The following is a 107452-nucleotide window of genomic DNA, read 5'->3' on the forward strand; positions in this document are numbered from 1 at the left end:
GTTGTTTGCCCCTATGAAGATATGAAGGGAAAGTATCAACCACCTCCTGCCTTGTACATCCTTGTCTTATCCCATATCTTCTCGCCTTAGTTTGATGGTCCCTTGTACAACTCTGTTAGCTTTCTGAGAACCTACGTATGTGTTTTTCCTGGTCTAATCCTGCACTGAGATTTGTCTTGGAAATTAGGTATGTAGGATAAACTGTCTCCAGAAGGGAAAGAATGTAGGGTAAATAACAGCAAGGTTGGGTGGGTGCAAAAAACATGTTCAGCCCATGTTAGTGTTACTGAATAATGTGCCAGCTGGGATGTGATGACTACCTGGCAGTACTGGCAAGACTTTCCCATTCACAACTCTTGCCTTGGAAGTGTGCCGGCAAAGGAAAACGCTGGTTGGGGTGCCACTTTTCACTCCTAAATTCTAACCTGGCTCAGACATTAATCCAGACACCTTATAACTGAACGTGCTCTTGTAAATATCTGCTTGTTGGCCATCAGCTGAGAGGTTCATTGGTATGCGCTGCCTCCCTGTCAATGCGGAATTGAGGCCTGATCACCAGAAACCTATAAATGGAATCTTTTTTTGTAACTTTTCTCTGGCTCTCCTCTGATTTAAGATCTCTTATTAAACTTGAATAACGAATATATTGCTAACTACGGGGCCATTCTGTCTCCTAGTGCCCCAGCCATTCTTGGGTTGGCATAGATACGCTGCCAGTTTAATCTTTTCAAGCTTCTTAAACCTCCAAGGATACTGATGTAAAGACAAGGTAATATGTAGTAACAACACATAGATGCTGTTTGCCCCTGAATTCCTGCTTTAGTGACGCTCCCATTAAAATATACACTCTGAAAAATTAATTGTAGTTTATGCACCATGCTGAAAACTTAATTTGTAGCTTAGAGCCCAGCCAAGGGTGTGTGGGAAAACAGGTTTGTGCCCTAAAGAGTTTGCAATCTAGATAGACATGTGGAGATAATGGGGCAGGAGGATTTAAATAACTGACACCAGCATTCCTGGACTATTAGTGAACTTAACTGGCAAGAGGTTTCATAGCGTGCCTCATCTCTGTCTCATTTGTACATTACAAACCTAGGGTTACCAACCCATGTATAAAATGAGCTAGGGCTTTCCCTTCTCTTTGAGGCATTCTTTTAGTTTAAACCTACCTGCTGCTTTGGCACTTCTATTCTGGTTAATTTCAGCCCAGGAGGAGTGCTTGTGTCTGAAACTTTTGGTTTATTCCCTAAGCCTGTCTACAGTGCGTCATGCTGCATCCAGATGAGTGATCATCCCTGGCTACATAATGAGGGGAGGTAAAGAAATTGCCTTTCACCATGGATCTAGACAAGGTCATACAAGAAGGTACCAGCAACCCCACTCCTATGCTGTGGGGAGGAAGTGGAGGAAAGAGCTTGCACTTGTAGTACCTTTTATTCAAAGATTTCATCACTCCTCTCTCTCAGAGGTCTTGCTAAGTAATCCATCTGCCTCCCACCCCCTTAAGAGTGAGGTAAAGTAAGGTGGCAAGAGACAGTCAGTTGCCATTGAGAACAGATGCCCTGTCTTAGCTCTAACCACTAACAGCAGGATTCCAAAGGGTTGCCATTTAGATGTAAGTGTGTGGCTTATTTTTGCTCTTAGCCATTAGAGTGGTCCTAGAACGTTGTATCTTGTAAGATGCTGAGGACATCTAGGAAGAGGGAAGGCAACTACAAGAGAATGCACTTTGCATAATTCTATCTTCACTCTACCCCTTTCAGTTTGGCCTCCATGCACATTCTCCAAGGTGCAATCCACTCTCTCAGCTCCAGTTTGAACTTTCAAATCTGCTCCCTACTTAATAGGTCAAGGAGAAGCGGGCTAGGAATGAGCTTCCAGAGGGGCAGGGTGGATTCAGGGTGAAGATCTTGGAAGTGTTATACCTGTACAATACACCCTCCCCTCCGCGACTTTAGAGGAGGTGAGTAAACAAGGATTAATTCTGGTAAGAAACTTCTTCCTCCCCTCCTAAAAGAGAGAGGATTGCCTGGGGGAGACCTGTGCTCAGTTTCCACTCAGTCTCTCACTCCAACCTGCTTGACTGGTGAGAGTGGGTTGAAGGTAATAGGGCAGGAAGGGATGCATTCAGTCATTCAACGGTTTTCCCTTTGTCCGTTTAAAGAGCAAAGGTGACTCCTCGGAGTGCAAGGAGGCTGCTGGCTGTCCTACTGCAGCTGGAACATGCAGGGAAGAGATCAAACAGGGCTCTGAGTCATCAGGGCCAGAGTGCAGATATGCTGCCTACATCCAGTCCAGCTGTGATTCTTCCCCTTCCCGTCCCCAGGTGTTGCTGTGGTTCCCTAGCCCTAAACACAGAACTCCTTCCCTTGTATCCTTGGGCCTGTGCAGCTTCTCTTTAGAGAGTCCCATTCTGTTTTGTATAAGAGTTGTCATTCCTGTGATCTGCTATTGAATAACAGGCTTGCTTTTCCCAGTGCTAGCCCCAGCATTTCCTCTGAAGTAGCAGGGCCAAGGCAGATATTTTGGTGCACATGCCTGCTGGCTGGATCCTATATCAGCCAATTTTTCAAGTGCTCAACACCTCCAATGGGCCCAGATCTTCAAAACTGTTCAGCATTCAGCAGTTCTCATTGTATATTGAGAATGGGCTCTGGGCTCCTACAAGCTCTAGTCTACGCCCTTAAACAAACATGCCCAGACTCAGTCTGGTTTCCTTTCTTGTTTGTTTCTCCTGAGATCTGAGTAGTGGGGAAAGGAACTGAACTGACAGCCTAGGAGACTGAAGCTGCCTAAGTAGCCAAAGAACAGGTGCACCGAAGGAACCATCTACACAATATTCCCCCCGTCCCTCCACAACGTGGCCACGTCTGTGTGTTTGTGTCAAGCTACAGTGTCCACTTTTTGGGGGGAAGCTAATTCTCTGTAGTGTGAGATTGCTAACCAGGGTGCCAGTAGCAGTGGATGGGGTATTTGATATATAGACATCTGTCCACTGGGAATTGAACTGAGGCCACCCAGATCACTTCACCCAGGCCACTGAGCAGCTATCAAATGATTAGTTTAATTAAGTAGTGACATCCTCTGGATGCATTACAAGGAGAGGCTTGCTGGGCGGATTGGCAATTATGTTATAGGCTGAATAACAGAGTTAACATTTCTGTCACACAAGGCCGTCTGCAAGACAATAAGTGACCTAAAAATCAACTCTGGTGCTGGGTGCCCAAATGTAATTAAAACCACAGGAAATCAAACATCAGCTGGTGTTTAGATGGGCTGCTTGAGGTTGTCTGTCTGGGTTGAGGGGTTTTGTAGTGTTGTGCATAATACTGAGGGTTTAAGTTTCTTTCTAAAATGCTCTGGGCTGGCACCAAGTGTCCATTCAAATAAGGCATGCAGCTTAATTCCCCTTGTCAAGTGCATTGGGAACTATGGGTGAAAAGCGCTACGTCAGAGCTCGGAGGTAGCATTAGTAATCGGGCCGTCTTCGTCAGCACCCAAACCTCTTTCCAGATGTTGTCAGGTCTCCTGTGCTCATCTGTTAATTTTTCCATTAAATATTTTACTTAGTTCTGGTATCAACCTGAAGCTTCATCATCATGGTTATCTAAGGCCTTGCCTAAACCCAGTCTATGTTATAATCCCTAGCTTTTATAGTCTTCCTCAGCAGTCGATCTCAGTGATTTTCAGCATCATTATCCTTATTTTACAGATGGGGAAACTGAGATAAAGGGAGAGAAGTGCCTTGCCCAAGGTCACCCAACAGGCTAAGCCAAGAGGAGAATTCTGGTCACCTGAATTCCAGTTAAGTGCTCTATCCACTAGGAAACACTGCCTCCCTAAACTGCTTTAAACTAGGGCAAACACCTTTGTATCAGTTTAAATCTATTCTATTGATTTAACTTGTATCTGTGAATGTACTAACACAAGGTAAACTGCTATAAACCAGGTTCAAACCCCCTAGAGCAGTGTCTATACAGAGCTCCAATTTAACCAACTCCATTTAACCAACTTTCATTAAACCTGTGCAACTGTGGGTGTAGACCGGGCCTTACTAAGAAACACCGCTTCCCCATACTTATGCAACTGCAGTTTGTTTGTTTGTTTGTTTGTTTTTAAAGAGACACTCTTCAGTGATACCTTTTGTTCTGTGTCTGTACAGTATGGTGGGGTCCTGGTCTGTGACAAGGGCACCTAGGAATTACAATAATCCAAATAAACATCTGGGGCTCCTGGACATTACAATAATACAAATTCAGGATATATCAGAAGAGGAGCAGTTGTTAGAAATGCTATTTTTAGGAGTAACTTTTCTAAGAGGCTACTAAAAATATGTTGCATAGAGGCTATAAAACCAGCTTGAAGCAGTGAAAATCTGTCCAGCTGTGGCTGTAGATCAGTGCTCTAAGCCACACGAGGGTGCTAGTGTAACAGGAGGGAGGAGGCTCTGAGTAGCACAGTAAAGGACCCTTTTCAGTAAGTCCAGTAAGTAAATTCAAAAGCACTAGTGTAAGATCTGTTCATTATACAAATTAGGTTTCGAATCAGTTGTACATAATGAGACCAGGTCCACAGGCTGCAGAGTATGGCCCATGAGCTAGCTTGTAGGTCCTAGGGAGCTTCATTTATTTAGAGCAGGCCTGCACAACATGCGGCCCGGGTGGGCTCACTGTGTGGCCCACGGGGGGTGAGTAGGTGGGCTCACTGTGCAGCCCGCGGGGGGTCAGTAGGCAAGCTAGAGGGGTGGGGGGCTGAGGAGACAAGCGGGCGGGCAGTGGCGGGGGGGCAGGTGAGTTGGTGGTGGGGGGGGGGGGGGCTGAGGAGGCGAGCGGCAAGTGGCTGTTCTACTGATCTGGTCTGGCTCCCATCCCCTCTCCAAGGGTTGCAGCTGTCTGGAGGTGCCTGCCTTCATCACCTTCCTCATTCACACCTCATTCATTCAACAGGGTAATTGATTACAAAGTGGGGGGAAGATCTTATTTTACTTCTAGCAAAAAGACATTTTTCTTTTACCTTGATTATACTACCTTAGGGGCCAGCTATAACATATTACCAAGGTTCAATACTGCTGTTTCAGCAGGGTGATGCTGGGGAAGGAGGGTTTTTTTCCACGGGGCAGGCAGCGCTGGGGGGGAGGGTTGTTTGGGGGGGGCTGGGCGGCACTGGGGGGTGTTTCGGCAGCGCAGGGGGGGTTGTTTCTGTGGGGCGGGCGGCGCTGGGAGGGGATGTTGTGTTTTGGGGGTGGCTGGGGGGGGTCGGCGGGGCCAGGGGGGGTCGGCGGCGCTGGGGGGGGGGTCAGCGGGGCCAGGGGGGTTCGGCCCTCAGCTGTTTTCTTTGGAGTAATATGGCCCTCGCCACTTTACGAGTTGTGCAGGCCTGATTTAGAGCATGGCCTGGGATCTGCTGAAATCCAGAGCCTAAAATCTGTTCTGAAGCCAGGCTCTGTTAGGAGAACGGAGAGGATAAATTGCTAATTTATTAGGTGAATTTAGCCTCCTGCCTGTGCAATGTCCCTGAGCATATTGTGATTTCCTTCCACTTATTAGATACACTTCTCTGAATTCCACACACACCCCTCGCCCCCCGGCCATGGATTGGTTGCAAATTATTTGCTGTGACTATGTGAAGCTAAGTGTGATTGGGTAGGGTTACCATTCGTCCGGATTCCCCCAGACATGTCCGGCTTTTTGAGCTAAAAATAGCGTCCGGGGGGAATTTGTAAATGTCTTGACTTCCCCCCCCCCCATGCAGCGCGCGTGAGGCTAACGGCAGCTGGCCGGATGGTGCCACTTACATGGGGTGCCGACAGCCAGAGAGAGCCCCTCCTCCACTTCCCTTGCAGCAGAGATCTCTCCCTCCCTCCCTCCCTGTATTCGCAGATCGCCTCCGGCAGTCTGGAGCTCCTCCCCCGCTCCTCCTCCACTGCTGCCCAGCGTGCCGGGACGAACGGCTCAGGCCGTTCCTGAGCAAGCTCACAGAGACATTAGGTGAAGGCCAACAACAAGGGGGCCAGGGGGTCGGAGAAGGGGCAGGGAGGTTCTGCAGGGGGCAGTCAAGAGACGAGGGGGGTCGGGAGTTCGGGAGGGGTCTTTCTGGGGGGGTGTGGATAAGGTTTTGGGCAGTCAGGGTACAGGTAGGGGGTAGGGTCCTGGGGGGAGTTAGGGTGGGGGGGGTGTCTTAGGAGGGGGCAGTCAGGGGACAAGGAACAGGGAGGCTTAGGTAGGGGGTGGGGTTCTGGAGGGCAGTTAGGAGCAGGGGTCCCAAGAGGGGGCAGTCAGGGGACAAGGAGCGGGGGGGGGGGTTGGGAGTTCTGGGGGCAGGAGTGGGGAGAGGGATCGGACCAGTCAGGGGACAGGGAGCAGAGAGGTTTAGGTGGGGCGGGAGTTCTGGGGGGGGCTGTCTGCGGGTGGGGAGTGGTTGGATGGGGCGTGGGAGTCCCAGGGGTCTGGCTGGGGGTGGGGGTGTGGATAAGGGTTGGGGCAGTCAGGGGACAGGTAGGGGGTAGAGTCCTAGGGGGCCAATTAGGATGGGGGGAGGGTCTCAGGAGGGGACAGTCAGGGGACAAGAGGCAGGGAGGCTTAGGTAGGGGGTGGAGTCCTGGGGGGCAGTTAGGGGCAGGGGTCCCAGGAGGGGGCAGTCAGGGGACAAGGAGCGGGGGGGGAGGGTTGGGGGTTCTGAAGGGGGCGGGAAGTGGGAGGGCCAGGGGCGGGGCTAGGGAAGGGCGGGGCTCCTCCCGTCCTCTTTTTTGCTTGCTGAAATATGGTAACCTTAGATTGGGGGGTGGGGGGGATTGGTTGTGACTGGTCACATAGGATCATTTCTGTACCCTCTCCCCTAACTGGCTGCCCATAACTCCTATAATGGGGAGGGTGGATTGACAAAGTCTCCCTGGGGCTCCCTCTGAATCTCTCAGGGAATGAGCAAGTTAGGGGAAAGCAGCAGAGAAATAGTGGTAGGGAATCCTAGAAATCCTTAGACATCTCTTTCTGGTCACACAGGCATCATGCACAAAACTGGACTAAAGCACACTAAGGCCTAGTGCAGGGGTTTCAAACTACAGCACCGCGACCCCCTTCTGACAACAAAAATTACTACATGACCCCGGGAGGGGGGACTGAAGCCTGAGCCTGCCTGAACCCTGCAGCTGCAGGCCCAGGTGGGGGTAGGGCGTAAAGCTGAAGCCCAAGGGCTGAAGCCCCAGGCAGGAGGCCAGTCATCGGAGCCACGCCAACAAGGCCGAAGCACGAGTTGGGGTCTGGCTTCGGCTTTGGCCCCAAGCCCCAGCAAGTTTAACAGCAGCCCTGATGACCCCATTAAAACAGGGTCATGACCCACTTTGGGGTCTCAACCCACAGTTTGAGAACTGCTGGTCTAGAGGCACATACAGGGCTCCCTGTAGCCCTGGCCCTGCCCTCCCGCCCACCACACACACTTGGGCCTGGTCCACACTAACCCCCCCACTTCGGACTAAGGTACGCAAATTCAGCTACGTTAATAACTGGGGGGAACACAGTAAAAATGTTAATTTCTTTTCCCTTTGATCTGAGGGAAATTAAATTGTTTCTGTTTGAATCTGCTCAAAATGATCTTTTGATTGATTCTGTTGAAAAACAGGAAAACGCTGCAAGGAAAAATTCAAATGAAATGCAGCATTTTGTGTCACTTGGAGATAATGATGGGAAACGATTCCCACACTTCAACCAGCCCCCAGTGAAACTGACAGAGGGGCTTATTTCAGCTGCACTTAAATCTGTTTCTAATCATAAGAGAGTAAGAATGGCTATAGTGGGTCAGACCTATGCTGCATCTAGTCCAGTGTCCTGTCTCTGACAGTGGCCAGTGCCAGAGGCCTCAGAGGGCATGAACAGAACCAGGCAACTTCAAGTGATCCACCCCCTGTCCTCCAGGCCCAGCTTTCTGCAGCTGAATCAGCTTAAACTAAGTTGACAGTAGCTGGGTTTGTAGCCATTTCAGAAGATCCACGCAGCCTTTTGCACTGGTTTAACTGAAGCCATTTTAAATCACACTATTAGTGAAACAAGCACAACTCTGAGTATAGACCAGCCCTGCACTAAATGATCAAAAAAGTAAAGCTACTGTGCTGTCAGCAACAGGTGAGAGAGGGGACGATAGGAACTGGCGGGTGGCTCAGGGTGTTACCCCTACCCACCCAGCAAGAGTTGAGGATGTGCAGCATGGCTGGAGTAATAATAATATCTCGTTCTTGTATAGCACTGTTCATCAGAAGATCTAGCGCTTGACATTTTCCAGATGGGAAAACAGGTACAGAGCAGGGACTTACCCCAGGTCATCTAGCAGCAAAGCATGGAATAGAACCTGGGTTTTCTACAGCGCAGTCTAGGGCTCTGTCCCCAAGGCTACACTGTCTTGTAACTGATCAGGGAGTACTAAGGGAGAGATGGGGAACCAAAGGGAAAAGCTCTAGGGTAACGGTTGGTGACAGAGCAGAAGAACCTACTGGGGACAAGAGGCAGGTGGGAGCTAGATGGGCCAGGGGAGTCTATGGGTTAGCAGTGAGAGTTGGCACCAAGCTGGCTGGCTGTGGGAGGAGCTTGGAGAGGGTGCTCTCTGGCTGGAAGCAGCTGAATGCTGCACTGGCACTAGTGTTCGCACACGTGTGAGGCACCCAAAGAGTCGGGCCCTTCAGCTTGCCAATTCCAGACCCATTCTGCTCTTGAGAGGATTTGAAAATGCTGCCAAAGTGAGAGCTTGCATGCTATTTCCATGGAGCTCTTGTGCCCAGAGGAACATTACTCTGAAACGCAATGATTTCTTCTGTGCTGGGAGAGGCTGTATCTTTTATCGGCCCAAGATTAGATCCGGTGCCAGAAGCACTAGCATGGGGGTGGTGCAGGGAGTGCTGCCTTTCAATTAGATGATCATTTGGTTTCGTTTCCTTGGGATGTTTTAAGAGGAATCGGTAGGAGAGATGAAGCTTCTCATCCTGGACAGTTTGATTAGTCAGGAAAATAGAAGCCAAATTCCAAGAGTTGGAGGAAGCTGGGCATGGAAGGGGATTAGACACAGCTGTGATAGATTTGCCATCACAGTGCCACTGCAGGTCTGTAGTGTATGACTACTAGTAGCAGTGATACTCTGCACGGCACACAGTCATGGCATAAGCAGCATAAGACACATACAGGTAGGAGACCTCTCTGTATTCTTTGATCTCTGCGTTTAGCAAGATACTTGCACTTTTCATGTGCCTGGGTCTCATGGCCATGCTAAAGTTATAGGGGCCAGTAGTGGCTAAAAGCCACTTTTATTATAGTGGGCAAACCTGAACATTGTCATTTCCTGGCTTTTGGGTCCTTAACGTGGCAACCTTTAATCTTCCTATCAAGTGGCTTTGGGATGGAATTTCCTACTTAAAAAAAAACAAAACAGGAAACATGAATTCCATAATCCTGAAGTATTGGTCCAGAGCCCCCCTGAGTGCTCTGTACCACACAGGCTGGGCTGAGAGTACTGGAAGAGCTGCTGAGGCTACGAGCTACATTGCAAGACTCCCATTGATTCCAGTGGGGTTTGGATTAAACCCTAGGTCCACCCCTTCACCAAGTTACTCACCATGAATGAACTATGATTTTCAGACCCTCATGGCCCGGATGGAACCGGATCAACATTGGCTGGAACACACAGACTCTTCTCCTCGCTGAAGGCTATTTTCCTGACTTTCTCTGTGGCCTTGAGTGAGTTGCTTAAGTTTTCTGTACCTCAGTTTTTCCTTCTGCTAACCAGGGCTATTGCTAATAAAGTTATTTGCGGGCCCTGGTGGGAAGATGATGTGTGCTGTAGCTGTGTGTTGTTGTTACAGAACTCTAAAATGTTACCAACACTTAGCACTCCTCAGCTGAAAATTTTGCCCCCTTTCAGTCGGAGAATGAGAGACCAATGGTCCATCTAGTATCCTGTCTCCAACAGTGACCAGTGCTAGATGTATAAAACGGCCAGAATTCATTGATGCAACATGCTAAGTACAGGAAAAGTGTCTTTTTGTTGTTGTTGTTGTTGTTGTTGTTCAACTGTATTGTTGTGGCTGGGCCTGAAGGTGGTTCAACATGGTCCAATGGTGTCATAAGGGTCAGCTGTATTAGGCCGGGGGCAAGGGAGTGAGAAAAGTCCTTGAGATAGAGCCAAATGCAGAATCAAGGAAAAAGAGCTATTCACGAATGTTCTAGGGCTGTGATTCTCAAACACCTTTTTTCATGGACCGCTTGAAAATTGCTGAGGCTCTCAGCGGACCACTTAATGATCTTTCCAAATGTTGTTTGTACCGTTAGCTAACTATTGTAAAGCGCTTTGGATAAAAGCGCTATATGTTCTACAAATAAAAGCACACTACTCCTATTTTAATATCAGCAGTCTTACCTTTCTAAGGCAATGGATGTGCCCTCTCTCCCCTGCCGTAGCAGCCCCTGAGCTTGGGTTGGGAAGGAGTGGGGGTCTTTCCCTCTCTCTCCCACCGCAGCAGCCCCCGAGCTGGGGCTGGGAAGGAGGGCTGTCTCTCCCCGGCAGCCGCAGCCCTGGAGCTGGGGAAGTCGCCTCTTTCTCTAGCCGCTGCAGCCCTGCACATCCCAAATTCCTCCCACCCCCCTCTTCTCACCCTGCTGCCACCGCCCACCTACCCCCTATCCTCCCCAAGGCTACCACCTCATCTTACGTGTGCCTCTTCTCCAGCGTGGCTCCACTAATTAGGTGGGTGGCCCTTCATTCTCTTGTGTGCCGTCGCGCAGGCACGCACCTTAGAGGGAACTATCCGCAGACCACCTGAATGTAGCTTGCAGACCACTGGTTGTCCACGGACCACAGTTTGAGAACCTGTTCTAGTGAATAAAACCTGTAGCTTCTTTTTGCTGGGACTTGCAGCCCCACTTCTGTGTAAACAAAGAGGACCTACTGCAAAGCCCATCCCAGTCAATGGCAAGACTCCTCTTGGCTTCAGTGAGCTTTGCAGCAGACACCAGGAGAGTTTTTGTTCCCAAGAATATTCACAGCAAGCAAAACCTTTGGGACTATGGATGTGGGTATATCTTTATGAGAGGGAAGTGCCCCTGGGGCAGTCTTGAAATGCTCTTCATTGTTAGTAGAGTCGTCCAATGATAACAAGCCCACTGTGAATGGATTGCAGACAAAAAAGGGTGCACCTCCTGTTTCATGAAGGTCATCCAAGTAGGTATCACAAACAATCCCATGTGACCAGGCTCAGGGCACAAAGAGCCAACACTCAGCTGGCAGATAAACTATTGGCTGAAATGGGTTTTTCCCAGCCTTTATGAATAATGAACAAATTAGTAAAAATAAAATACAATTTAAAAAATCCAACCTCAGTGGGTACCATGGGAACAGAAAAAAGGACTCAGTGCTTCAGATTCACTGCAGAGAACTTGACCAGCTCTAACGTAGAGGATGGGAGAGGAGAGAGAGGGCTGGGTGTTCGCTGTGGGAGCAGTTTGCAGTGATGACAACATTGATTAGGCTGCGGCATTGTGCCTCTGGGTTAGCTCCATGCCAAGTCTGAATCTTGGATGTATAGAGCTTCAAGAGCCTTTGTTCTAATTGTGGTATTTGTTTCCCCACATACTTTATCCAAGTTAGAAATCATTTCAGTGCAGGTTTAAGACTATGAGTAAACTTTACAGGTCTTCCTTATCAGCAAGAAAACATTTAATTGGGTGAAATAATGGGCGTTGTGTAAGCAAGGGGACGGAAGTCTTGGGAATGTACTTCTTTATATGTTTTCAGTAGCAATGGGGCAGAGCAGCAGTTTGGACCCAGATCTAGGAGGAGGGATGGTCCAGCCACTAATTTAGGATTTGGGAGTCCTGGGTTCAAATCCCTGCTTTGCCACAGATGTCCTGGGTGACCTTCGGTGAGTCACTACACAAAATGTGGAAGCTAGTTAAATGGAAATTAAAAGAAACCGCCACAAGGGTAAAATGCCTGCAAACGACATGGAAACTATTTAAAACCACCATAACAGAGGCTCAAACTATATATATATATATATCCCAAATAGAGGGGGGAAGAGGACCAAAAATGCCATCATGGCTAAACAGCAGCTTAAAAGAGGCACTTAGAGGCAAAAAGGCATCCTTTAAAAATTGGAAGTCAAATCCTGCTCAGGAAAATAGAAACGAGCATGAACTCTGGCAAGTCAAATGCAAAAGTATAAAAAAGGCCCAAAAAGAATTTGAAGAGCAGCTAGCAAAAGACACACAAGCTAACAGCAATTTTTTAAAGTACATCAGAAGCAGGAAACCTTCCAAAAAAATCACTGGGGTCACTGGATGATCAGGATGCTAAAGGAGCACTCAAGGAAGACAAGGCTGTTACAGAGAAGCTCAATTAATTCTTTGTATTGGTCTTCACTGCAGAGGATGTGAGGGAGATTCCCTACTTGAGTCATTCTTTTTATGTGATCAGTCTGGGACAGTTCCTCAGATTTAGGTGTCAGTAAAGGAGGTTTTGGAACAAACTGATAAACAGTAATAAGACACCAAGACCAGATGGCATTCACCCCAGAGTTCTGAAGGAACTCAAATATGAAATTGCAGAACTACCAACTGTGGTATGTAACCTAGGGCTTAAATCAGCCTCTGTACCAGATGACTGGAGTGTAGCTAATATAAACACTGATTTTTAAAAAAAGGCTCCAGAGGCGATACTGGCAATTACAGGCTGGTAAACCTAATTTCAGTACCACTGGCTGAATTGATGGAAACTAGAGTAAAGAACTGATTTATCAGACACACAGGTGAACATGATATGTTGAGGAAGAGTCAACATGGCTTTTGTAAAGGGAAATAATCCCTCCCCAATCTAGAATTCTTTGAGGGGGTCAACAAGCATGTGGACAATTTTGTATGTATAGTTGGGATTATGTTTTCCACTCTTCATTACTTCACACCAACCATGATGAAATTGACAAGGTCCCATACCAAAGGCTCTTACGCAAAGTAAGCAGTCATGAGATAAGAGGGAAGGTTCTCTCATGCATCAATAACTGGTTAAAAGATAGGAAACAAAGGATAGGAATAAACAGTTTTCACAGTGGAGAGAGATAAAAGAGAACTGGATAAATTCATGGAGGTTAAGTCCATTAATGGCTATTAGCCAGGATGGGTAAGGAATGGTATCCCTAGCCTCTGTTTGTCAGAGGATGGAGATGGATGGCAGGAGAGAGATCACTTAATCATTGCCTGTTAGGTCCACTCCCTCTGGGGCACCTGGCATAGGCCACTGTTGGTAGACAGGATACTGGGCTAGATGGACCTTTGGTCTGACCTGGTACAGCCGTTCTTATGTTCTTATATATAAATAGTGGGGTCCAACAAGGCTCTGTACTGCGACCAGTTCTGTTCAACATATTCATAAATGATCTGGAAAAAGGGGTAATCAGTGAGGTGGCAAAATTTGCAGACAATACAAAACTACTCAAGATAGTTAAGTCCAAAGCTGACTGTAAAGAGTTACAAAAAATTCTCACTAAACTGGGTGACTGGGCAACAATATGGCAGATGAAATTTTATCTTGGTAAGTGTGAAGTAATGAACAATGGAAAACATAATCCCAAATTATACATACCAAACGATGAGGTCTAAATTAGCTGTTGCCACTCAAGAAAGATCTCTGAGTCATTGTGGATAGCTCTCTGAAAACATCTGCTTAATGTGCAGTGCAGTCAGAAAAGCTAACCGAACATTAGGAACCATTAGGAATGGGATAGATAACACAGAAAATATCATAATGCCACTATATTAATCAGTGCTATGCCCACACCTTGAATAGTGCATGCAGTGCTGGTCACCCTCATTTCAAAAATATATATTAGAATTGGAAAGAGTATATAGAAGGGCAACCAAAATGATTAGGGGGTATAGAACAACTTCTGTCAGGGTTCCTTACCTACTCTGAACTCTAGGTTACAGATGTGGGGACCAGCATGAAAGCCCCCCTAAGATTATTTCTACCAGCTTAGGTTAAAACCTGGTACACTGCCACCACCAAGTGATTTAACAAGAAACAGGAAAAGGACCACTTGGACTTCCTCTTTCCCCCAAATATCCCTCCAAGCCCTTACACCCCCTTTCCTGGGGAGGCTTGAGAATAATATCCTAACCAATTGGTTACAAAGTGATCAAAGACCCAAACCCCTGGGTCTTTGGACAATGGAAAAACCAGTCAGGTTCTTAAAAGAAGGATTTTATTAAAAAGAAAAGGTAAAAATCATCTCTGTAAAATCAGGATGGAAAATAACTTTACAGGGTAATCAGATTCAAAGAGCCCAGAGGAACCCCCTCTAGCCTTAGTTTCAAAGTTACAGCACAACAGCGATACCTCCCTCTAGCAAAGGGAACATTCACAAGTTGAGAAAAACAAAGATAAACTAATACGCCTCGCCTGGCTATTACTTATAAGTTTGAAATGTGAGAGACTTGTTCAGAAAGATTTGGAGAGTATGGATTGATGTCCGGTCCCTCTTAGTCCCAAGAGCGAACACCACCAAAACAAAGAGCACAAACAAAAGCCTTCCCCCCCCAAGATTTGAAAGTATCTTGTCCCCTTATTGGTCCTTTGGGTCAGGTGCAGCCAGGTTACCTGAGCTTCTTAACGCTTTACAGGTAAAAGGATTTTTGGTGTCTCTGGCCAGGAGGGATTTTATAGTATTGTATACAGGAGGGTTGTTACCCTTCCCTTTATAGTTATGACAACTTCCATATGAGGTGAGGCAAAAAACTGGGACTGTTCAGCTTAGAAAAGAGATGACCAAAGGGGGATATAATAGAGGTCTATAAAATAATGAATGGTGATTTGAAATGAATAAGGAAATATTATTACCCCTTCACCTAACACAAGAATGAGGGGTCATGAAATGAATATGGAGCAGGTTTAAAACAAAGATAAGGAAGTACTTCTTCACACAACGCACAGTCAACCTGTGGAACTTGTTGCCAGGGGATATTGTGAAGGCCAAAAGTATAACTGGATTTAACAAAGAATTAGATACGTTCACAGAGGATAGGTCTGTCAGTGGCTATTAGCCAAGATGGTCAGAGATGCAACCCCATGCTCTGGGTGTTCCTAAATCTCTGACTGACAAAGCTGGCCGTGGACAACAAGGAATGGATTCGGTTCTGTTCATTCCCTCTGAAGCATCTGGCACTGGCCTCTGTTGGAAGACAGGATACTGGGCTAAATGGAGGATTGGCCTGACCCAGCCCTGCTGTTCTTATATTTTGTATTTTGACTTTATATTCCATAGATGGTGGCAATGGCTAGAGGGCTTTGCCTGAGTAACAGTGTCCAGCCATTAGAGAGAGGCTGGAGAGTGACTGAGCCTGGACAATAGAGCTCCCCCTGGCTAGGCCAGTGGGTCTAACTTGGCACAGATCACTAGTGACTGAAAGACATTCTGCTCGCCAGCCTGTACCACAGAACTGCACCCTGGTGTTCCTAGTCAGTGGCTCCAGCTTGCAAAGACCCAGCAGCATCAGTTGGTGCCTGAGCAGTTAGCATCTCCTCAGCTGAAAAAGGCCAAGCCTTGGGTAAGCCAAGCCATATAGAGGCTGAACTATCTTGTTACCTCCAGGGTAAGGGGAGCTGTGCTGGGGTGGGCAGCATGGGAAGGAAGCCTGCATTGGGTCACACCTGTTCTGTGACTTAAGAATCCTTCATCTTCCAGGGCTGCCTGCCCAGCTCTGGGTTCACATGTGGATTTATAAGGATGAGGGAGCCATGCCCAGCCTGCCTGAGCTAGGGGCATGCCCAGGTCAGCTCCTGCCCCCCATAGCTTTGCAAAAGAGCCAGAGCAGGGGCTTTCATGCCCAGCCCCGCATGGAGTTGGGGGGACACACGTAGACGCAGCCAGGATGCCCCAGCACTGCTCTCCCCAGGCCGGGCTCGCAGCGGAGCGGGTGACTGCAGGGACGGCACAGGAGGCTCGCGCTGCCTCCCCTCCCCTGTGAGCCCTGGGGGCTGGGATCCCGCCGGGCACGCGGGGGTGGGACCCTGCAGTCCGGGGGTGGGCGGGGAGGAGCGCAGGGCTGGCACCGCCACACACGGAGCGGCGCCGAGGCTCAGCAGCAGAGCGGCGCGCGTGTATGTGGACGGAGCAGGGGGCGCGCCGAGCTTCTGGACAAACGCAGTCCGCTCCTCTGGCAGGGGGCGGCGGAGGATGCCGTGGGGCTGGCGGCTGCCCAGGCCGCGGGGGTTGGCTCCGTGAGGCTCCCGAGCCCAGCTGCGGAGTTTGCAGGCGGTCCGCGCTGCACCAGAGTCCGGGCGAGGTAAGCGGCGGCATCCGAGCAGCGCTGCACGCGGGCTTCTCCCTGCGGCCCCCGCCGCGGGGTTTGCTGGCCCAGCCGGTGCCCGCTTCCCGGCTCTGGCTGGCGGACTGGTTCGGTGTGCGGGGGTTGGCTGGGGCCCTCCCGCGGGGCGGGCTCCCCAGGACGCCTCATGCAGAGAGGTGAGCGGGGCGTTGTGGAGACCCTAAGCGTCCACGGGCGAGTAGCCGGGGACGGTGCAAGGAGCTGCCCAGGGCGGCTGCGGCGGGAGGGCAGCTCCCGGGGTCCGTGCACCGCGCCGAGGCAGGTGCGGTCCCTTGCCCAGCAGCCACTGGCTGCCCCGGCGTGTGTGTGGGCGGGGAGTCCCTGCAGCCTCAGGGCCGGGCATGACTAGCCAGAGCCCCCGCTTCCCCCGGCGGTTCAGCCTCCTGCGAAGTTTCAGCTCCGGCCCGTGGCCCAGGGGGGCATTTTGGCCAGGCTGCCCCATGGCCACGCGGGGGCTCCCCTCGCAGTTGCCCACCCCAGCGCGGATCGGGGTGTATGTTGCGGGGCTCGGGGACGGGGCTGCGGGTGCGGTGTGTCAGTGCACCCCCGAGGTAGCGGGTTGCTGGGACGCTGGATCTCCGGGGAGGAGGAGGAGGGGGAGCAGTGCTCGCTCCAGCGAGGCGCTCCCTGGTTGAACGCGGTCAGGGGTTTAGATACTTGCCTTCATAGTTGGCATTGCTTAGAACTTCTTCCCCGGGGGAGAGCTGAGTGCTCCAGTTTCCTGTGTGAACCCCGCGTTGTGAGGAGGGGGGGGGGAGGGTTAGCTCAGTGGTTTGAGCATTGGCCTGCTAAACCCAGGGTTGTGAGTTCAATCCTGGAGGGGCCATTTAGGGAACTGGGGTAAAAATCTGTCTAGTAATTGGTACTGCTTTGAGCAGGGGGTTGGACTAGATGACCTTCTGAGGTCCCCTCCAACCCTGATATTCTATGAAATGCTGAATGGCTAGTGGATTACCACATCCCTGTGTGGGAATCCAGGGCCCCGGGTGCTGTAGAAACGCTGCTAGGAGAGATGACTTCCTTCCCTATTCAGAAACATTGAATATCTTAGGGGTGGTTTGTCAGCTGGGGGGAGTTGGGGACAAAGGTGGCTTCACACCACATTTATCCCCGTCCTCTGGGGCTGGCTGGGGGCAGGTTCAGTCTGTCACAGTTTAGAATAGCCTTGAGGCTGCAGTAAATTGCCTCTGGTTACAATGACCCTCAAGGGGCTGGTTCACCAGCTGGGGTAGCCACAAAGAGGTGGAGATAAATCAGATCTACACTGCCCAGGAGGTCAGGTAAACGAACTTTATGCCCCCTGTAAGCTGCCAAAGCCTCATGAAGGGGCTGGATCAGGGCTGAGATTTGGCCCTCTGAATGTGCTGTGTTTCAGTGTGTTCTAAATTAAAGGGGTTTCAGTATGTAACTAACAGGTGCTGCTAGAACTGTGCAGGCTGGGTCTTGCACAAAGGTCACATTATCTCCCTTTTACTGCCCCGTCAACCTGCAGAAGCTGGGGAAAATGCAGATCCATTTTTCAGAGACTTTCTAATGAAAGAGGCCAGCCTGCACCGTGATGGCATGTGACTGGCTTGGAATCTCTTGGGAATGGCTGCAAGCTCAGAAATTCCTGGAGGAGGGCTGGCTGCTCCTTTGTAAGAATTTCAGTCCTTGTGCACCTGTGAGAAGCCCTCCGGGCTTCTCTTGAACCAGATTGGCTCTTGTCTCTCAGGGTTCCATTTTTGAAGGAGGGAAAATCCTAAATCTCCCCAGATAAATTATTCCACAGCTTCTCCTGTTAACACCTCCACACTGCTCTCCCAGACACTGCTGCATTTAACTTCTCTGGTGTGTTTGCATCCCACCACGGGGCAAGTCCTGCTTTGCATGCATGGAACCCTGGGCACCGTGCAAGAGGGAACTCTTGAAACTGCCTTCTTGTTTGCATGCATGTTGGATGCAGATTTTGGTGTGAACCACTAAGGAAAATATGGGGGTAGCTTCTAGTGATAGGTGTTTGCCCTAGGGAATTTGGGCAAGAAAATGCCATTTTGGCAGTGGGAAATATCCCCTCGTTGCTCACAGTAGGGCTAGTGAACTGGTTAACAGCTGGACTATCCTCCGGGGGTGCTTGCCTGTGCACTTCCAGCCAGTGCTTAGTTTGTGCCAGGGCTCAGCCCTGGCACCTCTGGGTTTCCACATCACTTATGAAAGTAAAAAAAATTGCTTGAGCCCCGGCACCTCTTTCATTATAAATGAAGTACTGCTTCTGGCCACCAGTTTGATGCTCAGTGTCAAGGAGGGACAGCTGTGACATGAACCCTGCACCAGATCACTCTCCCTTCACAAAGCCCTTCCACACTTGGGCACTTGCCATTCATCTGTTCTGTCTCCTCCTCTTCCCCCTTCCGAATGCACGTCAGCCACGTTCACTAGTTTCAGCTGCCCCAGGCACCCAGTTTCACCCCACGTGTGGGCAGGTGGTTTCTGCTGGGGGGCAGGGCACCTTTAATCTGCAGCTGGGGCTTTGCACTGTGGGAACCCAGACTACGGAGGCAATTGAATTGGTGTGTCCCCCACCATCCTGGCTTCAGTGGCCCCCACCCAATCCACATTGCGAGCACTTTGTATAGCAAAGCTTCCCCGCTCAGCAAACTCTCCACAACTGGGGCCTCATCTGAGACTCAAGGCCTGTCTTATGCTACCATAAGCCCACAAGAAAATCTAACGCAGGCTTTTTGCTCCCCCCAGCCTGGCTTCTCTTTCCTAGTTGATCCTGCAGTGAAACCGTAGTGCTGAGTTTCAGACCGAATTTGCTGTGTGGACATGGGGCTGTGACTGCCTTGCAGGGAGGGGAGCTGAGCTGGGAAGGAGAAACTCAAAGGGCTGAACTCGTATCAAAGAGGAAGACAGGGGAAGCAGTGACTTTGGCTGCTGGCCAGAGGGAATTCCTGTTGTATAAGGGGGTGGTTGCCTAGTGGTTATGGCAGGAGACTAGGATGTTAGGGTACCTGGCTCTGACACTGATCCGCTGGGTGACTTGGGCAAGTCACTTGACTGGTGTGTGCCTCGGTTTCCCCATAAGTGAAATGGGGATAGTGATGGGCCAGGCTGCAGGAAGGCCTCCTCAAGGAATCATGTGGGAAGTGCTTTCAGGAAAGTAGTACACAAATATAGGGTACAGCCATGAAATACGTGCTAGCTTGCAGATACCCCCTTATGGGGAAGTCCTCCTTTAGCCAGTTCTGCTGCTTTCATTTGCTCTCTTGTCTTTTAACAGCAATTGAGGTGTAGGATGAAATAGAGAGGGGAGAGCTGGTGAAAGCAGGACTGTGCTACAGGGAAAGCATCTGTATCTAGAACATCATGCGAAGATCTGGAGTGTGGATCCCAGTCAGTGGCACTGGCTGCGGGGGGTGAGCTGGGCAGCTGCTGGGACTATGAATGCAAGACTGGGGTAGTGTTTGGGCATCGAATGGCCTGCCCAGAATAGGAGGGTGGGGGCGGACAATGGGGGGAGCATGCTGTGTTGATGGGGGGAGATGGATGGAAGGAGGAGGGAAGGACGAGATGAAGTTATTGCTGATCTGTATCTGCGGCCCATTGCAGGACCCTTTAAGGAGAGTGGATAGACAAGTGGTCCCCTCCCCCCTCAGGCAGGCAGAACCCCCTTTACTGGGGTGAAGGGACATACAGGTGAGAGTCTGGTTGCTTCCGGGTACCCCCTGCCTCTCACAGGGAGAGGAGGGGGGTGCTGTGGGGGAGCACTGCTCAGCCAGTCCAGGGAGCAGAATGAGGTGGGAGCTCCCCTTTGCTTTTAGCAGCTATATATTCAAGTCCCATGGGTCCTCAAATCCGGGCTGGAAATCTCCTGAGAAGAGGCTGTCTCATGAGATTCCTTCCAGTGCTTCCAGCCAAGGAGCAGCCTTGGCTGTGGCATCTCAGCCCTTCAGTCTCTGCCAGGAGCCTGAGAGCTCACTGGTGTGTGGGACTGAACCAGCATTTTTGAAAGCGGGATGCCCCTCAGGAAAGGTGCCATTCCTCTTGTGGCTGAAGTTTCAGGTAGGACCTGAATGCCCCTGAATCAGCCAACCCCCGGCTCAGTGCCACCTGTCCTCTGGACTCCATAGGTGAGTTATTGCCTCTTGCATGCCAGGCAGTGAGGACGCCAGGTATTTCCGGAGATTTAGTAACATCACAGTTATATTACTGTGAGCTCTTTGGCACAGGGACTCTCTCCCACTCTGTGTTTGTACAGCACAATGGGGATATAATTTTAATACTAACAATCACTCTAAAGAAAATTGGTATCTCAGCTGCCTTTCTGGCTGTCCTGTGCTACTAAGGCAGTAACATAATAGACTGTACAACACTTTCCAGAGCAACACGAAAAAGATACCTCTCACTGGGAGTTCTTACCACTCAGTGTCATTATCCAGTAGGTGTTTGGCTATTCCCATAGAGAGCACTGGAAAAGTGTTGCCCTCGCAGGTGGATCTCCGTGACTCGCTCTGACAGAATGACTTGGTGTGATACATCCAGAATGGCCGTGGTTTGCTCAGTGGAAATCCATACCTGCGGAACAATGTGGGCACTATTCTGTTGGTCTGAAAGGCAGGGATTTTGGGTATGTGCTGTTCTAGGCAAAGTCTCCTGCAAGTAGTCCTGTTTCTTTGAAAATTTGGGAGTGAATTTAGTGCATGTGAAAAGAGTGGGTAAGTAGTGCTGGGCATGGGGTGCACCACCCAACTCTGCCAATGCACTTCTGTCCTTACTTACAGTCCCCTTGCTAGTCCAGCCCATGGTCTCACACCCTGCCCTGTTGCTGCACCTAGCTTCTGGCCTGTGACTCTCCCTCCTGTTTCGTTCCAAGGCTTTGTAACAATGCTATGTTCTCACAGAGGTCATTGTCATCAGCTGGGCTAGAATCTAGACTCTCCTGCTCCAAAAGCCCAGGCCTCCACCACCTCAGCTAATGGAGAATCCCAGTTAGGAACAGAAATATTAAGGCTGATACAGTCTTCGTTTGCTGCAGCCCCTAGAGGGTAGCAGAAGTTCCAGAGCTGGCTGGAACTTGGTAGTTTTGGCTCACAAGGGGTTGTGGAAGCTGGATCGATTAGGTTAGATTTGCATGTGTTTCCCACCCTGGGTTCAGGTTCAAAACCAATAAGCCACTGAGTTTTGCCTGGTTTTGTTCAGAAGGTTCTGATCAAGCAGACTGGGTCAGGTTGGACATTCTCCATCGGGGGAGCGAAAGCTGTCAATGGTGCCAAAGCAGAGTCGCCCTGTGAGGCCTCTGACAATGGGCCTTCCCAGCAGCAAGTGCTCAGAGGGAAAGGATTCTGAAGTGGGCTGTCCTTTCGTAATTTCTTCTCCAGCTCTCAATTTCCTTCGGTTCTGCTGTTACATTGCATCTCAGACTGGCCTGATTTAATCACTTTCATGCTATTTTAGTCCAGGAGCCATCCCCACTAAATTTGAAATCAATAGGAAGCTCCAATCAATTGAGAACTAACAGGCCAGCGCATTGACTACCATTGAATTGTCCATTGCCTAGCCACTCATCCACATGCTGAAACTCCTGCCTCTTTCCCTCTCTGTTATCTTGGAAATCATTGTGGGTATGTCCTGGCATAATGATCATTCAGGGGACAAGTACACCACTGCCATGTAACAACCAAATATACTTCCCAGTAAGCTAGTGCTGACCTGTCCTGCTGTGCTCTGTGGAGCTCTGCGGATTTCTTTCCTTGGTCAAATGTTGTATATACACACACAGTTCAAATACACCCACAGCTCTTAGAGTGAACTGAAAATCATCATAGCTCCATTGACTTGATTTACAACAGTTGAGAATCTGGCCCTCTCTTCCCAGAGCCTTTATTAGGAGTTTGTACCACACTTGAATAATAACCATGGTTTCTGCAAGTCAAAAACAGGTCTGTCCGTATTGAACAGTCAATAGGCATCGATTGTCGATTCCTTTCTAGATGAAAATCTCATAGAGCCTATTATTTATTTACACCATGCACTGGGTATATGGAGTAGCAGGAAATCTCAGTGTACTCATGGACAAGGTTCAGTTACTTCTTAAAGATGTCAACACAGGTGGGAATCAGCTCACTCATGGCTGCCAGTTTCTTTCTGTCCTGAGCACAACAGAGCAGGATTGGTCAGGAAATTCTCCACCTGCCTGGCTGTCAGTCAGTGAGGCATCCACCCACATTTGTGTCTTTAGCGAATGCGTATGCTGGGAGTCAATACCTGCTGGGGAAATCAGAGGAGTTACTCTAGATTTACATCCCTACAAGTGAGGGCAGAATGACCCCTTGTATTTAAAGAATCACTCAGCAGACTGGAACAACTAGCACACACAGCCCTGATTTCCAATACCCTGCCACTGGCTTTCACCTCGCTGCTTGTGGACTCAGCTACCGGGGTGTCAGTAGAAGCTCCCTTCTCTCTAGAGGCTTTCCTGTTCTGCTGTGATTCACTCTGTGCCATGGATTTCCTTCCCACAATTTTCTGCCACCGAAGCCCTCCCGAGGTCACAAACACTAGATGAATGCACGACTGGATGAATCAGGCAGCGTCAGAAAAGGAGAGAGCTTTGCGTGTAAACGTTCCCATAAAGGCACAAGTTATCCAGCCGATAGGGCTCAGGCTGATATCTCCCCCATAGCCAGGCACAGGGAGGGGGTTTCTGCACACCTGGTGACAGGATAATGGACTGGGGGACCGTTATTTTAGTCCAGTCTGGCAGTTTCCTGCATTCTGTGTCTCAGTCTGTGGTATTTATCAGGTGCTCATCACTATAGTATCTAAGCACTTCACAATGTTTAATGTATTTATCCTCACAATATGCCTGTGCCATTATCCCCATTTTACAGGTGGGGAAACTGAGGAAGAGCGGTAAAGTGACGTGCCTAAGACTGCAGAGAGAAGCTATGGCAAAGCGGGGATTACAGTGCAGGAGGGCCACATGCTCAGGCCACTGGAGCACAGTGCTTGGTTGTGTCTGGGGGACGATGACTGGAAAAAGGTTTAGTAATTGGGAGGTAGATGCAGAGGGCTGTTTTGGGGGGTCTGTGGACAAGGTGGCAGATAGGGTGGTAGGTGAGTTGGTGGGATTGATATGTGGGGTAGGGGATGGAATGAGGGCTCACTACACAGAATCTTAGCTTGTGGGGAAGGGGCTAGCTTTCTGTCCTGTGTTTGTACAGTGCCTAGCACAGTGGGGTCCTGGTCTGTGATTGGCTTCTTGGTGCTACCACAATACTAGTAATAAGAAGACAATATCCCTGCACAATGTATTAGAGTTTAAACCCCTTCTAATGGGAGACAGTGCTGAGGGTAAAACGATTCACAGGAAGCTGGTCTGGTCAAAGCGTATTGGTGGGGGCTGTGCTCTCCATTCCCGAGGGGACATTTAACTGCCCCTTAGTGCCAGGATGTCTCCCAGGGGGCTGTTTTCCTCCTCCTGCAAATCACAAGCTATTTATTTCTCCATTGCAAGTGGAATGTGATTTCCCTGGCTCTGCTCTCCATGCCTGTCGCTGCTCCCCAGTCTACAGCTGCTCATAAAGAAAACTAACAAGGATCCAGCTCCAACCGCCTTGTCTTCATTAGATTGTCATCAGCCTCCGCTGGTTCTGCCGGCGCTTTATTGAAACTGCTGGTGACACATACTGTCAGGATAAAATAATGGGGCTGGTTGAGAGGGATGGAAAGATTTAACAATAACTCCTTCCTCACCAGCAAAGCCACCAGGGAGGTCTCGCACCACAGCACCCAGCTCCAAAGGAAAGCAGGAATTCACACTCAGCTCTGAGAGCCCCAGAGCAGGCGTTTAATTGAAATGCCCAAGGGAGAGTCCGAGCTACTCAAATCCGGGGGGTTGGATCTGTAACTGCAGTGAATCAACGTAGCTGAAGTTGATGGAGTTATTTACACTAGCTGGAGGGTTTGGCCCTTAAATCTCCAGGCTGTCTGTTCTGTAAGGACAATCCTGTATTCACTGCAGGGCATGGAAAAGTAGCTGGCCCTGTAGGCTCCTCTCCTCCGTAATCCCTGGGCTCAAAGGATGGGGTTTGAAGGGGAGAGCTGGAAAGCCACAAAGTGACTCAGTGAAGTGCTCCGGGGAAAGGGGCTTAATTAATACAAAATGCTCAAGTTCCCCACGAATTCCACCCCCCCGCCCCAGCCTCTTTTGCCCATGCATTGAAATCCAACATTTATGCAACCAGGACCATACAGAAATAATCCAGTTCCTACATGAAACTCCAAAGGGAGTCTGTCTTTCTCTCTCTGGAGCTGTATTTGAAACCTGCTAGACTTCTAGCCTTAGGCTTACAGCTGGTTGGGTAAGAATTTCAGTGAAAAAGTTTGAAAGAGAGGAAACACTTCTGGGGGTTTTTTCCCCAAAAATGTTGCAGGAATTTTCACTGAGAACTCTGATTTTTCCTTTAAAAACATGGAAAATTTTTGAGGAATACAAACATCAGTTTAGGAAAAAAGGCCAAAAAACAAAACAAAACCAAAAAAAAACAGCGTAATGGAAAATGTTCCACCCGTGCTACCTGTGGCATTAAAATGTTCCCTCTGAATTCTAGCTGAGGGCTGTACTAAGCAGAACAGTATGCCAGCATCCTAGCCTTATGCTGTGCTCCATTCCCAGTAGACTGAGTTTCAAATCAGGTCACAGGTGAAATGAGTTTAGCACAGTCTCACCTAAGTCTCTAGTGCATGTCTGTCCCCTGCGCACAGATCAGCCTGCTCTGCCCAGGAAAGCAGAGGGCCAAGTTCTACTGGATGAGCTCCGGGATGGGGGGTTGGAACAGTGCTACCAGTCTTTCACATTCAGGTGTAGGACAGCCAGACTTGCCTCACTCCCATTGCTCTTTAGCACTTGTGATTCAGTTGCCATGTAAGCCTTTTAACAACCAGCCAAGGTTATAGGATAGGGGTGGAAAAGACCCTGCCTCATCTTGAGTTTTACTGAAGGGAATCTCTTACCTTGGCAGCTTGGTGTTGTAGGTGCCACTCGGTGAGTTGGAACAGATTCTAACTGACATTTCAGTGTGGCAAAGAGGAGCCTGGTGTTTATCCTGCTAGCATGTTTTATTTTTCAGAGACTCATTCCATGGGGTTTTGTTGAATTTCTGTCTTTCCGATTGGGTTTGCAGGTGTAACCCACACACCTCATAGGTATGGTATTCTGTCCCATCTAATGTCACCGAGACCACATAGAAGAGACAGAGATTAATGAGTTTGCTCTACAGTCTTAGCTAACAGCCAGTTGTCTTTTAGCTCATGCAATAGAGGCTCATGCACTAAGCTTCAGAGGTCCCTGGTTCAATCCCACCCACCGACAAAGGCAGCCTAGGGAGAGACTTCCAGACAGCAGCCCCAGCAGTGGCAATGGTTGTACTCACTGCAGCATGACTGCCGTTACCGTAACGTGAGGACAGTCCAGACCCAAAAGCGTTGATTTTGAGACAGACGTGATCTCTCTTGGTCTGAGCACAGCACTGGAAGCCACAAACTCCTGAATTCCACTCTCTCTCTGACTTGGGGCAAATCAGTTAGCCATCTCCCTGCTGCAGATTTACCCTTCATAAAATGGGGATTACAATACTTTGCTAAATCCCCATTTTACAGATGGGAAAACTGAGGCAGAGTAATTTGCCCATGCCCCCAGAAGGAGTCGGTATCAGTCTTAGTTACTACACGGGCACATTGTACTGTGTGTCAAGTGCTATGTGAGGGCAAAATTTACTGCTGCTTATCCCATGGATCCAAGGTGCGTAGCACTATGACTTGGCATTGGTAGCAGGGAGATTTTTTTTCTTCTGAATGAGTGCAGCTCAAGTGACATCAGTTTTTTTCCAGCTCTTCATGTATGTTTTTCCTTCGAGAGCTGCTTATTCTTCAGAGTAGCTTTGCAGTTTACAGCCCACCTATAGACACGGTCCTCTGGGGATGCCAGACAAGTTTTTACTTTAACCCTGGTGCAACTGGAGATTTAATTCCATCCACTTGATATTCTAGCGGTGCTTCCTAGCACTGACATCTCTGTGCTTGGAAGAGTTTAATGTGCATATGTGACTCCGTGAAGGCCTCGGGCCCGGCCCAGCTGTAGAAGGATGACTACGCAAAGCATTCTGGGATGTGGATAGTGTCTGACAGGCTAATCATTCTGTGAATTTTCCTCATTGTCTAGTTTAATCTTTTCTGACGCAGTGAGACGAATAACACAACGGAACACCAGTGCTGGAAGCCACAAGCCTTTCCTGAGCACCGTAGCTGAACACTGGCAATGGAAAGAATCTACTTGAGCAATCAAGCACCCACGTAAAATAACAATTAACTAGCAACCCCAATGCAAGAGGGACTTTACTTTGCTGCAGAATGGCATTGTACAATGGCAGAGTAAACATACCAGGCCAAATCCACCCCTGCTAGCTTAGCTTCTTGGGAGCCCAGAGCCTGCCCTGAGGAGGGTCATGGAGTCAGAATTCTTAAGCAGAGGTTTTAGGGGAATGTTCTCCCTGCATATAAACTAAAAAGTTTGGGGCTTTGTCTGTTGGCATCTTCTAATAATCTGCAATAGGCCTTGTACTGTTAGTGTATTGGCAAGGGCACTTGCATAGCCAAATGTAGCAGAGTCCATGAATTTAGAGTGCGCCCAACAAATTAGCCAGGCACCATGTGGGAAAATTCCTCCAGGCCACAGAGGTAATAAACAGCCCCTGCTGCAAGAATCTATTGACTGGGTATGGCAGAATCGATACGTTGGAGTGATTTAGGAAAAACGCTGATCCCCCTATTGAATTGGCAAGCTGTCTATTCTCCAAAACAGAGCCATCTAGACTGAGCAAGGAGCCGAACAATGGTGAAATATGAGATGCAGTGAGAGAGGAAGCTGAACAGTGCAACAGCCATGTACGATTAAAAACAGAGTGAAAAAGGGGTGGAGGTGGGGTGAAAAGGCTGGGAAAATAAGCCCCCAATGGGCTCTGACCTGGAGGAGTCCATCCAAAGAGAGATTTAAAAGGACTAGGGGGTAGGACTCACTTCACCAGCTGGGTTCAAGAAGTCCAAACAATTGCTCTTTCTTCACATGGTAAAAACAGCTCCAGAGAGCAAAGCCTCACTGTGTTAGGTGTGGTACATGCAGTTAGGAAGAGACAGCTCCTGCTCCGAAGAGTTTACAATCTGAATAGACACAGGCAAAGGAAGTATTATTATCCCCACGTTACAGTCCAGTGACTTAAGCACAAGTCCCTCCTTCCTGACTGTTTGTGGAAGAGTGATCTAAATTTAAGGCCTCCCGACGGGCAGAGAACCGTGACAAGCATGCCTAGCGCCAGCAAACAGAAAGTACCCATCACCTTTCCATCAGCCAGAGAGCTGGGGAAAGCGGGGAAGATGATGGAGTGTGGAGATCCCCTGTGAAAGGCAGCAGAGCTCTAAGGACATATGGAGGCCAAGGCCTAGAGAAATGGGCCAAATCCTGCCGAAACATCCATCAGCTGGAAGGGGGCTGTAATTTTTCTTCCTCACAGAAAGGAGACCTCAGCAATGACTGGTAAATCAGAGTCCGGTTGGCAGTTTATAGTGCAGTAGTTTAGCAAGGTACCGAGCAATCAATGAACTCTATTGTTGGACTTTGACCAAGACACGAGACAGGTTTTGATCAAGACATTCCCTAGGAGACCACCTGCATGCCGTGCAGCGCTGCAGGAGGGGAAGGTCTGGAATGCCCCCTGGGACACTATTATGGAATTTCCCACCAGACTAAAACCCATGCTAAGGGTTGGAAGCCATGTGCTCATGAAGTTTCCAACCCAATCCTAGCTACCTTGGGTATTTAGATGGCTCCTGTTATGGTAGTACCCGAGAAATGTCATACCTTTAAGGTATTTACCCTCACAACACTAGCTTCAGGTGCTTGGAGCAATGCAGGGACTGCGTGCCAGATGGGTGGGGAGAGATGTACTAGGCAGAGACTCTGCCCCCACTATGCATTAGCCAGTGGAGTTGACTGGGCATGGAGTGAGGAGTAATGCTGCACCCCATAAAGGAGTGACCCAAATGACTCTTCCTAGTGAAACAGGAGAGCCTCGGGAGGAAGTGTCTCTCTTTATGGCCAGATGCCCCTGGTGCTCCCCTGGGGTGGTGCCTACATTTGGCCCTTACAATGGGCTGCGGCAAATAGCACTGTGTGCGGAACCCAGTGAGGGTCAGCTGGAGAGGGGAATATAGCCTGGTGGTCTAAGAAGGCCTGTTATTCCCGAGATCTGTGGGGCTGTCTGGAGTTGCGTGCATACGAATGGAGAAGTAATAGGAGTAAAATATGAGCTGTGAGGGGCTCTGGATGGTACTAGCCCGATATAAATCATCAGAGGTGGTTGAAAAAAGGTGAGTATATTTCATAGGAAAATATTGAAAGAAACCATTTTTTTATTTCATTTAAATTGTTTAATAATATTTTTTGTGGGATGGCAAACCCAGCTTCTCTGTTTATTCCTTTATTTTCCTGTCCTCCCCATGCTTCCCGCCGCCCCCGCCCCCCCCCCCCCCCCGTGGTGAAAAGGGGGAAATTATTGTTGGGGGGTGGGGGGAAGGGAAGGAGAGGAGTCAAAATGGGATTTTTTTTCTTCCCACCAAAACAAAAGCTTACAACTATTTTAATTGAAAAGAAAAAAATGTTGACCAAAATTACATTTTGTTATAGTTCGGGATGTGGGGGAGGGGCAGCGAGTTTCATTGGAAAAAAACTTTTTTTTGCAGGAGTGGGGAGGGGCGTGGAAGCGGGTGAGGTCTATAAATAGTCACAGGCATATTCCCACGTATCTATTGTGCATCACTTATAATGTCAAGTGCAAACCAGCTCTCTCCAGATGGTCCAGAACAGCATCCAGTCCCTCTCTGGGCCGCATGACAGAAAGTCAAACCCAGGCCTTGTAGTCCAGCAACAGCCACAGCTGCAACTGAGCAGACTCTGAGTAAAGAGCCGCAGTGCCCAGACCCTCTCTCTGCTAATGTCAGTGCTCTATCTCCCCCTTCCTGAATTAAAGAGAAATCGAGGTCTGGGGCTGGAGCTCCCTAACATGGAGGTTTCATATACAAAGTTTTGGTTTAGACCAGTGTTCAGACTGAGGTCTGGGTTTGGATTCCAACCACCCAGAAAGTTTTGGGGTGTCTGACTCCAGGGTTTAGTTTGAGCCCATCCTTACATTGGTCACATATAGAATGCCATGTGCCCCTGAAATCAGGAAGCCAATCCTGGTGTTGCAGGGATCGGCCCTGTTTCTGGTAAAGCCCCTTGCATGCTGGACATCTGAAGAAAGTGCCAGTCACCTGAGCTGTGAAACTGACAATAGGCTGGGGCAGATACCTCCGCCACCAGATCTGTCAGGGGCTGACACTCTGCCTTTCCTCTCAGGTAGGATTCCAGTGTCTCCCTCCTTCCCCCTCCTCCACACAGTCTTTGAACCAGCACTTCACATGCAGCGCAGCAGGCCAGGGAGAGTCTGTGTGGCTGAGGAGAGGGAGAAATGGACAACCTTTTTTTTGCTAAACCTTCCAAGCACAACTCCCTGATGCTCACCAAGACCCTTCGCTGTGCATGCCCTGTGGCAGAAGCCCTGGTTTTTCACTGTGATCATCTGGTCATCTGTCACGGGGCAGAATTTAAATCCAGTGACTGACTGATTGGAAATGCTCTTGTGTGAGAGATCAAATACCTCTCTCTTCTCTGTGTGCTTCTCCTCTCCTGATTACTTTTGTTTGTACATTTCAGGCAGTCTCTCTAGCTGAGAGTAATAGAGCTGGACATGGACAGTAATATAGCTGAATACCGCATCAGTGGTGAGTACCTCTAAACAAGCACTAGGAGACATTGTTTGGGATTGATTTGAGCTGTAATTCTCCCAGCTGGAGAACAGAGAACAGCTGCCTTTCTGGGTGTCCGATGGGACTGGTACAGTGACCAGTTCTGAGAGCTCCGCGTGGAAGTACTCTGAGCACAACGTATACACCTGTAGAACTCACTTTTGCAGGGCATTACTGAGGCTACTAAATTGGAAACCTTTACGAAATGGGATTATTTCCCCCCAAAAAAAACATTAAAGTGAAGTCGGTGCGTACCTGTGGTTTGGAATGTTAGTTTTAATAAACCCTTCAATGTGTAGTAAGCCAGGAATTGGAGAATTAAGGGGTGTTGAGAATAATTCATTGATATTTTGAAGTGCTCTAAGTATGGGGGGCATATACAGAATAAAACTTGCAATACTTCTTAGATTGTAATTGGGGCATGGCCTGTCTTTGTTCGTTGTTTGTACAGTACCTATCACAATGGCATCTTGGTCCATGATTAGGGTTCCCAAGTGCTACACAAGACATAATGAATCATGATACACCCACTAGGATAAAAATCAAAAGGGCACACCATCTTCATCTAATCCATCTATCGATCCATCTATTTTTGTATTGCAGTAGAATCTAGGCACCCCAGACCGGAATCAGGGTCTCATTGAGCTTGGGACTGTACAAGCAGAACAAAAAGATGGTCCCTGCGCTGCGCTGTCCCAAAGAGTTTACAATCTAAGTACAAATGAAGAGACAAAGGGAAGTACAAGATAATGATGAGACAGTACTGGTCAGTGTAAAGAGGAGTGACCACAGCATACCTCATGCTTCACAGCCCAAGCTGATCACCAGCCATGATCAGGAAAAACTCCCCTTCTCTCCCCACTCTATCACAATTAGATCTATTTTATAAGTATTATGGGTTCCTCTGACACATCCCTCACTGACCATTGTCAGAGACAGGGCGTGGATGTAGGTTCTGCTCAAATATGATATTCATACAAAGTCTTGGTTGTATATTTTTTAGACTGCTCAAGAGATGATGCCAATGGACCAGAATGTTGTCGTAAGAAAAGGGTCTGCTATTAGAGAAAAGGCCAGCCTTCTACTTTCACTGCTGGAGGCACAGATCTCATGGTGGCATTGCGTGACAGGGATTTAATTTCTTGTTTCATGTTGAATGATGGATGTAGATTTAATCATTTTATGTGACGGATGCTGGCACAATTCAGCAACAATTGTGAAATGTACCTGCAAACTCCTGCATTCTCTTAGGTTGACAGTGAAGAATGCAGATTTTTCTCTGTATAGCCAGATAGACATAGGAAGCTTTCTCCCAAATTCATTTGGCATCACTAACCCATTGGGAACTGGCCTTGTAGAAAGGACAATGTATTTCCTACACCCAGAGAGTATGTTCTGTACACTTTATATATGTATCAAGTATCAGGGGGTAGCCGTGTTAGTCTGTATCTACAAAAACAACAAGGAGTCTGGTGGCACCTTAAAGACTAACAGATTTATTTGGGCATACCCATGAAAGCTTATGCCCAAATAAATCTGTTAGTCTTTAAGGTGCCACCAGACTCCTTGTTGTTTTTATATATGTATAAAATCATCTATTGAGGTAAATTGTCAGAGTTCCATTGACTTTGATGGAGCTCTGACACTTTATATTAGCTGAGGATCTGGCTTACTTTGTGTATAGGCGTGGGGGCTGAAATATATGAAAGCGACCAGGCACAAATTCGTTCATAAGTGAGTGAAACGATGATTGCGATTTGCATCACAGCTCTTTGGTGGGAAACAATTACACAGGAGCTGCCATTTTACAGGAGCAGATGAATGATCCATCTGGTCTGGTGTCCTGTTTCTGACAGTGGCCAATGCCACATGCTTCAGAAGAAGATTGAGCTCAGTCCCCCTTTTTCCCCGTAATTCAGGGATGGGCATTCCTTCCTGGCCCTGGCTGGTGATCAGTCTGTGCTCTGAAGCATGAGGATTGAGAGCCCTTGGCTAGTATAACTTCAGATACCCTTGTGATTCACTTAACGATGATCCCTAATCCTCTTTATGAGTTTACTTAGCAGCATTCCCCATTAAAAGCCTGGCACTATTGCTCTGAAGTGAAATGCTGTCACTAGATATCTTGTCCAGGAATTGCCAGACTGGATCAGACCCAAGGTCCTTCTGGTCCAGTATCCTGTCTCTGACCATGGCCAGCACCAGATGCTACAGAGGAAGGTGTAAGAAACCCTGCGGCAGGCAGATGCAGGATACTCTGCCACACATTAGTTCTCATCCTCATCACTGAGAGATTGGTTTAAGCTCTGCAGCATGAGGTTTAATATCTCTGCCCCTGGACCCCACTCCTGACAATAACTCTCCTCTCTTCTAGTCATAAGAAGTCCACACGGGTGGGAAATAGGCATCTATGTGACTGGCGCACTTGTTCTGCTGGGAATAGCTGCACTAAACCTGTGGAAACTATGGAAGTCTGGGAATTATCCAACACCGTCTCCATTTCCCAACTACAACTACCGATACCTGGAACAAAAGTACGGGACTACGTATTCGGACATCAAACTCAAGGTAAAAGTCCTTCCTGTTCAGTGTGACCAGGTCGCTAAACATTCCCACCAGCCATCAAGCTCTTATAAAGACAGATCAATATGGAGAAGGTAACCAGCTCAAACCTTTGATTTCCTCAGCAAGGTCTCAAACAGAGGAAGAAACATCAAGCATTATTTTGGGGGTAATTTAAATGTCAGGAATACATGTTTTGGGGAAAAACAAATAAACCTTGATCACAAGCCTGGCTAAATATACTAGGTCAGATCCTCTGCTGGTATAAGTTGGCATGTCTCCACTCACCTCAGCTTTGGATCTGGCCCATTGGGTCTGAAGCCTAGCATTCAATTGTTACCAGCAGCCAGGACCGGCTCTAGGCACCAGCAAAGCAAGCACGTGCTTGGGACGGCACAATTCCAGGGGTGGCATTCCGGCCATTCTTTTTTTTTTTTTTTTGCTTGGGCAGTTGTGCTCTCGGAGCTTGGGGTGGCAAAATACCTAGAGCCGGCCCCGCAAGCAGCCAGGAGGCAGAGGTGGACTTTGAAATTCGCTGCATGTCACTAGGACATCTGAAGAATATACTGACATGGTTGCACTGTCCCATTCTGGTCACCAGCATTCTTTGGTATTGTTTTCCATAGACAAAGAGAGAGCATATGCTTTGGGTCTGGCTCCTACTTTGGAGTTTAGTTAGCTCATGATGCAACTATTGCCTCGTAAACAGGGAGTGTCCTCAAGGTATGGAAATAGAAGCTCGGTCGGACAAGCTGCTATCAGGAGGACAGGAAAATTCACAAAAGAGACTCTAAATCCACCAGAGTAGCTATTAACACCAACAATGAAAGGAAAAAATCAAGGCTGGGTTATTGCTTGTGAGTCTGAGCAGGATGGGGAGTTAAAGACTGGAAGCCACAGTTCTAGTCACCTTATTACAAAGAGGACACTGTAGAAATGGAAGAGGCTCAAGGGAGCTGAGAGCAAACAGAATGATACAGGGGCTTTAACTTAGGGCTTGCTCCAAAGCTCACTGAAATCAATGAGCTTCTATTCCTCAACTTCAATGAGCTTTGGATCAGGCCCTTAAGTGAGAGAAGAAACAGAAGGGACTAGACATGGGGTGTTTGTAAACTAAAGGAGAAGATATGCATAGGCCGAAACAAACAAGGGCACAGGAAGGCAAGAGAAATGACAGGATTGTCTGATGACATGGTGCAAGAAGACGTGGAGCTGATCCAGCTCCACTGAAGTAAATGGAAAGATGCCCACTGACTTCAATGGGAGTTGGATCAGGGCCTCTGAGTTAAACAGGCGTTCTTCAGAACATGGAACTCCAACCCCAGTGAAGTCACTAGAAAGCAGCATAAACCACAGCAGAAAAATGCAAGAAGGAAATTAGGAAGGCGATGAAGAAATTTGAAGAGCTTATAGCCATAGATAAAAAAACATATCACACAATGTTCTTTACATCTTTTAGAAGCAGGAAACCTGCAAGAGAATTGGTGGGATGGCTGGACCACGAGGGGGGTACAATGAACAGTTACATGGCAGAGCAACAAAATGATTGCTTTGCATCAGCCTTTCATACAGGCAGGGTTATCTTATCTCCTAGAACTGGAAAGGACCTTGAAAGATCATTGAGTCCAGCCCCCTGCCTTCACTAGAAGGACCAAGTACTGATTTTGCCCCAGATCCCTAACTGGCCCCCTCAAGGATTGAACTCACAACCCTGGGTTTAGCAGGCCAATGCTCAAACCACTGAGCTATCCCTCCCCCCTTTGAGGGTTGGGAAGGTATTTGTCCTAGACCTGAGCTAAAGGAACATATGACCTGGTAGGTCCCTTCCAGTCCTCAAGTCCAGTCCCCTGAGATTACAGGCAACCCTGTCATCTAATCCTGTTAAGGAATTTATCAAGTTTCATCATAAAACCAGGTAGGTTGTTTGCTCCTACTACTCCTATTGGGAGGCTGCCCCAGAACCTCACTCCTTTGATAGTTAGAAACCTTCTACTTTCCAGCCTGCGTTTATTCATGGCCAGTTTATACCCATGTGTTCTTGTGCCAATATCGGCCTTAGCTTAAATAGCTCTTCTCTCTCCTTGCTGTTTACCCTCTGGACGTATTCATAGAGAGTAGTCATATCCCTTCTCAGCCACGCTATTTTTAGTCCTCTCTCGTTAAGATAGGTTCTCCATTCCCCTGATCATCCTAGTAGCTTTTCTCTGCACCTGTTCCAGTGTGAATTCATCTTTCTTGAACCTGGGTGGTCAGAACTGTACAAACTATTTCAGATGAGAATCTCTCTTCGTTACCTATAGGTCATAATACTACTGACAACATTTTCAGTAGTACCTACGTTACTTGGAGCCAAAGTCTCATTGAAAGTCAATGGGATTTAGGCTTCTAATGCTTAAATCACTTTGAAAATGGAACTTAGGGTCCGAAGCTGCTTAGGCACTTAAGGAAATTTTACCCCATCTCTTATTTATGGGCTAAATGCTACTGGGTAACATGATCAGACACTTGAGCAAGTATAGTTCACCCAGTAGGGGGCAGTGGTACATGTTATGTATTAGCGGTGGTCAAAAAACCAGAAGGGGGATGGATTTGTGAAGAAATTGCAATTTTTTAAAAATGAATTAGTTTTCATTTTTTTGTCTCTTTTTCATCTTTTTTTTTGTTTTTCTTCCAAAATGGAAAATTTTCAAAAATGATTTGTTTTGAATATTTATATTTACAAATAACTAAGGTGTCACTTAGTTGACTCATGTCACTTAATTGAGTAATGAAAAGTTACCCTGCAGCTAAACGAGAAAGGGAGAAAAAAGGGATGAGAAGGGGCTTTCGTATCATATATAGCATATATGAACTAGTGCGTTATCAAGTCTCTCTTAAATGACCTAAGCACTTGTCCTGGGAGACTGTGCCACAGCCTAATGCTATAGATCTTCTGTTAAGGAATTATCTTCATATCCCATGGCAGTTACATATTTAGACCCCTTAGCACTTAAGAACTCCATCTGCTTCGTTTCACATGTAGTAAGAAGTAGTTCAGAGGAGAAGGGGTTAATCCAACCTGAGTAGCTCTTCTATCCTTTCCTATGTCTGCAGAGAGGTGGAGCCTCAAACTTCCGTAAGGCAGCAGAAAGGACGTCCCCTGTCCGCAAGCCCAGCCTGAAGATGGATGACACCTTTGAGAACATCAATGAGCTGGGTACCTTAGAGTTGATGAGCAAAGACCTAGATCTGGGTCCATTCGGGCCACTGAAGAAATCCGTGTCCACTGATTCCCTCAGCTCCATCTCCTCCATTGGGAATAACTTTGGCCAAGACTTCACTGTGGGCCAGGTGGAAGTCAACATGGAATACAATGTGTTCTCCAACACCCTGCACGTCACGCTGCTGCAAGGGAAGGACCTCCTGGAGAAGGAGGACGTCAACTTTGAGTCGTGCTTTGTGCGCATCAGCTTGCTCCCAGATGAACAAATCATTGGCATTTCCAGGGTAAGTGTCTATCACCTTCTCTTGCAGCATGTTTGGAGGTGTGTGTGTTAAGTGAAATGCGTATGGGACTAGTCATTGTTCATGCTATACAGACCTCTGAGGAGCTAGATCTCAACCTCCTTGTGGCGAATTGGCTGAGCAGTTAGGGGTCAAATGTGAGGGGGCATCTCCCGCTGCTCTTCTTCCCCGATAGGAGGGTGCTAGGGCAGCAACAGTCAGTAGAGTCAGGGTGGATGAATGATTTATGAGGAGTGAGCCACAGAGGCAGGGGGTCTCAGAGCCCTGGGAGAAGTATGATAGCTGGAAGCAGTTGGCAGAGTGATTATTGCGACCCACTGCAACTTAGGGCCTCCTAGTGCTTGGAATGGCTACAACATTACCTCCAAGCTCACTGTACCAGATAGCTAGGTGTTGGTATGGCAGAGTGCTCATGCAACCCTACAGCTGGGGAGAAGGGCAGTGTGGGGTAGGCAGTGATGATGACATAATGCAATGTCATCTCATTTTTCAAAGAATTGGGGTAGGTTCTCAACGCATGGTCACTCCTGCCATAAAACCTATGGGCAAAGGAGTTCGCAAATGCAGAACCACACTCTTGTCCCATTCCTAATTGCCCATGATGGAACCTGAATGAATCTAGTTTGAATGAAGAGTATGAAGAGATGTACATTTTGAGTTGGAGAAGGAGCAGTTTTATCCATCTGGGAAGGGGGTTGAAGTTATGCACTGGTGACCTTCGCTGGTTGTGCACTGTAGAAAGACTCTTTATTTCAAAACTTGCCACTAGGGGCAAGTTTGCACCATGTGGGACATTCTGCGTCTCCTCTGCTAGAGCAGAAATGGATGTACATTTAGTAGCATGTTATACAATATAGGAGACACCAAATACCTGCTGTTCAAGGATCACCCCACATTTTTCAGTGTATCCTTGGGCACAACTAACTCATCACGTGTATGTTTCCATGTCCCTCCGAACATGAACAACCCGGGAGGTCATGTCTCCATGACATCAGAAACCAGAGGTGCTAGAACTAAGGGTGCAGGGGCTGTGCTTGTGGACTGGGTGTGCTTGACTCAAGGGAACAATCCCCAAGGCTTCTGTTCCTATAATAAATTACACAGCCTCTGCTGCTGTCCCAGCCATCTCTCCGCCACGTACAGTTCCACCACCCAAACAAGCAGAGGCAGAAATGTCGCTTGCAAATCCAGACTCTGATGCTGAAATTGACGGCCACAGCTTCCACGTCTCCTGCTTGCTTGTGACAAATCAATATTCATTTCTGCTATAGCTTGGCTGCTTCTAGAGTTGGGCGAGTGCCCCTGAGTACGATCGGTTTGTTCTGGGGATCACTTTTATCTAGCAAATGCTGGGCGCACACTGCATAGTTCCTCTAGCGTGGGCTTCCTTCCTTCCTATTTAGATACAGGCAAGCACTAGGCATTGATCAGTTCCCGGGGACTTGTACTAGTGTTTTCCAGACCCCTGCTCAGATGTGGAGTCTGTCTTTCCAAGCGTGAGGTGGGCCTGTTTACTCCAGGGCTATCGTGGGCCGTTGTAGACAATTCATGATTCGTGTCACACTTGTTTATGAGGCATGAGATCGTGTTCATAAGAAAAGTGTGTTACCACTGTTGAGAGAGGAAGGATGGTCCTGTGGCTTGAGGTGCTGACCTGGGACAAAGAAAATCTGTGTTCGGTTCCTGATTCTGCCACAGACTTCTGGTGTGACGCTGGGCAAGTGGCTTAATCCCTGTGCCTACTTCCCTATCTGTAACATGGGATTAATAGTGTGTCCTTTGTCTGTCCTGTCTGTTTAGACTATACACTCGTCAGGGCAGGGACTGTTTTCTTACTATGTGTGTTCGCAGTGCCCAGCACATCGGGGCTCTGGTCCCAGCTGGGCCTCTAAATGTTACCATCATCTAAACAATAGTCATCATCTTTAGGAAACAACCCTGCGTTGTCGGCTGAGAGGGCCAAGATCCCCTAATACGAATGAGGGATGGTTCCCTGTGATTCCCTGTCAGCTGAACATGGTAAAATGGCTGTTAACTGACAGCAGAGGGAGGCAAGCTTTCGAGGGCTTTCATTCAAAAGCCTGCCTAAGGCAAGAGCTCTTCCTATGCAGACAGGATCACGTGCTGCGGATGCTCCTGGGCTGAGCCGACCAGTCCAGCTCTTGCTATCTCCAGCGTGCGTTTGAAGGTGTGTCTGTGCCTGAGGGTTTCAGTTCCAGTTCTGGAATGCTGAGCAGCTGCAGGAAGCTGAGCGGCTATTGCCGGGTGCCCCCTGATGAGCATTTTCCTGGGTGTGTGTTCTTGCCAGGCCATTCACAGCTCGGGGCGCTCATGCAGTGTGGGCGGGGATTCAGGCTGCGGGGATGCAGCCCAGCTACATCCATGGGCCATGTTCAGCCCTGGCATTAGCGGGCAAAACACCATTTGAGTCAGTGGCATCGCACCGACTTCTGCCAGCAGAGAATTTGGCCCCCTGGCTGTAAAGACAGTGTCAGCAGAATTGTGTGAGGGGAGTCGATGGATGGGCACTACTCCTCAGTCCAAGTGGCTTGTCCTGTTCCATTCCCCGCTTTGTAGCTGATTCAGCACCTGAGCCAATGCCCACTGAAGTCAATGAAAAGACTCCCATTGATTTTGCTTGGATAAGGTCCCCGATATACCACAGTGAGCTGGGAGGTAGATGCAGCACCATGCAATGCACCTGGTATGTCCACTGTGAGATCCAGTGGAATATTATCCTCCCCACTGCTCAGCACTAGCCCTTCCATTTCTCCCCTGCTGCATCGGTTGTGACTAATGGGTTAATCCCAAAAGAAACCTCCACTGGGGCATGGGAAGCTCTGGGCAGACCCAGTTATGATTCAGAAGTTTCTTCCTTGGAAGTTGCTTGTGGTACCATCGGTCAATTTACTAACTGTAATGGGAGCAATTAAGTCTGTTCTATGAGATGGAAAGGACTGTGAAGAGAGTTTTGTTTCAATTGCTTTCCTAGTCAATGAGCTGCAGGCATGCCCTTCTAGCTCTTGGGAAGCGAGTCTGTGAGCAGTATGCAGAGGACCTGGAAGATGCTGTCTCGTGGCGAAGGAAATAGAGGGGGGAGGCTGGACTCCTGAGTGCCATTCCCAGCTCTGCTAATGACTTACTGTCTAGCCTTAGGCAAGGCACATATCCTCCCTGTAACTCATGTTCTTTATCTTACAACTGGGGTAGTGATACAGACCCACTTCCCAAGGGCACTGCACTAACTCATGCCTGTAAAGCTGGACATCTCAAGCATCCTGGATTTTGCAGGATGTTCCACTCTGGCTGAATCAGGCTGCCTGTTTCACTGCATCACAAAGGCAGGCAAGGGGAGGAGGGACAGACTTCCACCAAATGTGCTGTAGCCTATGGGAAAATGCTTTGAGGAGGAGACCATGGCCTCAGATCTTGTCTCTACTGGCTGCTGTCTATATTTTCATGTACTTCATAGCCCTTATTACTCACCAAGACCTTGTATCCCACCCCTAGGAGCCTGCCTGTGCTCTCCAGCTGGCTCTGAGGGAAAACTGATCGCAACAGGAGCACTCCAGCTTCCAAATACTGGGCGACTGAGCTGCTCCTCAGCACATGCAGCTGCTCTGATTTGCTGCCCTTTCCAGGAGGCAGGCGAGGGAATAGGGCAGGGCCGCGAATCGGGTGCAGACTTCCCCAAAGGAAGTCTATAAGTGTATAGTCGGTGGGGCAAACCCATAGTGCTGGCTGGTCTGGTTTTGGTAAGACCTCTGCTCACTGCTGGTTATATTTCTATGCCTGGAATGGAGGGGGAGACGGCTAATGGTGGGGAGGAAGGTGAGAGAAAGGAAGAATATTAAAGGGAGACAGTGGGAGACATGTCAGATCAGAAAAGAAATATAAGAGGGGTGGTTAGGTTGGGACCCAGCATGTGCTTAACCTGAGGCATATGAGTCTTCCTGTTGAAAGTCAGTGGAATTGCTCATATGCTTAACGTTTAAGCACCTACCTAAGTGTTTTGCTATATCGGGGCATTGAGAGGGGAAAAGCTGAACTGAAACACGAACAAATGATGCCAAACGATAGAGAAACGTGGGTGGGGAAAATCCAGAATGTGAAAAAGACTTGAAAGAAAGATGCATTGAAGATGGAGAATAGGGAGAGAAGAGAGAGGAACAAAAAAGATGTAGTCGGTCATTATTTTATCATATATAAAATTTAGTTTCTATACGATTTTTGTATGTGTGATTTGTTGTTGCTATTTTTGTGTGTGTTACCCCGGAGTCCCAGTCCTTGACCAGGACCTCATTGTGCTGGGCGCTGTACAAACACAGAACAAAAAAAAAGGGTCCCTGCCCCAAGGAGCTTACAATAGAAGTGTAAGATGAGAGACAACAGGTGGGGAAGCACAAGGAGACATTGAGATAATACAAATCAGCATGTTAGACAGTGGTCTCAGCACACTAGCTACCTAACTGTTGTCAAGGTATGGAGGGGTTGGTTTGTGTTTTATTACTAGTGGCTTATTTATTTCTAGCAAATCTAACAAGTTTCCCAGTTTTGTACTCAGAGGGCCACTTCCCTCCTAAATCCACTGGCCTCGGACACTCTGTGGATCATCAGTGATAGGTGTGCTGGGGCAGCTGCCCGGTCGCTCAGAGCATGAAGGCTAAGCATTGGTGCCAACCACCATCCATTCTATTCCTCCTTCCGTTGCATGTGGCTCGCTCTTGCCTGTCCTGTCCACCTCCGTCCTGTTGGAAATGGCTGTCTGCTTCCAGCAGACACGGGCTGGAGTCTTAGCAGCGTTGTGTGGTGTTTGTGCTTGGTTTCTGGACAAGCTGATTTGAGTCTGGCCAGGGAGGGAGAAGCCCCTGGGAGGTTAGATATGGAAAACGTGAAGACAATTAAAAGTTTGAGGAAACTGGACTGGAAGTTGCATGTGGTTTCTGTAAATGGGACGTTCCTCCAGCTGGTGATCCCGATGGGCTCTGTGTGTGTCACGTAGGAGGCAAGTCTCTCTCAGGAGCTCGAAGGAACATGCAGGCATGTTTCACATTTGCACTTGCTCCAGGGCAATGATGCCCTTCTGCTCAGATCAGTACTGGGTTTACAATGGTGCCATGACGCTGAGTCCAGGCTCCAAAGGGGCCCCAGCCCGCTCTACTTGGGCTGCAATCCAAGGCCCCGTCAGCTCTTCTCCGTCCCCCACCTCTGTCCTGCACCCACCGGCAGCCAAGCTCCCCCCTCCCACACCTCTTCTCTGCCTCCTCCCGCAGCGTGCTGCATTCCCGCTCCTCCCCCTCCCTCTCAGCGCTTCTCCCACCGCCAAACAGCTATTTGCCGGTGCTCCGGGAGGGCGTGGGAGGAGCGGGGTTGCAGCGCGCTCGGGGGAGGAGGTGGAGCAAAGGTGGGGTGGGGCCTTGGGGAAGGGGGTGGAATCGGGGCAAGGCGGAGCAAAGGCGGGGCCCCCACACTCCCCCTACGCATCCCCCCCTCCCCGCCATGAGCTGCTCAGGGTAGGGTGGGGGGCTGGGAGCACCCCCAGCCCCCTGCCCTGACTCCTGCACCCCCACCCACATACCCAGGCCCACCCTGAGCACCAAACAGGAGCTCCTGCACCCCCCACATTCCCACCTGCACCCCTTGCACCAAACAGGAGCTGCCCCAGGTAAGCGCTCCACACCCCAACCTCCTGCCCCAACCCTGAGCCCCCTCCTGCATACTAACTCCTGACCAGCCCTGCACCCCAACCCCCAGCCCGCTCCTGCACCCTAACTCCCTTCCAGACCCTGCACCCACAGCCCTGACTCCTGCACCCCCCTCACACACATCCAGCCCCCTGCCCTCCCTGACTCCTGCACCTCCCTCATATCCCCCCATCCCCCTGCCCTCCCTGACTCCTGCACCCCCCACCCCCACCCTGAGCACCAAATGGGAGCTCCTGCACACACACCCATATTCCCATCTGCACCCCTTGCACCAAATGGGAGCTACCCCAGGTAAGTGCTCAACACCCCAATCGTCTGCCCCAATCCTGAGCCCCCTCCCTCGCCCTAATTCCCTCCCAGACCCTGCACCCCCTGAGCCCTCTCCCGGACCCTAAGTCCTGGCCAGACCCTGCATCCCAACATTTTCACATATATTTTTTTTTTTATAAAACGCTCTTATCCAAAGCACTTTACAATAGTTAGCTAACGGTACAAACAATATTTGGAAAGATCATTAAGTGGTCTGCCGAGACCCTCAGCAATTTTCAAGTGGTCTATGGAAAAATAAGTTGGACTACAAAACCAATCAAGGTACCTCACTTTGTTTTCATTTACTTCCTATTACTTATAGGAGGAGGATGAAGGAAAAAAAGAATGAAAAACGGGGGTGGGGGAAGATAAGAGAGAATGTTCTTTTTCTTGGCTGGGTCCCAAGGAGGGGCCCCCAAAATGAAGCTGAGCACAGGGCCCCACTAACTTTAAATCTGCCACTGGGGCTGACCCCTCCCCCACAGCTCCCCACACTGCAGCAGGGGACTGACCCTCCCCACCCCCCAGCTCCACATGCTGCTGCCAGGACAGGGGCTGACCCCTCCCTCGCCCCAGCTCCCCACACTGCTGCCAGGGGGTGGGGCTGGCCCCTAAGCCTCCCACGTCTCATTCTGGCTGGGGCTGACCCCACAAGCCCTGCTACCTGACACCTCGCGTCACCCCCCCCCCCACACACACACACACATTCCTCCACACCCCGCTAGGGGGGCACACCGGATTTTTTTGGTAAACTGGGCATTTGTTCATTTGCTCTTGCCAACTGATCAGTTGGCAAGAGCAAACGGGATAAATGCCCGTTTTTGTCAAAAAAGTCAGGATGGCCGGGACAGAGCTTAAAAAGGGAACTGTCCCGGCCAAACGGGGACGTATGGTCACCCTATCTCCAGGCAAGTGGGTCCTGAGGGAGTCTGGCCAGGATGGGGGCAGACCCTGACCTGGCTAATCGCGCCACTCCCGAGAGGCCGGAGTGATTCCCGCCCTGGCACTGGACGAGCCCCGTCACCTTCCAGCAGGGCTGGTGAGTGTGGTCAGGGGGCAGGGTGTGAGGGAGTGGGTCTCTAGAGGTGTGTGTGGGACTGCTGGCCAGTGGGGGGGGGGTCTCTTGCGGGACAGTGAGGGAGGTCTGTGTGTTGGGATGCTGGGCAGTGGGGGGTCTGAGTGGGGTGCTGTGTAGTTGTGGTGGTGGGCTGTGGGGAAGTGCATTGGGCAGTAGTGGTGCAGCTGTGTGTGGGGGTGCTGAGCAGGGGTGGTGGTGTGCAGGCCACTGTGCATTTCTGGTGGAGGGTCTGTGTGGGGGGCTGCTGGGTGTAGCAGTTCCAGGGAACGCTGGGCATAGGGAGTCAGGGGCTGCATGGCATGGCATGGGCCCACCGCCGAGGGGAAGGGGCACGCTTGCAGCACAGGGCTGGGCAGGCCAGTGTGCGTCTGGCAACTGCCGGATTGTATACAGTGCCCTTGCACTGGGCTGGGTGGAGCGGGGCTGGCCCCACCATGCTATGCCCCGTTGCCCCTGGCTGGACCCTTGCTGTGGGGACCGACCTCCCCATGCCATGCTCCTTTGCCCCCATGGGGGCCCACAAATATGTTTGGCACCAGGCCCACAAAAGGTTAATCCGGCCTTGGCTCAGATCCCTCTGCCCTGACGTGTATCAGTTTATACATGTCAACATCCCAATTTACCTCCATGTGCACGAGCCATGGCCAAAAGATTCAGATCGTTTCAACAAATGAGGAAATAAAATGACATTGCACAGGGAGAGCCTGGATTCTATGGTGTGTTTTTTCAAATCTTTCCCTTCCTAAATCTCCTTGCTGCGGCAGTTTTCTTTTAATTAGCCACGAGCTAAGGAAAACACAATGCCAGATTTGCAAGTGCTCAGCACACACTACTGGGACTAGACCCTCCCTGCTGAGCTCTTCGCAAAATCTGGCCCCAATTAATAGACTTAGCTCTTATATAGCACTTTTTATCAGTAGATCTCAAAGCACTTCACAATCTTTTAAATCACCCCTGTGAGATAACACAAGAGTATTGTACAGATGGGAAACTGAGGCACAGAGAGGCTAAGTGACTTGCCCAAGGTCACAGAAAATCTGTCAGAGCAGGGAATTGAACCCAGGTCTTCGGCCAGTGCCTTAACCACTCTACCATCCTTCCTCCATGGTGGTGGCTTCCTGATAATCTTGCCCATAAAGTCTCTTGTTCCTTTTATTTTTTGAGGGGGCAATTTTTAAATAAATCCATTTCTGGTAAATGATGCTAGGTGGTCAGCTTGAGACACTCCAGTCTTGTTCTGCCATGGAGCAGGGACAGCTGGGCTTGCTTGCTTCTTCCCCACGCCCATCCCAATATGCCTTGGCTTTTACCTGGAGAGACACCCTTCAGTCCCCAGGATCATTCAATCCCTGGCCTCTCTGCTGCGGCGGCCCACAAGGGTGCCATTTAATACCAATTGAGATGGTGGCTTTTGTGCCATAGAGTCCTGCCCAGCGGAGACCAAACTGAAATCACTAATTCATACAGCAAAGGCCACATAGGACAATGGTCAGAAATTAATGACTGATCACTGCCATTCTGGGCTGGATTTGAACCAGTCACCAAGGCCCTGATCCTCCAAAGGTCTCCATGCAAGTGAACGCCTGTGGCCATGCCAGTGAAGTCAGTGGCGCTCCATACAGGTGCAGGACACCACCCACATGGAGTTATTTGCAGCTTTCCAGCTATTGCAGGATTAGGGCCCTACAACTGAAAAGCTTCCTGCACCATTGCTCTGAGAATTTCAGTCCCACACTGCAAAGTCACTTGTTAAGGTGGCAAAGAGCTTTCCATTACAAACCTGATTTTTGACCATATCCTCTAAGTTCCTCAATAAAAGAAGTCCTTAATACCCAACATGTCTCATGATTCTTCTCTAGCCAGCTGGGTTTCTTTGGTTGGGGGTTGTTTTTTGCTGCTTTCTGTTGCAAAGTTTGAGGTTAGTTGGGCCGGGCATCTTGGAGGTAGTGAAGTTGGAGAGTGAGATTGTTCATTTTTGGAAAAGGCATATGATGCTTTTGTCTCTGGCCTAGACAGCCCAGCCTTGCTTTATTCAGTTGTCCTCAATGAGAAGGAGGGTTTGAGCACTTAAGGCAGGTTGCATGGTTAATTCTGGAGTTATTTGCTGTCCAAAATGGACACCCTGAACGTTCTGTCCAGTCCTGCCATATGTTGATGGCTGATCCTGTACACCGTTGTGCCCCACTAAGCTTTGGCTTAAAAAAGAAGTCTTCATATCACTGCAACTAGCTTAAAGATATGAACTGATTCCAAGAGGTGGAAGTTTGTCCAACTCATGGCAAAACAGCCCAGCCTGTCTCCTTTAAGCCAGATATAGGGTCTGATCCAAAGCCCATTGAAGTTAACAGGAACCTGTCCACTCATGTCAATGAGCTTTGGATCAGGCCCATAAAACAAACCCCCTCACAGCCTGAGCTAGAGAACTCAATCTACTTCTATACAGACTAGAACCCCAGTGTATCTGCAGCACCTCATCCCTCCTTCCCATTGGATGCTCAGACCCTGCTGCACACCATTATCACGTTCACTCTTTACAAACTGGTGGCAGATGCCCGAGCACCGCACCAGGACACACTGAAGCCTGGTTCGTAGCAGTAAGAGATGCAGAAGGCAGGCAGAGATGCAGGAAACAGAACTTTACTGAATGTGAGAGACCAGTGCTGAGTCTCTACTATTTGTCCAGCTGCAACTTATCTCCCTCTTGCCTTCCAGAGCCCCTGGTCCTTTACCACCCCGATCCCTCTAGAAACGTGATCCTCTTTCTCAAGTTCCACTTATTCCGCTGCAAGGTCCACATGCAGAATGTTACATTTTCAGTTTGTAGGCCCTGCTACTTATGATTGGAGAGGCTCAGAACCAATGGGGAGGGAAGGGAGGAATGCAAACATTGTCACAAATTATTGTTTCTTTTTTGCTAAAGTTTTGTTTTCACCAACACTTACTCACCAGCTTTATTTACAATGTACCAGTATCCACATTGGGTGGGCAGGGGTAGAGTTACAGTAGGGTTGCCAGTTTTGGGTGGGCATATTCCTGGAGGTTTCATCACATGACATCTTTAATTAAAGATTAATTTTTAATTCCTGGAGACTCCAGAACAATCCTGGAGGGATGGCAACCCTAAATTACAGGGTCAGAGTTAAGGTTGTCTTTGTGGAACCTTATCTCCAAATTTCCTGGCTCTCAAATATTTGGTGGTTTTGGAGGTTTTTTAAACTACAGTGGTATAAATATAATGTTGTTTGGAACTAACTGCTGTATATTTACAACTCTAACTCTGGCCTCACTGAATAGTTTATCTGGAAATTCAATGAACAAAAGAAGGGACAAATCATCTTAGTAGGTAGCAAATTTTGGCTTCCAAAGAGATCTGTATAAAATACTCCAGCAAGTATAAAATATTATCTTTAAAATATTTTGACAGTGCCCTTTTAAGAATAATTTTCAGCATAAACACCAGACTCTCTGAATTTATGCTTTGTAGTTATTATTTATTGACTCTATTTACAATTCACTAACACTATTTATAGACGCATACTGGCCTGAGACAAGTAATGAAGACACATTAATCTCTTTCCTGTAGTGTGCTGCAGTCCACTGAAAAAAATCACTAACATTTATATAGCATCTTTCCATTCATAGATCCCAAAAAGCTGTAGCAACCATAGATATTTATACATTGATCACTCCACCACTGATGTAGTGGAGCCATTTCTGAGAGCCCATCTTTTCCCCCAGAGAATACCCGGATCTCGGAGTTGTTCATAACCCTTGGGGGAGCACAGGGCCATTGGGTGGCAGGCAGCAGCTGTCTAAGACCCAGATGTTGCAATTGGCTTTGCACACGCAGACCTGGTGTTCTCAACTCAAGATAAGTCTCTCAATATCTGATGTTTTTCTTTAAGCTCCAGTTCCTGGATTCATGTGGTTAGAGGAGAACCTGAGCTTTCGTTTAAAGAAACAGGAAGTTTCTAGCCCTCACGATTTCAGAGAAAAGCTGGAAAATGTGAGGCTAGAGCATCCGAAAGGCTCAGAATCTGGACAAAGATAAAGAACCTCAAATGAATTATTTTTAATGATTCCATGAGTTTTGAATGCTTGAGGTTGGCAATACCACAGAGCCCCATCGAAATCAATGTGATCCCTGTCTGTGTGCAAGGGTGTGTCTACATTGCAATTAGACCCGCGTGGCTGGCCCATGCCACTGACTCAGGCTTGCAGGGCTCTGGCTAAGGGGCTGTTTAATTGCAGTGTAGGCATTTGAGCTCAGGCTGGAGCCTGGGCGGTGGGAGGTCCCAGTGCCCAGGCTGCAGCTCAAGCTGGAACATCGGTACCTCTTAACCCGAGTCAGCTGGCACAGGCCAGCCATGGGCTTGTAATTGCAGTGTAGAGACACCCCCAGAGTCTACCCATGCTTAGGTTTCAGAGTAGCAGCTGTGTTAGTCTGTATCCGCAAAAAGAACAGGAGTACTTGTGGCACCTTAGAGACTAACAAATTTATTAGAGCATAAGCTTTCGTGGACTACAGCCCACTTCTTCGGATGCATCCGAAGAAGTGGGCTGTAGTCCACGAAAGCTTATGCTCTAATAAATTTGTTAGTCTCTAAGGTGCCACAAGTACTCCTGTTCTTTTTACCCATGCTTAGGGGATCAGAGCCCAGCAGTGCCCTGTGATGCTCCAGGACAATCAGTGGAGAATGCTGTACATCAGCTAAATGAAGCAACAGGGAGGATTTTACGAGCGCCAGGTGTCCGGTGATAAGTATCATGGTGTGCAGAATCTCAGCTTCCCGGACTGACTATAGGAACTGTCAGGGTGCAGAGAGGGAAGAAATGCAAACAAAGGTGATTTATTACCACCCGAACACAGAGCTCCAAATGGTAGAACTCAGACAGGCATGTTCAGGCCTTAAGGGTGCATCTACACTGCAAAAACAGCCCTGTGGCAGTGAGTCTCAGAGGCCAGGTCAACTGACTCGGGCTTGCAGGGCTTGGCTACAGGCTAAAGTAGCAGTATTGATGTTCCTGTTTGGGCTGGAGCTGGGGCTCTGAGGGTACGTCTACACTGAGATAAAAAACATGGAGTCTCAGACGCTGGGCTCCAGGCTGAGGCCAAACATTTACACTGCAGCTGTATAGCTCTCTGAGCCAAGCCCCGTGAGCCTGAGTCAGCTGTCCTGGGCTAGATGCGGCCATGCTGTGCTTCTTTTATCACAGTGTAGACATACCCTGAGGACCCACCCCTCTTGCCAGGTCTCAGATCCCGGGCTCCAGCCCAAGCAGGAATGTCTACACTGCTAGTTTTAGCCCCGGTGTACTCACCCCATGAGCCTGAGTCAGTTGATCCAGGCTCTGAGACTCGCTGCTGTGGGATTTGGTTTTTTTACTTTGTAGACGTACCCTAACGCTCCTATCATATGATACTGGAGACATGTAGCCTCTGTGGTTCCGCCCTTCCCCTGACTACAGCAGGCAGTGTGGTGGTTGGTCACCCAGAGCCTGCCTCTGGCCCCATTCATCCTCTGTTCCACACAATCAGTCCCATCAACATGTCATTGGTGACCTTTCCCTTTGTCCTTGTGGAAGGAGAAGCAAGGTCATTAACGAGCCTTTGACCACTTGTCCCTTTCTGTGACAATAATCGGTGTGGAAGCCTTATCCACCGGCCTGCATTGTGTGTGAGGTGATCTCCCCCCACCCCAATGGCAGTGTCTGCCATGGCACTTCGTTGGCATCCAGTGCTGCAGTGCCATGCTGCATGAGCTTTGTCAGCTTACACAGCCCGGCTGGATATCCCAGGTCACCATCTGTGACACAGCCTGTCTCTCTGGCAGCCCTGGGCATACTTAGTGCCTGAGAAGTCTATCCAGAAGCTCAAGGGAAGCGAAAACAGCGCAGCCTGCAACGTGTTTGTTTATTTCCACAGGCCAGAAACAGCATCATTTATTTGCAGAGTGACAGTCACCCCATTTGTTGAGTAATGATCAGTAAGAGGCCAATGCTCCTTTAGCGTTGTGTTTATCTATGGCAAAAGCAGAGTATTACAGTTACTGTGGGAACCAGAGCCTTCACAATTTTTGTGTGCACAAAATCTCAGCCATGAGGACTGCATTCAGTTTAGCTATTTGCAGTGAGTAGATTACACTCCACAGTGGCACAAGATCAGTGTCTCTCCTCTTAAAGGTCACTTGCCATTTCTCACTGGAAACTCCTGAGGGTCCGTAGTGACCAGCTGTGTAATCTGGAAATCATTTGCACTGCACAATAACAACAACTTCCTTATGGGTTTGACAAACTTATGAACAGCTTCATGTATTCTTGTGCGCCTGTAGATGGCACTCTTTATATTAACTGTCTACCTATACTCTCATATAGTCAGCTGTATCTTGTTTATATATAACACCTGTAACGCTTAGGGCAGGAGCATCAAACGTATGGCCCATAGAACAGTTTCATCTGGCCCATGGACTTCCCATGACTCTACCTGTTGTGTTCATTCCCTCTGGGGCACCTGTCATTGGCCACTGTGGGAAGACAGTATACTGGGCTAGATGGACCTTTGGTCTGATCCAGTATGGCCATTCTTATGTTCCCTACATGAAATCCCCAGCCCTCCTGCACATGGGAGAAGTCTGAGTTCCCACAAAATGCTGGGCCTCTCTTTTTAAAAAGTCTGGTTGCTGAGTGGGTAAGACGCTCCGCTACAATCCTGACAGTCGTGGCTTCAAGTCTCACTTGATCTCACGTTGAAAGGCCACCTCCAGTTCACCCAGCTGCAAAATGTGTACCTGATCCACCAGGTTGAGGCAGTCAGATGTGATGCTGACCATGTCACTCCCTTTTGTACCATTGGCTATGAAACTGATGTGCCTTATCTGCATCCATGCGATGAGCCACTGGCTTGGGGGAACTTTGAGTTTAACTCTTTTTAAACCCAAACTGAAGATGGCAATGAAAAGTACAGTCTGAAGAAACAGCCGAGGCTGGTTTTGCCTTGCTGGATGGCTGGTGGAGCTGGATTCCAGTTGCTGCGTTTACTGCTTAAGTGTTCTCATCACAGAAGTAGTGTTACATTATTCAGGTAATTAACACCCATGGACTGCACACTGTGATAAATAGTGTTGTTATTAAGCAGGCCTTGGGAGAGTTCCATGTGCATAGAAAGGGCAGGGCTAGATGCTGGCAGGTTTGATAGATATTGTTCAGTGCCCTCCATCACGGCTAAGTTAGAGGTGGTAGCACATTCAGTTGGCCCAGCTGAGCAATTTAAAGCCCTCTCCATAGAGAACAGGCAGCTGCACATTCTCTTAACTATAAAATCTTAACAAGCCTGCAGGGAGGAGGAAAAGCCTGAAAATCAACTTTTAAGAACCCCGAAGTTTTGTCTGTGTGTTCAGGTTTTTAAGACAGCTAAACCTGAACCTAAGCAGAGAAACCCCCCTGAACATATTTCTCAGTCTCACTTTCAAGCCGTGTTCCATTCAAGCACAGCTAGGAAGGTGGAAGGAAAGCGGATGTGATGAGACCTGTTTCATGTAGGCATGAATGGTAAGCCCAAAAAATAACGAGCTCTCTGCTTCCACCGAAGTCAACAAGAGCTATGGGTGCTTGCAGTAGAAGGGGGATGTGTTTGGTTACGGTCAATAACCACGCTGTTGTGCTATATGGAATCACAGTCTTAAACAGAGGATGTGTTTAGTTAGAAAACAACTGCAAATATAAGTGTTGCCCACTGTTGTGATTTTATCATGAGTCTGACAATGTTTGATATTTTTCTTAAAGCGCCAGCTTCCAGAGTCTAGCAACTACCTATGGTGTTGTTTTTTGTTGTTTTTTTAAGGTAAATTTCTTGCACTCATAGTTGCAGAGAAAAAAACTCAAAACATGGCTAGAGTTGCACCTTAAAGTTTAGAAACCAGAAGGCAGAGAAAAACTATTATTTTTCAGCCAGTCTCATTATTTATTTTTGGGGGGCCTGACCATGATTTTTGAATGTTTGAGGTTGGCTGTAGTGAGACTCAAACAGGCTTCCACTCAACTCGAGTTACAGCTTTGTGTCTCTTGTTTACCAGGGCTATTCCTTGTTCGGAACTCTATAAAGTGAACAGAGACTTCTAGTGGCTGAGCTTGACGTGCACTTCAAGTAAACGTATCATTTCACACATAGTCCATAAGTGTATTAGAAATTGTCGCTCCTGACAGTGCCAGCACCAATACAGTTGGGACCCAGCAGCTCCATAAAAACAATTATAATGAGGGAGAGCATCATTAACTCTGCATCTAGACAGTGCTACTATAACTGCTGGGAAACGGTTGGGTTTGTAGAATTGGGCTGGCTATCTTGGGGTTGAGAGGAAAGCTTCCTCCATTCACCTCTGACTTTTTACTCAACACAGCTGTGGGACTCATGCATTTTCCGGTTCTCCCCAATTTCCAAACCCCTGTTCTGATCCTGCCTCTCTCTGGGTGAGCTGCTGAGCCCATGAAAGCAGCTTTCTTAGTATTCCTGTGCTCTCAATGTGTCCCGAATGAAGAAATACAGAACAGCAGGAGGAAGTTAATTTAAATACTTTCTGCCCCTCCAGGCAGGTTCAAAATCAGTTTGAAGGCGAGGTGAAGGTTTGCATCCATTATGCTCCTCACGGAACCCATTGTCACTGCTCCACCACCACGGTATTGCTGGGACTGGCGCTAAGCAATTCCTCTGGTGTAGAGAGCAACAGAGGGTCCTGTGGCACCTTTAAGACTAACAGAAGTATTGGGAGCATAAGCTTTCGTGGGTAAGAACCTCACTTCTTCAGATGCAAGATGGTGTAGAGAGAGATGCGATAGTATTTCAATGACCGCTTGAGCCCTAGGGCCCTCATTAGAGAAGCGCTCCTTGGAGGAAAGAGGGCTGGAAAGCAGTAGGAAGGAGGTGTCTCTGTCTCGAGAACGTCAGAGCGAGGGTGCTGAGTGTGAGCACTGCAGGGAGTAGGGGATTGCTTGCAGTCCTTGGGGAATAGCAGGCCTGCTGGTCTGCTGGAGCTTGGGGAGGAGACTGATTCCTTTCGAAGCACCAGTTCATTTAAAGCTACTGGTCTTCACTGTCCCATTCGCCAGTCCGCTGCACGCTCGCCCTGAATCCCTGCAAGGATGACTTTGTGGTCAAGGCTTGGCAATGGGACACAGAAGAGCTGGTTCAGTTCCTGCCACAGACTCCATGTGTGACCCTGGACAAGTCCCTTAGGGTACGTCTATGCTGCAGTAAAAAACCCATGGCAGCGAGTCTCAGGCCCAGCTCACAGGCTTGTGGGGCTTGTGTTAGACGGCTAAAAATAGCAGTGCAGGTGTTCCCACGTGGGCGGGAGCCGAGGGTCTGAAACCCAGGGAGAGGGAGCCCAAACAGCTACGCTGCTATTTTTCTCCCGGGAGCCTGAGTCAGCAGATTAACAGCAGGGGGGAATGTGAGTGCTCCGAATTGGGTGACCATGCACGGCCCATTCACTGCAGTTCTGCAAGCAGAATGCTTACGGGATTAATCTCAATGCAGCTACTCACTTTGGAATTTAGCCAGGACACCAGGGCTTATGCACTGGTTGTGAAAAAGGCCAGGGTTTCTTTAATGACCATGGGTGATCTGGACATTGCATTTCTACAGCCTGCAGGCCCTCACACCGAGATGGGGCATTGGTTCAGCTCTCTCATCTAGCCCTGAGCAGGCCAGGCAGTGCTTGGAGCTGACACAAGTACAGCCCAATGGGCCTGACTCCTGCTGCTTTTCTAACTGGGGCTGAGTAAATTAGGAGTCAGCTGGGGAAAGTGAATGTAACTGTTGGTGATGACATTGCGAAGTCCAAAGACAGAGCAGGGAGCATTTCCCTGCACGGTTGCAGTTGCATGCGTTGTTATTAATTCTTGCAGGCCCCTGCGCTCCGGATGTGATAGGAGAGTGAAGGGGGAGGAGTTGCCTTTCAAATGTCCTGTAGCAAGACATGACAGCCCATTATGATAACTAACTGACAGATGCAGGACTTCTGGGGTGTACCCCGGTGGAATTGCTGTGTCTAGGGTCTGCCAGAGGAGTTGCTAGAGTGCAATACAGAGTGCTCCCTTCCCTAGGACTTTGCTTTGCTGCTGAATATAGAAAAGCACTCAGGGTCTCACACCTGGAGGGTCACTGGTGTCAACCTACTTCATTATGGATGGAGGACTGGATCAGACAGGAGCAGGAGCCCCTTGAGCTTTGGCTGAACCTTGAATTGAACTGTCTTGAGGGTTCAAAAAATCTTGATTCACTTTAAAAAAAAATTAATTTATGGGTTTTGTGCCTGTTGGCACTTCCAGGGCAGGAAGCGGGAGCAGCAGAGCCTCTGACTCTGAATGGATACAAAAAGCCTGTGATTGGTGAGTTCCTTCTCCCATTTTTCAGATCCAAGGTGTTTTCCCAGCTCAGCTAGTGGGAGCTTAGCCAGATCTCATCTGAACCTTCAGGTTCACCCATCTGTTAAATGGAGTTTCTTTGCATTACTACACTGGAGACCCCAGGGGCTGCTGGAACCTAACGTCTGCAGCTGCTGGTAGGAGCACCCCAACTTTCCTAGCTATGTGTCTGTGCAGAGCCTGTGAAACCAGCATTCTGGCCCCCGCAGCTGTCATGGAAACATGCACATCGAATCAGCAACAGGGGGCAGATGGCTGGAAACTTGTCAGTGTTTATTAAGAGGGCTGCTTTCATCCCTCTCTTCCTTCAGGGCTTCCTCTCCCTCCTTGGAATGGGGTCAGTGGGAGAATATGGGACAGGAAGGGAGATGGCTAAGAAGCCCCACTCCCCCCCGGCGCTGTATCAACTCTCTGCAGAACTGGGACCCAATCAGGGAATGAGTCCTCCTTTTATAAACTGTGTTTCAACCAGCCATTCGATTCTAGTTCCTGTCTCAGAATGAATACAGCAAAGCATCTAAGCTGCCAGGTTTGGGGAAAACAGACCCTGTCACCGTTGACAAATCTAACTGACACCTCAGGAGGAAAGTGACCTTATTTCCAGACATTGTTGTAACACAACTCCCTGGGATGGGGCTGGTACCTGGGATCTTTGGCGCTAAAAGCCTCAGCAGCTGCTGTATTACAGACCTGGTTTCTAGTCCAGGCTTTGTCTGGTGAGCTCTTATGCAGCCTCTCATTTAACTAATTTGTAAAATGCCAGGATGCTATTTGGCTGTCTTCTGGAAAGTAACGAGGCCTTGCTCTATACTGAGTGAAGTGTAAACAGCAGGGAGAGGTGAGACCAGACCTCACAGGCCTGGTCTACACTTTAAAATTAGACCGACCTAGCTACATTGCCCAGGGCTGTGAAAAGTTTCGTGCCCCGAGCACAAGTTAGGTCGACCTAACCCCCAGTGTAGACGTGGCTAGATTGATTGAAGAATTCTACCGTCGATCTAGCTACCGCTTCTTGGAGAGGTGGAGTAACTACACGGATGGGAAAACCCTGTCTGTCTACGTGGGACGTGTCTACAGCACAGCCCCACCGCCAGAGCCATGCCGCTGGAGCGGAGACATGGCCTTGGTTTCCAGGCTCTCTGCTTAGTGCACTTCCCCCTCGCTGCCAGGCTATTAGCACAGGAGTCTGTCTCACCTGTGAAGCATGGACCAGGCAGCCGGATTGAGCTGAAAGGCAGAACACCTGGCACAATCCCATGCATGCGAGAGCTCTGCTGCTAACAAACGATGCTGTTGCACCAATAACCTGGCTGCTGGGTCCAAAACTGCATCGTTTGCCTCTGTTAAGTAGAAGCCAGTGAAACAGAAATCCAGCTCCGCTGAGTTCCTCCCCACCAGTGGGGGAGGGGATTTCCTGTAATGGACAACGTTGCCTTTCAGGGACAGTGCACTAGTCCCTGACTTAGCACTGCAGGCTTTCTCCTCTATGCCGCAAACCTCCCACGCACACTGGGTGGGACTGAGAGAAAGCAGGCAGGGATGGAGGAGGAAGGGCTTGCTTTATGGCTTCATGCTCTCAGAGAAAGCTCTAATTGTCCTGATTCAAACTAGATGCTTTCTCAATGCAGCCACTGCAGTGATCAGTTAGAAACAGCCTGTCCCATTCGGAATGAAGCCCTGTTTTCCTGCTGGATAGTAGATTTGGTCATTAATTGCTGTGATGCCTGCATCAATGGCAGTGCAGAGCACCCCAGACTCAACAGCAGGGGACAGGGAAGAACTTTTCTGTTCAGTTGCTGGACGACCTCCTTTCAGCTAAGTTTGGGTGCAGAATCCGATCTGAGCCCAACCTTCCGCCATCTGGAGGTGGCCAGGGTTAAGACCTGCTTCTGATCTTATTTACACTAGTGTAAAATCAGAGATGGTTTCTTTGGACTCAGTGGAGTGTAAACCTAATGTGAGAGCAGAATCAGGCCTTTAGCACTGCAGATTGGCCCACTACAGAGAGAGAGAGAAGTCACAAAGTTCTGAGAGGGCTGTGAACATCCACAAAGCTGTGGGGCAGGGAGGTGAGACCCCGTGAACTCGGTCAGGCCCAGCTCTAGTTTATAAGAGATGTAGTGACCTCTGAGTCCGGCGTCTGCTGGAGGTAATACGCCTCTGCCTCTCCGGCCATCAATCCCTCCAGGCCATTAGCAATTTGGAGGCTGATACTGCTTCAGTAACTGGCTTGTAAGTGAGTCAGCGCAGAGTCTGGGGAGTAAATGTGCAGAGAGCACTCCAGGCAGCACACTGAGCCCAGTGCATTATTTGGAAGGGAGTAGCCAATTGTATGGATTTTACCAGAGGCGGATTTACAATGAAACACGCAGTGCCCTGGCATGGGGCCCCCCAAGTACAGGGGGCCCCAGTGCTGGGCAGCCCAGCACCATCCAGCACTCCCTGCAGGGGGACCGCTGCGGGGGCAGAAGCTGTGGGGGAGAGCAGGGAGGGAGCCATTTAAGAGCCGTGCTGGAGGCGCAGTGTGTTGTGCATTCTCCCAGCAGGTGAGCCGGGCTCCTGCTGCCTCCTGGGGCTCCTGCTGCTGGCTGGCGCTGGCGGCCCCGTGCGCCACAGCAGGCGGCCAGGTGAGGCAGGCAGGTGAGGGTCCGGCTGGGGGCGCTGTAGGGCAGGCATGTGTGCTACCCTGGTGGGGTGTCCGCCCGCGCCTGTCCTGCTGCCCTGCTCCTCTGGACGCCGGGCAATGCAGGTGCAGTCCCTGGCTACACTGCTGCTGGCGGCCCCTGGAAAAAGGCCAGGAGAAGGGAGCGGCAGGCCAGGGGAATCTCAGCTCTCATGTGCTGCTGCCGCCACAGCTCCCTTTGGCAGTGAACAGGAGCAGGGCGGGGCAGCGACCCAGGTAAGGTAACCCAGCGTCCGCGACTGGGACTGCCCCAGCCCTGAGCGCCCCCCCGCGCACTGCCCCCTATACACACACACAACCCAGCCCCCGACCTTACTCCTGCACCCCCACACACACACCCAGCCCCACCCACACCCCCTGCCCTGACTCCTGCACCCCCCATCCCCACCTCCACCCTGAGCACCAAACGGGAGCTCCTGCACCCCCCTCATCCCCACCTGCACCCCTCGCACCAAACAGAAGCTACCCCAGGTAAGCGCTCCACACCCCAACCCTCTGCCCCAGTCCTGAGTCCCCTCCCACATCCTAACTCCTGGCCAGACCCTGCACCCCAACCCCCACCCCGCGTCTGCACCCTAACTCCCTCCCAGACCCCACACCCCAACCCTGAGCCCCCTCCCACATCCTAACTCCTGGCCAGACCCTGCACCCCAACCCCCACCCCGCGTCTGCACCCTAACTCCCTCCCAGACCCCACACCCCAACCCTGAGCCCCCTCCCACATCCTAACTCCTGGCCAGACCCTGCACCCCAACGTTTTTTCACATTTTTTTTTATAAAGCGCTCTTATCCAAAGTGCTTTACAATAGTTAGCTAACGGTACAAACAATATTTGGAAAGATCATTAAGTGGTCTGCCTTAGCAATTTTCAAGTGGTCTGTGAAAAAAAAGTTAGACTACAAAACCAATCAAGGTACCTCACTTTGTTTTCATTTACTTCCTATTACTTATAATATAGGAGGAGGATGGAGAAAAAAAGAATGAAAAACAGGGATAGGGGAGATAAGAGAGAGTGGTTTTTTTTTCTTGGCTGGGTCCCCAGGATGGGCCCCCAAAATGAAGCTGAGCACAGGGCCCCACTAACTCTAAATCCACCTCTGGATTTTACCCAGAGGGCAGATGTAAGTTCCCTGTAAGCCTGCCTTGCAGGGAGGGTGAGGAATTCTCTCCGGAGAGGCCAAGGGAGCAGGTGGCAGGGAATCAGAGTGCTCTCCGGATGTGCTGGCATGCAGGCTGCAGCTGGGGAGCCACCCCGTGGCACTGCAGATCTGAGAGCAATATCCAGGCAGTCACAAAATAAACAGCACAAGGAGAGACAGGAAGCCCAGAGGCATCGCCAGAGAAAGGCATGGGAGAGGCTCACAGGGACACATGCTTTCAGGGGCCAGATCCTCAGCTGGTGGAAATAACCCCATTAACTTCACCAGAGAGAGAGGCTGGCTTGCATCAGCTGAATTGCTGGCTGCTAGTTTGCTCCTCTTCTAATTACTTGTTCTTTTCAGTTAAACGTGTGATATTAAAATCCATTAGCCAAGCAGATACTAAAGCGAGAGAATACAGCACTAGGTACAACTCACCTTCTCATGAGATAAATAACTTTATACATCATCATAGATCTTTCTGTTCTACAGCAGATTTCTTCCAGAAGGATCCCAGACAGCCAACCCCAGGCATTCAGGATAGGGTGACCAAATGTCTGGGTTTCGACCGGAACACCCGGTCGAAAAGGGACCCTGGCGGCTCCAGTCAGCACCGCCGACCAGGCCATTAAAAGTCCAGTCGGCGGAGCTGCAGAGGTAAGGCAGGCTAGTCCCTAACTGTCCTGGCTCCGCGCTGTGCTCCGGAAGCAGCCAGTAGGTTGCTGGCAGGCGGCTCTGCGCGCTGCCCCCACCCTGAGCATCGGCTTTGCACTCCCATTGGCCGGGAACCGTGGCCAATAGGAGCTGCGGTGGCGGCACCTGCAGGCAAGAGCAGCGCGCAAAGCTGCCTGCCGCAGCTCCGCCTAGGAGCCAGCCGCTTCCGGGGCACAGGAAGCCTGCCTTAGCCCCCCCCCCACTGTGCTGCTGACTGAGAGTCACTGGAGGTAAGCCTGAACCAGCCCTGAGCCCCCCCAAACACCTCATCCCTGGCCCCACTCCAGAGCCTGCAACCTCAAATGGAGCCCTCACCCCCCTGCACCCCAACCCCCTGTCCCCTCCCATCCCTGGCTCCACCCCAGAACCCGCAACCCTATCTGGAGCCCTCACCCCCTCCTGCACCCTGCCCCAGCTTGGAGCCCCCTCCGGCACCCTGAACCCCTCATTTCTGGCCCCACCCCAGAGCCTGTACCCCCAGTTAGAGTCCTCTCCCACACCCCAATCCCCTGCCCCAGCCCAGTGAAAGTGAGTGAGGGCGGGGGAGAGTGAGCCACTGAGGGAAGGGGAATGTAGTGAGCAGGGGGCAGGGCCTTGGGGAAGGGGTGGGACCTGGGGGAAGGGTTGGGGCTAGGGTGTTCGGTTTTATGCAATTAGAAAGTTGGCAACCCTAATCCAGGCATTTCTCTGCCTGCCATTGAAATGTGGCAACCTCTGGGCTGGAGGATGACAGGTCTTAATAGTGCACAGCACTGCTACACAACAGGGGGCCGATCCTGCAAACTTTCACAGGTGGTCTCTTAAGCCAACTCCCATGAGTGAAGGACTATGGGTGGGGATAAGGGTGTGTAGGATCAGGCCTTGCTTTAGGACAGGAAGCAGAGAAAAGGGAAAAAATTAAAACGTCAAATTTTTGACCACCGAGTCCCTCCTGGAATGGCTTACCCAGGTAGCTAGAGGAGAGGGGGGAACCCCACGAGACAGGATCACGTCTCCTCCAGCCTGCAGCCCAGGGAATGGAAGTGGATGCAGGAAACGCAGGCCAAGGTTCTGTTTTGTCAGGCAGGTTTCACTGGCGCTAGCCCAGTGCAGCAGCCTCGGGTGAACACCACATGCTGCCACATGCACAGTCAATGGGAGTCCATCGCTCAGTCCTAAGTGTCCCTGGGAACGTTGGGGTGGCAGAGGGAGCTCTTGCCACAGGACCCATTCTTCTGATCCCCTAGTAGCACTGAGAATCTCTGAGGAGCCACATCTGACCCTCTGCAGCTGGTAGGCCACCTGTTATGGCACTTTAGTGGGAAGGGGCCCGTTTCTCTCCTCTCATTCCCCTGCACACTCTCCCCACCATTTATCCTCCCTCCTGCCCCTACATTCCCACATTTCCTTGTGCGCACACACACATCCTGCCCGGTTCTGAGCACCCACAACCCACACAGATTTCAGCGGAAGATACTCAGCACCTCACAAGATGATGTCCTGGTAGGTCAGCGAACCCCTCTCCTCCACTCTGTTCTCTGGCTGGTCTGTTGCATGCTGTGGTGTCACATGGAGAGGGAACCAGCAATGGGGGGAGGGATTGAACAGACTCCTCCCCCCCGCAAATGCCCCACTACTTGGGAGGGGGTCACTTGTTAATACCACATCTGGTGGGGTTCTCTGACTGCCCTTCCCAGGGTTCTTTAAGCCTTGGTGTCTCTAGAGCTTCCCATCTCTCTCTCTCTCTCTCTCTCTCTCTCTCTCTCACACACACACACACACACACACACACACACACACACACACACACACACACACACACACACACACACACACACACACTGCAGAGCCTACCTGTGCGCCACACACTGCATCCCCCCCGCTTCATTTCAGGAGTTGTGTAATAGTGATTGCTCAGCAATCCCTAACCTTCTCTGCGTCAGCAGCTCTCCGCTGGAGTGCTTCCTTCAGTCCTATTTTGAAATTTCTGCACTAATGTGGGGACAGCTATTCCTATGGAACAGGCCTGTGATTTTGCTCTCGCCCTGTAGAATCATAGTATACTTATACAGGAGGAATTTAGGGATGACCTAGTGCTCATTAATGTAACAACCTCACCACAGCCCCATGTCACAGGAGAAAAAAGCTATGTACCAAGAGTCTCAGCCATCTCTTTCCCCTAATGCAGTGGTTCTCCACCAGGGGTGCACATACCCTTGGGGGTACGCAGAGGTCTTCCAGGGGCTACATCAACTCATCTAGATATTTATCTAATTTTACAGCAGGCTACAGAAAACGCACTAGCGAAGTCAGTACAAACTAAAATTTCATACAATGACTTGTTTATACTTCTCTACATACTATACACTGAAATGTAAGTACAATGTTTATATTCCAGTCGACTTATTTTGTGATTCTGTGGTAAAAATGAGAAAGTCAGCAATTGTTCAGTAATAGTGTGCTGGGACACTTTGGTATTTTTATGTCTGATTTTGTAAGCAAGTCGTTTTTAAGTGAGGTGAAACTTGGGGGTTCGCAAGACAAATCTGAAAGGGGTAGAGTGGTCTGGAAAGGTTGAGAGCCACTGCCCTAATGTACCTTCATTTGCTTATTTAGCTGCCTTGCAAGTCCAGTTCAATTTCCCCATCGAATCATAGAAATGTAGGGCTGGAAGGGATCTCGAGAGATCATCTAGTCCAGCCCTCTATACTGAAGAGGGACCAAGTAAACCTAGAGCAGGGGTCGGCAACCTTTCAGAAGTGGGGTGCCAAGTCTTCATTTATTCACTGTAATTTAAGGTTTCCCGTGCCAGTAATACATTTTAATGTTTTTAGAAGGTCTCTCTCTATAAGTCTATATTATATAACTAAACTATTGTTGTATGTAAAGTAAATAATAGTGCAGCGAGGTGAGCAGGGCCGGTGGCTGGTATCCCAGGCTGGCAGCGGGCTAAGCGGGGCCAGTGGCCAGGACCCCGGATGGCAGGGGGACGGTGGCTGGAACCCCAGATTGGCAGCGGGCTGAGCGGGGCCGGCGGTCAGGACCCCAACTGGCAGCAGAGTTCCACTAAAAATTGGCTTGCATTCCGCCTTTGGCACATGTGCTGCAGGTTGCCAACCCCTGACCTAGACCATTCCTGATGGGTGTTTATCTAACCTCTTCTTAAAATTTCCAATGATGGGGATTCCACAAGCTCCATCACTAACCTGTTCCAGTACATAACTATCCTTATAGTTAGAAAGCTTTCCTAATATCTAACCTAAATCTCCCTTGCTGCACATTAAGCCCATTACTTCTTGTCCTACCTTGCAAACATGGACAACAGTTGCTCACCAGTCTCTTTATAACAGGCCTTAATGTATTTGAAGTCATGTCAGGTTTCCCTTCAGCCTTCTTTTCTCAGGACTACATGCTGATTTTTTTAACCTTTCTTCATAGATCACATTTTCTAAATCTTTTATCATTTTTGTTGCTCTCCTCTGGATCCTTTCCAATTTGTTCACATCTTTCTCAAAGTGTAGTGCCCAAAACTGGACACAGTACTCCAGCTGAGGTCCCACCAGTGCTGAGTAGAGCAGGACAATTACCTCCTGTGTCTTACAGACAACACCCTGTTAATACATCCCAAAATGATATTAGTCTTTTTTGCAATTGCATCACATTGTTGACTCATAACACTGGTCTACAATTTTTGAGAAGTCGTCTGCTTCAGAGATAAAATGTGCTATTTATTATGTATTTTGATGTGCTGAATTCAAATATGACAATTAAAACAACTGATTGGCTACTGTTTCTAAGATATTTAGGTTTTTACATTTTATGTCTATGTATATTGTGTAGATAGTAGAGTTTTAATCATAAATTGTAAACCTAGGTCTTTTCATGTGTTTATGGTTGCTTTACATGATAATATTTCACCTGTCCTGTTTATGTAACACTTTAAAAATCAGCAAAAGGGTTATATAAATAAAATTTATTATGAAACAAAAGGCAAAAAGCTATTATGTACAGAGTTTAGTCCTATTCAGTGTCTACTCGGTGCTTCTTGGCTTGTCTCTTGTATTCATTAAATGGAGCATCTGTTGTCACTGTCCAGCAATAGTCTGCAAGCATTGATGGGCTCCATTTGCCCTGATAGCGTTTCTCCATTGTTGCAATGTCCTGGTGAAATCGCTCGCCGTGCTCGTCGCTCACTGCTCCACAGTTCGGTGGAAAAAAATCTAGATGAGAGTGCAAAAAAATGTATCTTTAGTGACATGTTGCAACCAAGGCTTTTGTATGCCTTGAGGAGGTTTTCCACCAACAACCTGTAGTTGTCTGCCTTGCTGTTTCCGAGAAAATTTATTGCCACTAACTGGAAAGCTTTCCATGCCGTCTTTTCCTTGCCACGCAGTGCATGGTCAAATGCATCATCTCGAAGAAGTTCACGAATCTGAGGACCAACAAAGACACCTTCCTTTATCTTAGCTTCACTTAACCTTGGAAATTTTCCACGGAGGTACTTGAAAGCTGTTTGTGTTTTGTCAATGGCCTTGACAAAGTTCTTCATCAGACCCAGCTTGATGTGTAAGGATGGTAACAAAATCTTCCTTGATTCAACAAGTGGTGGATGCTGAACACTTTTCCTCCCAGGCTCCAATGACTGTCGGAGTGGCCAATCTTTCTTGATGTAGTGGGAATCTCTTGCACAACTATCCCATTCGCAGAGAAAACAGCAGTACTTTGTATATCCAGTCTGCAGACCAAGCAAGAGAGCAACAATCTTCAAATCGCCTCAAAGCTGCCACTGATGTTGGTCATAGTTTATGCACCTCAAAAGTTGTTTCATGTTGTCATAGGTTTCCTTCATATGGACTGCATGACCAACTGGAATTGATGGCAAAACATTGCCATTATGCAGTAAAACAGCTTTAAGACTCGTCTTCGATGAATCAATGAACAGTCTCCACTCATCTGGATCGTGAACGATGTTGAGGGCTGCCATCACACCATCGATGTTGTTGCAGGCTACAAGATCACCTTCCATGAAGAAGAATGGGACAAGATCCTTTTGACGGTCACGAAACATGGAAACCCTAACATCACCTGCCAGGAGATTCCACTGCTGTAGTCTGGAGCCCAATGGCTCTGCCTTACTCTTGGGTAGTTCCAACTCCCTGACAAGGTCATTCAGTTCACCTTGTGTTATGAGGTGTGGTTCAGAGGAGGAGGATGGGAGAAAATGTGGGTCCTGTGACATTGATGGTTCAGGACCGAAGTTTCATCCTCTTCCTCTTCCTCGTCTGACTCAGGTGAGAAGGATTCTGGTGCATCAGGAACCGGCAGTCCTTCTCCGTGGGGTACTGGGCGTATAGCTGATGGAATGTTTGGATAATGCACAGTCCACTTTTTCTTCTTTGACACACCTTTCCCAACTGGAGGCACCATGCAGAAGTAACAATTGCTGGTATGATCTGGTGGCTCTCTCCAAATCATTGGCACTGCAAAAGGCATAGATTTCCTTTTCCTGTTCAACCACTGGCAAAGATTTTGTTGCACAAGTGTTGCAGCATATGTGTGGGGCCCACCTCTTGTCCTGATCTCCAATTTTGCAGCCAAAATAAAGGTGATAGGCTTTCTTAACCATAGTGGTTATACTGCGCTTTTGTGATGCAAAAGTCACTTCACCACAAACATAGCAGAAGTTATCTGCACTGTTCACACAAGTACTAGGCATCTCTGCTCACTTTGGCTAAATAGAAATGTGTCCCTTTGCAAAATCAAACACTGACAAATAAGAGAGCACGACACTGTATGATTTCTAGAGCTGATATAGGGCAATTTGTTCAGCAGAGTGATGTAAGCTTCGTTATGATTGCATCATCCATGACTTCTAGGAATAACATGATGCAATTCATATCATGTATGATGCAATACCAGCTTCAGATTGCATCATTCATTGTTTTGCCTAAAAAGCAAGTACTGTCCAAACCCAGTCATAGATTTATTCATAGATCCAGTCAAAGATCTGTTTTAGTCATTTCTGGTTTAAATTGAGATTCCTTCCCTTTATAACTCACTTATCCTCCGCCATTCCCAAGTCAAGGGTCGTATATACTGACCCAATATTATATCTTGAAAACTAGAGCCAATCAACAATTTTAAGCATCATTTTCATTCTCAGTGACCCAGAATTAGTAAAGTTTGACTACATTTATTTCAGAAGCATTTTGGCTGTAGAGCAGTGTAATCAATTTGTGAGCCACTTTAACCCTGAGATCCTTTTCTGCAGGTCTGTCATCTGGCCAGATATTCCCCATTTTGTAGCTGTGCGTTTGATTTTTCCTTCCTAAGTGTAGTACTTTGCACTTGTCTTTATTGACTTTCATCTTGTTGATTTCAGACCAATTCTCCAATTTATCAAGATTATTTTGAATTCTAATCCTGCCCTCTGAAGAGCTAGCAACCCCTCCTTCAGCTTGGTGTCATCTGCACATTTTATAAGCATGCTCTTCACTCCATTGTCCTAGTCATTAATGAAAACATTGAATAGTACTGGCTCCAGAATAGACCCGTGTGACCCCATGAGATACATCCTCCCAGTTTGACTGCAAACCATTGATAACTACGATTTGAGTATGGTTTTCCAACAGTCGTGCACCCACTTTATCTAGACCACGTTTCTCCAGATAAATCGTGTCTGTGGCTTTCCCCCATCCACTAGGCCAGTAACCCATCAAAGAAGGAAACTAGGTTGGTTTGGCATGTTTTATTCTTGACAAATCCATGTTGGTTATTACTTATCACCCTATTATCCTCTAGGTGCTTACAAATTGACTCTTTAATAATTTGTTCCAGTATCTTTCCAAGTAACAAAGTTCGACTGGCTGGTCTATAATTCCCTGAATCCTTTTTGTTCCCCCTTTCAAAGATAGGTGCTATGTTTGCCCTTCTCCAGTCCTCTAGGACTCCATCCATCCTCCATCTGGAGCAAGGAGCCATCCTTTAGGTGCAGTAACTTGCTTTAATTCTGCTCCTCACACAAGGACTTTCCTACTCTTGATTGCCCCTTTTATCGAAGCACTTTAACACAGGAACTACCTAAGCCTCCTGGCTCCCTGTGAGGTAGGTCACAGATATGTCTGGTGTCACCAATGGCAGTGTAAGCACATAACTAGCACATTGTGGGAGGATAGCTGTGAGGCTGGCAAAACAAGCATCAGTGGACAGCCCCTTTGAAAACTTTGCCCTGACTTTCTACCAACAGAACCAAAGAGAACCTTGGTTCTTAAGGTCTTGTGTGGGCAGATCCTCCCACCCAGTAAACTGCATGAAGCTCTATCTGTCTCTACCCTGGAAGTACATAGGGCTGGGTCAATCCTGGTGGGATTTGAACCCATGGTTCTGGCCACTTAAAGATGTACTAAACTGCTAACTTACTGCCTGGGAAGGGAATCTTTTTCAGAGCTTTCCAGGTGGTCTCAGTGGCTCTTAAAAGGAGAACACCCTCCCCCAAGTAACTCCCCATAGTAATATGTTCGTCTCCTGCAGCCGTAGTGTTGAACCTTCCTTTCTCTCGGCAGATTCAAAGGAGTGCCTTTTCTGTCTTCTTTGATGAGAAGTTTTCCATCCCCTTGGACCCGTCTGCGCTGGAGGAAAACAGCTTGAGATTTTCTGTCTTTGGCATTGATGAGGATGAGAGGAACATCAGCACCGGGGTAGCAGAGCTGAAGCTGTTGGACTTGGATCTGGCCAGCCGCCCATTCAATGCTTGGCTCTATCTGCAGGACATGAACAAGGTAAGCGCTCGTTGTCTGCATGCTGGTCCCAGCTGGGCTCCCTGAAAAGGAGGTAGTGGGGCATGAAAGATAAGCGCTGTATTTTCTGTACTTACTGGGTCAGCCACAGGCAGTGCTGGGTTTGATTACCTCCCCAGCGGGAGCTGTCCAGTGCATGAAGTGCGAGACAATTTCACCTTTACTGCTGGGTTTGGAAACCAGAGCTGATGCTGAAGCACAAGATCTGGAGACTCAGCGGGGAAAACAGAATATGATGTCACTCCAGATCTGGTCATCCTTCCTGTGCAGTGGCATGGCAATGGCCAACATTTCCTGCTGTGGAGCGAGATGAAACCGGCCCCTTGCCCTCATAATGCACCTTACCAATTGTGTAATGATCCACCTGGGAGGAGCAATTCCCTCCTTCTCCCTGCAGGCCATCAGCTGACACCCTGAAGCATGAGCATCCTTATCTCAACTTGCAGAGCTCAAATCGTAATTCATGGGGAGGAGCCAGGGCCAGCCAAAGCTGAGGTCCAGACCCAAATTTCCCAAGTGTTCAGGTGTTTGGTTCTGGGGTTAGCTCAGGCCCAGCTCAATTCAATAAGAGTCCTTGACTTCTGAAAAGCAGTGAAAATATTTATCTCATTGACCTCCAAAGGCTGAGGTGAAACAGTGTTTCCTCTTCTGCGTTTAGATTCACTGGCAGATCCTCAGCTGGTGTGAGCATTTACACCAGTGAGAATCCAGCCCGCTGCCTTTTGGTTTAATCAATGTGACCCCTGTTTCTCCCAGTATGGGGCCAAGGTAGAAAGGAGAATAGGGGGAAGTGATCAGGATTTCCCTCTGCTTTTGCCACCATCAATGACAGTTGGATGTCACACATGAAGATGACACTTATCTTTCTGAGGTACTTATGTGGCCTCCACACCATATTATCTGAGCCCCTCATAACCTTCCATGTAGTTATTCATGCCACACTCCTGTGAGGTAGAGAAGTGCTATTTTCCCCATCTGCAGGAATTGTGACACAGAGACTAAGGCCTGGTCTACACTTAGAGCTTAGGTCGACAAAGCTAAGACTCTCAGGGAGGTGAAAAGTCCACTCCCTTGAGCACTGTAGCTCTGCCATCCTAAGCCCCCAGTGTACGTCGATAGAAGACTGCTTCTGTCCACCTAGCTCCCATTACTTGGGAGGTGAAGTGACAACAGCTTTTTCCCATTGTCACGCACATCTACACTATGGGGCTACAGTGACACAGCCACCCCATAGCATGAGCAAACCCTCTGTGAATTGCCCATGGTCACACAGGCAGTTTGTAGCAGAGCAGAGAATTGAGGTCTCCTGAGTCCCAGTGCTGGCCTCTAACCACTAGGTCAGCCTCTGTAGGCTATAGCTACACTGCCTGGCTTCTACCCTCGTTCAGGGAAAAGCTTTCCTTGCCAGATAGTTATTTCTCCTGCCCCTCTTATCTGTGAATGAGTCATTTCTGCCGACGTTTGCTGTTGGGTGACGGATGGTGCCTTATGTGCCCTGCAGGCAGTTGACTCGGTGGGAGAGATCCTGCTGTCTCTTAGTTACCTACCCACAGCGGAGAGGCTGACGGTCGTTGTGGTTAAAGCCAAAAACCTCGTGTGGACCAACAGCAAAATGACAGCAGGTGAGTGCGAGGCCATGAAAGAGCAGTTCTGGCCAGAGGCCAGCTCCGTGCAGCTCTGCCCTGCCTGCGGCTTCCCCTGCTAGAACTGCTGCCCAGGGTGCATCTCCGCTGCATTAGTGCTTGAAGAGCTGCAGTGAGTCCAGGCACTCCACACCTGTTAAATCAGCTGTAGCTCTGGGGAGCTCAGACAAGAAGCCCAGAACTTGAGCTCCAAAACCTCAGGCCTCTTGCACTTGAGCCAAGGGGATCATGTGGAGCCAGGGCCACCAAGAGCGGGTTCGGGCCCTGGTGAAAAAAAATTTTTTCCGCAAGGGCGGACCGGCTAAACAGGGCTGACGGGGGGGGGGGGGAGGGGGAGCCGGGCCCCAGGCCCCCTTCCGGACCGCCGGGACCCGGTAATTTGTACTGGCTTCCCCCCCTCTCGTCGGTCCTGCGTAGAGCTGCTAGCGATGGCAGTTGTTCGTTTGTAGTGTGTTAGTCCCAAATAGAGACAGGGTCGCATTGCGCTAGGCACTGCACTTAATCTCTGTACTGCTCAGCCACTAGGAGGCAGCATCGCTCACAGGCACAGTTTTTCTGTTGCCTCATTATAGTCACCAAGGGTCCCCTAGTTAAATGGGAAGGGCCTGTTCTGCCACAGGTGAATGGGGAGTTTATTCAAGTCACCCCCAGGCATATTAACAGGTTACATTATTTATTTTTGTGGTAGTGCCTGGTAGCCCCAGTCACGGACCAGGACCCCGCTGTGCTTGGCGCTGTACAACCACAGAGCAAACAGATGGTCCCTGTCCCAAAGAGCTAATGCAGAGGCAACACGTGTGTGTGTGTGTGTGTGGGGGGGGTTATGTCTTCCCCCTCCCCCCCCCCCCCCCCCCCCCCCCCAATATCTGCCTTTCATTTAGCAACAGCTTCTATTCAGAGATTTTCAAAATGTGGGACATGCCCCGCTAGGGATGAACGTTCAGGGATGCCAGCCCTGTACGACAGGGATCCACCCCTTGACTCACCTCAGCCGTGAGCCCCGCTTGTCCCAAGTCCAGGAACCCCCACGCTCCGAGAGCTGTGTTCCATCCTTGTTAGTAATGGTCAATGCTGTCACCTGCTCTGTGGCGCCCTGCGCTCGTTGCTCCAGCCCCTGCCTGCCTCACCTCACTGGGAGAGGGGCGGCACCTCCAGGCAGGGGCCAGCAGCACCTGTGCTGAAATGCCGCCCGCTGGCCCGGGGCAGGCTTTTGCAGTGTCAGCGCTTTCCTAAACTCGGTTGCGGTTTCTCCGCGCTGGGGTGGGGTTCAGGATGCGGCGCACTAGCCGCTGTGGGGCTGGCTGGGAGCGGAGGGGCCATGGGGAGCAAAGGTGGGGGAGAGAAGGGCCTTGCCAAGGGTGTTAGAGAGAGGGGGACAGCAGAGCAAATAGACAGGAACATGTCCGTCTCTTCCTGCCCCCTCCCATGCCCCTCAGTCACTCCCACCCTGCAGCGGCAACGCATGGAGAAGTCATATGCCTCCCCATGACCAGTTACACATCATCTCTGAGCTACTGTGCATATACCCCTTTTCCCTGAGGCGCCGTGTTCCCTGCGCTCACTCAACATTGTCTCTGCTTATGGGTGGAGGACAGTTGGTGAATGATGGTTCTTTGCTTCCCATTGTCCAAACAGATCCTTTCGTCAAAGTGTACTTGCTTCAGGACGGGAGGAAGATCAGCAAGAAGAAGACAGCTGCGAAGAGAGGTGACACAAATCCGGTGTTTAATGAGGCCATGATTTTCTCAGTGCCCGCAATCGTCCTACAGGTGAGAACTTCCTAGTCAAGGGCAGACTGAAGAGTTGTAACTTTTTTTTTTTTTTTTTAAAAGCCAGAAAACTTTACACCGTTCATGAGATCCACCCAAACCTGCCTCTTGGGTCTACCCAACAGGGTGCATTCAAGACTGCACCTTCCCTCCTCCCCCACATCACGGAAATTACAGTACACCAGGGCCTGAGTATGTAACTAGAACTACAGACTGAGCTATAAATCTTCACTCATCCTTAGCCTGACATTTACATTTTACAAATCTCCCGGAGTTTGTCTGCTTCTTATATCAGGGAAGAGATTCGGGCAGTGAGTTCCCTGGTGCAAATCAGAGAAACATTAAAATTAAATCCTGCAGCTGAAACAGGAGGGCCGATAGCTGAGATCTAACCAGGATCACTGCCCGGCTTGAAAGCAGAGAGTAATTTCATTTAGCAAGTCAGAGGCTCTGGTGTTAGCAGCTAATAAACGTGTCTGAAGGAGACACCTTCAAAGGACAGATAATAAGGAGGAAGCTTTCTTCAGTGGCATGGAAACAGGAAAGAGCCTATTAAGGTATGGTTGCCATAACAACATCGCCAGGGGTTTCCTCCTGTTCCTCCTACCGTGAGAGTGATAGCGCTGAGTTCAGGGAGAATTGGACAAAGAGAAAGGAAATGAATGTGTCAGTGAAAATGGCTAGAGCGGCAGTGAGTGAAAGCTAGATCTGTAGCGTATAAAGCTGCAGGTGCCGATGAAACACACTTGAGACTTTTCAAAACAACCAGGAGAGGAAATCTCAGAAAATGAGCTTCAATAAGTCCAAGGACTCAGGAGACAGGAAGGGTGGATCAGTGGTTAGGAGGCTAGGCTGTGGATCAGGAAACCCAGGTGGAGTTCGTTGCTCTGCCACAGACTTCCTATGTGTCCTTGGGCAAGTCACTTAGTCTCTCTGTGCCATCTCAGTACCCCATCTGTAAAATGGCACTAATAGCACTTCCCACCTGGGAAGAAGCAAACATGGGACTGGAGCTCTGTGTAGGGAAGGGAATGCAGGAAATTGCCCTCTGCTTAGCCTGACGTCCATCCCATGTAAACGATTCCAGCCTGTAACAAGGGAATTTGTGGTTGAACATTTGGGAGAGATGGGCTTTTTGAATGAAAGTCAGCCATGCCAAACAGATGGAATAGCTGGGTCTACCGCTCACTGACTGATTGGAGCAAGATCCGGCAATTGTCTTCAGTGGGCCACAGCTCTGGAGCAAAGGCAGCAAGTTGGAAGCCTTGGCAGGCAAGGGAATGTCGTCTCTCTGAGTGTCAGTAATGCAGTCGCGCTCTTGAAACGTAAGGGAACTGGATAAATACCAAGGCATGAATCAGAAACATGTTGATTAGAACTGGTTGGAAATTTCCCACCAAAACTTTTTTTCAATGAAAAATGCTTTTTTCAACCATAGTGGAAGTTTTCATGAAAAACTTACATTTTGATCCAAAGGATTCTTTTATTGACCTTTTTTTCCCCCCCAGAAATTTCCGGAAAGTTTCATTTCAGTGGGGGAGGAACCCACTTGCTCCCACTTTTTCCTCCCCTTTTTTTTCCATTGGGTAAAAGACTTAAAAAAGTGAAAGCAAGTTATTTTTTTTCCTACCAAAATGACGCGTTGTTTAAAATTTCACAACCAGGGGAAAATAATAAGCAATTAACAGAAAGTTTCAAACAAGATGAAAAGATGCTTGTTCTTTTGAAATGTTTGTGTAATACACACCATCGTTTTCTGACCCACTCTGTCTAGTGCTGATGGACAGAGCATAACTTTGCATGGTAAGTATGGAAAGGCAAAAAGCGTAGTTCCAGAACTAAACTGCTCCAGAACTCAAAATCCAGGCTGTCTCATTCAGACACATCTCTAACGACAAGGCTTTCAAAGAGGGGAACTGCTGGGGTCATTTCTGGGGCCCCCGTTAAAGTCAACGAAAGCGAAGGATGCTCAGCACCTCCCAGCAGGATCGGGCTCCTTGTGAGTGAAAGTTTCTAGGCTGTATCCTGAAGGGTGCTGAGTGTCCGCTACGCTGTGTGACATCAGCCGGCGTGGTGCACTGTGAGCTGGTGCTCAGCTGCTCTCAGGGGTTGGCCTGGTTGAAAAGCAGTCGTAGTTCTAGAGGAGGATTTCTACAAAGGGGAATTTAATAGACAACCAGATCAGCATCACTCTGGCATAAACTGGCCCTCGTGGTGCTGACAGATATTATTCTGCTGGAACGCTCTTCCACCCAGCCACCTACATGAACAGAATTGCACTGGCTTTGTGCTGGAGCTCCTTAAGTAGGAAGAAGTAGTGCTGGGCTTGTTTTTTCCATCTTGAGTTTAAGGGGAGGGTCATTTCTCTCCAAGCCACTCTCAGCAAGGGACTCTGTGGGAAGATGCCTGTTGACTTCAGGGCCCCCGGGAGCAGGTCCCCTGTCTGTTCCCGGCAGCTGGCTGGGATGTGAGAGAATGTGCTGTGGACTTGTCTCTGCAATTCATTTCTTCTTAGTTTCAGAGGGGTAGCCGTGTTAGTCTGTATCAGCAAAAACGAGGAGTCCTTGTGGCACCTTAGAGACTAACACATTTCTGTTTTGGAAGTAGCGTGGGACATAATGAAAAGCAGGGCTGGGTCGCTAAACTAATCAGCGTAATCTCCACTTTGCATGCAGGCTCACACAGAGCCGGTTCCATTGCTCAGCTCATGCGAGAAAGGGGCTGCTGTGTACTCGGTACACAATGGAAATATTCCTTGGGCTGAGGTCTGAGTTACACTCTCCAGTGCTAATTATTCGTAATGCTGACCCCTTAGGCAGTAACCAAAGCTACCCTATCCGCTAGTATTAAAGTGGGCTTTTACTCTGCAACGGGCCTGTGTATACATGATTCCCAGTCCCTCAGCAGATCAGCTCCCTCTGTGCGTCCAGATTCAGATCTGCTGACTTGAGTGACAAAAATAAGGCTTATGGGTTTTTACGCAGAGCCAGCACTCCCATGGGAGACTATTCCACCTTGTGTGTTGTTGGCAGGATTATTTATTATATTCCAGAGACAAGGTGGGGGAGGTAATATCCTTTATTGGACCAACTTCTATTGGTGAGAAAGACAAGCTTTCGAGCCACACAGAGCTCTTCTTCAGGTCTGGGCTGAAGTGGGAAGTGAGTGTGAGTCTAATAGATGTCACAGACACACTGTGCTAGCGTAAGTTTCCCCAGCTTGTACTCCCCTGGAATCCAGTAGATTTTTCTCAGAGTTTGGCCCCTTGAGTCTCATAAGAACCTACTCTCAGGAGATTTTGGAGACTGTGTTTTCAGGGATACCTCAAGCACCACCTCACTCATGATACTTGACCCTTGCCTTTCACTGCCATCGGGCATCAAATTGTGCTTAGATTGCAGTAGGGTCTTTGGGTCAGGGACTCAATTTTTGTTCTGTGTTTGTACAGCGCCTAGCACAATAGGTCCTGGTCTGTGACTGGGGCTCTGAGGAGCTACCTCAATACAAAGAAATAAATAATGCAATGGGACATTGGTAATGTTTCCTGTGCCCCTCCAGGATCTGTCTCTCCGGGTGACGGTGGCAGAGTGTTGCGAAGATGGGAGAGCGGAAAACATTGGCCATGTCATCATTGGCCCGTCGGCCAGCGGCATGGGCATCACGCACTGGAACCAGATGTTGGCCACCTTAAGGAAGCCGGTGTCCATGTGGCACCCAGTTCTACGAAATTAAGGGCAAAGTTACACTCTGCGAGTATCTTGCATGGTGCCTAGACTTCCCATAAGCAAATATGCTTGGCAAATGGACAGTGGTACGTGGGACATAAACTATTTTTCCAAATGTTCTTCACAAGTTCCATTTAGTAAGAAGGAGCAGCAGGGGAAGTCACTGAATCAGATCCTTGAGAAAGCTTCAGTGGACTAAAACCTGAGAGAAGAAGCAACTCAAGTGTGATTATGCACAGAAGTAGCTTCCGGGCAAACACTTCCTCCCTAGCACTTCCTTTCCAGTGACACCCGCTTGGGAGTCCCATTATCCCTAATTGTCTGTGATTTTATTTTCCAGTGAACGTTACACAATAGAGCATGGTCTGTTCACTGACTTAAGAGGTTTCAGAGTAGCAGCCGTGTTAGTCCGTATCCGCAAAAAGAAGAACAGGAGTACTTGTGGCACCTTAGAGACTAACAAATTTATTAGAGCATAAGCTTTCGTGGACTACAGCCCACTTCTTCGGAAGTCCACGAAAGCTTATGCTCTAATAAATTTGTTAGTCTCTAAGGTGCCACAAGTACTCCTGTTCTTCTTTTTGACTTAAGAGGGTTAGGGCTAAATTTGTGATCTGGCACCCATGGTGGGCTTAGCCCCACAGGTTTTCAAGACAGTGCCTGGGGGGAGTTTAGCCACATGGATTTCCATCTACATAATGGCCAGGCTGGCATTTAACCACCGGGTGTTTTCAGTGCAGGGGCCAATGGCTTTAATACAGTGCTACCCTGACAATAGTGCCTTCTCCAAGAGAGGGGTCCTTTGGTTCCTCCTCTGGATGGCTCCCCATTTAAAACTTGAGTTCAGGCACAGTGAGCAGCTCCAGAAATAGCGGGTGCTTATCTTCCCCGTCTGATTACTGGACATTCTGAGCTAAACTGTGAGCAGAGGGAATACAAATGTTGGCATTTTTAATAAAGGAGCAGCCTTTTTTAAAAAAAGAATGATATTTCCCAAAGCATAATATGAACCTAAAGGAGAGTCCCTTTAGGAAGAACTCATACTGCACTTTACCATTTCAATGAACCCCCCCCTTTTCCATAGTCCATTCTCTCAAAGGCTCGATTCTGCAGTCAGTAGAGGTTGAGGGCCCTCAGCACCTTGGACTCTTGGATTTTGGGGGTCTCCATGTTTGAGGTTGGCTGAAATTCTTCAAATTTCAATTAAAAATGTCATCAAAATCTGACTGGGAAAAAATGGGGATGGTGGTGGAATTTGATAACATATTGGTGACTCCTGTTTTTTTGACCAACTATGGAACAGGGTGAAATGTGTTGAATTTCAAATGCCAACCAGAAAAGTGGGGAAATGTCTACTCACAAAACAGCTGATTTCTTTTTTTCCCCTCCTGTTTTCCAGCCAATTCTAGAGTCCAACTTGAGACACATTGGTGCCAATTTCCAGAGCTCCTGAGCTTCTGCAGGCCTTCAGTTGGGATTGTGGGTGCTCAGCACCTCTGGAAGCCAGGCCCACAGGGTCTCGTATTGGGCACCCAACAGTGTAGGCCTCAGTTTTTACTCAGTCCCCACCTAAAGATCAAATTGCGGTCAAGTTTAGCACATGCCAGCTTATCCCAGGCTCAGCTCAGCCACTCTTCCTAGTCAAGATAAACCCAGGGTTGCCAGCTATCACAGTTGTGTTGCAAATCTCATGATTTTTGGTGTTTTCCATAAAGCCCCAGCTCTTGGAATCATGTTGTTACTTGCTAAACGCACTTAAAACAAAAACAACAAACAAACTAACTAACCAAATTAAGTGTCTAGCCCTCATGATAATGGAGAAAAGCTTGAAAACATGAGCACTCAGGGCTCAAACACCACAACGCAAATGTAAAGAACCCCAAATTTATTATTTGTATAAAATGTCATGATATTTCAGCCAATCTCGTGATTTTTGGGGCGGGCACCTGATTCTCAGTTTTGAATTTAGGAGTTGGGAAAAGTTCAGTCTTATTGGGGACAATTGGTGTTTGTTTGCTTCAGGGCAGTGTAAAAACTGATTGAGACTCTTCAGAAGAACCAGCTGCTGCTGAAAGCTGTGGAGGTGGAATGCAAGCCCATTTCCTGCCATGTTTGAACTTGGAGAAGCCATCAAGAACCAAAATGTGTTGCTCATTGAGGCCTAAGAGGGCCTGAAATCAGTGCTCTGTTGTGATGGGCTTTCCATGAAATGAAGGGAGAGATTACTTAATAGAGGGGAAATAAAACCAGTCAGCCGTTTAATTCTACCTCTGTCCAACCAAATGGCATGCGGTGGGGGAGTTGGCTTCAGCATCTGGGCAGAACCATCAAAAGCAGACACAGCTGGATGCAGCCAGCCCATATTTCCTCACAGCCCAGGGATAGTTTCTTTAAAGCAGTCTTGGTCAGGCTGCGCCCTGTACTCTCCTGGGATGGGATACCCAAGCTAGTAGGAGAGGTGATCAAAGCAATGGTGCATTGTTTCTTTGCTGCCTTGAAGACTTGTAGTCAGTGAGGATTCAGACAAGACAGGAGAGGGGGCTCAGACTGCACCTCTGCTGTGCTGGGTGCTGCCATGTCTTGGCAGGTATGAAGCTATTAGCAGGGCTCCCCCTGCTCCAGAATGCACCGTTAGCCTTAGGGGCTGGAGCATGCTCATTGCTTAGGGGAGGGGAGAACCAAATATCGGTATGCTCTGGGGAGCCCCCATTTCCCCTCATCTTACCTGTGTAGGAGCCAGGCAGCTTATGGACCCAGCTGAAATGCCCAGCAGGGCTCCTGGGTTCTACTTGCTTGAGGGCAAGCCCAAGCTTCCTGGGCACACAGTGCCATTGGGCAGCAGGCACTGGGCGAGAGCATGCTGTGTACCCAGTGCTACTTCTCCAAGCCAGGGGGCTTCCCCTTTGCTAGAGAAACATGCTTGTTTTCAGTGTGAATCACCCTTGTCACATGCCTCAATCAAACGGTGGGGAAGTCTGCCAAGTCCAACAATTGCAGCTTTGTGAACATGAGACTCACCAACTTCCCAGCTCCAGCAGCTTCCTACATCGCTAGTCAAAGGGGGGGGGGGGCTGTTCCTTAGCACTGGGTTCTGGGCTTGGCCCTGTGTCAAACTCCTTCCTCCTGCTCTCAAATGTTCTTCACAAAGCTTTAGGATAAATTGATGTTGGCTTTGAACTTTGTTGGCTGTCTGGGCCTGGTTAAAGGCCAACTTCAGTGGGCTTTGGCTCAGGTGTAATGTTCCCCCCGTCTTGATTCAGACAAAGGTTAGAAGCCGTTTTATTTACATGGCCTAGTGTCCCAGTTGTAGCTTCCTCTATGATGGAAGCAGAGCAAGGATGGTCTTATGATTAAGGCTCTGTACCAAGACACAGGAGAAGGGGGCTTTAGCCCTGGCTCTGATACAGACGTATATGTGGTATTGGGCTATCACTCAGACTGCATCATTACTGGATGTCTTTTTAAGAGCTATTCTGGAGTCCAACCACCAAGTTATTAATGCGGAAATTGCTGGGTGAGATTCCCTGGGTGAGGAGCTCAGAAAAGATGATCGCAATGCTCCTTTCTGGCCTTAAAATGTGTGTGTTGCAAATATCCTTCCCGAGCATCAGATCCATTTGGGAGCACAAGGCCAGGCCGAAACGCTTTTGGCTGCAGCCTCTGATAATGCTCGGTGCAAAGAAGAATGAAAATGTTAACGGTATTTATGGGACCCACCAAAAAGCAACAATGGCGGTAGTTAAAATTTGTACTTTGAATGCTTAATAATCCGCTCTCCACGCCATTGTTTTTTCAGCTTTACATCATAGCAGAGTAGAGCAATGTGCCAGCGGTGGGGGGGAGGGGTTATATGAAAAGTGTATCTAGCATCTTGCCGTAGCTGTGCGATGTATTTAAATGGTTATGTTATCACTTTAAAGACCTGTCAGCCTCGGTGTATTGAACTACAGCACCTGCCCTTCATTCCAGCTGAAAGATAAATAAACAGCGAGGAGACTTGGCAAATGACTTCATGCAGAGTTGTTTTCTTTGGCATGCTGGAGCTAAAAACTGACCATGATTGTAAAGTGTGTGGGGTTGTGTGAGTGTGAACATAGGTAGGGGAGCTCAGTTTCCCCATCCTTAAAGGGGGGGACAATAATCCTTCCCAGGAGGGGTTGTGAGCCCAACTTCATTAGTACACCTCTACCCTGATATAATGTGACCTGATATAACACGAATTTGGATATAACGCGGTAAAGCAGTGCTCCGGGGTGGGGTGGGGGGGCTGCACACTCGGGCGGATCAAAGCAAGTTCGATATAACGTGGTTTCATCTATAAAGCAGTAAGATTTTTTGGCTCCCAAAGACAGCGTTATATTGGGGTAGAGGTGTATCTGTAACACTGGATAAAAGGCATTGCAGATGAGCAGTCTTAATTGTTGTTTTCTTCTTGGTTTGAATGTCCCCCTTTAAAACCATTCTGAATGTAGGATTCATCAGCATGGGAAGAACCTGTGAAATGTGACCACCTGACGGGAGGGACACAGCGACAATGCACTGAGCAGTGTTTCAATGACACACACTTGTTTGAAACCCCTCTCCCCCAAAAACAACTCTTCACGTGGGCCGCCAAAGAGCCGTAGGATGGTCAAGGATTTCGCCTCCAAGGCAGTTACAGAGCGATGCTGAACGCAACGCAAAGGCTCCGTATCCCTCCCTGAGCCACCGGCGCTACTTAACGGGAATCTGAAGGCAATGTTCCAAACGTGGCTGTCAACGTTCGGGTGTGGGTGGGGTGACTTCCAGGTGAAAATACAAAATTAGAAGCTGCAATCCCTGTAGATTAAAAACCAGCCAGACGTGAGTTAGTGCCTGGAAGCGAATGGAAAGGCCGCTGCGCGTCTGTTACACTCATCTTAGTGCTGGGGCGGAGGCAGGTGAGAGCATGGGGGCTCTCTGGACGCCCAAGGACCATGCCCTGCAGCCACAGAAGATGGGCCACAGTCTGCTCTCTGAATGGCCTCTGTAAACCCAGAGCGATTCAGCTAGAGGCAGTCGGGCGTCTCTGGATTTGCACTGGGGTTAGTGACAGCAGAATCTGTCCCAGTAAATCTAGCTGCTCTAGTCCTCCCTTGGCCTTTCCTCTGCCCATCTATTAGCCCCACTGTTTCCTAAGCCCTTCTTTATCTGCCTCTCTTCTCTCCTTCCCCACCCCCTCCTTCTCTCTTTCCATCAGCCCCCTTTCTCCATTCTCTCTGTGTTCTCCATTTCCCCTTCCCTTCCTTCTAGCTGTCTGTCACATATCCCCTCTCTTTGTTCTGACCCTCCCCCCTTCCCTGCTCTCTCCCACTAAGCTACACAGCCTGGTCTCATTAACCGGCCAGCAGCAGCACCTCTTACCATTAATGCAAACACCTTAGGCCCTTCCCTCATTTGCTCTGTGTCCCTGAGGAGACACCTCACTGCCAGGTGGACTGGGCCCTGTACCAACATCCTTGGGAGAGTTCAGCAGCCCTGGAGCCTCCATACACCCGCATTCGGCTGAGCTAGGGCAGCATTCTGAGAGGGGGCTCTAAATCCCTTCAGTATAATCAGCAAATAATTCTTCCAGCGTTGCTGGTTCCTCTGCCGCTGGGAATTGCGTCCCATTGCCTCCCCCTCTCTGCCCCTAGGCTTTGGCTAGTGTGAGTCCAAAGGGTTACAATGACTTGCTGTGACAGGCAGCGCTGGTACCAGCCTTCCCAAACCGGCATTGCTCTGACATACAAGCACACGGCTGAGGAAGAGGCCACAGAAGGGACATGGGCGAAGAGGGCACCAGTGAGATTTAGTCCTGCTTTCTGACTGGATGCTGAGAACAGATGGCGCCATCCCGTGAGAGGCCAATGAAAGGCTCAGCGGGAGCTCCTAACACATCCATACAAATGTACACACACACACACACACACCAGATTTTGACAACCCATTAAGAGGGCATGTCTTCTGCCTCTCTGTATTTCTGTCCCCATTACTCCTGAACTGGCCTGTCTCAGCACAGACACCATCTTGTGTAAAACCTGCTCTGTAGGGAAGTAGCATGAACTCAGCCATAGGAGACCTGGTTTCTAACCCTGGCTCTGCCACTAAGGTACTTACATGCCTGGCCACTAAGGGATGACATGTCTAGTTTGGGAATTTAGCTGTTGTTCCCCCGACCCCCAAATCACCTCACACTCTTTAATGCATTTCACAGTACCCCTGTGAGGTAGGGCAGCTGAGGTACAGAGAGGTATTTAGGTTCCTAACTGCCTCTTCAAGCACCAGGGACAGGCTCAAAACTACTGCTTAGCTGCCACCTAACCCCGTAGGAACCTGAGTCTCCATAGTGCCTATGTTTCTGGGGGGTGGGCATCCACACAGCCGGCTAAGCACTGATGCCACCCGACAGCTAATAGCTGCTCAGAGCCCTAGTACAAGCCAAAGCCTCAGCACATACAAAGCAAGTGTCTCGAACCATGACCTCACCCCCGTTCCTGTTATCTCCTTAGTTGTCCCCTGCAATTATTTGGAATCCCGGACCTGTGGATCCTCCTCTGAGGCTGGGGGGAGGTCCTTTAGCAGTGGGCGGGCTTCTGCTTGCCCACTTCCTGGATCCCAACAGGACTATGTGTTTGCCCTCCTACCTTGCCTATGGGGCTGGCTTTTGTGCACCTAACACTTGCTACCTATCCAACCCCGACAGCGAAACAGCTGGAGGAAGGCCACTGCCATGGTGTGGGGCAGCAGAAAAGACAGCCAGGGGCTCAGTGACTAGGGCATGCCCCAGGCTGGTGGCTATTCTGGGTGCTTGTGCTTGGGTTTGTCATGAAAAACAGCTGGCCTGGCTCAAGCAGCTAACTCCAGGGTCACAGCTGAGAATCCTGACTGGTGGTAGGTCTCTCCCTCTGGCCTGGCAGGCACCTAAGGGCCAGATGAACAGGCGTTAGGCACCGAAATAACTTTGAGGCTGCCCCACCCCCATTTCCTCTGCATGCCTGGCTAGCTTAGGCGGCTGGCTGGCTTCTGAGAATCCCTCCCTTAGGTGCCTAACCTCATATAGGGAGCCCAAGCACCTAATGCAAGGCTAGGCTGCCACTGGGCAGGAGGCGTTCAGCATTGCAATGCCGCAGGGCCTTTGGGAATCTAGCCCTAAGTGATTTACCCAAGGCCACACACAAAGTCTGTGGCAGACCAGGGCCCTAACCACTGACCCACCTCTCGTGCACTGCCTGACCCTGGGCAGGGCACTTCCACTCCATGCCAGCTGTTGCCTCTCAGCCGTTGTCTGGCTCCTCTATTTAGCTTGTGCGTAACAGGACCTTAGAATGACCAGATGTCCTGATTATACAGGGACAGTCCTGATTTTTGGGTCTTTGTCTTATATAGGCTCCTATTACCCTGTCCCGATTTTTCACACTTGCTGTCTGGTTAGCCTACAGGCCCTGCTCTGAAAAATGTACAGTGTGTTTGTACAGCACCTGGCACAATGGGGCCGGAAGCGCAGTTGTTACACAAATACTAATTATGATTTCAGTCGGGCCAACGCCCCGCTCAGGAGGCCAGAGGGCTCGTTCAAGGACATTGCAGCAATTGCGCTGGAAAGTGGCTGTAAGAGGCCTTCCTGGATCACTGAAAACAGACACCATTAAAGTCCATCTTAATTAAAAAGCATGGTTAATGCAGAGTTATGGTTTCCCCGCAGCAGCCTGTGTCCTTCCAGAATGTCAAGTTCAGCCAAACTAAAATGTCAGGGGGGGAAAACAAACAGGAACTACAGAGTTTAACTTACACACCCATGTAACTTTAACTTTGCCTCCCCTCCCCAAGCCGGCAATAGCGGCAATAGCCACTGGGAATTAGTCACATGCACCGCAGCAGCATTCAGTGTGACAGTAGCTGTATTGAACGGTTTGCTGGAGGAGGCAATAGCTGGGGCAGGTTGGGCGCGAGGTATTTGAGACCTGAGCTGGGGGTTAGTTTGAGGGGTATCACAGAGCTGTGCGATCAGGTGATGAGGGTTTGTGCCTACCCTGTGCGTGAGTAAAGGAAAGGGGCACATGTGTACCCTGAGAAGCTAGTCTGCAGCATTTTAGTGCAGAATTGTGCAGGTTGGTGCAGAAGTCAGGCACCTGGGGGAGGTCTTGCTGCTAGAATTGGCAGTAATGAGGCGGGAGAGCGAAGCAGTCTGTGGGGTTACTTAGGGTTACCATTCGTCCGGATTCCCCCGGACATGTCCGGCTTTTTGAGCTAAAAATAGCGTCCGGGGGGAATTTGTAAATGTCCGGACTTCCCCCCCCCCCCCCCTGCAGAGCGCGCACGGCTAACAGGGCAGCCGGCCTGATGGTGCCACTTAGATGGGGCTCCAACAGCCAGAGAGAGCACGTCCTCCGCCGCCCCTGCAGCAGAGATCACTCCCTCCTTCCCTGCATTCGCCTCCGGCAGTCTGGAGCTCCTCCCCCACTGCTGCCCAGCGTGCTGGGACGGGACGAACAGCTCAGGCCGTTCCTGAGCAAGCTCACAGAGACGTTAGGTGAAGGCCAACAACAAGGGGGCCAGGGGGTCGGAGAAGGGGCAGGGAGGTTTTGGAGGGGGCAGTCAAGAGATGGGGGGGGTCGGGAGTTCGGGGGGGGGCTTTCTGGGGGTGGGGGTGTGGATAAGGTTTTGGGCAGTCAGGGTACAGGTAGGGGGTAGGGTCCTGGGGGGGCAGTTGGAGGGGGGGGGTCTTAGGAGGGGGCAGTTAGGGGACAAGGAACAGGGAGGCTTAGGTAGGGGGTGGGGTTCTGGAGGGCAGTTAGGAGCAGGGGTCCCAGGAGGGGGCAGTCAGGGGACAAGGAGCGGGGGGGGGGGGTTGGGAGTTCTGGGGGCGGGGCTGTCAGGTGACAGGGGTGGGCAGAGGGATTGGAGCAGTCAGGGGACAGGGAGCAGAGGGGTTTAGATGGGTTGGGAGTTCTGGGGGGGGCTGTCTGGGGGTGGAGAGTGGTTGGATGGGGTGTGGGAGTCCCAGGGGTCTGTCTGGGGGTGGGGGTGTGGATAAGGGTTGGGGCAGTCAGGGTATAGGTAGCGGGTAGGGTCCTAGGGGACCAGTTAGGATGGGGGTCCCAGGAGGGGGCAGTCAGGGGACAAGGAGCGGGGGAAGGGTTAGGGGTTCTGAGGGGGGGAAGTGGGAGGGGCAGGGGCTAGGGCAGGATGGGGGCGGGGCTATGGTGGGGCTCCTCCCGTCCTCTTTTTTGCTTGCTGAAATATGGTAACCCTAGGTTGCTGATGGGTAAAGGCAAGTATAGTTTAGATGGTATATTGTAAGTGTGGCGTGGTTGTTACATTTCACAACTGTGGTATTCTGTCAGGAGAGTAGGCTTAGGCCTGGTCCACACTACAAAGTTAGGTTGTCATAAGCCGCCTTGTGTCAGCTTATTTGGGCATGTGTCTATATTCCTATTTGTCGCCTGCTGATGTAACTGCTTCATTACGGTGCTGCAGTAACCTCTCCTTCCCAATGGCACTGAGCCACGAGCAACGTCCTGTGTTCGACGCAATGCGAGTGTAGCCACCGCATGACCTATGTCAAGCCTAATAATCCTCTGGCATCTGTCCCACAATACTGGACAGTGATCGCGCTGGTCACGGTGACCGGAAGCCATATCCTCCCACCGCACTTTAAAAGTCCTGGGTATTTTTGAAATATCTTTTCTTGGTTGCCCAGCTGGGTCAGCACGCCTAGCAGCTCTCCTTTGTTGTGTGCAACTGCCCAACGCACTGCTGCCAGGCGTGGCCAGGAGATCCAGGAGGCCAGGCACAGCTACAGAGCAGTCTTAGAAACATGGGCACCTGCAACAAGATTGCACAGAGGATGCAGGCAAAGAGGTAGGACAGGGATCAGCAGCAGTGCGGCAGGCACACCACAAGGCCAGGAAGGCCAACAGTTGCTCTGGTGCCGAGACGCAGACCTGACGCTTTTGCAATGAGCTGCATGCCATATTTGGTGGCTGCCTAACCACCACTTGGCAGGGCAGGTGGGTACCTCTGCGGAGCCTGTGACACAGACCCTTGCCGTGAACAGCGTGGAGGAGGAGGGTCACGTGTCCAGCTGAGCCATGAGCCAGGAATCTCTTTGAGACTACACCAGCTGTCTAGCCCATCCCACCAGGATGAGCCTGAGTCAGGAGACGGACCCTCGGGTAAGTGTGCACATGCATTCTCCCTTGCGAGGTTTAAATGGTGCCTGCCCCAGCCCCACGCTGGCAGGCCACAGGGATCGACTTTTCTTTGATTTACGAGAAGAGGCAGAGAGGTACAACAAACACAGGTAAAGTTGTTATCTGCTTGTCGTTCCTCTCTAGGTTAGGTGGGATCCCAGAGCTCAGGCTTCAGCCCCAGCTCGAACAGCTACACAGCGGTTTTACAGCCCCACAGCCTGAGCCCCAGGAAGCTGACTGGGGCCAGCCCCAGGTGTTTAATTGCTGTGTAGACATACCCCTAGGGCCTAGGCTCCCCTTAGGGATTGTAGGCAACTTCCATTGTCACCCTGACTGCAAGAGCTGCCTGTCCTCTCTGTCAGGGAGAGGCGCCCTGCTCTGAGAATCTAGGGTCTCCCACTTTCTTGCTTGTAGAATTGCCAAGACCAGCAAGAACCACAACTTCCGCTGTAGGTTTTTAAGCAGCGAGATGCCCAAATCGTACTCAGGAGAAGGAGCCGCCCCCCCTCAACATGTAAGGAGCAATGGAGGTTTTATAACACTCTGGCACCAGCCCCCTTGGGGGCACAGCAGGTTCATTCTGCTGCCAATGGGCTCACAGGGCCGGATCCTCAGCTGGAGTAAATGGCAACGACTCCACAGAAGTCAGTGGCGCTGTGTCCATCAACACCAGCTGAGGCTCTGGCCCACCATGTTATCACTACGGCATTGGAATGAAGCAGGCGTCCCCCTGGCCACCATGCAAGGCGTCCCCCTGGCCTGCATAGGTTGTGATGGGCGCCGACAGGACGAAGGAAAGCAGTGGGGTTTGGCAGGAGGGAAAGCGCTCACTGCACAGAGATGGCTGAGAATTTCTCAGCCTGGGCACGGCCAGCAGAGCATGTCCTGTGCTGAGTCAATGTAGGCTGACCATTACCTGCTTCTGAGCTGTGTTTTACCCGCCACTTTTGCCCACCTGTTTTGGTGTCACCAGCTTCCATTGCTGACCATGCAGCAGTATCTAAGTCCCAGCGATAGGTTGGTGATATTTTAGGGTCCATCCCACTCCCTCTATTAGTCTGAAGTGACATTTCCTCCCTTCCTATTGGCTGCCTCTGCACAGATGGCCATGAATAAGCAGGGACCTTGCCTAGCCCTATTTTTAGCCATGTGTGGAGCTCCCACCTGTGCCTCCACAAGCCCAGGCCCGTGTTTAGTGAAACGTTCCTACTCAGCGCAGGAAACGCCATCCAAGTCAGCCCCCTCTCCTCCCACACCTCTTCCCTTTGGTTGTCAGAAGCTGCTGAATGTATCCTCCCCAACACAGCAGCTGTCAGCCAAGCTTGTAGAATACCACGTGGGGCTGTCAGCCGGCATCCAGCTGCACTATCAATGGCAGCCATTCCAAAATCAGTTCTCAGGAGTTAAAAGGGGGACTGTAAAATGTCGCTATGAGGATTTCATAGCATAGTGACAAATTTGCTCACTGATGGGTCAGATCCTCCACAAGAGCATATCACCAGCCCTTCATTGACTTCAGTTACACCAGCCCTGGGCATTTGGCCTGACTTACGTAACTGGCAGTGCTGCAAGCAGCCTGGGTTCAGAGACTCAAAGTGGGTTCTTTCTGCCCCTTGTATCAGGTCTACTGTGCAAAAGTAGTAACGACACGACCTCACACTGCGTCGGGCTCCCGGCCATCTCTCCATGTGACAGGTCTTGTCCTAGCAAGCTTCCTGCATAGCAGTTTGCATGCTCAGATTTTACTGTTGCTCAGAGTTGCATGCAGAGCAGGCCCATGGAGTGTAAACTCTTCATGGCAGGCCCAGTGGGACCTGATTCTGTTCTTACTCTTGCAAAGATCATTCTCCTAGCCTGTTGCTTTACTATGTTACCTCGCTCTTTGACTTCCTCCACTGGCTCTCCCTGCTCTATTGCATTAAACATAAGCTCCTTGTACACACTTCCAAGGCCCTTCATGGTGATACCCCACCCTACCTATCATCTCTCATTCGCTGTTTGCTGCTGAGGCTCACCTCCACTCAGCCATGATGTCAGCCTCCATCACCCACTTACTACATTTTCAAACAAGCACCTTTGTGCTTCCTCCCATGCTGCTCCCCACGCTTGGGAAGTGCTCCTGCTCCCCATAAACATCTGCAAAGCTAGCGCGTTACCCTCCTCCAAAACCCTCTGCCAGGAGACTCACAGACCGCTTGATAACGGTTAAGAGTTAGGCTGTTGGTATGCAGAGACTACTGCCTATCATGCTGATCAATACTATCTCATGGGTTCCTTGTACTCCCTCATCTGTCTGTATCCATTGCCTGTCTCTTGTTTTACACTTAGATTGTAAGTCCCTTGGGCTGTGTGTGTGTGTGGGTGTGTGTGGGTGGGTGTTCACCCCACACCAGCCTCTGAAGGAGTTAAGGTGGCTAGGTGGGCCCATTAACCACCTAGGCTGCACCTGGAGGAGGAGCCGGGAGCAACGAGGACTAATTAAAACAGGGGTGAGCAAACTACAGGCCAGGGCTGCATCCGGCCTTTCAGACATTTTAATCTGGCCCTCGAGCGCCTACCGGGGAGCCGGGGCTTGCTCCTAGCAGCAGCGGCACGTCCCCCCTCCGGCTCCTACGTGTAGGTGCAGCCAGGGGGCTCGGCTCTGCACGCTGCCCCCGCTGCAAGCGCAGTCCCTGCATCTCCCATTGCCGGGAACCACGGATCGGGCAATGCGCAGACCTGCCTGGCCGTGCCTCCGTGTAGGAGCCGGAGAAGGGACATGCTGCTGCTTCTGGGAGCTGCTTGAGGTACGCACCGCCTGGAGCCTGCACCCGACTCTCTTCAGCGCCCCAACCTCTTGCCTCAGCCCTGATCTCCCTCCCGCCCTCCAAACCCCTCGGTCCCACCCTCCTGCACCTCAGAGCCTGCACCCCCAGCCAGAGCCCTCACCTCCCCCACCCCTGCCCCAGCCTGGAGCCCCCTCCCGCACCCTGAACTCCTCATTTCTAGCCCTATCCCAGAGCCTGAACCCCCAGCCAGAGCTCTCACCACCACCACCACCCTCCAACCCCCAATTTTGTGAGCATTCATGGCCCACCATACAATTTCTATACCCAGATGTAGCCCTCGGGCCAAAAAGTTTGTCTACCCTTGAATTAAAGGATGATGCTTAGCTGGACAAGAACAGAGGGGAGGGTGGTTGTATAAAGCCAGGTAGCTGAGGGCAGAAAATGGCTGCAAGGGAGGAAGTCTACAGTCGCTCTCTCTCTGAGGCCTAGAGGACAGTGGAGAAGCCTGATAAAGGCAATGTAGGAAGCAATCCAGGGAAACAGCAGCAAGTGAGGGGGCCGTGCAGCCTTTAGCTGGCGGTTTTAGGGTCCCTGGGCTGGAACCCAGGGTAGAAGGCAAGTCTGGGTTCCCCTACCAACCACTGGGGAAGTGGCACCAGGGAGGGGCAGTGAATAAGACACAATAGCACAGAGAGACTTTGCTACACAAACCCCTGGAAAGGGAAAATGACAGCAACCTGCCTGGAGGGCCAAGCCACGAAGATGGAGCCATTGCGTTTTGAGAGAGAGCGGGAGACTGAGTGAGCACCTGCAGGAAAAGACATCAGACTGGCAGAGCTAATCCCCAACCATGCCTACAAAGAGGTGCTCCCGTAATGAGTAGAGCACCCGGTGACAGGCAGGGACTATCTTTTTGTTCGATGTTTGTCCAGTGCCTAGCACAATGGGGCCTTGGTCCATGACTAGGGCTCCCAAGTGATACATTAATACTAAAAAATCTGGAGCAACTCCGCTGAAGTGAATGGAATTACACAGGTGTAAAACCGGTGTGAGATCAGAATCAGGTCCCTCGGGCTCAGTTCACCACACCCCTGCATGCTCTGCACTCATTTGCACCAGTGCCAAGTGAATGCCATGGCCTTTAAACATGGCGGCTGGTGGGGCTGCCCAGAAGGGAAGGAATCCTGTCTGCTTTATAAATGCTCAGGGTCAGTTTTACATTTGTAGGAGACGGTCAGTGATGAAGTGTCTCTCTCTTAATGAAGCTCTTTTGAACATTTATCTCAGACAGCGAGCAGGCTGTGGGTTGGGTTTTTGTCTGTAAAATATTCTGGGAAGCCTGACAGGACAGCATGGGGGTGGATCTGGTATATTTACTAGAAAGCAAGTGACACTTGGGAAGCTAGATGATGTATTTAATGGCTGTAGTATTGAACGGTTTGAATGAATTGAGCAAAGAGAGTGTGAATGATCAATTTATCCTTGATTACAGATAATGCCAAAATAATTATGGCCATGGGCTACTTAATGGATGGTGTTTTCCTTTCTGCCTGGTTCCGTTTGTTTTAAATATGAATCTCATTTAAGGATTAAATCTTCATTTTTCATGGTTTCCTCTCTCATTTCTTCTACACACACCCTCTCTCTCTCTCTATCTCCCCCCACAACAATCACCCCCCCAAATCCCTCCCCCCCAGAGTTTTTCACTCTCAGTAAGGCTGGTCGCTCCTGTTACCTGCCATGCAAGTGACTAAAAAGACTGCATCAGCTTCCAGAAAACGATAAATGAGCTACATCCAAACAGCACCACTGCCATGGCCTCCCTCTGTGGAATGAGCTGAGGGCAGCAAAGGGCTTTGGCAACACTAAGACCAAAAGTGAGATCAAATGCAAAGCAGGAGCGGCCAGAGAGGAAAAAAACACCACAGTATGCCCCCCCCCCCCCCCCGGCTTTAAAATACAGTGAATGGAATGGCTGAGGCACAGGGGATCAGATTCTGAAGTGTGCCTCAGCGAGAGGAAGGATGGGCCAGTGGTTAGGGAACTACCCTGGGATTCAGGAGACAGGCTTCATTTCTTTGCTGTGCCACAGACTGTCTCCCTCCCACGTAGTTGCTTTGTGCCTCAGTTTCCCATCAGTAAAATGGGAATAAGCACTCCGCTACTTCACAGGAGAATTATGAAGATAAATACAGGAAAGACTGTGAGGCATTCAGTTACTACAGGTATGGCTGCCATAGCCGTATCTTGATAGATACATCCAGGAGGGCTAGAAACTTCTTTCATTTCAGTGGAGTCAATAGTTATTCTGGATTTACCCAACTGTCTGAAAAGTCAAGTCTGGCCTAGGGGGTTCTCCCCGAGTGGGACACTATTGGGGGCCAGTGTCTCCACTGAAAGCAATTAGGAGACTCGCACACCCTAGAGGCTGCCTCTAAATAAGAAAGCCAAAGAAAATGTTAATATACCATGGATGGCTTGTCAGCAGTGGGAACTGAACCCAGGACCCAAAAGTATGAGTCTCTGTTGTTAACAATAATTTGTATAGAGGTAGCACCTATGAGACCCAGTCATGGACCAGAACACCATTGTGCTCGGTACTGTACAAAGAACAAAAAATCTCTGCCCCAAATTGTGTACAATCTCCACAAATTAAAGGAGAAGATGCCTTCGCTGGAGCTGAACAATCAATTGCTATACATATAGCCACTAGAGGGGGACAGAGAGCCATGCTGGGTTAGCTTGGGTTCTGGCACCAGGGATACCTCTCATGGATTGAAAAAATGTAGCATCCATCTTACATCACCTTTCTTTTTACCTGCAAAATAAACTGTTCAATATGAATAGTGCCCCCAGTGCCTGTGAAAATACTTCTTGACCTGTTCCCCCAACCCTTTGTCAAAGTACTGGTTGAAACGTCACCCTTGATAATCAATGTGGTTGATGTTAGCTAGAGCTGAGTGAGTGTGGCAGACCAACTTTCTGCAGCTATGCTAGGGAACAAGACTTACTTGCCAGGGTACTTGTAAAAAGCTCTTTTGAATCTCAACCATTGAACTGTTCTGGAAAGCAAAGCTGAAGTTCCATGACCTCCCGACCACCATGTGGATGTCAATTTTACACTCAAACATGCCATTCCCTGTTGATGGTGGTTGGTTTCATGAGTTGCCCAGGCAGAGAAAAAAAAAACTTAACTACATGATTTATGTTACTAATTAACACAGAGTGAATGCCGAATGGCTCATCAATGACTACAGGCCCAGAGTTACTCACTGCAGCTTTTGTAGTGTGCTGGTGGACATTTCCCAAATAGAAAAAGAGGTGAAATAAACAGATTGAAATGATTTGTAATGAATTATCTACCTAGCTCTGATCTTAGTGTATGGGCTTCCAAGACACTTGATAATTAGTCATGTCCTTCTGGGCGACATGGTCTTGGATTCAAGTCCCATGTTCGGTCTTGGGTTTCTCCCCCCTGCTGAGATTGCAGTACTGTGCTGTCCTTTGGATGAGCCATTAAACTAAGCCAGGGTCCCTGGTGCTTGTCCAGCTGGACATCAAAGCTGCCTTGGCACATTCTGAAAAACAAAGGTCCCAAGCTCCGATCCAATCTCTTTCTCAATAAGGGCCTGATCCAAAGCCCACTGAAGTCAATGGGAGCCTTACCACCTAACCTGGCTCTGGTGCTCAAGGCTGTGCACAAGCTGCTGCTGAGCATGGTATGTCTGCTTCTTTTCCTTGCGCAGTCTTTGCCCTGCCAGGACCTAACTTATTGCTTTGTGAAGCACTCGGAGTATTAAAACTGCTGCCGAAAACATTCTGTTCCATTCAATGCATAATTTGATTTGGGTCAGTTGAGCCCAATGCTTCCCCTCAGAGAGACTCTGCCGATATACAGATTCCAATCTCTCTGCTGGGGTGCGGGCCACATACTGGGGTCCTCGGAAATTCTGAACACAACCTTAAGGACTGTATGTGATCCATGACCCACAGAGCGATCTTTGCCCTACAACAGCAGTTCCCAAACTGTGGGTTGCAACCCCAAATGGAGTTGTGCCCTCAGCAGATGGGGCCATGGTGATCGCTAGTGTGCAGAGGATGCCGTTTTGCTCGGCCCACTGCGACCTCGCATGTACGGTGCATGTGAGGTCACAATACATAGAGGACAGGGTTTTGCTCTACAAAATGGCATCCTCCACATAGCGTGACCTGACACTCACCAGGTGTATGAGGTCACCTGGTGGAGGATGGCATTTTGTAGAGCAAAATGGCATCTTCCGAGTGGCATGACCTCGCAAGTATGGTGCATGGGAGGTCATGCTGTGTGGAGGATGCCATTTTGCTCTACAAAATGGCGTCCTCTATGGTGTCTGGGGCCCTGGCAGGAAATACTTTATTACAATGGGGACATGCTGGCAAAAAGTTTGGGACCCCCTGCTCTACAATCTTAGGAAGATTAATCTGATAACTTTCTGGCAACACCATTTGTAACAATGTACAGTAAAAAGGTTGTTTTATTTCATAACTTACTAAAGGAAGTACCCTAGTGCTAACTTCTGCACAGGAAGACTGAGCTCATCATAAAACATTTCTATGCCCATGTATCACTGACCCCTAAATGCCAGTTCACTGCTCAGCTAAGGGCAGGATCGGGCCCTTAGTATGTATTCTAGTGCTTTGTCCACTCACATTTAAAACAGCTCAAGCAACAAAATTTCCACCTCTCCCCTTGGGAGCCTAATTTCATAGTTAGGCAGAGCTCTCCAGTAGGAAATGGTCCTTTGCTCAATTTTCCATCCCATCTCTTCCAGTTATTTCCCCTTGGACTAGTCTGAACAAATCTTCTTTCTCCTTAGCCCATGTCTATACGAACAGCACTGCAGCGGTACTGATACAGCTGTGCCACTGCAGCACATCTGGTGGAGAAGCTCTGTGCTGACAGACTCTCCTGTTGACATACAAATACCACTTCCATGAGTGGCACAAGCCATGTCATAGAATATCAGGGTTAGAAGGGACCTCAGGGGGTCATCTAGTCCAACCTCCTGCTCAAAGCAGGACCAATCCCCAAATCCCTAAATGGCCCCCTCAAGGATTGAACTCATAACGCTGGGTTTAGCAGGCCAATGCTCAAACCCCTGAGCTATGTGGCACATTAGAGGCTAACAAATTTATTTGAGCATAAGCTTTCATGGGCTACAGTCCACTTCATCAGATGCATAGAATGTAACATATAGTGAGGAGCGATATATACATACAGAGAACATGAAAAGGTAGGAGTTATCCTACCAACTCTAAGAGGCTAATTAATTAAGATGAGCTGTTATCAGCAGGAGAAAAAAAAACTTTTGTAGTGATAATCAGGATAACTCATTTCGGACTGTTTGACAAGAAGGTGTGAAGATTTGAGCATTGGCCTGCTAAATCCAGGGTTGAGAGTTCAATCCTTGAGAAGGCCATTTAGGGATCTGGGGTAAAAATCTGTCTGGAGATTGGTCCTGCTTTGAGCAGGGGGTTGGACTAAATGACTTCCAGAGGTCCCTTCCAACCCTGATAGTCTAGGATACTTAACATGGGAAAAATAGATTCAATGTGTGTAATGGCTCAGCCATTCCCAGTCGCTATTTAAACCTAAATTGATGGTATCTAGTTTGCATATTAAGTCAAGTTCAGCAGCTTCTCGTTGGAGTCTGTTTTTGAAGCTTTTCTGTTGCAAAATTGCCACCTTTAAGTCTGTTACTGAATAGCCAGAGAGGTTGAAGTGTTCTCCTGCTGGTTTTTGAATGTTATGATTCCTGATGTCAGATTTGTGTCCATTTATTCCTTTGCGTAGAGACTGTCCGGTTTGGCCAATGTACATGGCAAAGGGGCATTGCTGGCACATGATGGCATATATCACATTGGTAGATGTGCAGGTGAACGAGCCCCTGCGTGCTGCTCCAGCCCCTGCTCCAGCTCTTCCCCAGGGCCCCCGCCCCTGCTCTGGCCTAGCCCCGCCCCTGCCCCCACTCCCCTGAGCTCTGCAGCAGAGCCAGGGCAGCACTCACCGGTGGTGGGAATGCAGCAACCCAGCCCCAGCTGGGACATTGTTCAGTGCTGGGGGGTGGTTCCCCTTTGCCCCCCAACCCAGCCCCCCCCCAGAAGCTTGGGGCCCGCTCCTCCCCCGCAGAGGCCTAGGGACAGCGACCCCACTCCTTCCCACAGAGGCCTGCCCCCTCCCCCACAGGGGGGCTGCATAGGGCCCCAGATTAGCTAGGGAGGGCCCTGAATTTACATTTAACACAGTACTGTGCTGTACAGTAGTTGCTTTTTTTTTTTTAAGTCTCTGCTCCTTGATTGCATACTTTCAGTTCCAAATGAGGTGTGGGGTTGACGGGTCAGCTCATAACTCTGAGGTTCTTAACTCTGAGGTTCTGCTCTATGCCAATATTGGAGATAAATAAGTTAGAGATCTAAGAGCAGAGAACTTTATCAACCTAGCCACAAGGGAAAATCGCCATGGGGTGATGTTGAAGGCTTGAGGCTGTGCTGATTAAAATGATGGACATAACCCAGCAGGCATTCTCCCAGGCTGGTGTATGGATGGACTCCGCACTCCATGAGTAAGCAGTGTGAAAAAGCCCAGGGCACTGTGCCTCCACAGGCAACAGGAACAATTTCAATACCCTTTACACCAGCACACATTGTACAATCAAATGGTTACACTGATTCCATAATAACATCTGACATTTACCCACAGCATCTTAGACCCCAAAGCGTTTGACAACCCCTTTTGAGATGGAAGGCAGTAGCCTTTGAACATGGTAGCATCGCACCTGTGTTCGGGACAGAAAGTGAATAATAGTAAGTCCAAGTCAAACGTCAAGGGAACTTCATCAGATGCAATAGAATTACCTAAAGCGGAGTTTGGCCAGGACACCTGGGAGTTCCTAGGTTTAAGTGACATGAGATCTTCAGTGAACTACAAAGGGACAATGCCTGGGTTTTATGTATCATGAGACTATGCTATGGTCATAGGCGCTGACTCCGTGGGTGCTCCGGGGCTGGAGCACCCACAGGGAAAAATTAGTGGGCAGCCAAACTCCCCTCCCCCCCGCCCCAACTCCTCCTCCCCCCCTGAGCACGTCACGTCCCTGCTCCTCTGCCTACCTCCCAGCGCTTCCCACTGCCAAGCTGCAGGGGGTGGGGGGAAGGCGAGGAACCTCTGTCTACCTCCCAACGCTTCCCACTTAGCAAACTCTGGGCGGGGGGGGGGGGGCAGGAGCGGGAGGAGCGGGAACATGGCACGCTCCGGGGAGGAGGCGGGGAAGAGGCGGAAATTTGGGGAAGGAGTTGGAATAGGGGCAGGGAAGGGGTGGGAAGATGCAGGGCAGGGGCAGGGCCTCATGGAAGGGGTGGAGTGGGGGCAGGGCCTGGGGCAGAGTGGGCGTCAAGCACCCATGTGAAAGAGGGGAAGTCGGCGCCTATGGCTACAGTAGCTGCTCTGTCCACTGGTGTCACGCTGGGGCTAATGAGGAATCAAAGAGAGGAGCACCGGCTACTGAGTCACCAGTCTCTCATCTGTGGAGATCTCATATCAAGGTACTGACTGCGGCTGTAGGTTATCTGATCGGGCAATATCAGTGCTTGAAGTAGGATGGTTTCACAGCCACTGCAAATGCCATGGGCAGGAAATAGGGCAACAGAAATGGCTGCGGTTATTTTATTTTGGACTTGGTGTCCATAACTTCTCCATCATCTGCTCTGCAGGCCCTGCAGGATTTTGGACTCTGCATCTGAAGTAAGCTGCCTCATATGAACCTGTTTCTGAAGCCCATTATCTCAGAGTCTGATTACTTCCTGGATTTGAAAGGTAACGTTGGCTTGTATTTTATGCAAAGCCAGCTCTTCGTTTCCTGGCAGAATTAGTGATTTCATTCCATTTGCTCCAAACGGTACTGGTTTAATGAAGGGTTCTGCCCTGGAGCAGTGGAGCCTGATCAATACGGGTTACTCAGTGAGAGAGAAATGAAGGCAATCACAGCCAAGTCTGGTGTATCACTGTCAACCACTGGCAAGAGGAGGCAGCAATAAACTGCCTGTTACTGATGATTGGATCCAACTGAGGTGTTTAGGTGACCATTCGTGTAGCTCCTCCTTGTCTCTGCTGCGATGATCCACCAGGCTGTCTCCCCACTAGGTGAAATGTGATCTGGTAAATGCTGTGATGGATACGCCAGTTCCATAGTGCTGTAACATCCTTGCACAGTTGTGGGGAATGAGCTGTTTGTTCACACAGAACATCGCTGTTGAAATGTCGGTCGGTACTTTGTCTTGTGAGGTGGAAAGATTAGGAGAACAGAAGAAGAAATCCAAGGAATGACACAGAGGGAAACGGTGGGGGCGAAGGACCTGTCTGGTTTTAAGATTAAGCTAGATAAGTTTATGGAGGGAATGGTTTAATGGGATAACATGATTTTAGTCAAAGGAACAGCGTGCCATGGCAGGTAAATAGTATAATGGCTAATGAGGGTCAGGCTGGAGAATCTTGCCTACATGCTCGGGGTTTTACTGATCGCCATATTTGGGGTCGGGAAGGAATTTTCCTCCAGGGTAGATTGGCAGAGGCCCTGGAGGTTTTTCGCCTTCCTCCGCAGCATGGGGCAGGGGTCGCTAGCTGGAGGATTCTCTGCTAATTGAAGTCTCTAAACCACAGGATTTGGGAACTTCAACAGCAGAGTCAAGGGAAAGGGTTGGGACGGCTTTGTGGCCTGCATCATGCGGGAGGTCAGACCAGATGATCATAATGGTCCCTTCTGACCTTAAAGTCTATGAGTCTATGAGTCAGAGTGTGAGAGGTGGCTTTCATTTTCGCTTAGGTCCTGCTTTTTTGGCTAGAGTAAAATGGTTAATCAGCAACGAAACCCGCAGTACAGCGTTGGCGCCCTGGGCTTTTGGATCCACAGCACCACTAGATCCCAGCCTTCTTCTGAAGGGGGATATGAGGGGGGCAGGAAAAGGAACCTCTTGAGAATGGCTGACTCCCATTGACTTCAGAGGGGGCTAGAGGCACCCAAGCATTTCTCAAGATTTTCCATTTGATATACCAGAGCCAACCACCAGTCATCTGGTCCAATAGTGTGATATCCTGCCTCCAGCCAGGCTCAATCCCTGATGGCCCAGAAGAAGGCAACCTCTTCCACAGAGCAAGCCAACTGCATATTTCTGTCCATGAGGCAGGTGGATTCCTTGCTGTCCCATCAGTGGTCAGCTTCAGCCTTCCTGCATGTGGTTTGATTACCATTATCTCGGGCTTGTCTACACTACAGAGTTAGGTCCACATAAGTTGCCTTACGTCAGTGTCTATGTCACTATGTCAGTTGCTACACTACAGCCTTGTAGTAAGTGCCGTACTACACTGACATAACTCCACCTCCACCAGAGGTGTAGGATTTATGTTGATGTAGTTAGGGCAACGCAGAGTCTGTGTCAGTGGTTCTCAACCTATTTACCATTGTGGGCAGCATCCAATACTACTTGTATGGCCCTGAGGATGTCACATGGGCCGCAGCTGTGTGCTGATTGTGCCGCAAGATCACAGGTTGAGAACCACCGGTCTGTGTAGACGCTGTGTTCCTTACATCAGCTGTTGGCGGTCTTAAGAAAGCCAGCTCCTGGCTCCCCAGCCAGGCTGCTGCCAGCTCTTCGCTCCAAGCCAGGCTGCCTCCCAGGTTCCCCGCTGGAAGCCCTGTTGCCCCCTGGAGTCCCAGCTCCCCACTCCCTGCTGGGAGCACAGCAGCCCAGTGGACTCTGGGCATGGATCTCCCTGCCAGAGGCGAGAAGCCCCAGGCAGCTGCCCCACCGCTCCTGGCTGGGAACGGGGAGGATAGAAGCCCTGGAGAGCAGCTGGTCTCCTGGTGTCCCTGGCTCTCAGCCCCCTATGCTGCCCCTCTTCAGTCAGTGGACGCGTTCCTGGTGAGGACACGCACCACCGACAGGAGGAGGGCAGTGGCTGTAAGTTGACGTAGCATAGTTCGACTTAAGGTTGTAGTGTAGACATGCCCATAGTCTCTACTGGTGTTCAATAATGGTCATACATTTATCCAATGCTCTTTAAAATCCATCCAGGCCTCCCTTTGCAATACAAAGAGTGGTTATAGGCTCCTCAGGAATACATGTTTCAAATCCACAATGGTGAGTGAAATCTGACTCTAAGAGTTATGCTCATCCAATCAGAGAACAGAAACACATCACATGGCCCATACCCAGCCAATATATATGCAGCTCACCAACAAGTTCCAGATCAAGAATTCTTAGTGGGAATCATTTTGAATTTCAATTACATTTTGAGGCAATTGCTATCTGCTCAGAGAGAAAAGCAAGCAAGCTGAAATTAGTCCTATACACTAGCTGTTGTGAATTATTTACCCAGCTCCAATCCTGATATTTTGTTCCCAGTCATTGGGGAGAGACTTGGACATTGGAATGGTTTGTGCTGTCTCGCTAATAAATGCTGCGCATGATAGCAGAGGCTAATGTGCCATTACAATCAGAGACTAACGTTGTGAGATTCCATATTTAACCCTCTTTTAGTTACCTCCATGTTACATTTGGTCTATTTGTAATTACCAGTTAAAACAGGAGTATCTTGACTGCCCGCCCTGCAAACTCATCCTAGATCTGAAAATCCAGCTTCCGTCATTAATCGGGGTTCTGCACCTGGAGTTTCGCTTACAAAACTACTGATGATGCACGAGGCAGAAGATCACCCACCTCGTTCTCCTCTGGCTGGACTGCAATTACAGCATTAACAGGAGCAAACTTGTGTCTGTCAGTTAAAAAAAAAGTGATACTTTAAGAGGGTGTGGTAAGGAGAAGACAAGATTATACCATAACTAAGATCAACTGTAATTCCTGTTTTAACTCATTGACTTTTGCCATTTTGAGTTCATTGCTACTAAGTGATATCCCAGAGGAAATCAGCACATACACATCCCTCTGCTGAGGTGGCTTTGTCTCTCAGAGTTCTGGAAATCTAGGGAGAGCAGAATATAGGAGGTGAGATTTCCCAATGCAGATCTGAGAGGAAAATTTGTTCCCAGATGAACGAGTCACCCAGTCATTAGCAGGATCATTTCACCTGAAGAGAAGATCTTGACACACGGTAAACACCCCTTTAACAGCAGGAGGGCTGGAACTTGGCAATCAGAAGGCTTCAGGGAAGTTGGACTCTTGGAATCTTTGCCCCTTGGAGTAGTAGGAATCTGATTGGATGGGTTGAGAACAAGAGATCCCTCTTGGCCAATAGGAAATTAGGGAGGTGAACATTCTGGGCCGAAAGGAATGATTGAGGAGCTCTGCATGATGGGGAATGGAAGAGGTGAACTCAAAAGAAGACACGAATGTGTTAGCAGCGACGTGATATGACACCTGAACTACACTCCATTTGCACACAAATCCAGCCCTTTTGAGAATTGATCCTCCTTCCTCCCCCTCCAGAAAGTACATAAATATGAGATAGTCACCTGCCAGTCTCCTATTGCCATGATGAGCCATCCATTAGCTGTGTGCCATGATTGGTTGGTTGAAACACGGACTGGCCAATCTTCTGCAATTGGGTGTGTACCTTCCATTATGAATCTCTGGTGTATGGAAGAAGTGGGTGTTTCTTCTGGAAAGTCAGAGGAACCCTGCTGAACTGAGTGGTGTAGAACTGACAGTCTCAAAGGAATGCTCTGTCTGGCTTACAGCTCCAGTGAAAACAGGATGAACTAGTAGAGGCCAGATCTGGCTGGGAAATGCAGAAAGTCTTGTCTTTTTTTGAGCTGTTATTAGTCCATATGTGGATAGTCCTCCAGGACTATCAGTTAGGAGTTAGAATTTTTCAGCAGACTTTTCACATTTTAAAAAGGTGGTTCTGCTCTGAAAGGTGACTCAGCACCAATAGACCTTTCTCATGCAGCCAACGCTCTCCCAATTTGTGTTCAGAATCAGATCAGCTGCCATTAGTGACAAAAATAAGCCCTCATTACTTTTACTCCCGCTAGCCCTGCAGAGCCAACACTAAAGGTATGTCTACACTACGAAATTAGGTCGATTTTATAGAAGTTGATTTTTTAGAATTCGATTTTATACAGTCTGTAGCATATGTCCACACTAAGCGCATTAAGTCAGCGGAGTGCGTCCTCACTACCGTGGCTAGCATCGACTTACAGCACTGTGGGTAGCTATCCCACAGTTCCCGCAGTCTCTGCTGCCCATTGGAATTCTGGGTTAAGCTCCCAATGCCTGATGGGGCAAAAACTTTGTCGCGGGTGGTTTTGGGTACATGTCGTTAGGCCCCCCTCCCTCCCTCCTTCCGTGAAAGCAACGGCAGACAATCGTTTCGCACCTTTTTTCCAGGTCCTGTCCGCTGGACCCCCTCAGTCTACTGCCTGCCTGGATGATCGGAACCCCAGGCAGGCAGTGGGCTGAGCAGGGCTGGCAGATGGAGCCCCAGACCGGTAGTGGGCTGAGCAGCTCAGCCTGCTGCCGGTCTGGGGCTCCGTCCACCGGCTCCTGCCAGCCAGGGTCCCGCTCAGCCCCGCTCAGCTGGCAGACCTCGGTGAGGTCGATCAGGGGTGCCTAGACGGACATGGCTGTCCTCTCCTCTTAGAGAACCGAATGGGAGTGACTCCAGGTCATTCTCTTCTTTAAGTTTCATCTCATGGAGATTCAGTCCTGCCTGGAATAGCATGCGAGCTGAGGCTTCTGTCTCAGGCTGCTCTCCCAGCCGGCAGCACCATGCAGTCACACCTACCCCAGTCTGCCCCTTGCTCCCATGGCTCATGAAGCCTGGACAGTAGTAAGGAGCAGTTCAACTTGTGGAATGACAAATCCAGAACGAAGGATTGCACTCTATGAGCCACGTTAAGATTATTTCAGAGTCCTAGATAGCATTTAGTCCCTATAAAAGGCTTCATGAAAATTTCCCCCCACCCCTAACAAAAATGTTAATTTATCAGAGCAGCTGAAAGGGTAAGGAACCCGGACTATAACTTAGAGAGAGCGTCCATATTATTTAACTCATAATTGATATAATTCAAAGTAAAATTTCACAGTGTGGGCTGTTCTAAGACTAAAAATGCAGGACAGGAGTCGGAAAAAGGAACAGTGATCTGTTTCCGCCCGGTTTCAAACCGGGGACATTTCACGTGTTAGGTGAACGTGATAACCACTACACTATGGGGCTTCTCTTTTTTTGTCACAGACTTTGCCGAATGCACAGGAATGTTTTCTCTAGCTACAGAAACTACCTAATGCAATGTCTACATCTATGGCCTTCCTGCTCACAAAGCAGTCATGCCCCCGCCCAAGGCTGACACAGCGTGGAGTGCATGTGACACAGCGATCTGGCTCGGGCAGGATCCCTAGCGAGGCATGATACTTTTGCCATTAAGCAAACACAGCAATTCTTTCCTGGCCTCTGCCACTGAATGCCTCCATGCATTATGCTGTGCCCTATCAGTGCGGGAGGACTGCATGAGCTCGGAAAACACGTCATCACGAGTGCGTTTTTTTCGCCTTCTAATCTGCAGTAACCTCAGGGACGGAGATGATAGGGTGAGCGTAGAAACATTCTGGGGGGACTGCATGGTCACCTGTGCTGCTGAATTCGCCACGCTGGCCAAACAGGAAATGAAATTCAAAAGTTCCCGGGGCTTTTCCTGCGTACCTGGCTAGTGCATCTGAGTTCAAAGTGCTGTCCAGCGCGGTCACAATGGTGCACTTTGGGATAGCTCCTGGAGGCCAATACTGTTGAATTGCATCCATACTACCCCAAATTGGACCTGGTGATGTCGATTTCAACGCTAATCCCCTCGTCGGGGAGGAGTACAGAAATCTATTTTAAGAGCCCTTTAAGGCGACAAAGATGGCTTCGCCGTGTGGACGGGTGCAGGGTTAAATTGTTCTAACTCTGCTAAATTCGACCTAAACTCGTAGTGTAGACCAGGGCTAAGAGGGAGGGAGCTGGATTCTATGCCTTTTTGTGTAGTACAGACCAAGGAGGAAACACCAGTGGTAAGGTTTTCAAAAGCACCTATGTGACTTGGGTGCCCCAGTCCCATTTCAAAAATGACTTCAGCATTTAGGAGCCTAAATTCCATTAGTTTCCAATGGGATTTAGGCTCCTAAGTGCCTGCCACTTCTGAAAATGGGACTTAGGTGCTTTGAAAATTTTACCCGACGCTTTTATGAAAAGATGGGTAAACACCCCAGAGAAACTAAAATGCAAGTATTTGCTTACTGCCAATACAGTGAAAATCAGGGACTATTCCAGGCTGAGAAAACAGCTTCCACTGTTTGCGGTACTGAATCCTCTATCACCATGGTGGCTTCCAGGTGTTGCTGACTCCACAATTCCTTTAACGGAGAGGACACCATGGCACGATGGGTGCCACCATGCATGGAAAGAGAGAGAAGAACTGGCTGCAGATTCGGAAGGAGAGAGGTCCTTCGCTCAGAAGCAGGAATCTGAAAGGACTCTCTCTGCCTAGGCAGTGAGTGTAGAGAGTTGACATATTTTAGTGTGGCAGCTGGTGACTTTTTCAGATCCGCCTTCCCTGTCTATTTGTTAGGAAAATGTAAATGACAGAATTAAGACCAACTGGCTGCTGGGCAGGAGGCCCAGAGGAAACCTTAGCCACTTCGCTGCAAGTCTGTCCATTTCCTGGTGCTGGCATATTTTATCTTTACAGAGTAACTGTGTGGAAGCAATTAATGTTCTCCTTGGATTTACTGTGTAGCATTGTAGTCTCGCGGCTCGCTTCTGAGCTTTTGTACTCAGAGAATGGAACAGGGCTGGTGATATCGCATCCTTCACTCTTGAAGTATTTCAGAGCGCTTTACTCAGTAATAGACCAGGGGTAGGCAACCTCTGGCACGCGTGCCAAAGGCGGCACGCGAGCTGATTTTCAGTGGCACTCACACTGCCCGGGTCCTGGCCACCGGTCTGGGGGGGCTCTGCAATTTAATTTTAAATGAAGCTTCTTAAACATTTAAAAAACCTTATTTACTTTACATACAACAGTTTAGTTATATATTATAGACTTAGAGAAAGAGATCTTCTAAAAACATTAAAATGTATTACTGGCACACGAAACCTTAAATTAGAGTGAATAAATGAAGACTCGGCACAGCACTTCTGAAAGGTTGCCGACCCCGTAATAGGCTGTTAGCAGGGCAGGAGGCAAAGAGAAGCCAGGCAGAGCCTTGGATATAAGGCCTGATATAAAGAGAGCAGGAATGTTGGCCTGAACATTGGGAATATCCCCTAAAGTGTTATGGGATCTTTAACCCTCACCTGGACAACCAGCAGGGCATTGGAAAAGCATCCCCTGAGGATTCAGAGAGTTTAAGGCCAAAAGTGACTATCAGATCGTCTAGTGTGACCTCCTGTATGTCACAAGCCCAGTTACTCCTGCTCTACTAGGACCATCTGCCCTAACATGGCACTGCAATGTCAGTAAAAAGAACAGGAGTACTTGTGGCACCTTAGAGACTAACAAATTTATTAGCGCATAAGCTTTCGTGGGCTACAGCCCACTTCTTCGGATGCTCTAATAAATTTGTTCGTCTCTAAGGTGCCACAAGTACTCCTGTTCTTTTTGCGGATACAGATTAACACGGCTGCTACTCTGAAACCTGCAATGTCAGTGTTTGCTATCTAAGCTTTACCTTCATGGGGCCAGAACCTCCTCTGGTGTAAATTGCTGTAGCATCATTGATTTCAATTGGGCTGTGCCACTTTAGACCAGCTGAGAATCTGGCCCATGATTTTCAGGCCTAGAGACAATGGGCTTGATTCTCTGCTGCCTGTAGCCACGCGTACCTGTGCAAGGTGGGTGGGAAACGTTACCAAACCAGAATGGTAGCATTTTACATCACATTGCCCAGGGTAAATGGCGACCCATGGTGCCCAAGGTGGTGGAGAAACAGGTGCAAGAGTGAGCTCATCCAAGCCAAACTCTACCCATACATTGTTCATGTCCTTAAACATCTTCTGAATCCCAGAGCAGCAGACTCTAGCATCTAGGACAAGTTTACTTGTCATCCATGGTCCATTGGGTCATCTGTCACCACCTTACCGGTTGGGCCAAAAACCATGTGCTGCATCCTCACCTGTGTTAACTCTGCAGGTTACACAGAGACCCTGGATGCCAGGGTAAAACCAGAACACAGTCAGGATGCTCTTCTGTCCCACCTCTATTCACCCATCTCTCATCGCAGCATTAATTATGATGCAATTCAGCAGCACAGGGAGGGGCAACAGCCTCTTCCATCACCGATGAAAGGAACATAGGTCAGAGAACCAGGGAATGGGGGTCCCGGTGCTCCTTGGTGAAACAGACCCTTAGCCCGTTTGGATGCCCCAAAGTATTGGCACAATCCAAGACTCCTCTTGCCAGGAACACACACAAGCCTCCGGCCGGTTTGTGGGTGAAGCCCTCGCAGACTGAAGTGTGTCACTGAGACCAGGGAGACCACATCTCTGCATGGGACTCTCTCAGGTTAGTTCTGGCCTCCAGTCGAGGAGAATGGTTGCAAAAGGATTACAGTAGAGAATATAAAGAGAGAAAAGTCTCCTTCGTGGATGGGAGAGAGTGTCTGTCTCTCTGAAACACAGAAGAGATCCAGGCTGCATGGACTAGTTTGGGTCTAATGATCTCCTACAGAGCAGCTTGTTCTCTGTATTGCAGATCAGAGGCAGTTAGGGGCTAGGAAGAATGGTGCAATTTACTGAGCAGCACATTGGCAGCTCCCGTTTCTCAGCCAGTCCCAAGTGACATGTATGGCTGGGGCTAACCCAAGGAAATGGGCAGCACAGGTGCTGTATGTGAGTCTTTCTGCAGGTAGAGGTAAGAGATTCGTCATCTTCACTTGCCAGTTCCCAGTAGGACTCTATATGAGCAGCCCTATCCCAGGTCGGCTCACAGATGAGGTCTCAAGATGATGAAGTGACTGGCACATATAAGCCAGAGCCATCCTTGTTCGCTATATTAGCTAAAGATAAAGAGCCTGACATTATTTATTACTCTTTCCATTTCATGATTTTGGGGGGCCTGTTGCATGGTTTTTAAACATTTGGGGCTGGCACTACTGCTCACTTCTTATCTAGCCTGGCTCCACAAGGATGAATTATGGCCATCTGGTGCCCTAGCCACAACCAACATGGCCCCTCCCTGTCATGGCTGTGCCCTTCTTCAGTGTGGTAGCAGGTTTCAGCGTTCAGATGAATGGGGTAGATCACATCTCTTGGAGCTATTGTTCCAGGCTGGCTGTAGACTCCGGCAGGCATCAGTTACACTTGGTTAATGGTTTCAAGCTGTTCTTTGCATCCATGAGGCCGAGGAATAAGTTTTCAAGGAAAGAAGAGATTCTGATCTCAGCATGTGACTCCAGAAGCTAGTGCCTTAATCCCACCTTCTAGCTCTGTAGCCCATTACTAAGTCCCTGAGCTATTCATGCTCCCACTTCTCCTTTTCTTTATTTGTGGGTGCCACTCATTCGTTCCAAGGCCACACGGGGAATGTGCAAGGGCACAAAAATCTTTACGTTTTTGTTGCTAATTGTGTGGTTGGAAAGACGTTTGGCTCTAATCCAGTAACGGAGTGAGGTATCTGGACTCTTCTATGTAACCCACCCTTCCCCGCAGCCTAACCACTTAGTACCACCAGGCATAACGTATAGATGGGACAAAAAGTGATCTCTGAAAGATAGGAAGTGATTGGCTTTGCTTGGACTGTGGATAGTCAAGAAATAGAATGCAGAGGTCGAACAATCCAGACTCACTGAACATGTGGGCACTGGAGATGGGGGTGGGGAGCAAAGGGCCATTGACCCTCCCCTCACTTTTTAAATAGGGGAGTGTGCTCCTGCACTTCTTAAACAAAAGGGCCATGAACTCATCAAGGGCACAATGAAGGAAGCCCAGGCGCCTCCCCCCTTGGCTTCGGACTGGAGTTGGCTGGTGTAATGGCAGAGCCCCTACCTTGTTGGCTTGACAGAGGAGTGGCCAGGCCACATTTGAGTGGCATTGCGAGCCCACGCTCCAGGTCGCAACCTCACTCATTCAAATTTGGCCCGGTTGCCCCTCTGTCATGATCAGGCCAAGCTTGGAGTTCGCTGTTTTGCAGGCCACTGACTGAACGCACAGCTCATCTATTATCCACAATTCAGGCAGCACTCCTAACTAGGAAACAAGGAATCAAATGATCAGTCCCCCATGGCAGAACAAAGCACTAACTGTGAAGCCACTGGGCCAAAACATGCACCCTCTCTAGCCTCTATGAGGGAGAGCAGTGGAGCAGGAAATGAATGTGGGTCGCTTGCATGGTAATACAGAGAAACGGCTCACTTAAATGACGTTAATATCTGGGACATGCAGGGCCAAGCAACCGCCAGTGATGGTGCTTGGTGGGCTTCCTTTTAGCCCCAAAGACGCTTGCTTGTTTTCCTTTATTAAATATGGCCACTTACGCAACCTGCAACTGAGGTCTGGGGTCAGTGGCTTCCCCTTGCTTTAACAACCACATGTGTAATGCAGAGGTCCCTTTGCTTAACAATTTATCCACCACAACATCCAAACTTTCTGCCAGCCAAAGAAACAAATCCCTCCAATCTATCTAGGAAATGAGAATGCCCCATCCCTGTTCGATCAGAGCGCCGATGACTTTACATTGAGCACGTGGTCTGAAAGGCTATTCTCCATGCATACGGCATGGATTTGAGACTGTAAGCATCAGGGCAGGATTTGTCTCCTCCTGTGTGTTTGTATGGTGCCCTGATCTCAATTGGGCCTCTAGGTGCTACCATAATACAAATAATAATAATAATTAATTATCATTGTATGAGTGACTCTCAGCAGTGCAATGATGCTGAGCCATTCTCTTCAGTGTGGCTATTGTGAGAAAACTATTGCACACAATTGCGTTGTGCTCTGAAAGGGTCATTCTAAGATGAGGTGTCAACTCGCACGACGATGACAAACCAAAGAACCCCGGAGAGAGCAACAGTGGAGTAGAATTCTCATCCCGACATGCACCTGCAGCATGTGTCTCTCCCCTCTCTGCAAGATGGAATGTGCCAGCCCTGCTGATGCGCACATCAGATCCCAACTGCTGGAGCCACTCATTGAATTAATTCATTGGTACGAGGCCTCTGTTCCTGCAGCCAAAGGCTTTGAGTTCTTCTCCCCAATTCTAGACGCACTGGCAGGCCACGCACCGCTGCACCCTTCCTGCAGCTTGTTCTCCAGTAATTTTCTGAGGTTAGCACAAGCCACTAACTTGAGGCAGTGGACTGGAAGGCAGCCTCCGGCTCCAATGAGCACGCCTTGCATAAGAACAACAGCGCCAACAAACATCCTATATATTTTTTATGGGAGTCTGTATAAACGAGTTCCACCGGCAGTGCAGGCGACACGTAGCAAGTCTGGCTGCTCGCTCTGCCCTGCGTAATTGTGAGAAAACATTTCCCTCCTTGGGACACAGGAACAAGAATGATTCTATTGCTGTAACACAGGGGTCGGCAACCTTTGAGAAGTGGGGTGCCAAGTCTTCATTAATGTAAGGTTTCACATGCCAGTAAAAGGTTTTGTGTGCCAGACCGGCAGTGCGGCTGGCAGACGGAACCCCAGACCGGCAGTGGGCTGAGCCGCTCAGTCCGCTGCCGGTCTGGGGTTCCGTCCGCTGGCCCCTGCCAGCCAGGCTCCCGGCCACCGGCCCTGTTCAGCCCGCTGCCGGCCCAGGTTCCGTCCATCCAGGCCAGCAGCGGGCTGAGTGGGACTGGCGGCAGCGTGCCACTAAAAATCAGCCCGCATGCCACCTTTGGCACGTGTGCTGCAGGTTGCCGACCCCTGCTGTAGCAACTATTTTCCAGATTATTACACAATAACACCAAATCCAGATTGAGGGCCACCTCCACAGTTACTCCAGATTTACAGAGGCTGGCCCCAAATGATTTGAAACAGCCAAGACTAAAACAGGACCAATTCAAACCATTTGGAAAATCAATGTGCCAGCCCAGAGGCTGCCGGGAACAAACTGGTGCAGAGAGGTCTAATTTGAGGGCTGTTAATGCAGCACAGGTTGTTACAGACAAGGCCTGTGCTGCTGCTCCAAATCCCAGCGCTCAGCTGCCCTCTTCTCTTTGCCTCCCGAAAGTGGGATGGCACAGAAGGGAGCAGGGTGCTGATGCAATTGGCACTGTCACATTTTAAACTCCGCCCTTGCCAACAAGGGCAGCAGCCAGTGACCTGAACATAGTAGCGAGAGTTGAGGATCCCATCTGCTGCCCACTCCAGAGCTGCCACACTCCAGGTAAAATATTTAACCAAAGCTCACCCCAGGCAAATAGAATTTGCATCGTCATCTATTTTTCTGAGTCTCTATATATTTGCAGAGATTCATACATTTCAAGGCCCAAATAGACCATTATTACCACACAGTCTGCCCCACTGCAGAGCACCAGCCATAGATTTTCAGCCAGCAGTTGCTGCCTTGAGCCTAGTAATTTGTGACTAAGTTAGAGCTTATCTTTTAATTTAGGCAGATGTTTTTTGAAAGGGGAAATTCCTTTCCAAGGGTATCTGTCCACCTGCCAGTGCTCCTTCCCTAGGCTCAGTGGAAGTGTCGGGAGAAATTCTGATGTCCATCACATGCACCAAGTGCATCTGACACTCTTGCCACATGGGAAATCATTTGTGTTTCAATATCTTTCTCTCTGAATAATATCCAGTTCCAGATGTTTTATTTCCTCTCTGACTCCTCATTGTCAGCTTTAAGCTCTATTTTGGCATCTTTCAATACAAATGTTTCTCACGGGGGAACGAGGAAAGGGGGCTTCAGTGCAGGAGGATCATTAGTCAGATTGCAGAAAACTCACCTGAAAGATCTGGTGGTGCAGCAAATTTTGCTCAAAGTTTGGCTCACTGGAAAGTGGACTCACCTGCTGGTGGGTCCGGTGCACATTCTGGTGAACTCTAGCACTTAACAGAGTAGTGCTTCATCAGCACTACCTAATTAGCAATCACAATGGCCTGGTGAGGCAGGTGGGTGTTACTGTCCCCATTTCACAGATGAAGACACTTAAGGCAGAAAGGTTGATTAAAGCCACACAGAGCGTCAGAGCCGAGATCAGAACACCAGCAAACTGGTCCCCTGTTCTCAGCCGCATGCCTCATCCACTAGACCACACTGCCTCTCACACTGTTG

At 49.3% G+C, this 107452-nt stretch overlaps 1 protein-coding gene across 11 annotated transcripts; it reads left to right on the plus strand.

Moving 5' to 3' along the window:
* Positions 1 to 16060: 16060 nt before the first annotated feature.
* Positions 16061 to 78104, plus strand: SYT12 (synaptotagmin 12). Of its 11 annotated transcripts, none has more exons than XR_010600446.1 (10): positions 16079 to 16307; positions 30139 to 30206; positions 31234 to 31272; positions 32605 to 32798; positions 35886 to 36278; positions 65888 to 66103; positions 67623 to 67743; positions 69400 to 69533; positions 73092 to 73344; positions 77731 to 78104. XR_010600446.1 is itself a non-coding variant. In XM_065591876.1 (9 exons), the coding sequence occupies exons 5-9, from the start codon at positions 35955 to 35957 to the stop codon at positions 73263 to 73265; spliced, it is 969 nt and encodes a 322-aa protein (XP_065447948.1). In that variant the 5' UTR covers positions 16083 to 16307; positions 30139 to 30206; positions 31234 to 31343; positions 32605 to 32798; positions 35886 to 35954; the 3' UTR covers positions 73266 to 77266. The 11 variants fall into 11 exon arrangements, 8 of the variants coding, with proteins under 8 accessions (XP_005310838.2, XP_065447948.1, XP_065447949.1 ...); XR_010600448.1 differs by lacking the exon at positions 31234 to 31272 and adding an exon at positions 30834 to 30996 and having other exon boundaries at positions 16093 to 16307; XR_010600447.1 differs by lacking the exon at positions 31234 to 31272 and having other exon boundaries at positions 16061 to 16307.
* The last annotated feature ends 29348 nt before the right edge of the window (positions 78105 to 107452 follow it).

The sequence above is a fragment of the Chrysemys picta genome, chromosome 4 (assembly GCF_011386835.1).
Source record: "Chrysemys picta bellii isolate R12L10 chromosome 4, ASM1138683v2, whole genome shotgun sequence".
NCBI lineage: Eukaryota > Metazoa > Chordata > Testudines > Emydidae > Chrysemys > Chrysemys picta.

What these genes read in the sequence shown, in the direction of transcription:
- SYT12 (XM_005310778.5), top strand. Translation starts at nt 30,173, where the DNA reads ATGGACAGTAATATAGCTGAATACCGCATCAGTG. An exon ending in ATTCGGACATCAAACTCAAG is followed by an intron (nt 32,799 to 35,885) that starts GTAAAAGTCCTT and finishes CTATGTCTGCAG; the next exon opens with AGAGGTGGAGCCTCAAACTT. An exon ending in AAATCATTGGCATTTCCAGG is followed by an intron (nt 36,279 to 65,887) that starts GTAAGTGTCTAT and finishes TTCTCTCGGCAG; the next exon opens with ATTCAAAGGAGTGCCTTTTC.